This window comes from Fundulus heteroclitus, chromosome 12 (genome assembly GCF_011125445.2).
Source record: "Fundulus heteroclitus isolate FHET01 chromosome 12, MU-UCD_Fhet_4.1, whole genome shotgun sequence".
NCBI lineage: Eukaryota > Metazoa > Chordata > Actinopteri > Cyprinodontiformes > Fundulidae > Fundulus > Fundulus heteroclitus.
Window position 1 is genome coordinate 25,033,630 of NC_046372.1, and position 126,679 is coordinate 25,160,308.

The 126,679-nt window shown below is 41.8% G+C and overlaps 1 protein-coding gene across 1 annotated transcript; it reads right to left on the reverse strand.

Annotated features, from left to right (window-relative positions):
• Window positions 1–21,375: 21,375 nt before the first annotated feature.
• antxr2a (ANTXR cell adhesion molecule 2a) lies at window positions 21,376–120,934 on the reverse strand (the record flags this gene model as incomplete). The annotated part of the gene is given in 16 exon segments (XM_036144337.1): window positions 21,376–21,880; window positions 72,318–72,398; window positions 73,720–73,890; window positions 76,175–76,264; window positions 78,112–78,162; window positions 84,116–84,211; window positions 84,775–84,853; window positions 98,227–98,296; window positions 104,037–104,132; window positions 105,697–105,757; window positions 110,064–110,144; window positions 111,385–111,453; window positions 111,584–111,688; window positions 112,827–112,908; window positions 115,402–115,473; window positions 120,863–120,934. Coding segments are annotated over 16 exon segments (1,333 nt in total), but the record flags the coding sequence as incomplete, so codon positions are not given.
• Between the last annotated feature and the right edge of the window lie 5,745 nt (window positions 120,935–126,679).

Sequence of the window (126,679 nt, forward strand, 5' to 3'; positions counted from 1 at the left end):
AAACAGGAGCAAAAAACCTAAAAACTTTATTTTTTTGTTATTTTTTCCTGTTCTACAAATTATCAATTTATCCGAATTTCTGTTTTGTCCTTAAAAAAAGTGTACTTCTCAGTTCATCATAATCAACAACAATAGTAATCTGCTGTTTATACAATGATGAATTCTCATACGTTAAATATTATGAGACTATTCCAAATGAACCAGATCCATTGGTACTTTTACCCAGGGGGATTTGAGGATTTCAATTCCAGCTGCTAAAAACAATCCAGTCATTGGATTCTTATTAGTAAGAAATATGTGCCTAAACAAAGAGCCACAAGTTTGTTTTCATATAAACAAACATGCTCCAGATTTTTAATCTCATTTAGGTGTCAGAAGACATTTCATTTGTTTTCTAAGCATTTTGGTATTAATGATAAAGACAGGATAAGCTGAATCGCTGCCCTGGCCTTATGGGTCTCTGAATGCTTGAAGCGAGAGGGACCACTAAAGTTAAGCTGTCTAAGATCCAAACAAATTCCCAACCGGCCTTTTATTTGTCTGTCATGAAAACAAGGGTGACTTGACAGCAACTGATCCTCGACTTTAACTGCACAACTTAAGTCACGCCATTAGAGATTACAGAATTATTTCCAGAGAAATGAAATACGGAGGATTATAAAGGACAGACACTCCAAATGAAAACACATATGTGTTCTTATTGCACAGTGCCGTCGCAGATAATTCCCCAAGAGACACCTCGGATCTGCGCTGGACGTCCTCTCTGATGAGACAGACGGCTTCGTAATGCGATCAGGACTTAGGGTCTTCCATGGTTCCCTGCTTTAAAATCCCCCCTGGGTACGGTTGTGTAAACTCAGCTTTCAATGCTTTATGTCGCACTGGTAACCTGCATGGTGGTGAAACATACACTGCTTTTATGCAAAATAACGAGCGTAATAAGAGCGTATCCCAAAGATCCAGTCAGACCTAACAGAGATCCAGAAATCAACATGAGCCAGGAAAAGCCTGATTGATGTTTCTTTGAGGATAATAACTATAAATAATAAAAATGGGGGATGATTAAACTTCCCAATTTTGGGAGTTTTGCTGTTTTAAATAAAAAAGACAAAAATAAATAAACAAATAAAGCAGACAAGTAGAGGTGAAATAACAAAAACTAATTTTGGTGATGATAATTAGCGAAGTACAACATGGATTTGTTTCCTCTGGCATCGATCTTAGCAAGAAACACACCAAATATAACCCAGATTCAAAGCTACAAAGTAGTTTCATAGATGGATCAAAAACTATTTACTGTGGGAGGCCTGCTGCTGTTTGGATGCTGTCAGTCCGGCTTTATTGCTGCTTCAATAAGAAGACGAGACACAGTGATGCTGCTGGTGTCAGATTTAATCCAGGTCTGAAGTGAAGCCTTGGTATCAGTGACTGTATTTGTTTCCTGTAGAGATGGGAAGGATGAAGGTTCGGCGGCTAACCGAGAAGAGGTGGAGGCAGGGAGGAGGTCAGCGTGTGCCCGGGGGTTACTGCAGGTGAGAAAACGTCAAAGGAATCCAGAGCTACGGATGAATTTCTCCACCGCAGAGCCATCCAGGCCCCCAGGGGCCACTCTCAATTCATCTCAGCATCACTCTCATTCATCCGTTGAGGGGAATGAGATGATCGAGGCTGTCTGAACCGATAGTGCGAAGAGCATTTAAGAGAAGTCAATGAGGATGAAGAGCAGGAATGACCTGTAACAATCAGAGGATAAACTCTGTCACTGATAAATGGAGCTGCTCCAGGTTGTATCTGTGCTTCGTTAACACCGGTGCTGCTTTTCAGCCACATCATAATGCGGCACCATGCATTCTTATTGGCACCCCTGACAGAGATTTGCACAAAGCCTTACAATAACCGTGCAGCGTGAACTCACGCTGAAAGATTTAGAAAACAATCTGATCTTTTCCTTCATCACATCTATTCAGTGAGATAAAAAAATGCCACATTCTTTTTCGTTTACTTAAAATCATGTATTCCTTAATATTGTGTCCTACCTCTGCTGCCAATAGGTCAGGTCTTCTCCTAAAATGCAGATCTCACAGTTGCCGCATAATAATAATAATAATAATAATAATAATAATAATAATAATAATAATAATAATAATAATACATTTAATTTATAATGCACAATATATTTCAAAGAAATCTCCGGGTGCTACAGAGCAGAGGGCTAAAATCAACCCCTGGCATAATACAAAAATTAAAAACAGCATTTTATAATCACCATTAACTGAATAACACAAATAAAATCATAATAAAGTTTCTAAAAGGCATCAGCTTTTTGGTTTTAACAACTGTGGAGGACAAGATGCTACAGAAAATAATCCACTTGGCACACTCCCCATTTAAGCCAGTACCACACACAGTCACACTCACCTCAGGATTCTAGATGCTGTAAACTGAGAGCCTACAGTCGGTTTAATCTGCTTGTAATCATCTGACCACTTGGAGGCGCTGCAACCCTAGATGGTCAGTTGATCCTTCGGTAAAAAAACTAGTAATAAACTAAGACCTAGGCAAACTTTATTGTCATTTCGTATGAACTCTGCATACAGAACAAAATTTCGTTGCATACAGCTTATGACAATGAAATGAAATTTGAATTGAAATAAAATAACATTACAATATAGAATGCAGCAGTGAGAATGTAACAATGCAGAAGAAAAGCAGTTTTTTTAAAAAGTGTGCAGAAGAATGTTCAGCCATGTTTGTAGAGCAAAGATAATGGTGCAAAAAGGCATTAATTTGAGAAGTTCAATGTTGGCAGTGCAAAATAATAATGGTGCAAAAATGCAGTAAACGTTCAGTTGTGTACTTTTAAATTTTAATTGATTATAAAAGTTCAGCACTGTTGGCAGTTCAAAATAATGACGCAAAAAATGGCCATAAAGTTCAGTAATAAAGCAACACAGTAACGTATCTGGTCACAGCAGGACACTTAATTCCACCCCAGTATTTACTTCTACTTATTATACAGGAGTTCATTAAAAGCAAGACACAAACCACTATATAAGCATTATGGGAAATCAATCCCCCCAGAAAATAAAAAATAAAAAGGTAGATTGAAGGAATCACAGAGCTGCATGCCTCTGTTCTGGTCTCTGTTTTTTTATGGAAAATTGTATTTTTATCATTACATTCTCTTTATATTTATTATTTTGATTGATGTTATTCATTCTGTAAACTTAAAAAAACAAAACAAAACAAAAAAAACACTCCAAGCAAAGTGTATGTAAACAGATTAAGTTCTGTATTTTTGTTCTGAGTGCCTAAAAAATCCATAATCCATTATTTACCTGTTTATTAGTCCAGCCTTATTAGCTGCAATCTGGTTGATTGGAAAAACAGGATAATCACGAAGGATAATCTCAATTATTGTTTGTAGGGTATTGCTGTAACGTGTTGACCAGTTGTCTGAAGCAAAACAACCGAGGAGGAGATGATTGAGGGGGGGTGGGGGGGGGGGGATTATTCTGGGTGTTTGTACCTGGTCAAGCTGGGATCAGCAGTCCGCCTGGTTTGGTAATATTTGCCTCTTATTTGGCTGCTTAAAGTCGAACATGAACCGTCAATTTAAAATACGCTTAATGGATTTTCACTAAGGACTGGAACGCTGGTTTAAATTGGCAACCGGATCAACTTTTCAGTGAATCTTGAAGAAAAACTCCAAAGTGAAAAACAAGAGTTAGGAAGCACCAGAACTCTCATGCAGATACCTCAGATGGTCGTACCGAACATCCTGCCAGCCTCATGAATAAATTATTTCAAGCCTTGCTGCCAAACTGCACCACATAGAGCGGCACTTTACTTTTGCCATTTAAATTTTGGACCCCATTTTCATGCAAATGGGGTCCATTTATCGTCACAAACCGCGGAGCTCTCGCGGCGAGGTCTTATACTAATTAATATCAAGTGTGGCCGTATTTCCCCGCCGCGATGGGTCACTCATCAAGTTTTACTTGAAATGTGTTTCATAAAGGGACGATTCACGACTTGCACTCAAACTCTGCGGCCCGTCCGGGTGCGCTACGAGGACTGATGAATTCATCCATCAGCTTGATCGCCAGCATTCTACCAAATGAAAATGATTATCAAATTACAGTGGCCAAGCCTCTGAGAGACACTCTGAGTCATAAAAACTTGCAAGGTAGAGCTTCTCTGAACCCACTCAATTAAAAAGTACGAGCTAATCGCTTCTACATGCTGTTAGTTTGAGTTATGATGCTCAGTGAGGTCTTTCTCCGCTGGTGCTCCTCGGTCTACTGTGCAATTACTTAAGAGATGATATATTACGCCTTTAAAAGTATCACAGGTTTAAGTTCAGGTGACCTCTCAAAGTACGGTCGAGTAAAACAGAAAGTTGGACTGGAGATTTTTTTTTTTCCAATAAAAAGGTTCACATGCTGCTCTGGAACTTAATCCATAAGCCTCCGTCCTTCGTCCACAGCGGGACATCTTTGTCCCTGGGCTAAATATTGATATTAATCAAAATCTGAAAATGAAATAAGCCTCTTTTCTTGTTTATGCTTTTGCTTTTTAAAATCCCGGCATCCCGTTTTGTCAACTGGCTTTCTCTGCACTGCCGACCACATCATTAAACATTTTTGGTAAACATTACATTTACAAATGAGGAGCATTAGGTAAAAAAAAAGCCTCCAATGTTTTGCACCAGATAAACAATTCACATCCTATTCAGCTGCTCAATACATCCTATGAACAGAGTCCTTTACAGTCAGTTATAAAATTATATAACATAATATTTTACAGATGGGTCAGAATTTTTTCCAACTTAATGTAGAAAAGACTGAAGTCATTTTTTTAGTCCCAGAAATGTGAAGTTAAAATATTTAAAAGGTGAAAAACCCCAGAGCATGGAAGAAACGTAGGAGTTAGAGACTCATTCTTAAATTTTAACAACCCTAAAAGTTTGATGAAACCTTTTAAATACCCGCTACACTCTACTCCACAAACACCTTAATATTCTGATCTGATCATTTAAAGCATTACATGGACAAGCGTCGGCTTCAGAAAAGGATATTCACATCTAATATGACCCAGAGGTCTTGGGATCAGGACCTGGTGGCTGCCAATCATGCCAGGCAGCAGATCCTAGCCTCGTGAGACCATCCTGATCTCGCGAGCTTTCAAGGTTTCACTCGCAGATCAGTCTGGCTACTCTCCGTTAAAGAAAATTTGGAGCCGTTCACCAAACGAACGTCCAATCAGCGTTGGCTTTGAGGCGGGTTGAGGTGTGACGCAACGAGAAGATCGACGGTTCAGTCTAAAGAACATGGCGGCTTCAGCCGATGAAACTAGCGTTAGCGCGGCTATCGAGCAAGTTTTATCGGAATTACAGAGTATTTCTTTGCTGAGCTAATGAGCCTTTACCTGCAGCAGCAAGAGCAGCTTGGCTTGTGGTTGTGTTTTCGTCATGTTGACGAGTACGTCATATGCTTTGTTGATCTGATCGGTTTATTTGGCCCGTCTATCACCAACATAGGCCAATCAGCTAACCAGTATTTTCGCCCCTTCCCAAAATGACTTCAACGGAAGGTTTCCAGATGGATATGCGGAGCAAATCTATCTTATATTCAGGTGCGACTTATATATCAAATTTAAACGGTAATTCATATTGACCTGCATGAACCAAGGATTAAACATTACTGTCTTTAGCCACAAGAGGGCGCTCTAGGGTTGTGCAAACTATCCTGCTCCTGTACACTTAAAAATTTATTGAAACATTAACTTATAGACAACAAAGACTGAAAACATGATTGTATGTTGTTTCTCTGTTTCAGTCTGCATTCACGCAGCAGAGCGTTACGTGGTGCAGCTCTAAGGAACCAGACCAAGACAGAACCTGTTACTGGGCCGTCTGTGGAGCTAATAGCAGCTAGCACTAGCTTACAGCTCTGTTGTCTGGGCAGTTTACAATTTCACTGATGGACTGAGCTTTATGTTGCTCTGAAACATCCGTGTCGTACTGTTAGCTTAGCATGTAGCACCGTTACGCTCAGGGCTTGATTTAGGGCCGTTACACTGAAATACGCTGGATAAAACCTGCTGGTTGGAGCTGCTAATTTACTCCATTCATTCTTCCATGTATGTTCCAGGTTATTCAGCCAGTTGTGGACACAGCTGTGTAATTTAATGAATTGGGTTACCAGAATAAATGTCAGTTTTTAGTCATGGACTGTGTGAAATAAATGGCTAAATAAATGGCTAATACCTAATATGTCTGACGGCTTCCTTTTAATTTTGCACAGCTGTAGTTGAAGTAGTTGTTGCAATTGACACAGTGGATCATTTTGCCAAAATCTGGCCTTTAAAAATTCCCAAACCAGTTTTTTTGTCTTTGGCTGGGGAAGATTTTAGACTTTAGGACACAAAACTCTGCATCAGAGTCCCCCCCCCCCCCCCCCCTTTCAAGTCTGCAAATTGCGTAGTCAAACAGATGAAGTGACTTGTTTGCTTGTAGCTTTTAGCTAAGTATACGCCTAGTTTTTCACTATATATATGCTGAATACAGGCCACTGAATGTTCGGTGATCTCGTTCCCATTTAGCTACTGTACACAGATCTGGAAGCTAGTTGACGTCTCTTAAGGTAAGTTTTTTAAAGTAAGCTTTGTGAGTTTTGGCTGATAATGCAGCATAGCTGGACAAGCCTCTGCTCGCCGCCATACTGATGTTGCCACACTGCAGCCATATGTGCTTTCAAACACTAAATTAGTAGAGAAGACCCTGTTAGTTTAATTTGAGGCTCCAACAATAGACTCTTAATCTGTACAGACTGGTATTCTGGAACAGACAATGGGCAGCAGATGTGGAGTTTAAGACTTCAAAAACATAGCTGGAGGGTCGCCAGTCCACTTTTTACCATCTACTAGTAACTAAAGAGTAGAACTTGCGGTTTACCACGTGAGAAAATGTCCCGTTTACACTTTCCATGACTGATCCAGAAGCAGCAGACATGGAGACGACAGTCGTCATGAAAAGTTTGTTGGAGGTTTGAGTGGAAAGATGGAGATGTGGCTCTGGCTGAGGGCTCTATGAGGCAGACTGTGGGTGACGGGACAAGCAGGAAGGCGTGGTGGTGCAGCAGAGGCTGACTCACGGGAAGGATGAGTATGGAGAGCCGGAGGTGACGAGACAGGTAGCACCTGTTGCTGCTTACCTGGATGGTTGCTTGGTTCAGAGCTGGACGGATCATCCATGGTGGAGGGTGGACAGACCTGCTGGGGGTGATGGCAGCCAAGGATGCTTGAGGAGCACCGGTCGACCCGTGCCAGGAAGGCTCTTTGAACTCAGAACAGATCTTTGGAGTTGATGATCTTCTGGTGGAACACAGTGACTGACTGGAGCCAGGAGGTACCTGTGGGAAGGATTAGAACAAGGAACTAGGGAAAGACCTGGAGCTGGGATCTGGTCAGGTGAGCTAATGCCATGACGCCTTCCATCCGTCTCCAGCCGCCTTAAACGCTCCTCGTATCTGCCGTGGACGGAGAACACCTGCGGCTGGCCTCCACCTGTCGCACACTGCTGGAGAAAGGTGAGAACCTCAGCATAGAACAGCTGACAGAACATAGCGTGCATTGGTTGATGCCGCGCCTCCAGTAGACATGAAGCTTGACTTGTGTCACAGACATTTCTTAAGTGGCTAGTCTGAAACGGTCCGAGCGCAGGCCAGAAGGCGCTGCATTAGATCCCATGACCCCGTGTGTTTTCTGAAGCTGGACCGTATTACAGATGTTTAAATCTGCTGTTAGAAGATGTGAAAACACCCAAGTTACAAAATTGCTTAAACTTTTGAATTTGAATGAACTAAGTAATTTTAATCAATGAAAAGCATTTCTTCGTTACTCTAATTAGCTACAAACAGAAACCATTCAACCTGATTTAAAGTCAGACAGGAAGAAAATATTCTGTATAGTTTTATGCACTATTTGTGATCGTCTGACTCTTTGATTGTTTTACTTTTTTTTTTTTCTTAAAAAAAAGTGCAATGAAGTCACCACTTCATCCCATCCCCCTCTGACCATAAGGTAGGAGACAGTCTGAGTTATAGAATAGAATAAACTGAACTAAAACACAGATAATCTGTACAAGAGTAACTCATCCTGAGAATGAATGCATGAAGGAGGAACTTTGGGTATAAATAATAATAATTGTTGGTGAGTAAAGTGCTGCTATTTTCCTAACTATTATTGGACTTCTATGAGGTTATTATTGAAGCTGTAGCTGCAATAGAAAGAGACCTGTGCTCCCCTGATTAGTTGATTTAGCAAAAGGCAATTATTCTGCATATAAGAGTTATTTACTTATGATGCAACGACTCTGTAGTGCATTTCTGCATTACAAGATGTTTTCTTTGCTATAAAATAGTTATTGAGGGGAGGATTCATTTAGACGGAGCACTACTGAAGACTTCGGTGTGAAATGGACTTTGTATATTGTCCAGCTGCTGTAAAACTGCCCCACATTCTGCATGGAGCTGTTTTTAAGAAGAATTTCAGGTGCAATGATGACTTCCTACCTAACGCTGAACACATTTAGTTCGACTAATGCGATCTGAGCTTTTAATTCCTGCTTTTAGTTACTCAATCTAAATGATGTTCAGTGTTTGTTAATAAGCGAGCTTTGCTTTGAGAATCACGTCGGATCGGAGCAACACGCTCGCTTCCTGGGGGGAAAACAACAGCGGCAGCTCCATGAAGGCTTTTGTCCTTTTGTTTTTGACAGATACTTCAATTACCGCCACATAACTCTGGGGGAGAGGCTGACAAACATGTTGTTGCCTGTGTGCACAGGAAGTTGTTTGTGTTCAGCTGCCACCAGGTTGAGCTAATACCTCACAGCCTTCTGCTAGATTAGACGCTCTGGGCGGCGCTGCCCGCCACCTTTCCCTCTCTCACTGACCTGTGAACCAATAGAGGAGCAGGAAGAGGGCGTTTCACCCCGCACCTTTCCCTCCTCAGCTCTCTCCCAACTCCCCCGTCCGTGTCTCCCCTCTTCCACAGAGGATCAAGCCTCCGTAATCCCTGGATTTTATATCCACCAAAACAGCTTGGGCCCATCAGCAAATTGCAATGGCATATGGTATAGGTTTATGATTCATCTGGCACATGCATAGCAATGAGAGCCTCATCATCCGTGGGCAAACACCGGCAAAATATCATAATGTTAAACGATGCCAGCCACGGGGAGAGAAGTGGCACCAGGCGTGTGGGAGGGCCGCGTTTCTCCGGCCCAGCGAGCGCAGCGGCTGTAAACATCAGCGCCGATCCGCTGTCCGGAGGAGGTCATCAGGCCGAGACGACGGAGCGGACGGTTCAAAAGAAGGAACTTTGAGAGGAGAGAAAGAGGGGACAGACATTTGACTTTCACTCAAGCTTTAAAGACGAAATAGATACAAAAGAAAACAGGATTCAGATGTTTTATCAATCTAAGAGTTGCTCACCTCAGGTGGACGTGAGTATCTTTAACACTCAGCAGGATGGTGGTGGTCATCAAACACAATAATGTAAAAGTTTGAATGCTTGGCAAAATGATGTCCTCACTGCCAATACTGACAAGCAAAAGGGTGAAATAAAATCCAGATTAACGTTCTGCAGGTCGAATAAGTTTTTATTAGTGTTGCGCCGATGCCATTTTATGGCCCCGATACTGATACCCGATACCTGGCTGTGCAGTATCGGCCGATACTGATACCATACCGATACCATTACTTTGAAATTTATGTGTGTGTGTATATATGAAGAAAAGCATACTACTTGGATGCAAAATAATTGGTATCATGGCTTTGTCAAGCTGCTACCTTATTAAAGCAGGAAAAAAGACTAATACAAAGTGAATCCAGTAGAACTAATGAGTGTCGGTAGAGAAAAGGCTGCTTTCAAGTGACATACAAACATCAAAATGGTAACTGTGACCTATTTGTTGGTACTTGCCGATACCGATACCACCATTTTAGTGCGGTATCGGCGCCCCGGCCGATACTGGTATCGGTATCGGTGCAACACTAGTTTTTATAATCTTACTTTTCATAAATACTGCATGGAAATGCTTATTTCTCCTGCTGGTCTGTAGATTTGGACCAACTGAAGAACCAGACCCTAGATGCCAACGGATGACGTGAGTTTGATCTGTAGAAAAGAGGAGAGGGAAACGGGGGACAAACCAAGACGAAACACAGATTATCTCTCACCTCTGAGATTCTCCAGGAAGAAGTAGAAGAAAATATTTTTTAAATGTGACGTTCCCACACGCACCACTAGGAGTTCTGTAAGGAAGGTTAAAACTCGCTGAAAACCTGCCATACAGTCTGGATTACAAACATTACATTCTTAATTTTAACTTCAAAGTTAAATGTAATTCTGTTCTGTCCTGGCGGCCATCTTTGCTGTTGACGGGACGAGTAGTTTCCTGTAGTAACATGGATGATATATCAACGTATTGATGTATTGTTACAACCCTAACAATAAATCTTTTGATTTTCTGAGGGAAGAATTTTGAAAGTGTCTTATTATTCTGCCGTTGACGAAATAGAGATAATTTAATAAATTAATCCTGAAGTAAAACAGAAAAAATCTTGTATGGATTATTGTCAGACAGTGGAACAAATGTTATTTTAAACTACCTACCTTTGGTACTAACTGGACGTCTGACTTTGCTAAACGAGTATTTCTCTACCTTTTGACAAAGTCACTTGGATAAAACTTTTTTCTGCTGCAGGACATTTAATCGGCTGCATCCGATTTAAACCTGTTTGTTGTTGCCATGACCCGGATAACTGAGGATTGACTCAGGCGTGCAGGGACGGCAGAAACTAGTCAGGCTGCTTTGAACCTGCTGACTAATTCAACACGTTATGGACAATTTTTTATTATTTTTTTAAATAACACAGCAGAGTAGTTTGAGAGCAGTCTATTAGAATTAAAACCACACTGCTTCGGGCCTTGTCGAGCATATTTTGACTGCATATTTCTATTTCTGTAGAACATCCAAAGCCCCGTTTCAGCAGAGTTGACTCAGTTCTTATTAGCATCAGAATTCCTCACAGCTTGCTCACCCACAGACATGATCCACTACATTAGCACCATTTCCAAACATCTGCTGGAGAAGTCGGAGGCGATCTGCTGCCTCCTCTGCTTGGGCCTTTGTTTTTTTTTGGAAATGTGACATGATTACACACAAACACCTCCAGCCAATGTTCCTTTCTGGCTTCATTAAAGACCGCCGCTGGCAAGGTGACTGGACCACCACCCCCACCGGGTCAGACCAGGCCCACACAGCCGCGCTGCCATTGGCTCAGAGGGTTGTCCGTCAGCCGGGGTGCGGACCGCCCGCATCGCTCCATGCTCAGAGACCACAGCCATTATGTTGCAGGTTTATCATTAGCAGGCTCCAGACGGCCTGCCCAACCCCCCCGGCTGGACAGGTGAGCTCGCTCGGCCGTCTGCCTCAACATATGACCCTGTGGAGCTTCAGCGCACATACCGAGCCATCATTATTTCATACCTAGCAGCAAGCAGCGCTGAATTCAGCTGCAAATGAAGTGTGCTTTAAAAGAAGAGGCTTTTTCATGTGCGGCGGTAGGTGGGAGAGGAAACACCGTGCATGTGTTGGCCATCTGCTACTTTCACGGTGTGTTTGGCTTTGTTTCATACAGGTAAAATCCACCAAAAAAAAACACATAAAACGTCTTTTTGTTTGCAGAAAAAAAATACAACATATGACAAGAACTACGTTGAATACATTGTAGGTCATGTCTACATGTTACTTCATTATAAAATCAATACAATCTGAAAGTTTGTCCAGAACGTCTTTTTTCCCCCCAAATGCTTATTAGCATTCCTAATTCATTAAAGTGAAGTATGCACATACACAATATGCAGTGCTGTTTGACATAAATATATTTATGTATTTTATATGTTGCATGTTTTTATATTCTGTTTTGAATGTGCTTTTTTTCCAATTCTTGTCAGTTTGGTTTATGTGTTGGTGAGCCCAAGGCAGTTGTCCTCTGGTGGACAATAAGGATTTATTTTATCCTCTACCAGCCTAAAATCAGTTCTCCTGTGGAACCCTGTGTCATGAAACACAGACTCATATATTTGTGTTATTTCATGTAAAGTTTTCAGCAACACATTAGACACAGGAAGTCAACAAAAGGTTAACCCTTCACATCCCAACGTAACGCACCATGCATTGATGGAAGCAGGAACCACATAAAGACCTAATCACAGTCCACCACATCCAACAGTTTAGCTATCAAAGATGTCACAGAGCAACACATGATAGAAAACACAGCTGTTTGAGTATTGCATTGCAAAAGACTATACATTTGTTTTCACTTCACTTTTATTTAATATAATCTTTTGAAATATGGTAGACGATAGACATATCTGACAAAATATAAAGAACACATTTCTTCAATTCCTGTTATCCCTGAATTTGATTAGAAATGTATTTCTAATTGAATTTAGGTTTAATTTAGGTAAATATGGCACAAAATAAATCAAGAAATCCAATAAAAACATCTTATGCTCTGAGCCATGAAATAAACCTGAATACCCAAGCAGCACAGAGTGTAGCATGTTGTGAGTGCACCGCTGCTACGACGGTTACTACGCTGCTCTGTTGTGCAGAAAGTCTGTTTTTGGGGCTCTGGGAGATTCTGGTTGTGTGTTCTGGTCTGCATGGCATGACAGTGGCCAACAACAACCAAATCCAAAGAGCTCAAGGCTTCACCTGGTGTCCTGCTGTGTGTCAGAAACAACGCTTTGTAAGCAGAAGGAGTCAGAACTTAACCAAACCTGAGTGCAGCCTTAGCTTCTGTGTAGCATGTTCTGCATCAGCCTGTGGCTCCAGTGGCGATTCAGATCAAATGGTGGGAAGGTTGTAACCATGTGGGGACTGTGCAGCGGTCAGGTGGCGTTGTAACTGAACCATTGGCCGTTGGTGTAGGGTTTTCTTTTAAGGCATCAGTCAGACAGATGCAGAGTGGGGTTTCAAGCACAGAGAGCTGCAAGTGATTGTACCGGCAGACCCGTCTACAGAGCAGAGGCTGGACTCTTACTTATAACTTTGGGTGGGGGCTCACACACAACCATGGGAGAAGGTGGCTGCACCGTCTCCTGTGCCCAGTTTGGGGCGCTGCGGCTGTTGGATGGCGTCCTTCAGTGGGCCTGGATGGGATGAAGACAACATGGGCCACTTTCCACAGACGTAATATGGGAACTGCTTCATTCTCACAAATATAAACTATTTTATGAAATGGCCAGATGCTTTTGCACTGCCTTATGCTTCATATTCTGTAGGTTCCTCACAGAAAAGAGATGTGTGGACACAACGTCTGCAGCATGTACGCTCCGAGCTGCTCTTCCTCTAAAGTAGCACTTTTCTCCTGGACTCCAGAGGGCAGTGTTGCGCCCCTACGCCAAGCGTACAACAGCTTACCATACGTAGAGGTAAAAACAACATTTAAAGCTAAAGTTGGTAATCCTGTTTAGAAACACTTTTTTTTAATACTAGGTAAAATCGTCCCTCCTTCCTGAAAGTAGTCAATATATTATGTATTCACAAAAGGAGGTTAAAATAATTCACTGTGGGAGCTGCAGGCCTGTAAAGACTATAACCAATCTTTGCCGTTCGGTCCAAAAAGCAGGGATTTATCAGAGTTTTGCTCCTGCTCTCACTCCTCTGTCCCTCATGTTCTGGGAATATCGGCATATCTATCGGTTCTCCCACCTGCCAATCATTCTGACGCGCTCGTTTAACGCCGGTGTCCGTGCTCGTTCCTTCTGAGTATGCCAGCAAGCAGATACTTGGTTGGAGCTACACAGTACAGCTGCAGAAAACTGCATGCCCTCATTCACTTGAACCAGATCTAATTGCTACGAAGCGTTCTTCCACCGGGTCGGCTGGTTTGGTGTGTTTTAGCCTTTACACGTCCTAACACACAAGAGTGTATCCAGCTATCCACTATCTATACTTGGAGATGATGACTGGAGTTTGAGACTCTCAAAAATAAAAGACTTCAGCCAATTAAAGCGCCGTATTAAATTACTTTTAATCATTTAGAAAAGAAAACAAACGTAACATACCTCGTTGTTATGCCTACTACGTCTTTATGAGGCCACTTCTGACTGAAAACATCAAAATAAAAGCACTTCCTGTTACATTTATTCAGAAGTGTACACCCAGGGGTACACCCTGGACAGATCACCAATCCATCACGAGGTGGAAATAAACCGCTCCATATGAGTTCCCTATATAACAAAGGAGTAGATAATAGGAAGATAATCATGAACAGGTGTTACGGTAATTAAAATACAAATTTAACATTAACAGTAATCTAATTTTAATCTCTTTTAAATGCCCATTTATATTTCTACTACTTAATTTGATCAATTTTCAAAATAATATAAATTATAGATTTTTGGATGTTTAATTAATGATTGAAAGATAACTGTAGCTAAATATTAAAAGAAAATGATCAAACATTCATGTTATAATTTAGGCCAAAGGATTGGTTTCCTAACCTACAGCGATGCACTAGATGTTGTAGATTTGATGTGAACATATTCATATCAGGCGATGGAGACTTGAGGCTTCGCCCTGAATCGGGACGAAAAAGTTGAAAAAATGACTTTGAACATCTGTGTGTATCCTTGTCCTTGCAGGGTTGTGGGGGTGGGGGGGTTAGCGTCCTAATACAATAAGTGAGTTTTAGAGAAAATCCAAAGTAAAACATAACATAAATATATAAATATACATATTTTTCAGTTAAAAGCATTTTTCTTATTTAGAGGGGAAAACAACACCATTGTTTCCTGGCAGATCTCGGATTAATGGATCGACACGTATTGGTTTCCTCTACCTCGCTGTTGTCTTGAAATATCTGTAAACCGCCATAAACACTAATCATCTTACAGGGGTTGTAAATCTTTACCAGCACATATAGTATATTGGGCTTTAAAATTCACAGGAAGTTAACGGAAAAGAGCATCAAGATAAAGCTCGGAAATCCCGAAGCGTGGAGCTCTCCTAATCCCTCCACCTGCATTTCCACAGCCGTCGCTGAACAGCAGCCCCTCCGTAGCGCCTGAGCGGGGGATTTACTTGTAATGCTCTCTGAAATACAATGCATAAAATCGAGTGTCAACTCTAACAAGCTGTTCTCAGGGCGGCCTGTCTGCCCCCTGCGTCTGATGGGCTCTGGGCTCAGGCCCAGGCGCTTAGCGGCTGCACAGCGGTTCAGCGTTTCATCCCACAGTTCCCCAAATTTCAGAGACAACTGTGCAAATTGGGATAACCTGGGAAGCCAGACGAAGCTTTGGAGGGGCAACAGCTGCATAAGCCCATCCCCTGGCTGCCAGAGAAACTTTATCAGGGGAAGTGGAGGTTGAATTTAATGGCGGCTAAGCCGCCTCCATCAAATTGTGAAAACAGAACCTTGTGGCATAGCTCAGGGTGGATTAAGGAGTTTGCTTTGTGGTTTTTCTTGTCATAAAAATAGAAGAAAGTAAAGACTTTCTGGTTCTGCTGTGGTCATGTGATTCTCTATTCCAAACTGGATTTTTTTTCTTACCCCTGGGTAACATCAGTGAATAATTTCCTTTTTAAAGCCAGATCCCCTCCCTACTACTGTGAATTTCCCAACCTTAGCCACAACTCTCCCTGAATTTTTCTCTCCATGTACGTCTTTTGTATCATATTTGTGAATTTTCCTCTAAGTTAACTTTGCAGGGGGAAAAAAAATGGGAATATTTGCAGCAACTAAGCTTCTTTCAACACACAACATCTTTGGGGTAAGTAGATTCCTTTATTCTTTTCTCAGATGTCTTTTTCGTCTCCAAACTATCCTGTTTGCTCGTGCATTGCGATGTGTTTCTTTGTACGGCGAGAATTTACATATTGCCTGACGTATAAGCTTGAGTGGCAGCATGGTATATGAAGAGGCTCTGGTGTAAAGCAATTAAACAAACGAGCAACTTTTATTTGTTGAAATTAGAAAACAGTGAAAGTGTTGGGTGAGCATTTTGGGAGGATAAACTCAGCTTCTCTGCAGTTCTGAAAAACTTTTCATGTGTTTCTGCTCATTGCTCAGATTCTCAGTCGCGCTGCGTCTTCATGCGGCTGCTTACTGGACAGATAAATCAAATATATTCCTTTGATTTTGTCATGGAAATGCTTTAGGAGCCTTGTTAGGAGGCTAATGTCCTTTGATCCATTTATTTTATTTTATTATTAAACTCAGGGACAGAGTTGATGGCTCTCTACCCACAGGATTGACACGTTAAAATAAATCTAGTTTTACTCTGAGGGATCTTTCAGCTGCTCCTGTGTCCAGGGGTCTCCATCCACAGAAAGTTCTTCCAACATGCACACAGGACTGGCATGACTAGGAAGCAACCATAGTTTTACTGTAATTATACTAAAACAACAAAAAAACAAATCTATTCACAACTTTTTTTGTGAGAGCAACAATTATTAATTGTCAATGAAAATAAAACAGATTTTTACATTTATAATAATGGTATGTTTTATTTTGATATGTAGACTTAAGCGACCACTGATAAACGTAGTAGCAGTTTTTAAGTGAACATATTTTTCTTTCGTTCTGCTCCTTATGAAGGAAAATGCATAAGAAGCTGCTATTTTCTGATGAATCACTTGGACCATCCTGCAGTCTGCCTTTAGTTTTCACACCGTGACCGTCGCTGCATTTCAACACTGGAAATGTTTCCAGCTGCATTTCTCTGGATAAAAGTAGGAGCCTGTTTTTAGCCGCCTGGTCAGCGGTGCGCAGCAACAGGTGGGAGAGGGGCAGCGTGCTGTTACGCTATGCTGCCTCCGGCCCTTTCTCCATCATCTCATTCAGAGCATTTTAGAGGAAATGGACAGTAGGACATCTGGTTTTAGGTTTCATAAGCTTATCTTAATAAAGCCTTGGTACGGGTAGCCCACACATGCCTACCTTACAACTGCAGCTAATGTACTCAGAGAACTGGAGTTAACTTGGAAACATCTGTTTTTATCAATCAATTAATCAGACATACGGAGTTTGTTTCATTAAATTTATCAGCAGCGTAATGAGAATAAAAGTCAGACGTGAAAAACTGACCTCAGTGTCAAAAAAACAGCATTTAAAAACTTTTTGGCTCCTCTTACCTGCGGCTCTTTGATGTGCTTTTAGATCAGTGGTTTCCATGTTTTAGAGCTGCTATCCTTCTTCCATTAAGTAAAAAGACCTCAGCCTTTATCTCTGACCACCCACAGGTAGCAGCGCGTTGGAACGCAGAAACAATTAGTCTGACATTTATCGTCTCCTAACAGGTAGGTCAACACTTTGTACATCCTCTTTAGAGCAGAGAAAGCTTGGAGTGTAAACATCACAATGAGGAATAAAAAGAGCAGAAAGCTGATGAATATAAACGGGATCTGCATAAAATCCAACGTATTAGAGAAAAGACAGGCAACAAAGCAGATTTCATCATATTATGATTTGAAAATTTATTTCAAGATTTAACCCGACATTAAAACTCAGTTTAGTGTGCAGAATATTCAAATATGTTTAATATTTTATATAAAAACGGTGTTTGGTGTTTTCTCTACTCAAACTGTTAAACCCTTCTAAATTTCATATTTGTTGGAATAAAAATCCTAAAAAAAAAATCCCCAAAACATTAATTATTGTATCAAACACTCAGCTGCTGAGACCAGGTTCTACCCACTGATCTCCAGCCATGTTGACCCAGAACTGTTTCTGACCTGAGAAGTTAGATGTTTACCTGAACCGCTCAGTCACAAGCAGCAGCAAACTGTGAAGCCACGCACGCAACATTAAAAACCATCAGTTTTTAATGTTTGATTAAATTCCTAAACAAAAAAAATTCTGACAAGATTAGAAACTGGAGCAAATTTTAGTGGATGACAGTTGTTGGATTCAAACAGACAAAATTTTTTTTTTATTTTTCTTCATTCCTCCAGAGGCTTCGTCCTCCAACTGCTTCTTTCTTCCAAAACGACACATGAAAGTCGTTTTCCTGCTAGTTTTCCTAATTCTACATCTTAGTTTGATGTTTTAACGTCAAAGCTAAAAAAAATTGTTTCTGTAGAAACAAAATAAAAGCTCCACGTTCTCGTCTGGCGTTCTCTCCGGTGTTTACCGGCTGAAACGGGCTGAACGGATCACTTCTAAAGGACAAACATGTCTGTTATTAACTCATTTTTCCACTAAAAGGTCTTTATCCATTATAATTTTTACACTAACATTTATTCTGAATATTTTACTCGGTGCATTAAATCAAAAAGGAGAGCATTAACCAGTGGTGCTGTTTTCCCCAAACATCAGAAAACACAAATGGGTTTTGCTTTTCTTTTTTTTTTTTTTTTTAAAAGGATTTTTTTTGTGAGCCATATTTGTCAAAACAAAATATGGCTCACAAAATGTTCAAACGTTACCATTTTATTCTGGAGTTTTTTCATTAAATAAATTTCCATTTACAGCAATTTAACTAAAAAAAATTAACACCTGTAGAATTTTTTTTTTTGACTTTCATCATTATGCTATGAGAATTTTTTCTTTTTTTTTTAACACATATTGACATATTTGGGAATTGCATTGATATATATATTGCATGTTTCCCACATATCAGGCTAAAACTTTAAATGGGTGAGTTGTTTTTTTTTTCATTTTGTCACAACTGACAATAATAAAGTAGAGATGTGAAGATAGCAGGAAAGAATACTCATATATATTTCTCATGTTTCTGTTCTTTTGTTCTTATTTACACGGAGAAAAGCTGCTCCAGTTTGAGCCACAGTTAAGGTTGTCACCAGATACCAAAAACACTGAAAACAAATCCCATGCTTTCTTTAGTTCTAAGATACATAAAACATATTTTTTATTCTTTTAATCTCCACAACATGCTTTCGTTCTTTGAGCTAAAAACCCTATTTTTGCTGAGCGGTGTTTTTTTTTATTGGCAGGAACGTACCTGAGCTTCCTGTTGTTGCAGCTTTGCACATTTATTTTACCAAGCTTGATTTTGGAGCTCTGCTAACCTGGGAGGGGTTGTGTGTGATTTATTTTGTGTGTTTGGTGCCTCCGGTTACCAAGTTCACTGGGGGGGGGGGGGGGGGGACGACTACACACTGTCCACTCCTCCGTCCACACACACACCCACACATATGTGCACAGTATAATCGTGTTCACTGTCGGGCCCCATAAATCTGTAAGGGCCCAATTAAAGATCGCCTTCAGCGTGTGTCGTCCCCCCCCCCCACGTGTTAATAAAAGCGACACAGTAAGAAATAAAAAAAAACAACAAACTCACTGTTTGCTTCTTTGTGTATTTCACAACAAATTGGAGTGTAAAAATCACTAAAATCAAATGTGTATAAAAACAGTGTAAAAACCAGAAATAAGCTTTAAATACAATTATAAAAACATAAAAGAAAGGAAGTAAAACATGTTATCTGGAGCTGCAGTCTGTGTGAAACAAATCTGGGCATTAAGGTGCTGAGAATACATAAAGCTGCAGTCTACAGATGATTTTAAAATGACTAATTATTGAGCTGGATGGTGTGTAAAGCAGACAAAAATAATAATAAAAAATAAAACATAATTCAATCTGAATTTAAGAACGGTGAATAAAAATAAAAGTTGCATCATAAAAAAAATCAACCAAGTGAATGTAAAAATACAAACAAAAATATTTCATTTCATCGTCGGTATCATTAAAAAAAACACAGAAATTGATTCTTTTTCATGTTGTGTGCACAGCGATAGTAAGCAGGATGTGTAATAATGAGTACAGAAGGCTAGCAGGGCCACTTGTGTTGTGACGGCCATGTAAATACCTCATTAGTCCAGGTTAATAGCGTTCCTGCGCACTTAGTGGTAACACAAAGCAGACGTCGTCTACCGGCTGAAATTTCTGAATGTCAACCTGTAAAACGATGCGAGGAGCTAAAAGCGCTTAAATCAGACAGAAAATACCAGCGCACCCGCAGGATTTCGACCTGGACTTCTTTATGCGCCTCCAATCAGGACGGAGAGGAAACAAAGTAATAATTAGAGCGGGTTAGCCGCCCGCCTCCCCGACGTGAGCCGCGCCACCCATTCCCCCTCAAACTTGATGGTTGTTGAACTTATTTTTAGTGTCATTTGATAAGCTTCCCTGCTTGCACGGAGACATCCCACTGACCCAGCCACTGGTCATTGTCTATACCGCTTCCCGTCAAAGCCGGCACGCTTTGTCAGGTTTCGACTCGAATATCCATTCTGCCTCTGAAGTACGGTATCCGAAGTGACTGGATCATTCGAGCCTTTTTCTTCAGCTGCCGCCCCCTTTCCTCCCCCACAGTGTTTCCGCTCACACTAACATCATTTAGGATTGGCGTCATGACAGCGCGCTTGAGAAGTCCACAATAAATATAAATATATAAGCCCAGATTTTTGGGATGTTGGGTTGGAGGGAAAAGGCGGGGGGGGTTGGCATGATTTCTGGAAATGAACAATACTTATCCGTCCGTCGCATCCGTTGCTTTGGGTTTGTGTTTTGGACGTGTTGGACCGTCGCGGCGGCGCCGTGTCCTCTTTTTTTTTTGGCGCTGTGGATAACGCAGTTGTAGGTCATTCAAAGTCAAAAAGGCATAAAAAAAAGGAGACAGCCAAGTCTTCACAGGCTGCTGCTTGCTGTTGCCTTTAATTATTTTAATTAAACTTTGATATTCCGGCGCTGGGGGACCGGGCGAGTTGTGACGCGGGCCCGGGAGGCCCCAGGAGGACTGAGACGGGGCGTCCCCGGACCTGGAGCTGAGGTCCTAACTGATGGGCCGCTTTATCGGCCCTGATGTGCTACGCCTTGCTGAGCAGAGAGCAGACTGCGCCCAAAACACCAAGCGCCATGTCAAGGTCTTCAAGGCATCAATCCCTCACAGCTAGCTGGAGATGGTGGCGGTCAGAAGGCTGTCCCGCGGTCGGATAACGCTCTATTAATTTCCTTGTCCCGAGCGCATAATGAAAGGAAGGTATCTGTAGAAACAACAAAAAAAAAAAAAAAGAGAACTAAAGGGCAAAGTCTTGGTGCCTTCGAATACCTTGGGGCATCCTGTCTACAGTTTGTCATGCGTGTGCACTTCTCAGTGCTAAAATGACAGGATAAGCCAGTCAAAGGGCAGCCGCCGGGCGCCCAGCGCTGCTGAAGTTGGAGAAGAGTCGAGATGAGACATTCCCTAAAGGAGAACGGACTCCTGCACTTGTGAGGCCCGCTGGGATTATTCCGACTTCCACGCCAACGGCAAACAGCCCCTTTCTCTTTTTTTTTTTTTTTTTTTAAAAGATAGTTTCCGTCTGTGTCCACGAAATGATTTTTTTTTTTTTCAGAAGGCACAATATGGTCAGAATATGTTAAGCCTTTGGTGCACATGAAAAGCTAACAATGTCTGAGTGCTGAGTTCTGAGGCGCTGTGTGCTTATGCTTTGATTTTTTTTCTCTTCTCTTCTTTAATAAAAAAAAGAAAAGACCAGATTCAGAGTCAGAGCAAGGCAGTAAATAAGTTAAGGAATTAAAAATAGCCTTTTTAAAATGCTACATGTTTCACCCTGTATGCTGCAAGGAATCTGCGGGGGGGAATGGGAACGGAGGTTTGTGCACAGAGAGAGGGCCGGGTAAAAAACGTGTAGTGGTTCCAGCTGCAAGAAACGTCTTCAAAAACCAAAACCCTGAATGTGTCGCCTCGTCCGCGGCGACGAGCGTGCAGCGCTTTTCACACAGTCGTCCTGCTCGACTGGTGCGGCACGCGGTTAAAGCTGACACAGCGGCCCTGAAAATGACAGAAACAGAGAAAAAAAGGTGTTAAAAGTTTAGTTCTGACATATTTATCCATAAAGACGGTGATTTTTACATGAATTTCACAAACAGCTTTTTGGTTCCTTGTTTGTTTTCCAACCAAAAGAAGAAGAAAAAACTAATAAAAGCATAAAAGTTGTGGTGGCAAACAGAATCTCTTTTGGCGTTTGTGACATTTAGGGATTATTATTTCTGAACAAATGAAGAGGAATCAATATAAAAACCTGTGAACCTGCAGCATCATGGTGAGCGCTCCCTCTCTGCGGGTAAACCACCGCAGGAGGAGGACCCGGCCAAGCGGCTCCTGCTGCTGCGTGTCTGAGGCTCCCGCTGCAGCGCGGCCACCAACAGTAGGCCGACTGACACCAAGAGGGAGCTCTCACACAGCGAATCCTCCGCAGCCTCAGCACCACACACACACACACACACACACACACACACACACACACACACACACACACACACACACACACACAGCCGCCTCCTCCGTCTCTGCTCACTCAGATAACACACACCCGCCTCGCCCCACACCATATCCACTAACTCCTGACCCAGGATCCCAGAGGAACTCACTGGGAACGTTTGGGAGCGCTGTAGGGATACATCTATGGGATGATCCATACGTTTAATCGATGGGATTTAGCTGCAATGTGTGAAAATATAATCTGGAAAGGCCTCGCAGAAATAGCCTCCAATGACAGTTTCTGCACGGCTTTAATAAGTTTGGTCAATGAGGAGAAAACAATTAAAACGTGCAAGTATTCCCTTCAATATGTATTTAACTAGAAGGACACCATGCTACGTCATTTTATCTATCATCTTTTTTTTTTTTTTAACCAATTCTGACGTTAACCTCTGCTTTAGTTGTACAGCTTTACAGGAACTGTTGGTTAGCTGCGCTTCAGGGGATTAAATCTGTTCTGATTTGGGAACACGGGGGATTTTTATGGTATTTTTAATGTATATTATAAATAAAATTTTAAAGCTTAAGTTGGTAATCCTGTTCAGAAACACTTTTTTTATACTGAGTAAAATCGTCCTTCCATCCTCAGAATCAGGAATACATTAACAATCCCAGAGGAAAATTACAGGAAATTACTATCCTGAAAGTAGTTAAAACATTATGTATTCAGAAAGAGGAGGTTAAAAAAACTTGTTTTCTGTGAAAACTGCAGGCCTGTAAAACCTCTGACCAATCTTTGCTGTTTGGTCCGAAGGGAATGGATTTGTCAGAGTTTTGTTTCTGCTCTCAACCCCCTCTGTCCCTCTGGTTCTGGGTTTATCACCTTATCTACTGGTTGTTCCACATGCCAATCATTCTGAAGTGCTCACGTAACACCGGTGTACGTGCTCGTTCCTTCATAGTTTCCGCTTTCTGGCTGTGGTTATGTATCCAGTGGTTATGTATCCAGTTAGCTTAGCGGCTAGCTTAGCAGTTAGATTAGCGGCTAGCTTAGCAGCTAGCTTAGTGGCTAGCTTCAGTGTTAGCCATTGATTGTAGCTCCGCTGCTCTCAGCGTAGACTTTGAACATGACTGAGAGTCACAAGAAGCGAACCGTGTTCATGTTTATGAGAATAAGTGGAAGGCTTCAGAGGAAAGAAATAAGACCGGAGAGGATTTGGAAGATTTTAAGACGCCATCCCCCTGAAGAGTAGAAGAGCGGGTAAGACGGTCTTACACATGTGGAAAAATCGCAGACCCTAACTTTAAGGTAGATTCAGTGTAAACGTTTGGATGTTTGAGAAATTGGACCACATAAAGATCCCAAAGAAACCGCAGAAAAAAAATCTAAGTTATATACGAGTTTGGAAAAGTTTAAGCTTTGAATTTATATCGCAATGAACTGGATTTAAAGCACGTTTAACTTAATGTAACTGGGTATAAATTGTCATGTAAGATGCCTTCAGCTTGTTGTATTTTTGCTGCATAAATGAGCTCAACTGAAATGAAACAAAAAGGAAACCTGAAACCCCTGAAAACCCGAATCCTACCAGCATCCAGGTATATCTGACCAGGACGCTTCCTGGATGCAGACGGGGATATGGATTTTACTGGTATGGTGATGGCTCATAATAGATAAAACTAGAAAATAACATTTTAAATGATTAAACAGTCAGCTTCGTCCTTTAGTAGGATTGAAACATAAAATACGGAGGCTGGAATAAAAAAAATAGCACAAATTAGACAGTTTTCTGAAAGTTTGGGCCAATTAAAAGCTTATTTATGGCAATAAATTGGCTGATAACTGGGAAATTCTATCGTGCCTCTTTAAGTTATGGTTCTCTCTATTATGTCTTTACTATCAAAACCCCACATGATTAACCATCCAGACAACCTTTCACAGGAAAGTTAGAAATATTACTAAAAGCCTTTTCTGGATCTTGAATACTTCTCCCCCCTTTATTCTGTTTAACCAGACCTGGAATCTGCAGGACAATCTGCCACCAAACACAGCTGACGATAAAGAACAGGAAAGAGTAGATCTTAATTGTGATTGCAGATATTGGCGTGACTGAACAAGTTTGATCTGGCGCTGCGTTTGATTTGAAAGAACTCGTTTGCCCATCTGATGTGTGCACACCTGCTTCCCTCTTTAAATGGGAGACATTCTTCAGCACAGAAATCTACTAGATTCCACAAGGACGCGTTCCCTTTGCGACGCGGAGGACAATAGCCGCCCTGACGTCGGGGCTCCTGATGGTAAAAGTCAGATCCTCCGGTGCCGGCGCTCCAACAGTTTCAGTCTGGCTCGGGAGCCAAATGTGAACGGACCGACTGTGACGAGGGCTTTAAACGGGCTGGAGCTCCTTCCATTCCCCATTATTTGGCAAGGCTGGTGGGTGTTTGGTGGGAGGGTGGGGGCCCAGCTCCATCTCTGCATGGTAAGCCCCTCGACGTGTACCCTCTGCAACTAATCTCGCACAGTCAACAAATAAGGCACATCAGATGCTGTTTTGGCTGCGGCCATCAGAGCGGCTAAGTTCAGTGGATTTTACGGGTTTAACAGCGCGGGGTGGGGGGGGCGAGGCGGAGGCAGAGCGGCAGGCGAGCCGGGAGTATCTGCTGAGGCGGTGAAGCAGGTGCGCCACAATACGGTCCGAACCCGTTCCAGCTCCCCTGTTCCGGGGACAAACGGGGGGCTCGACTTGGCAGGAGGCGCTGCGTCGTATCCAGGGCCGCGCTGGAGGAGACGGAGGCCCACCTGTGCCGCCCAGAGCGGCGGAACAATGGTCTGAATATGTCAGCGTGGAGCATCAGAGGAATCTCATCAGACGGACGGAGGGGAGCGTGACGGGAGGTAGACGGGTGGATGAGTCAGGTGGAGAGACGAGACAGCGGGGGGGCGGGGGTCACGGGGTCTTTTCCAAATGAGGGCTGTGATTAATAAGGTTCATTACAGACACTCTGCCAGCTTCCTATTGGAGCTAATGGAAATATATTGAACGGCGACATCAAATTAAACTGATTAAAGTCGCATCTATTCTTAATTTACAAGAGAGCTCCAACATGGCACCTTAAACAGATCATCGCAAACCGAGCATAAAGTATGAAACTGCTTTACGTTACCTCCATGGAAATATGAGACTTGGATGAGGATGTATAATTAAGAAATTATAGCAAACGGCTGTTAATTAAGAACTAAAATGCTAAGAAATAATGCCATAAAACGTACTTTATTGCATAAAATGAAAAGCTATTGGTTCCTGGAAATTCTGATCAGGAGGTTTTATTAAATAAAGAAGTTTTGCATTAAACTATCCAAAGATTTCAAATAAGTTTCTTTAAGATCCTCACTAATAAAAAAAATTCAGTTTAACTTCATAGGAACTATCTGTTGTATCTTAGAAGCTGAAAAAAAAATCTTCACCGTTCGTTCTGCTAGCTGAGGTTCCTGAAGAGTCAACTAGAGAGAACATCAGACCATGCTGTCATTTCTCCAACACAGGATTCCCACTAAAAAAGCATGAAAGTTTGTCGTCTAGAGCTCTGTTTTTAAGATAAATGTGACAATTTAATATGGACTAGTATGGATAATATTTTTGTTTCCAAACGAGTAATTAACCAATTTTTAACAGTTCACTAAAGCTCCTTAGTTACTTAATCTCCGCCCATTGTTTTTTGCAGGTAGATAAGTCTAACTCTGCAGAAATGTCTGTTATACGCTCATTGCAAAATTCAACATATACAAACTGTACTGTGCATATGTTATAAATCTTCCACTGAATTTATTTTTGAAGCTTTCTTTGATTTGCTGCTCTGGAAAACTGCATTATCAGAAATTGTGAGTCTCAGTAGCGAGATCCTGGGCGCCCAGCGAAGCCGCCTGACCTGAGGGACAACCATCTCCATCCTGTCTGTCCGCTCCCACCCCGTCCGCTCCGACTTTCAGCTTTTCCCCTCCGTTTGGACCAACAGACATCAACATTTATCTATTCCTAGAGCTATTAGGCAAAGGGAGGAGTTGGTTGGACTTTGGGTGGAGGATCTTGTTTTTCACTTCTGATGCCAGCTACTGATTCACTGGACATGAATAACGACCTCAATCTGAATCATTTATATTTATAATTTTAACATTAGGTTCAAAAAGCTCTCTAGAAAAGTATGAAAATGTGTTTTTAATAATGTGTAAGAAGGCCAACGGACATCCGCCACTATGATGTTCTGTCAAATGAGCCACACTGGCTGGGCGGGGCCTCAGTGACCCAGGTATCAAGGCCTGGTGATCCATTTCAAACCTGGTTGATCCAGAAGCTTTGATGCATCACATAAAACTATAAAAAGTAGGAGTCCAGTGATCCGTCCTTTTTCTGCAAACTTCAGCAGGATGACTCTAATGTGCAGCAAAGATGTCAGTTGATGCACAATGATTGGCAGGAAACTCAGCAGCGCTACCGATAGATCCTGCATGTTTCTCTGGGATTTTAAAAAGACCTTTCAAACTGATTTTCAGTTATTTCAGGAATCAAACCGATGCAAAAACAGAAAGACTTAAAAAGAGTTCTCCTCCTGAATAAACAACTACATCGCTCTAAATGTTGGTTCTGACCAGTCGCCTCTGCATCGTTTACAATGTGTCCAGAAAAACTTGTCAATTAGCTGATCCTAAAAAAGCAGGAGCAGATAGCTGCAGACTTAGCTTAGATGGACTTTAATATTTTTATGGCTTACTCATAGTTTTAAGTGGTCTTTTATATTGATGCATCTGATAGGAAACTTTCTGACCAATCTGTCTGATGATTTGATTGAATTTGACTTTGTAAAGGGCCTTGAGTTGACGTGTTGTGAATTGGTGCAATATAACTAAAACTGAATTGAATAAATTGGACTGATGTTAGAAAAGATTGCGACGGTAGGATATTTCCTGCTTGGATGATTCTACACCGTTAGAAAAATGCAAAATAACTCAGTCAGCACTGATAAAATGGGCTGCAGTGCTTTAAATCAGTAAAACCTTTAACATTCAGTATTGAGAAGTTGAAATTATTTTAAACATTCCATTTTAATAAAATGAAAATAAATAGATTTTTAAAACTCCTTAAATATTGTTCTATTTTTAAAAGAGACCTATCTGGTGTCCTTCATATTCTTATTGAATTAATTAAAATTTCAGTCAATCCAAATCTGCCAGATCAGAATCATTTTCTGATCTGGCCAAATGTGATCATATTTGGTCACATTTGGGATTTGTTTCATATGATCCATTCATCTAACATTTGTTTATCTAGCAACAAAAAATGCATAAGCAGAGCAGAAGGTGGATTTTTAGTTTCAGCAGACAGAAACAATCTATTAACCCAAAGCATATATTAGTTTGTGAGACATCTGGAAATGACCAAAGAGCCGTTTACTATCTGTGAACGTGTTACATGGAGGGATCAATGGAGTTTAAACAGACGTGATTATCATTCAGGCAAACGTTCTCGCTCTGTATAAAAACTCCTAAACGATACGAAGTGTGACATTTACAGTTTTAACCAGTTTTAACTGAACGATATCGTAAGGACACTCTTCTTTTACTTCGTTAACCAAAGTAAAACATCTGTATTTCCACGTCTAGTTGGTTGGAGATGAGGCAGAGTGGACTGGATCTGCTCTTCCTGCTGAAAGCTCGCTCCTGATGCTGTTGATCCAGATTCTGGTGGGAAAACTTGATTGGCACCACAGGGACAGTCGTAGCGGCGCACGATGTTTGCACTCTTTCCAAATAGCACCAGAGCACACACCGTGAGCTATTTACGCGTCTGCTTCTCAACTTTCACCCCTCTGTGCCCCGTCCACCTACCAGATCTGACGTGATTTCTGACTTCTGCAACCGAGCATCTGGTGCAGCATGTTTAAAAAAGAGCGAGAAAACCTTTTTTCGTATTTCTCTCATCCCGACTACGAGAAAAACTCTTGTAGAGAATGCAACAAGCTAAAACCACAAAGATGGTCAAGCTTTTATCGTGGCTGGCTCTAAAATCACCTACAGACAGTAAAGGTGTTTCAAACCTTTGTTGTTACTATTTAAATTTAAACTGGTGGACTCTGGGGGGCTGTACCAATCTGTCTCATCAGCTAGAACTTGTCATTCCGCTGTAAATTTGCTGAGACCAAACACTAGACTGAACTTTAGAATTTTGCATTAGCTGTGTGACGACATTGAAGATGTTACCTCTCTGTGCTTTTCAAGCTACTAGTTTGGAAATTATCCCGACGGATCAGCGGATGAGGCGAACTGATGCAGCCTCTGGCGATGTAACTTTTAGCGTCGTACAACGCCAACTTAACGTTTTTATGTAAACATTAATGTCACTGATATACACAGTTAAGTTTAGGGTGTAGTAAATTGCTAAAATGAGCTAAACAAAGTTAGCCTGCCACCGCAGCGGGAAAAAGACGAGTGACGTCAAATGGGCCGCAGTACCGTAGAACCTCTTCAGAAGAACACCAGAACTTCTTTTCCTGCCTGAACACCTTAAACCAGGGGTGTCCAAACTTTTCGGTACAGGGGCCAAAATTGTCCAGTTAAAGGAACTCGAGGGCCAAAAAAACCCCAAAATTATTATTATTTTTAAAACCCAAAAACATTATGTAAATGTTTTTACCTGCTCTACAAAATATGATCATTTTAAAAGGTAAAAAGGGTAATGCTCATTTGTCATATTAAAAGATTTTCGTCCAGCTTGCAAATTATTTTGAATAATTTAATTTGACTCTTATTGGTTTAGCCATATAAGAACAATATTTGGCTCAGTTGTTCTTTGAAAACACTTGCTGTAATTAGCCAATTTTAATAATTAAATTCAAAGCAGATTTAATGCACCAAAGTTTGCATCTGAGTAATTAAATGTCACTGAATAGATGTTACTACGAAATTAAAGACAATGTCAAAAGTGTGTTTACTTAAAGATGAATACTTTGTGTTGAACTTAACATTTTCAATTGTAGGCTTTTTACTTTTCTGTCATAATTTTGCCCTAATTATAAACTAAAAAACTTCCATCTGCATCAGCTACCTGGACTAAATCTTTCTTGAAATGCTGTTGGGGGCCACCCAGAATGAGTCCAGGGGCCACAAATGGCCCCCTGCCACACTTTGGACATGCCTGCCTTAAACCAATCATCCAGAAAACTCACATATTTAGATTTTTTAAGTGTAAGAAAAACTTTCTGAGAACATAAACATCTGAATGAGGTTCCTAAAAGATTATCGTTTCCATGTGAAGGGATAATCCGTCTGAAATCAGACATTATTGCTACACAAGTCGCAGGGTTTATACCGTCCAATTAATAAACTAACTCTTCTTGGGTCTCTTTCCCCAATTAATGAATAAATCAAAAGTGCCATTAGTTCTGCATGAGCACAACAAATCTGCATTTTGTGTCTCTGTTTGCTCAGAACAAGTTTGAAATGAGTCTCTTTCACAGTTTTTTTTTTTTTTTTTGGGAGACAAATACATGGAAATGAACACAGCTGATGGAGTATTAGCTCCTCTCCAAATATTTGTTCTGGCTGGGCGAATTAATCGACTGTATAGTGTGTCACATTTATGATATCAAAGACAAAAGACGGAGGAAGGAAGTTTCTATTTAGGTTACACAGCGAATCTCCCATCTGGACTGGAGTGTGAAAACACTTGCAAGCATGAGAGTCGTAATCCAGTTGCAAGATGCTTATTTTGCAGTGATAAGCTTCGGGCTTTGAAAGACTTTATTACCAGAACAGAGCCTTTTTTTTTCTCGACATTGGAGCGCCACAGCCCATACAGTATCTTAGTTAATCTAGGTTTTACTTAATCCAACAGCAACAGGGCGACCGCACAACTCCTCACTACTTTGTCTAACTCCCGTCTCTTTTTTTGGAAACAATTTATTGAAAAAAAAAACAAAAAAACAGCTAATTTAAAGTAAACTGTACTTGAATGAAGCTGTTGATGCTCTGTTAATTAGTTGTGAGTTTTCTGCTGCTCCGTTCGTTCTTGAATATGACAATAAATGTAAGAAATCAGGGATGGATTTAGGAGGATGCAGGTCTTTGGGCTGATCAGTCTTTATGTCCAACCCACACACGCTTCCTTTAGGAGGCAAATAACTAAGTATATATCCACTGCAAGTTTTTTTTAGGCCAATTTAAAGTTTTCCATACGGAAAAAAACCTAAAACCTTGTATGAACTAATATTCTAGGCATATATGTGGTGAAGTGCTGCAGTAACCGTGGGCATGGAGCGCGTGTTTAAGGCTTGTTGTAGAGTTAAGTTAGATTTGGGGTTATGACATCAAGAAACGGCTGCTTACTGCTTATAAGCAAAAGATAAAAATAAAAGAAATAAATGCATTAAATATATACACATTGTGGTTCTTGGGGAAATTATTAAAAGCACCCCTTCATTAAAACTGGGGATGTAGGAAATGTCAGTGTAGACGTTGTTAACGGTCAACTAGGCTGATATTAACAACCAATTTTTTTCAACCAAGATGATCAACTAGTTTGAAATAATTTGCAAACTGGACGATCATCTCGATGATAAATAAAATAAAAAAAACAATAAGTTTAGTTATTTCAACTTTTAGCTTGATGTTCTCTTCTTTATGGTAGCTACCTGTGGTCTGGTGTTCTGTTAGCTGTGACATCATCCAGGGGAGACAGATCATCCGCTATTACCATCTAACATAGAAAGTACTCCTGGATCAATGTGAGCTTCTGAGCTTTCTGTGTCTCTGCTCTGTCTTCTCTAAGCCCCAGTGGGTGGAGGCAGATGAGCGTTCACACTGAGCCTGGTTCTGGTTCTGCTGGAGGTTCTCCTCCCTGTTAAAGGGGAGTTTTCCTCTCCACTGTCGCTTCATGCATGCTCAGTATGAGGGATTGCTGCAAAGCCATCAACAATGCAGACGACTGTCCACTGTGGCTCTACGCTCTTTCAGGAGGAGTGAATGCTGCTTGGAGAGACTTGATGCAACCTGCTGGGTTTCCTTAGAGAGGAAACTTTCTCACCAACCTGGAGGATCTGATGGAGTCTGACTTTGGAAAGAGCCTTGAGATGATGTGATGTTTATTGGTGCTATATAAATAAAATGAAATTAAATTAAAGTGAATAATAATAAATTTACTTAAAGTCTGCTTTTGAGTAAAAGTCATTGGACAGATGTGATCATCCTTACTATAAAAAAATCAAAGAGAATGTAAAAAGTGTGCTTGTTTGTGTTGTACCCAACATATTCAAATGTGAGAAGATTTTAATCTGGCGGTAATAATTTTGGCCTAATTAAATAAAAAGTCTCTGTTTTGATCAATCACCACCAAATCATTCGTTAATTGCCCACAAATGGGCCCCAGAACACACGTTGGACTCCCCCGTCCTAAAGCATGTTTTCCACAAGGAGCCGTGAGTACAGAACTTGTTTGGGTCAGAGGGAGACAGACATTGAAGTTACGTGGTCCATCCAGGGGAGCCGCTGCTGGGTGATGCTGGAAGTGAAGCTGGACTCCATCTTTAACGTATAACTCAAATATTAGAAGAAAATGTGTACTTTTACTCCTTCAAGTCAACATAACTCAAACTCTCAGCTTTTCAGGACTATAGTGAGACGGTAATATTCAAAAGGCGCTAATTGAAGTCACCGGAAGTGAAATCATCGGTTAGAAAAGAGCCAAGTATTCCTTTCAAACATCAACAGTCTGACGGAGGCAGCAGACTTTGACAAGTTAGTAAAAAAAAAAAAAAACAAGTCTACGCAGTGTCGCTGTCGCCTCGGCGTCCCCCCCGCCTGCCGAGTCTCAGCCACCGGACATGTGTTCTGTTTTACTCCGTGTCCTCGGCCACATATTGAACACATTAAAAGTTCAAGTTGGATGGAGACGCACAGCTGCACAGGGAACAGAGGAGAGAGCCAGAGTCTGAGCAGTCTCCCCTCCCTCCACGAGCCCACTGCCCCCCCCCCCCCCCCCCGCCCCCCCCACACACACACACACACACACACGCTGCCCACACAGCGCTGCCATCTGGCCTGCTGGGAAATCAGAGCCACCTGAGACTCGGCCAAATGCATGATGCTCGCTGACAACTCAGGCATTTCTACGGATTGTAAAGAGATGAATAAAGATTATACGAGCGCATAAGGTGTAGTGGGGGGGGGGGGGACTCTCAACACAACTGTGAATATTAGCAGAAATCTTGTAAAAAATGCTTGAAAATAAGTTACTTTAAAGATCGGCTCGTTTCAGCTGCAATAGAAAGAAAGGTAAAGAAAGAAGCACTTAGACATCATTCACCAACGGCCTCCTCCTGTCTGGGTGTCAGAGTTCTGACGGGTTCTGGACATTAAAACCGCGTTATACCATTGACTGTTTGTGGTTAGAAGAAACACCTTCTGAGCACGAACCTAGAGACCAGCAGGAGACTTCAGCTGCTTGGACTTTGCATCTGTGCTGAAGCTGAGTTCTTGGGTTAGAAAGACCAGATTCTGCTGTGGTCCTGGATTTTTAAAGCGGCCGTTAGTCGGGTTTCCACTCAGCCAGGTTGGTCTTTTTTCTTAAAGCTGGTGTGGCAAATGATGCGGCTAAATAAGGCTCTGTTCAAACGTTGCACTGGTTCTGAAGCCTCTCTGATTTTACATGACTATTATTTCCTTACGTCTCCCCCAATCTTTAATCAACCTACTGCAGCCAATTCATTCAGAATGAAAGTACATTAAAGACTGAAGAGTCTTCATCTCTATCCTTTCCCACTAAGCCTTCCTACATCCCTTCTTAAAGATGATTTGCAAATTAAAATATATAGAAACACTGATGCATGTGTGCATTTGTCTCTTTTAAATAAACACGTTGAATAATCACACAGATGCAGCGGCTGCATGTACCGCGCTCTTTCTGCGTGAAGAAGCTTTGAAACTGAAAATTTGCTTTGGTCTCTTGACGGTGAGGACAAGCTGGTCGGAGCAGGAGTTTCACCGTTTCACCGGAGCATATATCCTCATGGCAGAATAAATCCAGCTGAATGTCCTGAACGTAAATGGTGAGGAGAGCTTTTTAACCGTCTACCCTTTGTCTGTTGATGCAGGGATAAGTGGCGTCTCCCGGAGCTTAAACATGGAAGCAGCAGGACTGAAGCTGCAGCTGTTTTCTGCCCGGGCCTCCTGTTTGCGTCCTCACACCCCCTCACCGACACCACCACCCTCTGGTTTTGTCAGAGTAAGTGCACATCATTGGCAGCTAAAAGCTCTGGGCACCGTCCCTCTGGTTGTTCCAGAGAAATGCCAATCGTTTTGGCGTCAACGGGGCCCTCACAGACGGTGCATGAAGGCACAGATGGCACTAATGGACGAGCAGAATCCAACCGAGGGACCGGGACAGAGCCACACCAGAACGCCGTCCAAATAGCTGTAGTGTGAATGTACTGTATGGCCAACGCGCCGCTCTGCTCGAGCGGGGCCGGTGCCACGGCGATGCGGCATGAAGAATTTAAAATGATAAAATAATCATAAGCGAGGGAGACCGTGGGAGGATGAGCGTGGAGCGGTGCCAGCAGGATCAGACAGAGGAGGGATTGTTCTCAGGCTGAGACGTGTTGCCCAAGTCGACCCACTCCACTCAGACAACTGGCTCTGCAGCTAATCAACCGACTCAATCAGTTTAGAAAGTGCACCTTCCCCTGCTGAGAGCCAGCACATTTTACGACCCGTCAAACCCAAATCCCCTCCCTGCGTTTCCTCGCCATGTCCACATGCTGCAGATTGTGACATCCACCGTGTCACGCATTCACAGACCCCACCCCCTTTTTTTTTAAGCGCGTTTAGCGTCGAACAGATGCTCGTAGGGAGAAGTGGTCACAGCTCTCGGTGGCGTCTGTACATCCGTTCGAGCTTGGTGTTCTTTTAATAAAAGTTTAAACTCTGCTTCTTCTCCAGCGTTCTGCGGGGTTTCTAAAAATATAAGCGCTGGTAGAACCTGAGCAGGAAGGAAGATAGGTGAGCAGATTGGAACGGGAAAACTGCACAGTGACATTTTCAAACTCCAACAATCATAATCTGCAGGGTGCAGCCAGGCAGCAGAGGATCTATACTCTGACAAAGCATGGACTCATTACCGTGAGCTTAAAGGGAACATAACAATGTTCAGGTCTTCCTTTTCACATCTAAATCATCTTTATAAAGTGGAACTGCGATGTTTTGGTCTGAATTCCTCGTTATATTTGCCCCACAGCTCCTCTTTTACCTCCTGTTCTGAGGAGCGTCTGAGAGCAACTCGTTTTGGTACCGTCTCTTTAAATGAAAACATTGCATGCTGGGGGACGGTGCAATGAACTGTGGGAGTTAACGCACGAAACAAACGAACATTTTGACTTATACGCCTGTAGCTTCGGCATCCTTGAACTTGGACAGGAAAATTGCAGCAAAAACTAAAAATGGTGGATTTATGAAATTGGTAAGTCTGTGACCGTGTTTAGCAGCTATGTTTTTTTTTTTTTTTTTTTTTTTTTTTTTACATGTAATAGACAACAAAGAGAACTGAACAGATTGAAAAATATGAGCCAAACAGAACATAAAGATATCTACACAGCACCTGGACAGACTACATTCACACTTTCTGCATTCCTAAACACTCCCAAGTACACAACAAAAATGTATTTAAGTGCTGAAAAAGTGGATTTTTACTAATTTAAAAAGCACCAAGCCCTTATGACTCTATCTCTACAGCTGGGTCTTGACAAAGTTTCGGGTTCAACACAAAGTCCTCAGAATGGAATGTGAACTTCTTCTGTGCCAACAGGACTTCTCAGCTGGCAGTCCAGACTCACATACAGCAGATCCACTTTTCTGTGTTTTTGGGCCATTTATTTGCACTGAGATCGTTTGCATTGCTTGTCTTCCATTTAAAATTCAATTCATTTTAAGATCCATCCATCCCTGCATAGTCCAGGGGGTTCTGGTGCCCATCTCCAGCAGTCACTGGGCGAGACGTGGGGTGCATCCTGGAAATGCCGCCATGGGGACCCCAGTCAACCTAACACTGGTGTTTTAGGATTGTTGGAAGAAGCTGCAGTGCCTGGAGAGAACCCACGCATGCACGCGGAGAACATGCAAACTCCATGCAGAAAGGCTCCAGGAAACGATTTAAACCCAGGACCATTCTTCATTTTTTATTGAACATATTTACCAGATTTGGTTTCCCATCATATATTTAGCTTTTCATTGAATAACAAAATGCTGGGGCTGACTTCTGATTCAGTGTGGATGATTAAGGACTGTTCATCATCTTTGTTTGGCACCCAGGCCGCCTCAGATCAACTTTATGTCAAAATCCAACTTAGATCCCACCGTCATCAGATTAATGCATAAATACATGCAATAGATAACAATAACAACATTCTCACTGGAAATAATGAATATTTTAGCAGCAGTAGGAACAATCGTTGTCTTTCTGTATGAAATAAAGCAGTAAGATCATGTTTTATGCTTTTGTTCAAGATTTTTGTCCAAATACTACGATACCATGAAACCGTGGCCTTTTTAGTCGAGGTTATCCGACCAGGAGAAACCCTCCTGGATTAAGTTGTTGACTCTGTAGCAACATAATAACCTGAGGTGGTGTTTTATGTTCATACTTACAGGCCTTGTTAAGAGATGCTAGCTACACTGCACCATGGGCCTTGCAGTTCTCCAGCATCCACCAGAACTACAACACACCTCACTGCAACTCCAGACCAAATGTGAGCAACCTGGATGTACGCATTACACTCCAGAGCCCTCTTCAGTTTTACAAAGATTTCATTTGGTTGCTTTTTACTACGAGACCTAAAGATCTGATGAAACAAACTGCAGCAGCACCCAAACCCAAGTGAAAAAAGGGCAGCTCTGCAGAGGACACGCAGCTGTTTTACGTCCCAGAAGCTCAGCTCTGCGGTAGAACAGCTCAGACAACATGTGCAACACTTCGAAGCAAGAACTCTGAACACGAACCAAAAATAAACAAGAGGCCATTTGTTAATTTCCCTTCTGGGTGCCACAGAGCATCAGCGTCCGCAGAGAGCCGGTGGGCTCATCTGTACTCTTAAATTACGCGTCCTCGGCACAAACGTCCTCCCGGAGCGGCCGGCAGAGACGCCACAAAGACTCAGAACTGCAGCAGAAACATAAGCTCACATCATGTCTGCAGGCCACGGCGCCGTCAGCGAGCAGCTTTTCAGTGCGTCGCGTGCTCAACCTCTGTTTCTCTCATTTATGCAGATGGAACCGAGGCGCGGCGTTGCTTAAACATCAGGGTTTTACATACGACGGGTAAACAAAGCTGCTGATAATCAAAACAGCCACAGCATCAGGAAAAATGTGCCACGCAGCAACAACACGAGGTCGTACGAAGACGGCGGATAAATCTAAGTCTCTTTGATCTTTTTTTTGCAACAACGACAACATGTAAGAAACATTGAAACGTGACGACATGCCGTCTGAAAACAAGCATGTAAAACATTTACTCAATAAACATATTCACAATAATATGCAGTAGTGACGCACAAATATGAAGATATTAGCGTATATCAAAATCCAATATTATTATTGCCGTCATAGCCAACATTAAACCTTATATTTATTTCCTAACCTCTTTTGCGCTGTGAAAACGACAGCACTGCTGCCACGACTTCTCAGATTATATTAGGATGCACAGATCAGTCGTCCAGGTACAGGAATCAGACATTTCTCCCAACCCCCCCGTAAAGAAATCAACTAACTGCATATATTTTGATGCAACACTGAAACGGATACGGGACACTAAACATGGAGGACCTTAAATTACCTGATTTTTCTGCTGGATTCAAAATGTTCTGCAGCAGTTTGTCTCCTTTATTAGTAACATTAAGACATGAAAATAAGAGGTTTTTCCTTCCCGTTAATGGGGAGTTTTTCTTCCCACTGTCGTTTCATGCTTGCTCAGTATGAGGGATTGCTGCAAAGCCATGTACAATGCAGACGACTGTCCACTGTAGCTCTACGGTTCCCCAGGAGTGAATGCTGCTTGTCGGGACTTTGATGCAATCAACTGGTTTTCTTTATATAGGACATTTTTGACCAATCTGTATAATCTGACCCAATCTATATAATATGATTGAACTTGATTTTGTAATGTGCCTTGATATGACATGTTTCATGATTTGGCGCTATATAAGTAAAATTGAATTAAATTGAATTGAATTGAAAAACAGAATTAAAAGATCAGAAGTAAAAATAAAAAAATAAAAACACCAAAAAATGGGAGAAGCTTAGGGACCATCTTCTTTAAAGGACTTTATGGGAGACGCCAACACCTGTAGAGGGCGCCGTCTGTCAGTGTGCTCAGAAAATAAGGTAAATATTTTAATAACTTACAACCAAAGCTTTATTAAAAAGAGCTCCCTTTCTGACCCATGAATAACACGTATTGGTTTTAGAATAAAGGCCTCTGATTGGCCAGACTTTTGGGAACTGCAGGTCTTAGAAGCGTCCCTGCATGCCCGCCCCCCCCGGCCCCTCCACCAGCGGCATGCCGGACGGGGTCACATGCGATCTGCTCGGAGCGGAGATGCCGGCAGTGCGACAGGGTGGGTCCAGTAATTGGAGTGAGCTGTCAAAACGGGGCACTGCGTTTGGGCGGGTGGGGGTGTGTGGGGCGGCTCCCCTCCTACAGGGTGCCAAAGATTAAAGCTCCTGATGAGGCTAATGCAGGAAGAAATGGGTTTGGGATGCTGCCTCCTACAGAGCTCAGAGAGGAGGCCGTTCTGAGAAAATAAACTAAAACGGCACAAAAAGTTGTGCTTCGTCTGTTTTAAGCTTCACTTTTTTTTATTTTCCAAGCAGCAGAAATGGGCTTCCCAGCTCCATCAGTCTCTGCTCCTTCAGACGTAATTACGGAGCGTCCTTCTCTTCCTTAAAGAGGGAATCAACAAATTAAAGATGCAGATTTGCAGATAATGGCGTGAGCTGGCAGAAACATGCGACGCGTCTCCTCCGTTGACATGATTAGCTACAATTACAGCAAAGGTAAAACAAAAGCATTAATGGGAAAGCGGGGCTAATCACAGACACAAAGCAGATAATTGCAGCGTGGCCTGATGAATTAGTTTATTATTAGCTTCTCTGATAATTTGGGGATTATTTCCTCTTTTGTCAGTGCAGGAACATCTGTAGCCGCGTCGTTAGAGTCGGCCTCTTTCAGAGAGAGAGATGCTCCCAGTGATTTGGGATGATAATCACAAGCACACCTGTTTATCATTCAGCCGTTGAAACACACGTGGACTTCAGCGGAGCATTTCTGAGAGGAGAAGTGCGTCTTTAAAAAGTTTCAAACCAAGCTCTTTCTGTCAGGATTCAGTCCGTAACTTCCGCTTTTCAACTCAGCTGTCGTGTTGCATCTTCCTCAACGTGTTCTGCTTATTAAGCAGAGGCGTGATTTAACGTTCCGGGGCAAATATTTCACAACCAAAATGTGCCTTCTTGTTGCAAGTCGAATCTGATTTTGCAGCAGAAACTTGGGCATTAAATCTCATCTGGAAGAAAAGTTGTTATTTACGAGGCTGTAAACTAAGAGGGAGGAATCTGCGCTGGGTGGAAAGGCTCGGCGATAAAGCATCCTGTTAGGAAAATATGCTTATCGTGCTCCATGTTAATACGAGCGGTAAATAAAGCCACGGTCGGTCAGAGATGCCCGGAACTTCTCGGCGGCGCGGAGGAGCAGGAAGGCTAACGTGACCTGCGCGCTGAAGACATGAGCTACAACATGCAGAGTGGGAGAGGACGACACACACACACACACACACACACACACACACACACACACACACACACACACACACACACGCACGCACGCACGAGGGAGGACGCATGGACAGCAGCTAAACACTAGGATGAGACAAAAAAAGAATAATCTGTCAAAATGATTATCATATTAAAACTTTTTTTTTTTACATTAATGATAAAAAATGTAGGAAAAGGTCTAGATCCAAAAATGCTTAGGGTGTTACAAACATATACAACACCCTATGGGAAGAAAAAACAAACAATATTTGAAATTTATAGATTGCAACAACAAAAACCTCTCTGACTGGTGATAGAGATGAATCTTTTTAATTAGTAATCTCTATTGTTAGTTTCTCAGTTTGGAGTAATGATACAAAAAAAAGAAACCTTTAGGATGTTTAAAGTTTAAGTTTATACTTTTTTTAAAGTCATACAGGTTTAAATATATGCATACACCACGGTTAATATTTAGAGAAGTGTTCTTAAGCAGGCAGCATTTCTGCTACATAACGAGCTTCAGAAATTAAAACTCTACTCTGTCACTAGACGCTCACTGAAGATCTGGGCTCAGTTCACTGTTTGGCCTTTGCAGTTTATCGTTGCTAATCATCTCTCTAAAACAGCTAATATGGATCCGGGTTTCCAGCGATGGCACCAGAATGATAGCATTCGTTTTAGAGATTTATTGATAGATGGTGCCAGAGCATCATTTGGTCAGGTGACAGAGAAATTTAATCTTTTAAACGCTGTTTCCCCCCCCCCCCCCACTATCTCCAGGTACGTGACTTTCTTCCTTCTCAGCTGCCCAGATTTACACCGACTGCAGACATACAAACAATGATCAGAATTATGTAATCAAAGAACGTTTTTATTTCTAGGCTGTATAACATAATGCTGGATCTTAAAATAGATAATTTTAAGATGGCTTGGGAAGAAGATATTGGCCTTCCCATATCAGACCATGCCTGGGTTTCTGCTGTGGGGCGGGTTAACTCCTCTTCGCTTTGTGCACGACAGGCTGATCCAGTTTACGGTGGTACAGCAGACCATATTCACAGTAGCGCTGCATGTGATGGTACGACGGCATAGTACCGGCATCGTAGTAATTTACTTAATTTACAACACAAGCGGTTCCACTTTTAAGGACAATATCTTTTTCAGTTTAAGTCAGTCTCTGTTTGAGCAACATTTTTTGAGTAAAAATAAAGTACAATTCTTCTTGTATATTTTACACAGAATTTGTAGAGTTTGCTTTAACTGACTTGGTTTCCTGCCAAAGATCTAAGTTGTAATCATAGTCCGTACATTTCCAAGACAGAGGTCCCGGTTTTAGGAAACCTGTCATGAACTGCAGCCCTCAGATAAAATGAATTTGTTCAGAGAGTTCAGGAACAGCCGAGGAACCACTAAGGCTTAACTCTGCATGAACAGGGACATCAGCGTTAACGTCCGTGATGAGGCCACCATTGGCTGAGAGGATTCTGACCCAGAAGAAGCCTCAGATTAACGACGCCTTTAAGCCTGACTGAAGCTTGCGTCAGGTGTTGGGTTGAGATTAATCTTTTAAGACAAAGAATAATGTACCGATAATGCAGTACGGCGGTGGCGGCATCATGCTGTGTGGCCGTTTTGTTGCCTGTGGCACTGGCACACTGCAGAAAATGGCAGTAAACCAGGAGGACTACTGCCAAACTCTTCAATGACATCTCAATTCAAGAGCCAAAATGAAACTTGGACACAGCTGGAAGCAACAAGACAACAGAGACACGGATAAAACAGATTAACACTAAGATCTTGATGTGGCCTGACCTGAAAAGGTAGGAACTATGCTTTAAAGGCCCAGCTGCAGCGGAACAACATCAGCGGGCTTTAAAAGAGCCTAGCGCTGGACGATATGGACAAAACTTATATCACAATATATTTCTTAATAACGGTCGATACGATATAATTACGACATCGATATAAACAAAATAAAAGCCTCTGAAAGACTGCAAAGAATGCCCACAATGGACGCCTGTTACCATGTTTATAAAACTCCTCCAATATAACATTTTAGAACTATTTGTTTTAAAAAAATAAAACACATAAAATGACATAAAACCCAGAACTCCAGTCTGTGACAAATTCTGTAATCGTACACTGTAATGAATATGGAAATACTGGAAATGTCATATCAGCTTTATTGAATAAAGCTATATCGCGATATATATTAATATTGCATTAAAAGACCCTAAAGACAATTTCAGGTCACAAACCAGATCAACTGTGTAGCATCACTGCATGCATGCTCCACATCAGTCTGAAGCTGGGAAAGTACCACAGCTGTAGAAGACCTCCGATGTACCAGGGCCAAAGATCATCCATCTGAAGGACCTCAGCAGCCGCAGACTGCAAACACTGACCTCACATCTGATAAAGATCTTTGGAGGGGCTTGTCCAGGCACAGTTCCCCTTCCTGTACTTCCAAAAAAGTAAAAAACAAAACAACTGGACTTGTTTTCTGTAGTAGAAGATGTTTCGCTTCCTCTCCAGGAAGCTTTCTCAATTCAAAATGTCTGGAGTAATGTGGAGTGCCAAGCTTTATACTACTGCCTAACAAAGGCCTTGTAATGGCTTAGATAACATGCAAATTCAACAGAAACAGGTCCACCCCTTAGTAATGGGCGGTTGTTAAAGTAATTAAGCCAGCAGAATGGACCGAAACTGGTCCACTCCTCTGTAACGAGGAGTCGTTAGGGTCGTTATTGCCCTGGCTTCAAGGAACGATGTTTTAATCACCTGAATGAGGGTGAGAGTTAAGTTGACGATTGGCTGGAATTAATCCTATAGCTGTGTTGTAAGTTTTTGAGAGTTGGAACCTAAGGCCTCCTCCTCTGTTTAAGGTTGGTTTTTCTCTCTTAACGTAGATGGCTTCCTTCACACCTCTTTCAAACCATCTGTCTTCTTTGTCCAAAATGTGAACATGTTGGTCCTCACAGAGTGTCCTTTGTCCTTTAGGTGTAAGTGGACAGCAGAGTCTTGTCCTGAGGAGGTAGCTCTCCTGTGTTGTGCCCTTCCTTTACACTGCAGACTCCATCTCACCTGGCGGCCACCTTCAGGAGTTCTCTGATTACTTTGTGATAGTTGGCATCATCATAGAGAAGGATGAAAGAGTGTTCACACATTGAACACGGGACTTAGTGACCCGTTGCCACAGGAACCATCTACTAATCAATGTGGTGTGGATTTCTGCAGGAGCAGACCCACCACACCGACACCGGCAATCATCCAGGGAACTGGCACTGAGATAGCGGACTTTAAGTAGTTGGACGTTTCAATGCCTCTGAACGGCACTCTGTGATGGTGTTGGAGTGGCTGCTTATCTACAGCTGAGAGGAAGAGGTGCGATAAGCTCATCAGGAAGGCCAGCTCTGTCCTAAGGTGCAGATGGTGGGACACAGAAGGGCAGAAGTACAGCTGCCACTGTTTCCCGTCTCTCCAAATGTACAAACAACATATCTCACAGGTTTCCGTGAAGCTAACTCCTGGGATTACCTGGAGTTTCAGGAATAACAGAATAGCAAATAATAATAAAAAAGAAAACAAGCTGAGGGTCTTTGATTTGGATTGTTGTACAGCAGCTCCAGATGCTGGGCTCTGTCAGCATTAACTTATTCTTTCCCGTTCACCATTACCTCTGGATGCAGATAGCTAGTCTGGTGATGATCTACTGTACAACCAACAGGAAAAGGAGCCAACATGAGACCTTTCAGAGCTTAACAGCTGGGCTCAAAATTTGACACAATTTTCTCTAGCTGGGAGTTTTCAATTATCTTGTCAGTCTCCAAATTGCACAAGGAAATGTCTTATTTTGGTTGTTTTGAGAGGCTGCTGCTTCTTATGAATTCAAATGTGTGTTCAATCTGCTCACCGGAAAATAAAAGAGCTGTTTTCATGCTTTATAACAGGAGAATTACTGCAGAATATTTTTGTTTAACTGTGTTGTAAAGTGCATTTTAAATACAATGTATTATTATTATTATTATTATTGTCACAACTGGAACTACAAGATGTTGTGAGTATGCTGTGAAAAACGCTGGTGGTTGGTTAACAGCACATCTGGGATGGTGAAGGAGGCTGCCCACTTGTTCTAATGATGCCTGATTTCTCAGTTTCCATGAAAAATAGCATTAACATGAACAAGTGAGAATAAAATGACTTAAAATGATACAAGAAAAAACATCTGGTGAACTCTCAAAAACCCTGCAGGCTTTGTCCATACAAAGCCGTTAGTCTGAGTGTAATTTCATGTTTACTTAACTGGATATGTGCTAATGTTCCCATATCTGAAATATTCCTTAGGTGTTTGGGTTTTCTTTATGTTCTCTAGATTTCTATTAGACTTTCCTCTTGGTTTTACAGCTGCTTTGTGTCTTACCCCTCACTCACACATTCTCCATCATCGTGTGTTTTCTATTACGTCTCAAATAAAAGCCATTCTAGTCAATGGGGCATTTCCCAGCAGCACAGTGGCGTTATGGCGTGAAAGAGAAACTTCCTCCGTTATCCGTCAGAAGAACCGATTGAGTCTATTTGTGATGGATGACGGAGCAAAATGCGTCAATTTCTGAAAACCAGGCTTTAGTTGAGCTCCAGCCCCCCCCCCCCCATCTCCATGTTTACCTTCTCCCTTAGCTGCTCCACATTATCTGCAGATTAACACACCTGCATTCTGTCATTCTCCACTTGTCCCTCAGTATATGACCTCAATGGTTCTTACTGTTCATTGCTAGATTTTTCTGTTTTGCTGCCATTTCTCAGTCTGTTCGTTCTCTGTCTGTGCTGAATGTCATGTTCTCCTTGTCCTACACCGCCTGGAATTTTATGTTCTAAAGTATTATTAAAGAACTCCATTGCCAGTCTACATCTGCACTTTGGTCCTTCTCTAAGCCACCAGACATGAAATATTTGTGTACAAACCTAAAGAGATTTATTAGTTTCTGGATGACTAGATCTTCCACATTTGCAAAGAGTTCATTCAGAGTAAAAGGACCTCAGATCTGGAACAACATACCTGCCCAATTAAAAACCTTCACAGACCTAAAACAGTTCAACAACAAAGTAAAACAATGGCTCAAATCTACTTAAATCTGTGAACATTTGTGTGTAGTCTGCATTACATGTTCTGTATGTTTTTCATGTTTGTATCTTACTGTTTGCATTTGTTTTGTCTTAGGGAGCCGATCTGCAAATTAGCCATTAGCTAGATGACCAATGAACATAGCATCGGTGGCACTTCAAATTGTAACAATGTTTTTATTGTACTGTCCCTATCAAATAAACGCATCAGTAATAATAATAATAATAATAATAATAATAATAATAATAATAATAATAATAATAATAATAATAATAATCAAACCTTTATGTTTGGGTTATTTTCACTGTACATTTTTTAATTTATGCATCACTCACCACCATATGTACAGTTTCTATTTAATAGTGATGAAATGGAAATAATTTTTTTTTTTCACATACTGTTAAAGTTTTCGTTTAACTACAGATGTTAAAAAGATGACCACAGATGAAAATATCTTTAGCCAGTTTCAAGTACGCAAGAAAATAACTAATTCCCATCGGAATGTGAATGCAATAAGCTTACACTAAAAGGCCAAAGAAAGTACAGAAAAATGTGATAAAGCTGCATTTATCTGATTCACAACATATTTTCTTGATGTGCTTTCAGCCAAAACAATGTTGATTTAAGCGACAGCAGACATAAATCAGTGCCTAAAAGCAGTCGTATTCACACTGGAGAGATTACAACACCCAAATCAGTGGAGATAAGAAGCAGCTGCAGTCTGTTGGAGACCTTCCTGATATGCCGTTCTCCTGAATGATCTACATCAACACTATGCTGCATAACAACCACAGAGAGATGATAATAAATTATTCTGACCTGCAGTCTACTCTAGATGACCTGTGAGCTAGTACACCGATGGGGGCGGACGCCCTGATTCGCAGCATGCTGAGTCGTCTCACAGCAAACTCAAGCCTTCCCCGAGGCCCAGCAGTAAAATTAGCAAGTTTGGCAGGCCGGCGCCGTCTTCTCAGCCGCTCGCAGGATGCTGCTTTGCAAGAGGAGGGCGGGTGCCGCCTCTTTGTCTCAGCGGAGAAGAGTCTTGGGCAGGCTGTTTGTTTGGGGAAGGGGTGTGAACGGCACATAAGTCCATCAAATCAATTAGAGTCTTACGCGGAGATGGCCTGGCTCGGCCTGGGCTGAGGGAGCTTGGCCCGATCTTTTGTGAGGGGTTATGTGAGTCAGAGCACTGCCGCGGCCAACAGGCACGACTCGTGTACTCACAACACCAGCACGAGCGCAGAGAGGAGGGGTGAAAAGCCTGCATATGGCCAGAGCCACTGTGTCACATTTGGGCTAGAGTTCACATTGGGCTCAGATGCTCACACCAATGAACTTGTGAGGATTGTCGAGTTGTCGTATGTGAGATTTAGCAGCTTAGGAGCGGGTGAGTGGAACACTGTACTGTGTGTACACTGACATCCCTTTACTATGGTTCAATGGCACTGTTTTCATCTCCATCCAAACAACACCTGTTATCAATACCAGCGGTCCTCTGGGCCTCTGAGGAGGAAAGGCAATCATTTGAGTCAGGTGTGGTGGAGCACTGATGCATGTAAAACACAAACGACATCGGGTCCTGATGACCAGGATTTAGGAGCCATACGATGGAAGAAACCAAATCCAATGTGACGGACGACACAGCAATACAACACAGTAACAGAAATGCAGGCAGACTTCCGTAACGGAGGAAAACTCTGTTGGGAATGTTATAAAGTGTCTATACTTCTGCCAAAAATGGTCAGCTTAACTTTGACTAGTGTGCACTTCCTGTTGCCAATACAACACACCAGATCGGTGCTCCTGAAAGTGAAGGACTGGAGACACAAAGCTGGAAACTCTTGAGACTAAATGTAGTCTAAAAAAAGGGGCCAGCCGTGAAATTCTTAAATATTTGAGTGTTACAGGGAGAAATGTTTGGATTCCTGCGCTAACGAGGATGTCTGTTGGTGTTGCTCTGAGGGTTGGAAGATGGTAAGTTTAAAACTCACAGGCTTCCTAAACAGTCTGGATAAGTATGCAATTATCATATTTTTGGACCATAAGGCGCATTAAATATTCTTCCCAAGTGTGTAATATCACTCCGCACTGCAAGAGGGAACTACAGGTAAGTAAAGGTTTCTAGAACTGAGTGTATTTTTCCTTGATTTGAGCAGGTAGACTATTTGCCAATGGAAAAAGATTTTTCAACTTAATATAAGAACAATTCATGTCTGTCATTTTATTTAAATGCAGGGTACCTAATTATCTTATTTTAGGGGTAAATATATACTAATTACAAGAAATCTTTACTTTGCAGTGCGCTCCTCCACGTCCACAGCTCTCTGTCTGTCAGGAGGACAGAGTAGCTGGACAAATCTGCCCTGTTTCTAACATAAGGCCAAAATAAACGTAACTTTTATATTAAATTAACCTACTAGGTTTATTTCCGTTTTTCTTTTGTGGAAAGATTTTAAACCATGCATCATTTCCCTTCCACTGCACAGTCAGGCACTACTTTGTGTTGGTGTGGCACATTGAGTCTGTATAAAATATATCGCAGTTTGAGGTTTTAACGTCACAACATGTGGAGAAGTTCAGGGATTCAAGGACCATGAAAACCTTTGCAAACCTCGTTAAATAATTACCCGCTGGAGCTCAAGCAACTATAGGGCTCAAACGTTCTGTTTATGCTTTAAACCTTCATATATTTCAAATCAGAAATGTAAATAATTTAAGTTCATTTGATGCTCAGTTTGTTCCCCGTTTTACAAAAGTATAAAGTTCTACATTAAAACCAGTTTTCTAAAGGTGAAACAACCCAATTCATGGTTTTATACTTTAAATGTATCTAATAATCTTGATGATGACGATAAAATCTCGAACACTAAAATCTGATCGTCTAGTAAAAGCCTAAACATTTACCGACCAAAAGTTTACATCAGACAAATACTTTAAACATCTACTTGCTTCAAAGCTTGTAGAAGAATTTCTGAAACAAAAACTAATCCTAAATGTGAGACAGCTAAAAGTGTTTTAGTTCAACTTCTGAAGGAGAAAAGGAAGTTTGCTGTTGCTCGTTTTGCTGTTTAAAGCGCTCCTATTTAACACTGATTAATTAAGCGTCTTTTTCAGCGGGTCAACACTCGTTTCCACCGCCACTGCTGCCATGAGCAGGAAAAAAGCGACGCATTATGTTAATTTATTTGCATATGTTGGGAGAGTTCAGCCGTTCACAGTTGCCTGAAGCCTCGTCTCAGACACTGCGAACTGCGGGTAATTATTCGTCAGTTTGGAGGAGCTTGGTTCTGCGTTATAAAGGCTAAGGCTGTGCTGCTCCTGATGGGGGGGTTAGTGGCCATATACTTCATTACCATCTGCACGCTGCAGGAACGTATGCAGCAGGAGCCGCATGTGATGTCACGGCGAGGGACTGCAAGCGCTCCGCTCAATGTTTCCAGGGTGTTTTTTTTTTTTCCTCTCTTTGAGGAAGTCAAGCTGTACTGTTAAGGCGACATGAATGCTAATCAGAAACGCCTCGTCCTGTACTCCATTATGCGCAGTGTCAAGATTATTTCATTTGAAGCAAAACGCCAGCTGTCATGTTTTATGCATCCGCCTTTTTGGTTCAGTTTCTGCACGGAGCGTGCCTCAGTTTTTTTTTTTTAAGTGTATGGATTTTATACGTCCGTAGCAGAGGCTTCCCCCAGGAAACTAGATTTAGGACAGACATAGCATCTAGATGCTAATGGTTGTCTAAATAGCTCAAACTGGCTTGTGTAAGCAGTGAAAGATAAAGATTCTCATTCTTTCACAAAATCTTCCCCCACTGACGCAGCCGAAGGTTTGCACTGAATTTGAGAAAAAAACAACAACATTGAAGTAGGGGTGGAAGATATAGAAAAAAAAAACATATTGATAAAATATAGATTATATTGAACGATATTGATAATTATCAACAACTCTGAAACATATTTTAAGTGCAGCCATGGACATTTTATGCTGTTGCTTAGCGACCTATTTTTATAGACAGACACAAACCCTGAATTCAAACTCAACCCTTTATTCAATCAACTTTTACCAAAAGCTCAAGTTTAAAAAAAAGAAAAAAGACGCGCGCGCTCTGACCTCTCTGAAGGGGGCGGAGCTTGGTTCCTGGGTCTGCGTTGTGATTGGTTGGGAGGATGTAATGACTTAATGTAATATTAACCAACATGGCTAGAATGTAAAAAGGAAGGAAAACTGTTCTATTGAAGTTTTTGACCCTTTTTTTTCTATCATCGACATACGTTTATCAATCGATATATATTGTTATTGAATTATCGTCCAGCCCTACATTCAAGTACTTTTGCATGGAATCAGCTCCAGAATGAGCAACATTTGGAGGAACTTGTCATGAAGTTCCTTTAGTCCATCACAGGGAAACAGAGACACATAAAACCCAGACCTCAGAGGAACCTGGAGAGACCAATTAACCCTAAAGTCATGTTTGTGGGCTGTGGGCGGAAGCCGGAGTACCCGGGGGGAACGCCACGCAGGAAGATCCCAGGTCAGGATTAGGGCTGGACCATTTGGTCCAAAAATTATATGTGGATATTTTTAGGCTGAATGCTGGCATACAATATTTATCCACATACGTTTTTCTTTTCCTAAAGTAATTATAAATCATGAATCAAATCCCAAATGTCTGACAAGATCTGTAGATAAATATGAGAAACAACTGGAAAACAAATGTCTAATTATAACGCAACATATACCATCTCAATATAAACAATATAGTCTTATCTCACATTTCTTTAAAAAATAATCCTGATATTTTTTAAATCTCCATATGGTTCCTGGCCTTGGTCAGGATTTGAACCTTCTTGCTGCAAGGCAACAGCGCTGCCAACTGTGCAGCCCCTGTTTAAAAACCTGCATAACATTTTAAATGTGATCGCTCATTTTTTGACTGATAGACTTCACTTTTGAACATATTTTTCAACTTTTTTCTTTTAATTTCTACTGTCTGTAGTGTATTGTAGTGCAGTTTTTGTCCAGGTCACCCTTGTAAATGAGATTTAAAATCTAAACGAGTCTTTCCCGATTGAATAAAGTAATAATAGGAGACTGGTCCAAAAGTAAAAACAGGAAACAACTGAAAGTTGTTGCTTTTAAAGGTGATTTTACAAGCTGCAGGATTGTGGGATGTATTTAATTTTGCACATGTTTCATTTTGACTTTATATTTTTTCAGTAAATAATGATAGATTTGAATCTGCTTTGTGTTTCTTTTCACTTGAGGTTAGAGTTCCATGAGTTTAGAGCCTTGCACTGCTTGTCATGCTCTGACACACATTTCTCTTTATTATCATTGTAAGGAATGGCGGCTGTTGCATAAATGGTGGCCTGGAGCAGAGACTATCAGAGATTATGGGGCGGCACCAATCCAGAGCCGTCCTTCACGAAGCGTGTAACCTGGTCTCCCTTTTCTCAGCATCAAGCAGGGGGCACCTACCTGGGTCATATATCAAGAGACGTAGGTAAAATACTGAATCTGTCTTTTAAAACAAGTTCTATATGCCGCATTTTGAGAGAAAAAAAAAAGGTTTCAGTTTATAATTAGCAAATTATCCACAAGTCACAAAACAAGCAAACGAAGAACATTATTGAAAGTTATATCTCACTTTTTGTCGGACTGAATTATGTTTGTCTCAGTACGAATCTGAATCACTTCAAACTTTTTTAATTCATCATTCAATGAATTCTACAAATTGAATCCATTGGCGGTAAAATAAATAAAATAAAAGCAACTGAAAAAACGAGTTAAGCTCCATCTTTCTTCCTCTGGTGCTTATGCGCCCCTCTTCCTAATGCTGCCCTGGGCGAGTGCCCATCTGTCCTGTACCAACTACGGCCGCTGGTCAACCACAAATGAAAAAGTAATAAATGAAATAGGAAACTGAAAACAGGTTAAACATTTGCTGCAAATCCTTTGACAGCAACACATTGCCCTTACATATTATTACGAGGATAATTTTTTATACATAAACATAATTTCTCTGAACAAATCTGCTGCATCTTTTTGACAGTATATGCAAATATAAAAAAATAAATAAAAAAAATCACCATAAAGTTGATAAATCCCGAGTTGAACCAAAATCCTGCCACAGGGAAATCTTTAGTGATACGAGCCTCAGACAGCAGGAAGATCACACCGTGAGCGAGTCTAAGTTCAGGGCAGCCTCTCGTGTACTTGACCTGTCTAATTAACTTAAATATTCCGCCCCTGAACTCCCACAGGCCCCGAGAGCAAAACCTGCACACAAACACACACATGCAAATGTGAGAAACGCTCGGCACACGCACACGCCAGGCCCCCTGTCCCCTTCGCTTCCTCCTCAGTAGCTCCGGCTTCATTAGCCGCGGTTTGCATCATCCCCGCTGAAAACGTCACATGTCATCAGTGGCTCCATTCTTTATCACTTCCTGCGGTATAGACAGTGTAACCTTCAGAAACCTGCTGCCCGCAGTTTTACGTCTTAATTAGGAGAACTGTCAGAGGCTCCCGGAAAACCCGCGTCCCGATGAGAAGGGACAGAGAGCGATGGAGACGGAGAGGGAGTGTGAAGGATGCTGAGGAGGACAAAGTCAGAGGCAGCCAACAAGAGGGGGGAGGATGGACAGGGGGGGGGGGGGGAGAAAAAAAGAGGAGAAGACGAAGGATTTAGGAGGCTGGGAGCGAGAAATAAATAACACGTGTCAAAGTGTGAGAGAATAGAGGGTTTTTCTTCTCCATGGGAAGAAATAAATAAAGAAAATTCACAGGATATTTACTCTGTGACGCGGAAAAGATTCAAAGCATCAAAGTTCTGAGAAAGCTCTCAAAGAAGAAGATAAAATAGTTTAAATGGAAATAAAAAGAAACATTTCATTGTGTTAAAGAGACAACATTTTTTATTCTCACTGGTTGCGTACTAAAAAAAAAAGCATTTTTGCTTGAAAAGTTTGACTTTTTGCTGATCCTAAACTCTTTAGGCCTCCTGTTGATCCCACCGTAAAGACGAATAAAGACTTCTGCATATTAAACATTTACTATCTGCTCTACACGTTATTTCTTCATGTTTTTATTCTTTTTATGGCTGTAAAATGAGATCATGAAATGTCTCCAATATAAATCCAGGATTTTTTATAAAGCGATCACATATCTTCACAGAAAAACACAGAAACCTGTTTCTTTGTTAGTGAATTTTAAAATCAGCTGTTTTTCATATTTCTATCCTACAAATCTGATTTGGATTATTTTTTTTGCAGGTAATTTTCCATGTTTCAGTAAGAGCGGTTCCTCCACATTTACAACGACTTTTCGGTCTGTAATTGAGACCTTTTATCATCAGGATCCTCCAATAAACCAACAGAAAAGCAGTAGACTCAGCTTCACATCTTTTTAAAAACTAAACTTAAACACTAACTTAGTAAAATAATTCCTTTAGACCAGAGGTAAATGGTAGGTGGTCCTGTCTGGTTCCTTATGAACTCTTAAAGGTTTCTAACCAAATATTAACCCAATAACACACCTGGCATAAAAGCTGCTGCCACAGATACAAACTTTAGGTTTCTGTCTTTTATATGGTCTTATTTTCATACGGTCTTATTAAACAATTCTTGCAAACCTCTGCTGTTAATATTTTCTACAATCCCCTTCTTGTCAAAGTTTAGCTTCTTAGCTTATAAAGTTTAGTTATTTCAGCAGAGCGGAGGATCTTTGACCAACCTGTAGATCCTCCAGAGTCCTGGTTCCTCTCTTCTCTTTGGTTCACAGCTTTTCTGAAGGATTTAGGTCTGGAGACTGAGACGGTTATGTGGAAAGGTTGATTTTGTGTCCGCGGAACCCACGCTGTGTTGATTTGGATTATTGTCCGTCTGAAAGACCGATTTTCAGTTTTCAGAGAGACTACTTTTTTGACGTCTTTGGAAGCGTAACCAGACCAAAAGGTCCACCACCGTCTCAACAGAGGGCCTGAGGTGCTTTCCCACGTATCCATCCTCTCTTTCATACCGTAACCACTGCATAAAAGGTCAATCTTTGTCTCAGCTGACTGACTGAACTTGCACAGTTCCAGTTAAAGTCCCAGCAGGTCTAAAACTCCACATGTTCTGGTCCTGCTGGGTTTCCAGTTGCTGCCTAAAAAGCTTCCAGTGGTTTCTGCATTTCTCAGAAAGTGAGCTTTTTACCTCCCTTACTGTCCTGCTAACTGACTGATGGAAGAATAACACAGATCCTCGTTTAACTTTGTTTATTCCCTGGTTTTAAAAATGATTTTAAATGTTTTATTATTGATTAGAGCTTAGCATAAGCAGGTTTAAGTGGGAATCTATTTTCTGGTCAGCATCTCCTGACACATGGACACCAAAACGATTTAAATTGCTTGTTAAATTTAACAATGTTAAATGTTTCCCATTTTGTAGAGTGGCTAAGAGAAATAGGGCTCTGTCTGAGATGACTTTTATACCCCAGGGAGATAGAAAATAACGTATTAATAATTAAAACTTAAACAGTTTGATCATCTAAAGTGGAACGCTCAGAAATGCCTCAGGTACGTTTAAGGAATGGTGCGGGACACCAATAACTGACACGGGTGTTAAAAATAAATGATTGGTTCATTTATTAATTTGCTTCTACTGAATAAATGTATCAAATTAAAGGTTTTGTTTTATTTGAGCCTAAAGATTATGCTGTTGCTTTAAAATACTAATTATTTTTTAAGCTTTTAGCCATTTGACGTAGGGGTCCTGATAATGTGCCTGGCACAACGTCCTGCTGTTTTACACAATCTATTACATTTTTTATAACCCAGATTGTACTCTCTTAAATATGGAATAAAGAAAATAGGAGAGAAGTTGGTAAACTTTGAAGATACTAATAAACTCGTACTTTCTCCTGTCCTAAAAGACTGGGGACCTTGATGAATACTGGAGACACTTTTCAGGAAGCCTGTATTTCACATTTTCTAATGTTGAGGATCTCTGTTACTTTAGATCCACGTTAAAACAACCTATTTGTGTTTTTAAAGCTTTACATCACGTTTTAGGCTCACAACATTATTTTAATTAAGATGCAGTCTTGTTTTTGTGTTTGGGCTGCAGGTGACGGGTGGGATGGATGTTGAAGCCATTCTGTAAATGTGATATTTATCAGCGGGCTACGCCGATATTAAAACTGAAAAGTATTAAATCCGACGGCTTGTGCAACTCTTTTGTGTGAATAAAGAGGCGGGAACAGGCGTTTGAATCCACAAAGTGTGATGAAGGACCATGAAACCACTTCCCGACTGCGCTGCTGTTCCCCTTTATTCTTTAGCGCTTAATTACGTTTCTTTTCTGCGACTAACACCTAATTTTTCATTAACAGGAAAAATATTTTTTTTCCACATGAGCTTGCAAACAGAATTTGCTGGAAGAAAACGGAGGAGGAGGAGGATTTAGTGTTGAAAAAGTGTCTTGGCGACTCGCTTTGTGAGAAAGAGTGAAAATCCGGCTTAGCGGCGAAAACACTGGAGACGCTTGTGTCCTCAGTTTGGGGACAGCTGACGGGTTAACACTATTAAGACTGCAGAGAACGCGGGACTGAACGTGCATCTGTGCTCCACAACAGCGGGATTGAAGGCAGCGTTGGAGGCGCTCGCTCTGAGACACAGATACATAAACAGACGGAGCGCAGAGACGCAGAGGAGTCGGCTGACGAACACAGATTCTTCTTGTTTTCCTTTCTGTCTGCGCTTCTATGGAGGCTTTATCTTTTTGGGGAGCCCGTCAACAAACACGGCTTTAACATGAAGATCTCATGAATGTTTATAATCGCAGAAGGTTCAGCGTGTTCATTTACCTAATACAATACTGGCTAGGGCCCCGTGAAATGGGTTGAAAAGCCGGACTTTTTTTTTTTCTTCTGAAATCTTCCGTTTTTTTCCATGTAACCTCGTTTTTTTTAACCTAAAATGTTTTATTATTTGGGGGGGAAAATGTGAATGATGAGGTATAAAGCGTGGAGCCGTGGGCAGCACCGTTGCCTTGCAGGAAACTGGTCCGGGTCATGAATCCCAGCCTCGGGTCTTTCTGCAGGGAGTTTGCATGTTCTCCCAGTGGATGTGTTGGTTCTGTTCAGGAACTCCGGCGTTCTCCCACAGCCCAAAAACATGACTGCCGGTTGAATTGCTTGGTACATATCAGCCTTAGGCGTGTGTCTTTCTTTTTTGCAAAAATAAAATGCATAACTTTAAGATCCCTGCGGCATTTTAGTTTAACTGACCGGGCTGAACGGATCACACCCATAGCCGGTGGGCTACAGCGACCAATACAATCTCTCCTTCACTGTAAACGCCACTGAAAAGATTGTGGAGATACCCAGACTCATTACATTGCATTCCACCACACTCCATGTTTGGCATCAGAGAAATTATTGGGCCCTGAAAACAGGTCTTCATCATACTGAGATTTGAACTTCTGGGCGAATATCGGCAACAAACAGAAAGCCGGAGCCGACAACTGCTGGAACAGTCATTAAAAGAAGCCATTAGGGCGCTTAGGCATTAATTAAATCTGTATCATCATCACTCAGTGTAATTGAAGGGGAGACAACCTATCAATTGTAAAAGATCACTCTGTCGTTAAGGTTAATAAGCTGTTTTATAAACTACAGTCATTACCATCAGATAAATCTATAATAATGATGAACGACATATTGACAGAATACGCAGTAAAAGTCGGAGTTCTTTTCCCAAGATGGTGCAAAGCAAAGCGGACCGGGTTGGCTAAATGAAACAGATGCATCAACGTCTTCAGACTCGCGATCGAGGACCCGACAACCTGCTCTCAGTTAGAGGCCAACGCTGGTCAAGTCTCCGCCGACCCTACGCCCTCCATCAATAACACAACACGCTCATTTATTCACTGAAAATTCAACCGCAGTTATGGGAATGAATGAGGACTTCAGACCCAGAGAAGGACGGGAAAAGGCTTTCTGCTGCCCTCCTGAAGAAGACATACAGTCCAGAGTCGCTCACAGAGTGACAGAAAATACTTCCAACAGCCAGACTGAGACGGAAATGTCAGCGTTGGAAAGGAGACACCCTAAATGCTTGGCCTTTAATCAAATATTTAACATCCAAAGGAAACAGATCTGCAGCCGCGGCTAATCACGGCAGGTTTAAGGCCCGACGGATTTGAGGTCACTTAACGCAGGCAGCAAAATTAATTAGGAGGTCAAATACAAATTAAAACGGCTTTAAAGAGAGCATGGGCCCACAGTTTACCATTAAAGAGCTAATGCTCAAACTCATTAGCATAATTAAGATCACACGGGAGGGGGAAAAAAATGGCTGAAGGTTGGCATTGAAGGAGTTAACGAGGTGGAGCCGGTAATTGGATGAAGAGCGACCCTTTCACAGCCGGTGACAGAGATGCTGCTAATTACCTTAAATGGTCACTGAACGTCAAACGTTTATATCTGAAGGGATATAATTACTACTGAGGGGTTTATTACTGTGCAAAAAAAAAAAAAAAAAAAAAAAAGCCACAACGTGTAGGAAGTTAGCCTGTGGTGTCCTTCTTAAAGGGCCAACTACGTTTCCTGCTTACAGCTGATGCTAGAATAGAATAATCTGTTTTACTTTAGTGCAAGGACTCAGAAACATCAACAATAAGATGAGTTCAAACTGAGCATAAAACATTTTTTTTACCTGTTGTGAATCCTAAAAGTTTTGAAAGCAAAATTTTTAAACTTTTCTTTTTGTCTAAATCTTATAATTAGCACTTTAAGTAAATTAAACTTAGGTTCTCCTGAGATATTTCTAGAGTTAGGCTGATATAAACAAAAGACATTTATTTCTCACTTTACTGTTTTCTCTTACAAGTTCCCAGTTATATATTATTTGCAAATATTTTGCCATAAACCTGACGTTCTTTCTTATCAATGCCATTAAACTTGTTTTTTTCTCTCATCCTGTCCCACAAAAATAACACACGACCATGTGTTGCCATGTTACTAGAGGTATATTCTGTCTCTCTCTCTCCTTTCTGCCTCTATAAGTCGAGGCCGGTGAAGGCAGATGACCACTCATACTTGGTCTGAGGTTTCTTACGGTTAAAAAGGAGTGCTTTCTCTCCACAGTCACCACATGCTTGGTGTGAATGAGAGATTCACTCAACGACAATCAGCTCCGCCTCCATAGACAGACAACTTCTGAAAAATCAAATGAATTTGCCACATAATGCACTAACTTAAACAACGCAGCCATAGTTGGACCACCATGGATCTGAATCTGGCTATTTATTTATTTATTTATATATATACTTATTTATTTATATATATATATATTATATATTTATATATATATATATATATATATATATATATATATATATATATCTATATATATATATATATATATATATATATATATATATATATATATATATATATATATATATATATATAAAAATAAAAGCAATATCCTTCTAAGGGGGTTATTTCTGCAGCTGTGAGGCTGAGGTCCAGTCCCAAAGCAGCTCTTCCTGATTCCTTTAAGCTGAAATCGTCATTTAAAATGAACCGGATCGCTTTATTGGAGCAACAGGCCGCATACAGCCAGGAGAGGTGGAGGATTATTATTTTTTTGTCCAGGAACAAAACTCCAGCCTCTGAACCAATGAAAAGAGCCACGTTAGTGACGCTTCACCGCTCCATTCACAGCAGAGGAAACGGGCCAACAGGGCGAGATTTTCCTCCATTTCCCACAGAAATAAGACCCTCTACCTGTAAAACTGCTCCACAGTGAGGCTCACTTTAATTCTCTGTACATGAGCAAAAGCCTCCACAGCTACGGAACATCAACCCGTGGTGTTGAACATCAGAGGGCGTCCATGTTTATTCATGGTGCGTGCCCGTTAGAGGAGGTAAACATTTTAGAGAGGATCGGCTTCACGCGGGGGCCTCTCAGCACGCATTAGCCGGCGCTGTCACAGCGTTACGTTTATGTATACAAAGTACGATCAGGCTAATTGAATATTCACTGTGAACATATTCCCTGCATAACATGACTCCCTGCTTCCATCTTTTTAAAAATTTAAATGGATGGGAGGAGAGGGGAAGATTAGAATACATTACTCCCCCCAAACACACACACACACACACATTCCCCCTCTCACCCCCCCGCCTCTATATGTCTGTCAGGAGGTGAGCCGGAGAGGAGGAGGAGGAGGAGGAAGAGGAGGAGGGCAAAGTGCACGCGGCAGAGCCGGCCTCGCCAAAGCTGACGTTAACAATAATGTAATTTAATTAAAGCCAAGATCCCAGCGGTCCTCGCCCAGCGACGGGGGGCTTTGATTTTAATAGGTGATGAAGAAAAGGGCCGGCACGCGGCGACACCGTCAACCTCTCCGGCCGGTCTGAGGGGTGCTGGGAAAAAAGGCACCGGCAGGACATCAGTTCGGATCCTATCAGGCGCCGGTCCAGGGTGGGGGGGTGCAGGTACCAGCCCCGGCCACCCAGACACAACAACACCCATCAGCTAATGGAGAGGAAAAGGGAACACCCACCCACGGACCGCAGGGCCGCCCCCCCCCCCCCCCCCCCCATGCAAACGGCAAAGAAATAAAAAAAAAAAAACGGGTTGTTTTGGAAAATGTCTTAAGAGCCGAGCTCATGAAGACGAGTTCAAAGTGGATTTCTTTGCAGAATGAGATTTAGAACGAAGGCAGAAAACAGGAGCCGATCCGGAGATCAGAGGCTGGATCTTTAACGACATTAAATCTGCACAGATATTAAAATCCCCAACAAACAGCCTGGTTTACTTTGACTGAAAACGCTGTTTTTAAGAAATAGAATCACATCTTGTGGATATAATATTACAGTATGTCCGTATTTTTAAAGGCAAATATTTTCGCCATGAGCATGAAAAAAATAAAATAAAATACTTTGAGCATAAATGGCATAAATCTGAGACCAATTCCTGTTTTTTTTTAAATAAAAGGTGGTTTTAAACAAGCTCAAAGATGCAGATTACTAAATATCTGATTTATATAAAGCCCCGTTTCCTCTTTGGTCATTTCCTCGTATTTTTCCCACACATTAGGCCAGTTTTCATGTTACTCCTCCAACCAGCCGCCACCAACAACAATTAACTTTCATTTTATTGGTCCGAGACGCACAGAGACGAACGGGGAGGGTCAACGCTTTCCTTTTTTTACCAGCCAGTTCTCAAACGTGGACGGACGGAGAATACAAACGGTGGGGGGGGGGGGGGGGGGGCATGCATGGCGGTCATTATCAAATTTACAACCAGTCCCACGGACATCTGCCCTACTTTTCCTCGGTTAATGTAAAAAGAACTAATCTGGTTAAGGGAGCACGGGCGCGGCTCGTAAATCGGCGGCGCTCTCCGGTGCAGTTAAAGCTGTCACTCCTCCGGTGGGGGGTGGCAGGGTCTGAATGGAGCTGTCAGCTGGCTACTTGTTAGGGCTAACAAGGCCGTCCACTGATAGGACTAATGAGGCCCAGGGCTCGCCCCCCCCCGCACAGCTCGATGCCGACGACCGCGCCACAGCGGCTGCTAACGCACGTTCTGTTCTGCTGCCTGCAAAGACCTCCAATAGAAGAGTCTTTATGTTATAAAGAAGAATAACGCTAACAAAAACAAGAAAATGGCTAAAAAGTCTTGTCTGAATGCAACAAGTTAAAATGCAAATGAGAGGAACAAAGATCTGACATTTTTATATTTGTAGAATGTGTTATAGGCTAACGATGCACAAAAGATAATAAAAAAAACTGTGCTGCAATTTTTAAATATTTAAACTGGTTATGTATAATTACCGGAACCCCTAGTAAAAAGGTATACATTTTTTTTATTTAACTATCAGTGAAAAAACAAAATTCTATGTCAAGAAATTACTTTAAAGAAATCAACTGTTGCCACAATTATTGCATTCTGACATTTACTATAAAATAAACACACCTAAAGATTTTTTTATTTTCTAATTATAAATTTATCACAGTGTAGAAGCACCTTTCATTTTAAAATGTGTGACTCTCTGTTTCCAATAGATGTAATTTGAACATACCACAGAGGCCCATTACTGTGAAATACTACAAAATAGGAAAGAGAGGAGAACAGCTTTTAAAGTAAGACAGACGTGTATTTATCTTAGGAAATGAAAAATGCAAACTTGCGTTACACACAATTTTTTATTCAACCACAAAGTTGACAAGGCAAAAGAGGTTTAACTGTAAAAAAAAATAATAAAAAAATGCCTCCCATAGTCGTTCCGTTCTTTCCTCTTGTATCTGATTCAAGTTGGGCGTCATAAAAAAAAATATTATTCTAAAAACCTTGATCTGCCAGCGGTGTGAATAATTTTGGGGCAACAATTTAAATAGAGAAAAGTGTTGCTTATTTCTAGATTTGCTGTAATTTACGGCTGGAGATCAACGTTTTACTCCTGGGAAGCTGGAATAACGTGTAAACGTCAGCGCTACAAGTTTCAGTTACATTTTTTTTTTTTTACAGCTCCAAAAGCCTTTAAATAAATACTAGAATTCCCTCTGGGATGGAGCAGTAGCTCAGAGGTTGGTGGGGGGTTAAAAGTGGAGCATTAGTGACGGAATAACCCATTCCTTTCACTTCTTGCAGCACTTCATTATTTGCACTGCTCTGGTTTAATTCCAATTACTCCTGTTAATTAGAAAATCTCATGCTCTCTGATCTGGAGCTTTGTTTCAACTTAACATCATTTGTCAGGCTGTTTACTTTTAATTAAAGCTTTATATTGCATTTGTGAAATTTAGAGCTACAATTTGCTTCATGGAGGTGTTTGTCTGGTAAATATCCTAACTGATGTGGACACGTTTTTGTTCTGCATTAATGTTACTGTCAAGCCTTTGTTGTAGCATATATTAGTAGCACATTAGCATTTTGTCTCCTCAGACGCGTAGGTACCAAAATATTCCCTCCAACAGCTGTGGAAAGAGCAAAGCGGCTGAAAAACCTGCGAGGATGTGTCACATTTTGGCTCCAAAGAGGCACAAAACAATACAGTTTGACGGCTTTTATTAGTTTCAAGAAAGATGTTCTCACCATATTCGGTGCAGCATTGTAATGCAACGAGACAAAAGCAAACAAACGTGTGAAAAGATGAGTATGTGTTCATCTGTTTGCCGGGGTTTTTTTTTTTTTTTGTTGTGCCGCAAATGTTTACTCTGCTTTACGTACCGAGATCAAGCGACAAAATATGCAACGAAAGAAGCTGCTAAAAACATCCTTTACCTAGGAGGCTAAACGCACAGTCTGTCGAGTGAACTTTTCTGCAACATGTGCGAGATCATCCATTTTCACCGTTTTGCACCATCTTTTCAGCTGCTGCAGATTGTTTTTTTTTTTTTTTTGCTTTTTTTACGCTTATGTTATCTGAGCTAGTTGCTGTGAATTTCTCAAACTTGAACACGTCTGCCCAGTTTTCCCTCCCTTGGAATGGCTCCATGTGACCAGCTTGCCCAGTACACACTGATCCACCAGTGCAGCCAGTGTTTCCGCCAGTTTACTGCTGATCCCTCGGTGCGGAGTCCAACATTTAAATCTGATTCACTGGTGTAGTGTATTAGGTTTATCTACTGCTGCTGTAACTGTTGTTACTCGTCGACTTTGTTTCAGATCTGCTCAGTGTTCCTTTAAATCAGGGATGTTTCAGCCAAAATTCTCACCAACTTGGTTAAATCTGATCCAAAAGAAAAAAAAAAGGCGCACGAATAACATGTGTCTTCCTTTTAAAAGTGGATTAGAATTGAGTACAAAGTCAGTTTAAAAAAATAAGTAAAAGATTAAATGAATCATAGTTTCCACATTAGCCGAGAGACAAATGCTTTAAAGGAGATTTAACTGACATTCTCCAGCTCCTCACAGGGAATCACAAAGCATTACCTGGCTCAAACGGGTAAAAAGTCCATCCAGCGAGTTACACGTCTGTTCCAGGATCTCTGGCCCCTTCGATGAGGAGGAGCAGCAGCTCAACTCTAAGCTCACACTGAAAACGGTGCAGATTCGTTTGCAGCGCCGCAAAGAACAAAACGTCAGCACAGAAACACGAGGAAACAGAGGAGCTTTTGGAGGATGAAAATGGATATTTAAAGGTATATAGCCACGTTATATGCTTATAAAAAAAGAACAAAAACCATTTGATAATGCTAAAATAAAGTTATATCCACCAAGCCTCCATCTTGATAATGTTTTGATGGTCCTTTTTGTGGATAAATAGCCCCAGCACCAGGCGCGATAAGCAGATATAAACACATGGGGCGCCATCTAGTGGCAGTATCGCAGAACTATCATAATGCCGCTTTGCTTCATTAATAAATCGTCTGTAAATAAATAAATAAATAAATAAATAAATAAATAAATAAATAATATATATATATATAAATAAATAAATAATATATATATATATATATATATATATATATATATATATATATATATATATATATATATATATATATATATATAATAAAAAATTCTGTTTCCACTGGACCTTTCTTCATTGTTTCATTGGGAGATGCTAGCAGCCGTTAGCCGCTTCCTTGTTTCTCCCCTGCTGCGCATGCGCAGTGTTGTGCTTCCATTATTGTAAATAAACACAAAAGGCTTTATTTACTAACAAATTAAGCAAAAACAAAGCATAAAACACCAAAATAACAACTAATACATCAAAAGGATGTGAAAATCTTTAATAAAAACTTTGTATGCAACCAGAATGAACTAGTGATGTACAGATTTAAAAAAAAGACAAATAACGTGGCTATGCAGCTTTAAGCACATGGATAACGACTTTGATCCTAAAAAAATTAAAGCATGGCTGTTTTCTAATCATTCATGAAGGATAGCAACAGAGAGGATGAACACATGAACCTCAGTTCTCGCCAGCGCCATTTCCACAGCCGTAGTAATAATCTGGCCGCTGTTTCCCGAGGAGCAGTGTGAGTCGGGGGTTTGCAGCAAACCGGAGCTGGATCAGGACCACCACCCGCACCGGAGTCATTATGAGCCCCGGGTTAGCCGTCCATCTATTGTCTATAACCACTAATCCTTGCAGCTTTAACGAGTGGAAATGAGTCTAAACGGCTGGAAATAGGTCTGACGTGATGCAGCGCGACGTGTAGGAATAAAACCAGAGTTTCTTAAAGAACCAACTTCCACAATCTTGTTGAAAATGATGCTCAAAGCTTTCCTCTGAGGCTGATATCTGAAGATGATAAACATATTGGAAGTATTTTTTTTTTTTCCCACCATCACTCCGTCCACCATCTGCTATTGAGAGAAACTCTGAGAGAAACTTGAGCTCCGTTTGCACCATCAGAACATTTCCCACAAAACGTGACCCGGTTGCTCCACAATGTAAAAATGCAGCGAAGAGGCCAGAGAGAGGCTGCCAATCCTCTCAGCCACGGCTCTGTTTGTTTACAGTAATTACACTCATGCCTCAGAAGGAAAGTGGTAATTACTGATAACTTATTGGTGTCAGCAAGATACAGTTATGTGCAAAACTTTTAAACCATCCTGAATTTCTTTCCATCCTGCAACCAAGGACTCAGATATTTTTGACGTGGTCTTGATCAACGACTCTCACGTGAGAAGTATTTTTTTGCAAGTCCATGTCAACTCTGTGGGCTTAAATGACGCATGTTTTCTGTTCTGCCAAAAACGTCAGGATGAGATGAAATCATCTTTTAACCGCAGCAAAGCAGTTAACACCAGTTAATGTTGATTTTCTAACTAAATCAAATAGGATCTGCTTTTATTTTAAAGAGCGGTGATTAGAATTTGATGTTAACATGATAAGAAAACCATGAACTAAATCTGCGTTTAAAAACTTTGTTGTCAGACGCATTTTAGAAATGACTAAACAAACAGCGAGGAGTGAAATCAAGGATTAAACGGATGTCTGTGGGGGACGTTACCACGACGACAAATCATTTACACACATTTCATTAACCCAGAATATCTTCTGGGTTAATTAGAATTAATAATAATAATAATAATAATAATAATAATAATAATAATAATAATAATAATAATAATAATAATCAATTTACTTACTGGCTTACTTTCATACTGATTACATGAGAAAGATTTTTAAAGAAATCTGAGTCCGAGTTGCTTCTTGAGTCTTTGGAGTCCGAGTCTAAGTCAAGTCTGACTGAGGTTTTAAAGTCTAAGGTACAGACCTAAGAACTGGACCTCGAATCCGACTTGAGTCTTTAGTTTTAAAGGCATGAGCCTGAAATCTGGTGTCTTTGTTTTAGTGACTTGTTTCAAGATGCAGGTTCAATTCCCAAACCTCCAGATGAGTCTAGAGTCTTAAGAGCACATGTCCGACATCTTAAATCTTTCTTTTGAAACTAAGGTTTTACTTAAAGCTAGGGTTGGCAATTTTTCCAGAAGTTTTCCCAAAGTCCCTTTTTGAATAGCTGTGCATGCGCAAGACCGTCTTACCTGCTTATCTGCTTCTCACAGGGATGTCGTCTTAAAAATCTCCCAAATCCTCTCAGGTCTTATTTCTTTCTACTGAGGCCTTCCTCTTCTTCTCATAACCATGAACGCGGTTCGTTTCTTGCGACTCTCAGCCATGTTCAAAGTCTACGGTGAGAGCAGTGCAGCTACAATGAACGGCTACCCACTAATCTAACTGCTAACCTACCCGCTAAGCTAACCGCTAAGCTAACCGCTAAGCTAACCAGATACATAAATACTAGCTCGGAGCCAGCAATCGGAAACTAGGAACGAAAGAGCACGGACACTGCCGTTACGTGAGCGCATCAGAAAACTTTATACACTTTATATTGTGTGACTCAACCTTAAGCTTTCGAGTCGAGTATTTAGAGGACTACTCTGAAATCTGAAGTCTTTGTTTTTGCCCCTTGAATCCCTGTCCAATTAGCAGTGGACTTCAGGAGGACAGAAGAAGAAGAGTTGGACCTAACGGCTCTCTCCAGCTCATAAGCATTAAGTTACGTTTCTTGTCTTTAAGAAACAAGAAAAGTATTGAAATGCCAAACCTGTGACAGGATCTGATAAAAGCATTTTCCTTCAGTTGCTCGTCTACTGTATGTTGTGTTTTTGGAAAATCTTCAGGAATCACCTCATTTTAGGTAAAATCCTACTTTCCTTCTGTAAAACTTTGCTGTCTGCATGATTTTTCATGCATTAATCTTAAGAAATTGGAACACACTGCATTTGTGACTGGCTTAATTGCTTCTTTGCCAAGCTGTCCATTACGTCTACATTACACTGGTTTACGCCTCGAGTTTAGTAACTGAATCATCCATTGAGCTCAGTGCAGTAATTTAATAACTGAATGATTCATCCACAAAAAGGAAAATTCTATTGAAAAGTTAAAAAGATAAAATTTTCAGTCTATACAACTACACAAATGTGTATAAAAGTGAAAAGACGTTTACAAAAATAGAGATTAGCAATGACCTTTATCCCCCTTGAGTATTCAGGTGGATCAGCAGCAAGAAGCATGCAGAATCACAGAAAGGTAGAGATATAAAATCAAAAAGAAAGAATAGGACACTGTGTATGAAGGGCAACTTAATTAGGAAATCTACTTTTGTCTAAATGTAGTAGAAGAGTTTGCGCAACATAAAACATATTTTCCTGGCTAAATGAGGTCAGTGACTGGCTGACATTAAAACAATTAAAAAAAGGTAAAGATGTTTGGTGTTTGGAGGGAGAGGTCTGATATAAATGAGCTGATAAGACAGCTAGTGCAAGACTTAGACATCCTGTCTGTAAAAAGGAGCGCTACTGCAGGTCATTCATTCCTGCTGCTATCAGACTCTACAATGCTGCACTGTAACTGTGACAATAACTGTAATAATTAATGTGCAATAACCAAGGTGCAATAATCTATTTAATACACTGTCCTACAACCCGTGCAATAATCCTGATGTAGTGACTTCTGCTGCTATCAATACCTGAACATAAGTAAGCCCACATGTATGTATGTATGTATGTATGTATGTATGTATGTACAAATGTATACAATGTATATGCACATATATACGCGTAGGTACGTATGTATGTAGGCGCATAGATATATGTATATATTTAAGTATATAGATATGTTTATATATATATATATAGACCACTAAGAATGTAAATGAGACATCATATGCCCATTCCTATTTCCTTTTTTGTATTTTTTAGTATTCTTCTTGATCCATTGTATATATATTAAGATTCACTGTATATAATTGAATGCACCTTCCCTACTCTGCACCTTCTTGTATGAGCCGATGTGACGAGTGAATTTCTCCATTGTGAGATCAATAAAGACCATCTTATCTCTTACCTTATCTTTAGAACGGGGAAAGAAACTGATCGACACAGTCAAAAAAAAAAAAACTCTGACAGACCTTTGTTTGGGATGTAGACCTGAATTAACACGGCTTCACAGTCACACAGGTCTGACTGAGCAGGAAGATATTTGAGGAAATATCAGCTCAAGACATGTTTTCAGCACGTAAGTCTGCACGTAACTCTTTATCTGTGGTTTCAACCAATTATTTCTTAATTATTATAACACACCAGGCAAATTGCAGCCAGATTAAGCCCAGCCAAGGCTCAAATCGCGGTTTCTACATCAAAAGTTCAATAGTTTTTCACCCTTAACTTTATAAGGTCTCAGTTATTCTTAAGAGGCTTTTGAACAACCAAAAACTTCACTATGAATTTATAGTAGATGGACGGATTAACAAATGGGAGGGATGGAGGAAAGAAGGAAGGAAGAAAGAAAGAAAGGACAGAATGAATGCAAGGAAGGAAGGAAGGATAAAATTTTTAGACGTGATAATAAATCCAACATCCAAATATTTTTCCATGTTTTTTTTTTATCCTTTTCCAGACTGTGGAGAAACTCTGTTCAGAGGCTGCATATATATATATATATATATATATATATATATATATATATATATATATATATATATATATATATATATATATATATATATATATATATATACAGATCAGATTTCCTGAACACTTCCAGGGATTTTTATTCCTTCATCAAATGCTTTCACAACTTCCTTTTTGTGAACGATCCAACAAATATGCAGATGAAGGCTGATGTTTGCAGAGATTGTGTTGAAGTTGCATCATGAGCAGCTAGAGGAAACAAACAGCTTCATTTCTGCCGTTTTCTCTCTCCTCCAGACACTTTGTTAAGGAAATTTAGTGAATCATTGCATTAAAAAAAAACATATTTCAGCCACTAAAAGGCTGACTGTATTTCAGCGATAGTTTAGGAGTCCATCATGTAATACTATTAACCTCCACACACACACACACACACACTCAGCCCACACGTCCCCCTGGTGAGGAACAGATGAGAGCGAGAGGAACGAGTCCAAGTGGAAACAAGCAGGAACAACTCTTAGCGCCTGTTCTGGGCTCCTGGCATCGGCTGCCCGTCCGTAGGAGGACGAGGAGGATTTAATGCATGTTGTGGTATCATTCCTCGCACACCTTGTTTTGACATTTTGCGGACAGCTGCTTTCAGAAAACAAAACCTAGCATGCGAAGGTGGGAGGTGGCAGATGAGAAAAACGAAGGAGAAAACGTTGCGGGCACTCCAAGCGACGCCTCTTCAAACGGAGCCTGGGAGAGCGTCAGAAACGAGGCGGGCCCCCTTCCCGCTCCCCCCCCCCCCGCCACCTTCCACTACCTGCTGTCCCCAGCCGATCCGGGCAGAAAAAACTTGGCGGCAGATGTTGCTGCACTAAGCTGGCTCTGAAGTGCCTCCCCGGCTCCCTGCTCTCACCCACAACACAGTCAAACCGCATTAGATCTCTTTATTTGTGCCTGGGGCAAGTTCGGCACCGCAGCTGTGTCCACCCCCGCTCTACCTTTGGTGTCGGAGGCCCTCGGGCTCTAAATGTGAGACCATGGAAAAAAAAAATATATATAAATAAAGAAAAACGTGTTTCACTCTCTTTTTCTGTCTCTCCTCTGCATCTGCTGACAGTCCAGCGGTCTGACTCCGGGCGGCGGCGGGGGGCTGGGGGTTGGCGGGTAGGAGACGGGGCTGGGGGGGGCGACGGGTGAGAAGACGGGGGTTGGGGGGGGGGCCGGGTCCCCGTGCTGAACAGATGTCGGCGACAACCTGCTTCCTTACACCTGTACGAGTCCTTGTAACCCAGCGGATGGAAGCTGCTGAAATATTCATGACCCTGGAGACTTCCTGTCCGCCATCAAAGACGCCGGCCTCCCTCCATCCCTGTGCTCTCTGCCATCCACGCTCCACGCCGCCACAGGACGCCGCCGCCTTCCTCGGCTTTGTTTACTCGCCGTTCAGACCGGAAGCCAGAGGCCCGGGAGGGAGGACACCACCAACGACACAACTCCCATTCCAACTTAACGGGGTTAAGAATTCAACGCTTTCTTCACTATCTGTCAATCATAAGCACACTGGCGCTAGGGCTGGGCGATAAATCAATTTAATCGATTAATTCGAATTTACAATTCTTTAAGATTTCATTTTTGGAAAATCCGGATTTTTTTTTTTGCCAATACACTCATTGGGTTTCCATGAAGAGAACAGCATGTGATGCTGAATATATGTTTAGGCAAATGTATTGTCAAAATATTGTTAAGTGGAAACTTTTTTTTACCATAATACGAGGTACTTCATTTACTTATTTACTTTTTTTTTAACTTAGTTTGAAGTTCACAAGTGCAGTGAAGCCTGTTCTTAGCTCAATGTGTAATACCACTAGCAGCAAATGTTTTGTTATATTTTAATTGTTTATAATGGGACGGCTGCCATCTTGTTTTACATGTTTCACAGCTTGTTTTTAGTTGCACTTTGAATTCAGCTCAACTCCCTGACGAAATGCTTGACATAAAAAGCAAGGTTTTAAAATTATTTCTTTAATTTCTTTTATTTTTTAATCCATATCGCCCAGTCCTAACTGGCGCACACAGTTACGGCTAATTAGTTCAGATATAGCGAGCACAATGGCAACAGGAAGCAGAGAAAGGATGAGAAGGGAAGAAACCCAAGCAGATAACACGACTTTAATTTTAATGCAGGTTTTCCTTTATATGAATGAATGGAAGAGATGAATGCGGTACTGAAACAGAAACATGTTGAGGCCATGCTCTGATGTTCTGACTGCAGGTTTACACGACTTACTTCCCGCCTACATGTTTAGATTTTAGAAGACAAAAAGAACAGCAGCTTTTTTGTTCCATATGTTTCCACGGCTTTAAAGTTTAATGCCACGTTTCTAACACGAATGCAGATTAGTAAGTTAGTTCAGTAGATTTACTTTGCAGCAAATTCCCATCCTTCATTTTCTAAGAGATCGGGGATATTATGGAATCATGAAAACAAATCAAGCCCAAATAGGCTGTTTCATAAATTATCCGCATCACTGATCTACCACCAAGCTTGTAAATTGATTATTTTGTTACAATGAGCGAGCAAATCTTTTTTAAATTATTTTATACATGATAATTTGGTTTATCTTGATCATTTTAACATGTCGACTAAACTGAGCTCAGAATTTAGTCTCTTCTGTTTGACCACGGTTTTGAGCTGCCTTGGTCTCCATCCTGACTGCTGGACAAATAAAAACTGGGTGCATGGATAATAACAGTGCAGGTTTTTAACAGGCCAGAGCAAAGCTAACAGAACTTTAAGGACCAGCAGGCTTCCTGAACTGGGTTGCAGGGTCTGATTCACCACAACTAAAGCGACGAGGCTGCAGCACTCTTCATCTTCTGTCTTATCACTGAGCAGCTCTACAAAGACGTGGGAGGCAGGAAAGGTCTCGATGGTCTCTTTTCCACTCTTGCTCTGTTCTAGATGTGCAAACATTGCAGAACAATACAGAGATGCCTTCTCGGCCAGCTGTGAGCCGCTCTGACCGGCTTCCCTCATCGTCTCCGCAGAGCAAACTCGTGCAAAATGTCCAACCTAACATCCAGGCTTAAACTGTAAGGATGAAGAAAAGGAATGTTCCAGTCGTCTTTTCGTGGTTGATTATTGCAAACCTGATCTAAGCAGATTTGCTATTTTAGGAAAGAAAATGCTTTTCCTGTTAAGTGAAACTGAAGGTTTGATCGTTTCTGATCTGATTTATGAAACGACTGGCAGGCTGACGGCTGATGGATTCCCTCAAGTTTACCCTTTTTTCCTTCACAGCGCCTCAACCTTACGCCACCGGAGAGATTTACAGCGTGACATCATTCTCTGAAGAAAACCCGCATGGTTCCTGTTCTCAGACCTCTGACCGGAGCAGAGCCGCCAACCGCAGAGATGCAGATGTTTCATGTTTAGCGTTGTTGTCTGAAAGTAGGGCTGGGTGATATGGATTAAAAAATAAATCTCCAATTTTATCATACCAAATCCGATTAATCGATTTTTTTCCTCCTTTTTGTTTCATAAAAAGAAATTAAAGAAATTATTTTAAAACCTTGCTTTTATGTCAAGCATTTCATCAGGGAGTTGACCTGAATTCAAAGCGCAACTAAAAACAAGCTGTGAAACATGTAAAACAAGATGGCAGCCGTGTCATTATAAACAATTAAAATATAACAAAACATTTGCTGCTAGTGGTATTACACATTGAGCAGTGAAGAACAGGCTTCACTGCACTTGTGAACATCAAACTAAGTAAAAAAAAAGTAAATAAGTAAATGAAGTACCTCATATTATGGTAAAAAAAGTTTCCACTTAACAATATTTTGACAATACATTTGCCTAAACATATATTCAGCATCACATGCTGTTCTCCTCATGGAAACCCAATGAGTGTATTGGCAAAATAAAATCCAGATTTTCCAAAAATGAAATCTTAAAGAATTGTAAATTCAAATTAATCGATTTATCGCCCAGCCCTATCTGAAAGGGGCATCTGCTTTAGATCGCATAATGAACAAAAGTTTTTTTTTGTATTATAGATCCGTAGAAATAGATTTTCTGCCCACAGCATTTCATTTTTGGGATTATTTGCGCAGCTTTACGTCGTCAGCAGGTGGTGTGGTCTGCTGGATGATGAGCTGGATTACAGCGTCTAATACATCTCAAACATTTGGTTAACTGACTTGGTGGCAGTTTTGGGAAGCACCTGTCGGGTGTCGGGTTTCTGCGTTTCGGCTCGTTTCCTCTTCGCTGACCGAGGTCGACTGAAGCCAAGAGTTTGACCATATTAGGCCGTCTCTGTCCTGCTTCCTTCTGTGAGGCTTTGCAGCTGTAGCGACACCTCACGTCTCCACGCTGAGGTATAAATAACACAATACACAACATGAAGCAGGAGCTTCCTCTGCTGAGAGGCAGCTGTGTGCGTCCACTCACAGCGACAAACAATACAGTAATAAAGCAACATGTCCGTAACTGTAAACTAAAGATGACTTGGACAGATAAGCCTCCTCAAACCACATAAACATGGAATAACCACATTTTTTGGGGGGTTACAAGAAATCATCTGACTTTCATATTTGTTCATGCATCCTTTACCCAGGCTGTAGGAGTAAGAAGCTTTTTAAAAGACAAAAAGGTGACTAAAAAGTGTGATTAAATGTGTTTGGAAGTAGAAATGACCTTTATGAAATGATTTATGAGTTTTTATACTTTGCTTGAATCCACACTACATAAAACAAAGTGCACAGAGAAGACAGAGCGACACAAAGTGAACGAGGCGAATAAGTGATTGAAGCTGCGTGTGAATCACATTCAGGGAATTTTTTTAGTGCAGCAGTTTCAGAGACAAAAAAAGACTACTTTAAAAACTATATTCACATCATATTTATTTCTGTCTTTGTAATCCAGGGCGGGATTACCAGCACTTTTGAGCGTGCATTATTCATTTTGCCGTGGGTCTCCTCGCTGCTCTCTTCGCTCTGACTGCATGCAGAGCTTTCAGAACCAGGCAGCAGCAGCTGTGGCGTGCCTGTGAGACGACGCTGAGGGAAGTAGGAACGGCTCATAGCAGCTCTCACCGTTCACCATTGTCACAGAAAAAGTCTTGCTGCTAGTCGCTGTTTGAAAGAAAGCCGCCAAAGAGGTCTGAAAAATCACTCAATATAGCAACAAAGATGCTAACTGGGCAACACTGGAGCAGCGCAGCACAGTAGCTACTATCTAGCTTTGCAGCCAGACAGGAAGGAGCAGGAGGTGTTATATTTTCAAAATAAAGTAAATTTTAACATCTCATGATATTTAAATTAATTTCAAACTCTGATTTTGGTGAGTAGAAGTGCAGCGAAAACCCTGAGAGGGAAAACTAAATCATTTACAGCAAGGTTATGAAATGTACTAGCATGCACGTTTTTTTCTGGATCCTTTTTGCAAAGACGTTTTGCAATTTCAGGATGGATTAGAAACTGTTGTAAATTAATACAGACTTTATTCATATGAGTTTTAACTGCATATTGTATGAGAACCGATATCTCTTGTCCTAGGAAAGGTACGTTTATTTTTTGCTTAATTCACATGGTTGCCTTGCAGCAAGAAGGTCTTGAGTTAATAATCTTTCCATGGGTCTGTCTGCATGGAGTTTGAATGTTCTCCCTGTAAATGCATGGATTCTCTCCGGTTACTCTGATTTGTTCCCACAGTCCAAACATGCCAGCACCTAACACGCTTCTGTCCAGACAACAAAGAGGCTAGTGCTGCTCCTCAGCCAGTCCATCAGCTTGTTACCATGGAGACTGAACACGAGCTAGAGAAGAGCCGTTACTGAATCCCGTTGATTTCTTAGTCAGGTTCTCCTGCTCTTCAGGCATCACGAGGTGTAACAGGTTCTGGTCACCTCCAAGTGCTGTTTACGTCATAGATATCCTCTTAAGAAAACTTTGTTTCAATAAGTCTTTTTTTAATATGAAACAACAGTTTATTACAAGCAACCGCTACAACGCCTACTCATTTTTGTGTTTGCCACCACAATATTTGCTGTATAATTAAGATCTGTCATGTGTTGCTGCGGTAGATCTACAGATTTCCATTTTTGAAAAGCCTTAAAGTTCTTACCTGGTCCGCTGAGGTCGGACGCATGAGGGAGACGCGATCATACTGCCGCCGCAGCAAAGCCCACACAGCATCGAGGCGACCCTGATGGCACACACATTTATGAGATTAGGGAGAAATATGAGAAGAATCTACAGGAACCTAAATAATTATATACAGTCTGACCTTCATTTAACCAAGAATATAGGTTTTAAAGAATTCGCTCAATTTAAAATTCATACTTTCAAAAATAAAATAAAATAAATAAATGCCAATTTCTGATTTTGAAGTTGTTTCTGTTTTTGTAAGCATGAGGGATGCACCAGATATCAACAATAACTTTGGTATCGGCAGTGAAACACAAAGGATTGTGGGTATTTAATTGAAGCAAGGAAGCAATGTCAGCTGTGAGGTTGTCCAAAGAGTAGGGAAATATACAAAGTATAATTAATATTGGTAAATATAGCCATGAGAGCAATATTAATATCAATATCGGCACATATTACCATATAGGTGCATCCCTGGTAAGGATTACAACACATAAAACAGGAAACAAGTAAGATACGTGTTTCTTGACCGAGGTAGCAGTTTTTAATCTAACAGAAGATTATCCCCGCTGATACATTCAATTCAATTCAATTTCAATTCAATTTTATTTATATAGCGCCAAATCATGAAACATGTCATCTCAAGGCACTTTACAAAGTCAAGTTCAATCATATTATACAGATTGGGTCAGATTATACAGATTGGTCAAAAATGTCCTATATAAGGAAACCAGTTGATTGCATCAAAGTCCCGACAAGCAGCATTCACTCCTGGGGAAGCGTCAAAAGCTCATCAAAGCATATGACCCTAACCTGAATATTATAATTATAATTAAACCCAAACAAGGTGCAGGTGTTACTGGTTGATGCATTCGTAGAACAAAACTGGTGGAAATTCCTAAGTTTGTTGCATTCAAGGAATGGAAGAAAACAAAAACGGATTTTATTTTCTTTGTATTTGACCTCAGAGCCTATAAAATCAAAATTAGCTGATTAACACTTTGGGTCAATAAGAAATGAGCATTTTAAATACGGCTAAAACAAAACTCAGCACTGGAAGATTCTGAATTTATTTATTTAGTGTTGTTTAAATTCAGCGTCCAAAAGGACAACTGTGAATGCTTCTTAAAGCTTTGACATTATTCAAATGCCAATGAATAACATCATTCCTTTAAGACTGACTTTATTAGCTAGTTGGTAATCTAGATTTTCCAGCTGTAGGGTAAATAAAAATGTTTAGAAAATAAATGTATTGAATAATTAGTTAATTTTTTATCTCTCTCCTGATTCTGAGTGGATTTAGCCTTTGTTCTTCCCTCTACCTGTTATCTGGGAGCTCTATGAAGAACCATGATGTGATAACTGAGGGAAACTCGTACCTTGATAGGAGTGTACCATTTGCTTTCAGACTGCCTGGCACTAGGAGGCGCTCTAGGAGTCGGACGTTTGATCATCGGCGAGTCCACGTCCTCTGGTGCCGACACTTTAGCATTTTTGGCCTTCTCCAGTCGAGCCCCCTCCTCAGTCGAGCCCTTTTCTCCCCATCGCACCTGAACGGGACAAAAACAGCCATTTAAGACCAGATGGGGTCTGAAAAAGCATAATCTTATGTCCGGTCTGATCCTTGTCATGATTTGAGCGTTTGTCCTGGTTTTAGGCTTTGGACCACTTAAAGACCAGCGTCCTTCTGAACAACCTGCAGTTCAGTATTTTTTTTTAAATCCGTTAAGCATGTTTTGATTTTGCAGCCGTTCTCATGTCCCCTCACAGTTTCCTTAGGTGAAGCTCTTCTGTTGCAGATTTCTAATCAGCTCACTCTGGATAATTACCCATTCATTTGGTTCTCTGCTCCCTCGTTGTTGCAGTTGTGTTCTTTTGGGATTTCTGCATCTTGGTTTCATCACAAAACCTTTTAACATAGTTTGTATCCTTCAACCTAAATTTGGATTAAAAACCCAGTCCTGAGCTCACTGACGTCTGCATTTGTTTGTGCAGAGCTCTTTTATTATTTAGGGTGAGGCCTGGACTTTGACTGGGCCACTTAGGCCTAGCTTCAGGTGGGCAGATGCGTTCAATTGTGGTAAAAAGAGAAGTTTCTGGTGAAGTTAATGAGAGAAAGGAGCCCAGGTCATCAGATCTGCACCACCAGGGCGCGCTGGAGGTGCAGCGGGTAGCACATGTACGACGTGGTCGACCCGGGTTCGACTCCGACTCGCTGTCCTTTGTCACATCTCTCTCCCCCTCCTCCACCCGCTTCCTGTCAGCCTACTGTGTAAAAAAAAAAGCGAGCCGTGAAAATCCTGCACCACCACGTTCAAACGTAGGATGTTTATCAAACTATACAGGGTTTTTTTTTTCTCCAATGTTCTCTGGTTTGTCTGATCTGTCCAAAAAAATAGATGTTCCAGAAGATTTGTGCTTCATTCAGATGCAACTTTACAACCTCAAGTTATGATGCTACCATTTAATGTCTGAAGAGAAGATTGTTTTACTCTTTAACTCTTTCAAACCAAGTCTTCTTTTTTAGACCTTTTGAATTACTAACACTTGTGTTTTTTTCTTTTGTTTTGATGGGCAGCGGCTGTTTGCTTCTCTAAGGTCTTTGTTGACATTGTGTCCACTGAGTCCAGACCAGCATCAGCATCTCTACAGATGCTCACGCTGAGGACGGTCCGTCCATCAGTGCATTTATGAAGCAGCACCTGGGGGACAACGGTTCGTCTTAAATCCAAAGAAAGCAGCCATTAAACCTCTTCCTGTGGCCGTTTCTGTGTCGTCAGGCGTGTGTTTGTGTGCACATGAGCGTATGGATGTGAGTCTGTGTGTTAGACAAGCTGTCCTGCTTTTTTAATTGAAATCATCACATCTGTTGCAAGGAAGAGACCAAAAAAAAAAAAAAAAAAATCCACCACCACACGAACGGGGAGAGGTGATTAATTAGCGACACATTTTCTAAGCTGTAGGTTAAGCCATGACAATATAGAACAGCTTCTCACAGTCGTCCCAGGCCTGGTGCGGCGGCAGGAGAAAATCTGAGCCCTGCCACGAAAGAAAGATACGTTCTCATGTCAGCGCTCCATAATAGTCTGAAATATAGGCTCTCTTAACCTTAAACGCAGAGCAAAAGGAGAGGCTGACAATAAGCAGGACCTCGTTTTCCCCCCTCTGGGGGAAAGTATGGTGGATAGGAGGCTGTCTGTGGGAATTAGCCTGCTTAAGGAGAAAAATAGAGCATGGATACCCAGGCCTGTAGCTCAGCAGCGCTCGAGAAAAAAAAAAGTCAGGAGATAATTGATCCCAGAGGATGATGGGAAAACCCACAACGGCTGAGAAGCAGGAGACGGTACACTTTTAAAAAAGGAAGGAGTGGAAGATGTAGAGAGATTTAATCTTTACGGAGGACCTGGAAATCAATACGTCCGCCCTGGATCAGGAGTTCAGGACGAGGGGGGGGGGGGGGGGGGGTGGACAGAAAGTCAGCGAGGTGGACGTGTCAAGATGACAGCGGCACTCAATCTTCCAACTGAGCAGCGACTTGATCCAATCAGGACGAGCTAGCGGGACCTGTCATGTCGGAGGCATCAGAGGAGTGACGAGCGGAGCGGGCGGGTCTGGCCGGCGTGCCGCTCCGCCCGCCGCCGCCTTCCCGTTGCCACGCCAACCCGGACATCACCGAGAACACTCAGCGTCAGCAGCTTTGTGGAGGACCACCTCCGTCAGATGTCCTTCACGTCCTCATGCCTGCGCCGGTACTTCCTTCTTAAAAACAGGTTTTAGTGGCTCTGCTGTAGAGGAAAACTAAAAGCGGTGTCAGGATGATGTTTAGGAGCTGACCTCCATGCGTTTGATCCCTCCTGCTCCTCTTCCTCCGTAGTACGAGGCGTCCACAGTCGGCCACTTCTTCTTTGGCAGCGGCTCGGGTTCCTGGGAAAAGAGCCGGGAAAGTCAGACGTTTCTATAAATGGCATTAATGAGAACAGCTCCAGCAGCAGATCATTCATGTTATTGTTTCAGTTTCATCAGGAAGGAAGAAGCACTCTGGATGTTTTTTTATTTCCTCCACTGTGTGGAACAATAGCCTAATCTTATCAATTAGCCATGAAAAATGTCTGATTCAGCCTCTACACTTACCTCCACTCCTGGTAAATATGAGTAAAAGCCTCCAAATATTTTTAGCTTTTATTGCAGCAGAGTACGTCACACTTCAAAGCTTAAAAAAAAAGTGGAAACTTATCCCACATTAAGAGATAATTATTTGTTGGAACGGTTATCGCCACCACTGCTTTTAAAACCTCGCCCATCCCCTATCATGCACTCTTTATTTGATCATTTAGTGCGTTTATCACTAATTAACAGGTTTTTTTTTTAACCCTTATATTTGTGTTGGTGGGACAGAAAAGGCTCCTCCTGGTATGCCTCCTGAACAGCCAGGTGATATTTATAAGCATCTAAGGGTTTAATAGGATTATTGAAAGGTTTTATATTTACTTTCCTTATCACCCATTTTAAAATTTACAGTTATTTCATTTGTTGTAAATATTGCTCTGACTGTAGGAGTTAAGGCAAGTTGTCACTTGCTCATAGCTATAATTAATCCAGAACAGTTATAAATATGTACATCTACAATATATTAACTGATTTAATTGTTTATACTGTTTGTATCAATTTTATTTACTAAATACACACATTTTTTATATATTTTTTACTCTGTATTTTTCTTATTTTAATAAACAATTATTTCAGATTTTTTTTACATTGTTTAATTTATTATTTCGGTTGTTTTTCTTTGAGATAATTTACTTTACAAACTAAAAATATATTTTATTTTTAAAGCCCTACTGACGTAACCTTGCCCTGCAGGATGAATTCTCGCCGCATCTGTGCGCTCAAACATACGAGAATCCATCTTGTGCCGCTTCGCCTTCAACCGTTTGTGTCCGAACCAAAAACGGTTCGGGCCAATCACGTTGCATTATGGGACATTACAGTGTGCCGCTAGCAAGAGCGGTTGAGCCCGCAGACGGACCGATATAAACATGGCAGAGCAGCAGGACGAAGTGCCTTCACTAGCTTACCTTGTTGTGGTTTCTCATAACCCCTGCTGCTGCTTATGTTTTAATTTGATAACGTGATTGGCTGAAATCAACCTTTGGTAGGCGGGCACTAGGTGTGACTTCGCCCAATCGGTTCCCTCCTTTCCCCAAACTTCTTCAAATGGAGCAGACCCAGGCTGATAATCAGCAGAACTACACATAATCAATCTAGCTGGCCCAGCCGGGGGTCGTTCTGCATAGAGTTTAGACGTTCTCCGTGTGCATGCATGGGTTCTCTCCAGGTACTCCGGCTTCCTCCCGTAGACTGAAGACGTGATTTTTAGGTTAATTGGTCTCTTCAAATTGCCCTTAGGTGTGAGTGTGTGTGTGTGCATGTTTGTGTATCTGTGTTGCCCTGTGATGAACTGGACCTGTTCATGGTGTACCCCCCCCCCCCCCCCCCCCACCCCAACACCCTGCATGAGTGAGCAGGTATAGATAATGGATGGATGGACACAGAACATTTTACTCTAACTCAAGGCAAGATGCAGGATTAGTTTCTTAATGCTGTATCAATCTGCTCATCCCTAAAAAGGCCCAATAATATAAGAACCTATTTTAATGTTGAAGGTAAATGTGGCTAATTTTCAGCTGGAAAATGAATTCATGTGGGCAGAACTATGTCGTCTAATCTGCATTGCAGTTGTGTTGTCGTCTCTTCTGCAGGGACATACTCACAGGTGGAGGGGGACGGGAAGGTGGAGGAGGCGGCGGTGGGTCTTTGATGACCTGGATAAAGAAGAAACAAAAGCTGGTCAGCAGCAGGACACGTACCCCCCCCCCCCATCAGGACACAGACGGGGCTGACGGGGCTGATTGGTGACAGGTGACGCAGCCTAACAGAGACGTCCCTGAGCTCGTCTCATGATGCCGCCGCTGCCAGCCTCACACGCAGCGGCTGCCGCCCCGTCGTCCCGCTGATTATTACAAGGATCCTGCTTGTAAACCAACATCAGGGGCCCCCCGTGCAAAATAAAGAAAAACTAAAAATCAACTTGTTGACAGGGGAGTCTTTGGGGTGAGCGCCGTAGCCCATTTAGCTCCTAATTAATTGGATGGGGTTCAGCGCTCCGAAGCGATTCCCCCCAATCATAAAGTCCTAAGGAGTTAATTAGCTCCAACGAGATGCGGAGAAGGAGGCTCGGGCGCCGCTCCAAGTCCTGTCTGCGGGGAAGAGGAGCAGCGGCAGCAAAACAAAAAGAAGAAAAAAAAAACTAAAACACGTTCCCAAAACCATTTCCACCACGCCGCTCAATGACAGCGGAGCGACCGGCCCGGCGGCGGTTTCTGTGACAGCGTGGAACGACATGGCACCTGAGGAGCAGGTTGTCCACAATGTGAGTCCACTCAGGGAAGAGACGCCTGGACAGACGTGCATCGCAAAGCAAAGAGGAGCGTGACGGCGACATTTGTCAGGTGTCGCTCCGACGCTTCACAAACTGACGTCCGCCTTTAACGGCGGGAAGGCTGAAGACAACGGCCACACTCACTCAGAGGCAGCGCAGCCGGGAAGAGACGCGCAGAACCTTCGTCTGCCTTCCGGTTTTTGGGATTTCAAGAGCTGCAGATCACAGTCTGACAGGCAAACGGCAACTCAATGAGATTCAGTTCATTTATACATCGTCAGTTCACCTCACGTCACCTCAGGGCTCAAAGGCTCAGAGTCAGTCCCGTCAAATCGTCCAGACAGGTTGGTAAAAAGTTTTCAATCTAAGCAAACCTGGAGCATTGCATCAAGTCTTGACCTGCAGGCTTGATACAATAACCATGGAGCCACAGTGGACAGCTGCTGGCATTGTGTCGCTGGCAATCCCTCATACCGAGCATGCATGTAGCGACAGTGGAGAGGAAAACTCCCCTTTAAAACAGGAAGAAACCTCCAGCAGAACCAGAACCAGGCTCAGTGTGAAGCCTGGGGGAGCACACAGAAGCGCTGATCCAGGAGTACTTTCTATGTGAGAGAAGGGTAAAAACGTCATGGCAGTACCAGCTCTGTCAGGCAGGAAAGACACTGGGTACGTAACGTAATCGGCGCGGTTCACGGGCCTGTTTTTAAAAACGTAAATTCACACTAGACGCTGCAAAGCGCGCTCCACAGCTGCGTGTTTCTGCACAGAGAAGAACTATGGCCACATGGAAGGTGCGCCTTGGCCTTCCTTCTTCTAGCTGACAAAGTGTTGTGAGAACTCAGCAACAATGTGTGCAACCCGACTTCTACCACCTTGTGGCCGAACTGAGACTCAAATCTTAATTTTTGGACACTTTTGGAGGTCAACTTTATCACAGGATGCTTATACGTGTCTGAAATTAGAACTTCAATCTAATTTAGGGGTTGCGTGGCGTAAATATGCGCGTTGTACGTGAGTATTATGCTTCTAGTGTTATTTTATCACCTGATTAAAATGAAAAGCTAACCTAAGTGTGAGACATACGCATGCTGGGGTTTATCCTCCTCTAGTGTCTTCATCTTGAAGAGAAAGACAGCTAATCATGTGAGCTTTTTTCAGGTGTAGAAGGTGAAAGAGGGCAACTACAGTTAAAAGCTCCGCCAACTGACTGAACTGTTGACAAACTGTTTAGTGATCATGTGAAACTTTAAAAAGCACAGATATTTCCAAAAATGAGCCAAAAAACACTCATAAAGCAACTTAGTCTTCAGCCATGTTTGCCCTTTATTTTCCTGTCTGATTCTGAGACTTTGATTAAGAGGATGGTAGGAACAAGCAATGCACAACTCTAACTGCTAATTAATTAATAAGTCATAAAACATGGACTGGTTCTACAGCAAATAATGCTTAGTGGAATGTCATAAAAGGGAAGTATTTACAAAAGGCTCCTTAGCTGCTGTATAAGTAGGCGAAGCTTTCTGGTCCAGAAATCTCCTTCCGTTGCCCCCTGCTTCCACAGCTCTGGACTTTAGCACCAAACAGAATAAAATCTGAGAGCATATCTCAGCTCGAGGTGAGGCGAGAGCGCCGTCTGGCTCATTACTCATCAGAGACGGACACTAAAGTCAGACCTGGTTTTGCATTTGCTAAAGTGGTTTTGGAGGGAAAAGGAAGCGATGTAATTATGGCCTATCATGGATCTGAACAGCTGTTTCATTCCTGGTTAAGCCCAAGGATATCGTGGCTATCCCAGCACCGTCGGCGCTGCGCTGTTGTCATTAGAATAATTAAAAACAATCAATTAGGGTTAATTAATTTCTCTTTGACACGCAACTGGCTGCACACAAATCCTGCAGAGGTCTACGGGTGACCTCTCCATACGCTGATTAACAGCATTGCAGCCACACCTTACGTTGGCGGGATTATCTCTTTTTATTAAGTAATTATGCAGCAGATTTCCCGCACATGTTGTGGGCTAAATAAAGCATTACACAAGCGCCGGAGCTCTGCTGCTCTTTTTTCCCAGCAACCTGACGGACAGATGTGAGCTCTCTGCAGCGCGCTGGCGTAATTAAAAACTAAACCGCGGGACGCTTAGCCATCTGACACCGGCCCCAGCGGCTCGTCCGCCGCGGCCGCCGCACGGCGGGGGATCCGACCAATCACAAGCACTCGGGGCACTGTCCACATATGGCTGTCTCTGCGAACGTCCAACCGGGCTGGAAAATCTGCTCGCTCCCAGAACCCAGGCTCAAACGGTGTCGCGTCAAGCTGTTTGAGGAGGGTTGTTATGATGGATCAGTGGCAGGTTCCATATTATAGAGTTTAAAAATGATTTAGGCGAACCTGGCGTTGGGAAATAAAGGAAACAAAGTTCTGTGCTCCTGTGAGGGACAGCTTATTATATATAATTACACTAAGTAATCAAAAGTTAGCGACATATTAAGCACCAAATGAGCTGAAAAGGTTTCCACACGTGCTTCCAGTTTTGCAGCGACTCGTTGGTAACTCAGACAAATGGCCTCGCCTTTTAAAGCCTCGTCTCCAGCCCTCTGATTTAAACGCGAGGCGACGCCGTGCAGGGCTTAATATTCAAACAAATGATAAACAAAGAAATTACCGCTCCACAGCTTGTCTGACCTCCCGTCTGGCACGGGGCCACGCGGGTGGAGGCAGAGGAAGAGAGGGATTGTGGCGCAGGAAGTTTGTGTGTGCGCCTCGCCGCCTCATCCCGACTGCTGAAGCCTGGCAGACTGGGGGTTTAAATATTAACAAGCCACACATGGCCCTCCTCTTCTGCCGCGTCCCTCGGTGGAAGGCAACAGCAGCTCTCTCCACCAAGACAAACAAGTCCGCGGCCAGACATGCTGCAGGGGGTTTACATTTTAATGCCTCTGTTGGTTTTCCAAAATATGCTTCCATCTCATCCTGGACGGGATCCCTGCAGGTCCACGCAGCCAGGTGACGTCTAGCGTTTCAGGGGTGAGTGAAGGCAGCGATGGGAGGGGTGGGGGGGCGGGGGGGGGGTGAATTTGCCTTTATCAGATCTCGATAGAAAAAGGCTCAGAGAGAGAGAGAGGTGGTGCGGCGCCATCTGTAGCCCCTCTCTCATAGCCCCAAACGATAATCTGCTGTGGATTTCTGTAATTGGTTAAGTGGGTGAGAATTGCTTTATAAAGAGGGCGCGTTCCGGCTGGGGGGGGGGGGGGGGGAGTTTAAAACAGTAGTTTTAATGAATGCTCAGGCCTGAACAAACAACATGTGCCCAAGGGACTGAAACATCTGGCACGCTGTAGGTTTACTGCATCTTTTTAACCTCTATTTCAGAAAAAGTCATAAACTTTTCTTTAACTGACGGGGTTACATCCACAGCTTTAAGCAGGATGATTTATCCTCAGGCGTCCTTTACTCTGGCATGCCTGATGTTTTTAGGCGACAAATATTCAAGGACAAATCCTAATTTCACAAACAGAGGTTGCTGGCTAATGATTAATATCTAACATACATTTGTTTTAAAAAACAAGGCGTTTCTGAGAAGCTCACACACATGAATACTTCCACCCTCATTACAGAGCATCTTATAACACAGACACTGCTCTGGGTCAAAATATTAGACCTTGAACTGGACTTGTATCTCTTTAAAAACCTTTTAATGTCCCCTCTAACAATTTTACCTCTTTGGTAGCTCAGTTTAATTGTGGTGTACCTCAGAGCCGCATCCTTATACTCCCTAAATTTTCAATCAACATGATTTCTCATGGCCAGTTCAATCAGAATAATTCAATCAGAACATGTGTATCATACATCAACATTTCTGGAAGCTTCACTGACTCTACATCCGCAACGGCTCAGGCTAACCCTCCATCTGATCTGTCATTTCGTTGTATGTATAATGACAAATAAATTACTTTCCTTTCCTTTTAGCCCTGGGTTGCCCAGATGTTTCTTAAATTCAGCGAGTATAAATAAGTTATCATTTTGCTTTAATTTCCTTTGATCATGACTCAGTGAAAGATTTCTTCTCAGATATAAAAACTGTGAAAAACTGAATTCAGGCTCAAAAAAATTTTTAACTACTAAAAACGTTTCTCTAAATGCTTGCCAATATTGACAGCTTAAATGTTAGAAATTAAACTTTTTTATCAGAATACATCTGCAGCCCATGATTGGACAGGGTAACCAAACCAGAGGAGATTAGTAGCTCCCTCAGCAAGTTCTAGGTCTGCTCTGAGGTCTCCTTCAAGTGAAACATTCCCCAAAACATCCAAAGCAATGCAACCAACACGTATTCTGGTTGCGAGTTCAAAAACCCACGGCTGGTTCCTTGCAATGCGGAGGAGCAACAGCTATAATAATAATAATAATTTGGAGATGAAAGGACAAAGTAGGACTTGTAGGGTGGTTGGTTGGTACATAAGAAATCAAGCAAACTCGCCTTCATTCTCTACAGATAAAACCTAAATCTAAACAAATTCCTATACATAAAATTGCTTAGAAATTGTTTTATTAGCTACATCAAACATTAATAACGACAATAAAAGAACAAAGAGTAGAAGACAGGCAATGAGGAATAGCAGCTGATTGACAAGATCAGAAAGCGCAGTTTAAACTGGAGCAGGAACAGATTTAATGGGATTAAACCAGAAATAAATCTCTGGTATTATTATTAATCACGTCTGTCCCTGGGAAGGCCCAATGTTAGAGTTGTATAAACAGAAATTTCAGCAACTGTCACTCAGGTCTTATTCCTGCTAATCCGTGCCTTGGTATATGCTTCGTTCTGTTTGCACGAAATAAATTCATCAGCGCACAAAACGTGTGCTTGCACAGGATGTGGCTTCTTCACTTCCTCTCTTGAGGCTGCAACACCCCTGTGTTTGCACGGAGGTGCAGTGAAAGGCTGAGCAGATATTCAACCAGGTTCTGATTCTGAACATGACGGCGGATCGCACTGAGCGCGCTCTGCGTCAAAGAGCTCAGAGCCAGGCCAACCTGCGCTCTCCTGACGAGTGTTTTGCTTGTTTGTTGGCCATAAAACACAATTAAAGTCTAAATTAATGCATTATGTGCGTGCTCCTGAATAAACAGGAAGTTTGCACATCCTGAATGTCTTCTCACTTCTGTCATTGTTAAAAATTAGATATAGTAACTATGGGTAACTGTTTACTGTTAAACTAATACAAACACAGAAGAGTTTTATCGGCTCAGAAGCTGCGGTCATGCTGCGTGCATGAAGGAACCACAGCGGTTAACCAAAGCTCAGCGCCGGTTACCAGCAGATGAGCAACACTCACCACGGTGCAGAAGAGCGGCCAGAACCACCACATGAGGCCCAAAGCCACCAGCGCCAGCAGCACCAGGATGACGATCAGAACCACAAAACCATCCGACTAGAAGGAAAAAAATCAGAACAATAAAACAGATTATTTATCAAAATGCAGGAATTTATGTTAACACATATTTATACTATTAGACTGTAAACTGTCAAGAAATAAACATTTGTAAAACATAAAAGGCAGAGAAATGGGAACAGTCATAAACCCAAATGTGATGGATGGACCGGTATGTCCCGCCTTAGACCTCAATGCTGCAACGTGATTGGCCCGAACCGTTTTTGGTTCGAACACAAGCGGTTTTAGCTGGAGGGGTGTAAGAGGAATTCTTGTGTGTTTGTGAACAAATACAGCGAGAATTCATCTTGAAATTTAGTGCAATTTACTGTGATTTTTCAAGCTGTATGCAAACGAAATTTCGTTCTGTATGCATTTGTGCATACAAAATGACAAATAAAGTTCATCTTGTATCTTGCAAGTAAACAGTATCAGAGCGAACGCTTGCCGTATACGGTTTTATTGGAAGATAAATATATTTGTGGATTCTTTTTACGGTCAAAATACCCGACAGGGCCCTTTAAATTGGTCTGACTAAAATCAGACAGGAAATCCAGACTTACACATGTTGACGCCGTGATGGTGAAGGCACCGGAGATGAACGTCTTTCCACCGTTGATGCTGATAAGAACATCCATAGTCCTGAAAAACAGAAATAAAATATATTTCATATTGTAGTCTGGAAGAATATTATAATATAGATAGAGATATATAGATATAAATTAATTAAATCCATGTCAGAGTTTTTCTTTAAAACACCAATATGCCATGAAAAACGGCAGATTCAAAGTGTGCAAAAAGCACATCTTAATCTTAAAAGTTGCTTAGATGTTTCCTTTTTGTCACAAGTTAAAGTATTTTTTTTTAAGTTTATTTAATATGCAAAGAATGAGAAGCATTGTTAAGCGACGCCACGTTCACAGACCTGGTACCTAGTGCATAAAAACATTCATCAATCATGGAAAATAAAAACAGCACAAAGCAACAACAACAATAAAACACTGGATTATTGTTCACAGACTCCATCTGAGCCAAGATTTCATCATCTGAACAAAAAATGTGGATAACATTTTAAACTAAACGACATCTCCTGATAAAACGAACACACGCCTTTCAGAGAAAAGAACAGCCCAAAAACAAACGAGCAGACAGGAAGCGAGTTCATCGCCTCATCCTCCCGGGCGTCGGCGTGGTGGGATCAACCGACTTGACTCGCGGTAACGAGGCCCGCGCACGCCTATGACTTATTTAGCGGCAGAAACGCCGAGGCCGAAACGGCCGCAATTAAAAACCCTAATGATGAACGGCACCGCAATTTCCATATGTCTGTTACGCCCAATCCAATTACGGCAGGTTTAATGAGAAGTCGGGACGCGGAGCGAGTGAAACGCTGGAAGCCCCCACCCCACCCCAACATAAAACAGGAGCGAGGAGACACAGAGGCCCGCAGCGCGGTGTTGTGTGCGAGGGGCCAGCTGTGAGCATGCGGCGGCGTACTGGGGAGGCCTGCATTAAAAAACTGCTGCTGTGGAATAATAACCGGAGCGCTGTGTTTGCTGTGGATGTAGCCTGAGGCAGCGCCTTGGGCCGCCAACTCTCCTGCGGTTCAGAACAGATGAGCAACCAGACCGTGTGTCCATTACTATGCAGAGTATTCTAAATATTCTGAAGTGACTTCTTTGCACCTTACCTTGTTTGCAACACTAAATATTTAAGACGCAGGTCAAAGAACTTTGGTACAGGATGCACTTTGACAATTCACCCAGCTTGTTGATCCTTCCCCGCCCTTTTTCAGCCACGTATCAGTCTGAGGATTTTCTTTTGTAACGTATCATTTCTCGTTGAGCCTTTTTGGTTTTCATTGTTTTAAATATTTACACCCATAGACCGGTAAAAAAAAAGGTAGGTCTCATGATATTAGAAACAAATGCAACAGCAATATTGTTGATTACAAAGCCCAGGGCCGGACTCAGAAGGATGTTGATTTGCATGGTTTTAATGATCGCTTCAGTCAAACTGTTGTTACTATTTTATATTTATTTATTATTTTACTAAGACTTCCTTTATTAGTGACTGAATATGTAGTGAAATGCAATTGATCCTTGTATCCAAGGCGGATTTATCTCAAGGAAGACTAATAAAGATACTTTGACTTTGGGAAGAAGCAAGATTTGGTTCCCTAAAAAAAAACAAATATATATATTTCACTCACTTAAAAGGAGCAATAAGTAATAAGCAATAACTTAAAGGAACAACTAGGCGGAGCTTGATCACTGTCTGTGGATCAAAACAAGATCTGAGTCAACCCCCCCCACGTCTCACCCATTGCCTTCTATTCGCATATTTGCAAAGGATAAATACACGGCAAACCAGCGTCACCTTATGGAGGAACATTTCTAGTGAAGAAGAAAGTAACTCATATAACTTTATAATGCTGTTAGCAACAGAACGTTTTGATCTGCTGGACGTGTTCGCCGCCGTTTTGCTGCTAAGCTACGCTGCTCTGGTGGTGGCGTGTTATAGCAGGGCGGGGCTAAGCCCTGAGTGGCAGCTGTTCACGTGCACGTACGTGCATGCGAGTACGGCCTGGCTTTGTAAACGAGAGACTAGAGAGCAACATGGTGAGATGCGGTGTGGCGTCACACCACATTCCATCTAAAGAGATACATTTGGTTCTTCACAAAACTATTTAGTTCTTTCTATCCAAGAAAACGACCCTCCGCCTATTTCTCCTTTAAATCACATTACACCGCTACACAGACCTGCACATCAGTAGGTTCAAACTGATGCATAAAAATGTGCTATAACTACATAATTTTTGGAATTCTACTGATTTAATTTCACTGTTTATTTTGTGTAAAGTCATTAAAATCCAGACCTGGAAAATATGAAAGACGAATATTTTCTTTCCTTTCTTTCTTTTTCTCGATCCACTGTATATATGTGGACACACTGTATATATCTGATGTACCTTTTCCTCCTTTGGCACCTTTTTTGATTATTGAGCCAACATAAATTTCTCCACTGTGAGATCAATAAAGTCTCTCTTATCTTATCTTAAACGGAATTTGAAAGCTGCACATAGAGAATAGGCTGAGTGTTTGTAGATAATGAACGTAGAGGAAGTCACTGCTGCTTTGGCAAGGTGCTCGGCGTCTTTGCATGTTAACTAAGTGCTGAAAGTGAGGCGAGAGGTGAGGGGGAGGAGGGCTAATTCAGCTGACACTTTCAGTCCACAATAATGGTGGGCAGGTTGTTAATCAAGCTGGAGGTGCAGATCTTGCAACGTAAAGGAGGAAAGCTCCCAAGCGAGTTACACTGACGAGCCCCCCCCCTTCATCCTGACAACGGCGGACATCCTGAATGCACCACAACCCAACCATAGAGACGAGGCCTCCTCTGCTTCCCCTCACATCCACGCCGACCGCTCAGCTACTGCACAGCAGGCAGGATCTGGGCACAGGTCATGCACCGGCTTCTCTATCACCGTCTTTACCCGGGTCTATTAAACATGATCTACAACTATGCTATTCTCATCTAAATTGTATAATGTCAGAAGAACAGGCGGACGTTTCTTCTGGTAAAACACATTTCATAAATTCAAGAGCTTGAAAGACAAGTTTGGTATCTGTAGGTTGTTATTTACTGTGAACTTTTTGCACTTTTACCTCCAGTTCTAAGCTTCCTATTTCAGAATTCTTCACATTTTAGAGCTGTAGCTCACAGGAATACCCTCAAAAAGTTGCCTTATTGCAGTGAATCAATTAAAAAGTCAACCAAAAAGAAATACATTATGAGTTATTATCATACATTTTCATATTTCAGGTGTTAATATTGAACACGAAGGCTGACAGCCAATAAAAACTCAAAAATAGGTTTGTCAGAAAATCTTAAGATTACATGAGAGCAACAAAGGCTTTTAAATACAGAGATGTTAGAGGGAAGCTGGCTGATGGACAGATGTCCTGCAGATCCCTCCACAAATGACGACGCGTTACAAAACCAGCAACACGCCCAAAGAGAAAGCTTCAGAGGACTGCACCCGAAATCCAAAATATGGCCGGACTATTGCTGCTCTCCCCAGGTAAACTTAAATTTTGCATCTTCCCAGGCTTTACCTTCACGGGGAAAAGGTCCAGGACTAAAGGTAGGACATTTCACCAAGCTGGGGGCTTGGGTCAACGCGTGAGGTTGTGTGCAGAAAGGCTAAAACAGTTCGTCGCTTGGAGGAGTATGGACCAATAAGGAGATGTGTTTACAAATCTATCCAATTAATATCCTTAATTTATCACAAAAAGTAGTTTTAAGATTTTTTTAGGTGGCATAGTACATTTTTAATCTTCATTCTGTGCAGTCAGTTCATCAAAGTTATGAGATGATGTTGAATCTGTTGTTGGGAGATGCCAGACCTTCAGTGACAGGCTGTGTGTGTTTTCTACACACACGTGTAGAATAAAGTGGAAACCGGTGTAACGCCATAAAAAAAAACAGTTGTTGGTTTTGTATCTGAAGTGTGGATGAGGACACAGATCCAGCTTTTCTGCCTTTGCCTGTTTGACCCATGCCGTCTTCATGCCGCTACCCGCTGGACTGGAGCTATACTGCAGTTTTCCTCACAGCTCTCCCAAACGTCATGGGGCTGATTTTCATAAATGGCCTCTAGGATATGGACGTGTGTCAAACTTAAAAGCCCCAACCTTTGACTTGCCCCAGGAAACCACAGCCTGGGGCTTTAAATCCAGGGACTTGGAATGGAAAAAGGGGCGAATGCAAGCTAGCTGAAAGGCTAACATTACACCTCATCAGAGCCAGAGGCTGATCACCTCCATGCCGCGCGGCATTGATGCAGTAATTCATGCAAAAGCCGACCCTGGATGCACATAATGAAATTTACATAGTTTTCAGTAGGCCAACATTTCTGTGATAAAGATTCTTTCTGATTTTGGCTCAGTGGGAAGAGAAGTCGTCTTCCTGGACTAAAGGTACGGGTTAAGATAAGATAAGATAAGATAAGATAGTCTTTATTGATCTCACAATGGAGAAATTCACTCGTCACATCGGCTCATACAAGAAGAGTAGGGAAGGTGCATTCAATTATATACAGTGAGTCTTCATATATACAATGGATCAGAAAGAATACCAAAAAAATACAAAAAAAAGGAAATAGGAATGGGCATATGATGTCTCATTTACATTCTTAGTGGTCTATATATATATATATAAACATATCTATATACTTAAATATATACACATATCTATGCGCCTACTTACATACGCACCTACGCGTATGTACGTGCATATACATTGTATACATTTGTACATACATACATACATACATACATGTGGGCTGACTTATGTTCAGGTGATGATAGCAGCAGAAGTCACTACATCAGGATTATTGCACGGGTTGTAGGACAGTGTATTAAATAGATTATTGCACATTGGTTATTGCACGTTAATTATTACAGTTATGGTCACAGTTACAGTGCAGCATTGTAAAATCTTGTAGCAGCAGGAATAAATGACCTGCGGTAGCGTTCCTTTTTACAGACAGGATGTCTAAGTCTTGCACTGAAGGAGCTGCTCAGCTCCTCTACAGTCTGGTGCAGCGGGTGGAAGGTGTTGTCCATGATGGATGTGAACTTGGACAACACCCTCCTCTCAGCTACTTCCTCCACAGAGTCCAGAGGGCAGCCCAGGACAGAAGTGGCCTTCCTCACCAGCTTGTTCAGTCTCTTTCTGTCCCGCTCTGTGCTGCCAGGAGCCCAGCAGACGACAGCATAGAGGAGGGCTGAGGCCACCACAGAGTCATAAAAAGTTTTTAGCAGAGGCCGGCTCACTCCAAAGGACCTCAGCCTCCTCAGGAGGTGGAGCCGGCTCTGGCCCTTCTTATACAGGGCGTCGGTGTTATGTGTCCAGTCCAGCTTATTGTTGACGTGAACACCCAGGTATTTGAAACTCTCCACAGTTTCTATGTCCTCCCCCTGGATGTTCACAGGTGAGTGTGGTGGGGGTCTTCTCCTGAAGTCGATCACCATCTCCTTGGTCTTACTGGTGTTTAAGCACAGATGGTTCTTCTCACACCAGTCCACAAAGTCCATGATGACCGACCGGTACTCCAGCTCGTTTCCCTCAGACACACAGCCCACAATGGCCGAGTCATCAGAGAACTTCTGAAGGTGGCAGCTGTCCGTGTTGTAGGTGAAGTCCGAGGTGTAGAGGGTGAAGAGAAACGGAGACAGGACGGTGCCCTGGGGGGCCCCGGTGCTGCAGAGTGTCACCTCTGACTGACAGCCGTGCAGCCGCACGTACTGAGGGCGGTCAGTGAGGTAGTCCATGGTCCAGTCAGCCAGATGTTTGTCCACCCCAGCGTCCTCCAGCTTCCCCCTCAGTAGCACCGGTCTGATGGTGTTGAAAGCGCTGGAGAAGTCGAAGAACATGACTCTCACAGCGCTCCCGGTGGTCTCCAGGTGGGTTAGCGCCCGCTGCAGCAGGTAGATGATGGCATCCTCTACTCCGATGTTGGGCTGGTAGGCAAACTGCAGCGGGTCCAGGGTGGGGCTCACCATGGTGCGCAGGTGAGCTAGGATGAGGCGCTCCATGGTCTTCATCAGGTGGGAGGTCAGGGAGACTGGTCTGAAGTCGGCCGGTTCCCTGGCGTGCGGTGTTTTGGGAACCGGTACCACACAGGAGGTCTTCCACAGGGTGGGCACCACCCCCAGGCTGAGGCTCAGGTTGTAGATGTAGCTGAGGACCTCACAGAGCTCGTCTGCACAGGTCCTCAGCAGCCTGGGGGGGATGCCGTCCGGTCCTGAGGCTTTCCTTTGTTTCAGCCTCGTCAGCTGTCCCCTCACCTGCATTGGTGTGACTGTGAGGGGGGAGGAAGGTAGGGCTGAAGGTGTGGATGGGTCAGTCGTTGATCGGAGTGGCGGTGGGGGGGATGGTAGGTCTCTGGAGGGCTGGTGGTTGGAGACGTGTGGAGAGTTGAGGGCAAGGAGGGGGCCAGTGTGGGGGGAGTCGAACCGAGTGAAGAATGAGTTCAACTCATCTGCAGTCTTGGTGTCTCCATCTGCAGCCCTGCTGGTCCTCTGCCCGAAGCCGGAGATGTTCTTCAGACCTCTCCACACATCCCTGACGTTGTTCTGTGCCAGCTGCTCCTCCATCTTCTTCCCATAATCCTTCTTTGCTGCCCTGATCTTCCACTGGAGCTCCCGCTGGACTCTACGCTGCTCCTCTCTGTCCCCTGAGTAGAAAGCCCTCTTCTTCTGGTTCAGGAGGACTTTCAGCTCAGGGGTCACCCAGCGGGGGTTGTTTGGAAAGCATCGTAGCCGTCGTGTAGGCACAATGCTCTCCACACAGAAGTTCATGTAGTCAGTGATGCATTCAGTCAGGCTGTTGATGTCCTCTCCATGAGAGCTTTGAAACATGCTCCAGTCTGTGGTTCTGAAACAGTCCTTCAGTCTCTCACTGGCTTCATCTGACCAAACTTTCACTGACTTCTTCTGTGCCTTTTGTCTCCTCACCAGTGGAATGTAATGGGGAAGCAGATAGACGAGGTTGTGGTCTGAGCGTCCCAGAGGGGGGAGGGGGGCGGAGGTGTAAGCGTCCTTAACGTTAGCATAAAAAAGGTCCAGCGTTTTATTGTCCCTTGTTTTACACGTGACGTACTGGGTGAGCGTGGGGAGGGTGGAGCGGAGGGAGGCATGGTTGAAATCCCCTGTGATCAGCAGGAGAGCGCGGGGGTGCTGTGTTTGCAGATTGTTTACAGCGGCGTGGATCCGCTCACACGCGGCGGCGGCGTCCGCGGAGGGAGGGATGTAAACACAGAGCATGATCACATGGCCGAACTCTCTCGGCAAGTAATAAGGTCTTAAGCTCACTGCGAGAAGTTCAACATCCGAGCAGCATATCTGCTGCTTCACGTGAACATGCGCCGCGTTACACCACCTCTCATTCACAAACCCCGCCAGCCCTCCCCCTCTCTTTTTTCCGCTCCCCGCAAAAGTTCTGTCCGCGCGGATAAGTTTAAAGCCGTCCGTGGAGATCACTGAGTCCGGGACAGATCCATCTAACCACGTCTCCGTGAAGCACATAATGCTAGCGTCTCTGTACTTACTCTGGAAACGGGTTAGTGCTGTGAGTTCCTCCATCTTGTTCCGTAAAGATCTAACGTTTCCCGTGACAACCGATGGTAAATAACCTTTCCTCCGCTTCGTCCTCCCGCCCCGACATCCTCTCCGCCTCCTCCGTATTTCTGCGGGGATGTATAGTTTCTCAGCGTGGTGATGAACGGGGCCGCAGCGCGAGGAGTCACGTAGTCCGAGAAGCTGGTTCCAGCTCCTCCTGCCACAGGGTTAGGGTTACCCACTTTAAATATAACTGAGTGTACTGTATTTTTCAGATTATAAGGTGCACTTAAAATCCTTAAATTTTCTCAGAAATTGATGGTGCGCCTTATATCTGATCATCGTTGTGCTTACTGACTGATTTTATGTGGTACAATGTGCTCATAAATCTGTTAAAATGTGTAAGAACGACTCTGGTTAGCAACGAAGCCACATTACGGTACACTGTGTCACTATCTCAGGACCCCTGAGCTGTCTACCAGACTGCCTGACTGTAATGTCTAAACTAGAAGTGCATTCATGTAAGGCAGCCTGGAGTACGCGCTAGCAACAATAAACCTAGTAAGTTAATTCAATATAAAAGTACAATTTTTTTTGGCCTTATATTATAAACAGGGCAGTGTAGTCCAGCTACTCTGTCCTCCTCACAGAGACGGATAGAGAGCTGTGGACGTGGAGGAGGGATATTACACACCTGGGGGGAATATTTAGTGCTCCTTATAATCCGGTGCGCTTTATAATCCGAAGAATACGGCAATTGATTTATGAAAATGTTACTTAATGGACTGAGCTACGTCTTTAGGGATATTCTAATTTATTGAAATGCACCTGTACATACCAACAAGACCACACAACAAATAAAAACTCACAAGGTTTAAACGATTATAAAAAAGGGGGGAACTAAGTGGCTCTGAAATAAAAAGCAGAATGAATAATTGAAATTTAAAAAAAGAGTTGGCTGTCATTTAACTTGCCTGCAGTGAAAGGCAGAGAGTGACAGAGAGGAGGGACACACAGCTGCCTGGTGGGCCGGTGCTACCGTCTGAATTAATGGCAGAACCTTGTTACACGACCCAGACATCAGTCAACGTCCTGGTTCTGGTTCTCAGGGTCTTTTGGTTGAAGACGTCCAGATCCCGGCGGGGAGAGCTTTGTCCCAGGTCTGGCTGTGATCTGTCAGAAAGTAGGTCCGGCATGACGCTAAGCTTTGATGATGCCACACAGCTGCAGCGGCCAGACAATGGAGACGCTAATGGCTTTCAAACTTCTTTTAAACATGTGAAAACTGTGGAGGCTGAATAATTCACGGCGCAGCATATGCGCGGCCTGTCATTTGGCATCCAGCAGCCATCACTCTGCTCAGGGTTTGCATGGCAGAGGTTTTTTGATGGCGGGGAGGAAAGCGTCCCATGAAAGCCTGGGGACCAGATGAGAAACTGTCTCCCAGAGACAGACATTCAACATTTGGACAGAGCGACGAACGCTGGAGTGAAAGATTTACTCCAAACCGATCCTGGTGTGACGGACAGGAGGGAAATCTGACAGTTGCTGCTCAGCAGAGGTTAGCTCAGCTGCTTTTTCATCAGTAACTCAAAGTTAAATTTCAGTCCATGCAAAGTTTCGCTCAGGTCAGCGGTCCCTAAAAGTTTGACACGCCACAGTGGGGGGAACTGTAGCGGGGGAACTGAGCAGTGTTGAGGGTCTGAAGACGGCTTTTTTCCTGTGTGTAGCTTTTCCTGATGTAGCGCTCCGTCATTCGGCGAGACCTGCCGTCTTTCAGTGAAGTCTGCTCGGTCCGACTTATCAGACAGAATCCAGGAGTCACTCTCAGTGCTTCCACTTTTTCAGATTAAAATATAACAATGAGTGCTCAACCTTTGCAGAACATATGAAACGGCATTCATTTCTCCAAACACAGGGAAACATCAGAGATCTGGTCTGAAGAGTGTTACGTCCACCAGGCTCGTTTGGTGGGATAACATTACAAGGAGACCACACAAGGATATTCTGGTTAAATTAAAATAGAATTTTATCAAATTATACTAAAGAAATAAAACCTGAAGAAGGAATACCTGAAATAAGAAACCATAACTAACCAGAAATAAGCAAATGCAAAACAAACCTAACAAAACGGGGATCTGAGGAGGGAGAGCATGAAGAGAGCCTCTCCTCTGCTGCATGCATAGCAGCTTTTAAAGCAGCAAAGCACCAATCAGGGAAATGCATCCCACCTGCAGAAGGTCTGTCTCTCGAACCCTAAAAGGAAAATAAGGCCAGGACTGACTGCAGCCGTAACAAGAGTTTAGTCCTATGATCCCATCGCCTTCTGTGAGTTTAAAATGCATTTAGTTCCCGTTGCTGGCCTAAAGATAAAATGCTTTAAACCTGGGTTGTCACTGCACTACACTGCAAAAAGAGAACTAAAAACAGAACAGCACAAAAAAGTTTAAACTAACCCCCTTTTTTTATTTAGCTTCAAGGTTTTTGTATTCAGCCCACAGCAGACTAATAATTGAACCACAGATCTCTGCACATGCAGCATGTCTGTGTCGCAACAACCAAACAACAAGACACTTGTGTCGTCAACATCTTCGGGCCCCCAGAGGAGCAGATGGGCCGGCGCCCGTTTAATTATTAACCCGTGCCCGCATTGGATTCTGTACCTGCCATGTAAAGCAGGTGTCACCTCCCTTTGGTTTCCACATATCCTGAATGTGGAAACACAGGTGAGGACATGATGCTGCAGGAGCACAGCCACTTAAACTCTAAATGGGGCCCCGGCATCGTCTGCAGGCTCTCCTAAACGGGGGGGTGGGGGGGTCAGCAGATGCCTGCTTTTCAAGCCTGATGCCACAGATGTCATCACAGATGATGCCTCCACCACGAGTGCTCCCACACCGCCTGATGACCACCAGAGGACGGCCATTCCAGGACGACCGGGGTGGCTTTGGGGCTTCTGTGCTGCTGCTCCCCTGGAAGCCGACAGGAAGCTGCAGCTGAGCATTAAAACTCGAGGGACGGCTCTATCTGAAAAGAAGAAGCCGTCGTTTTTTTTTTCTCAAGAGAAGGGCCCCATGTGTGGCAAAAACATGTATGCAAAGTGGAACCTGCGGGAAGGAACGTGTGGAGGGATTGTCTTGTGGACGAGCAGAGCTGTGTTGGAGGAGCATCCTGCGTGCCTGTAGTGGCGCTGGAGCAGAAGCAGACAGATGGACGGAGACGGAGGCCCCGGCGCTCCGCAGCTCCATGCAGGTGGTCCGGGGTGCAGGGATTGTCAGAGCATGGTGAATTATTTAAATGGGGAGTGTGGAAAAGGGAACGGCTGCATCTGTCGCACATCCTTTTAGAGCCCCTCCAGCAGATGTGTTTACTCGCCACCCATAGCAGCTAACTGCTTAATGGGTCAGCACCGGCAGCCAACAGTTAATTAGGCAGGTCGTTTCATAAGCGGAGGGGGGGAGGGGGGGGGGGGGGCACTTGATACGGGCATCGGGTTCTGTCGGGACGTACAAAGCAGAACCCAGCACATCTACTAAGTGTCATTCCTCTGAACCAATGAGATGGTGGAGAGCCGCTGCCACTTCCTGGCTGATTTACGAAGGAAAGGAGACGCTCATTTCTAAACACAGTCTAACTTTAGATCACATTCTACACCATAAAAAAAGGTTTAATTGTGTCAGTTTATGTGCAATGCTTTGAGAACTTCATTTTTAAAAATGTAGTTTGTGACGATATAAAGGGCAACTGTGTCCCAGTGGGCAGAGTCGTCGTCTTACAGTCAGAAATCTGTGGCTTTGATCCCAGCTCTCTATGAGCCCTTGAGCAAGGCAGAGTAATTGGTGTGTGTGAGATAGCAAATAGGTCAATTTTCAGGATGATTAAACAGCGTTATCTAAACTGAGTCCATTTACCAAGAACTTTTCTTTAGAATCAATGTTTTTGTGGATATTTTACAAAATATAATAATGCATGAAGCGACGTTGTCTTGTATTGTTTCTCTATGTTTTTAAATATGCCGTAATAGGTTTCTCTTGTAATGAAAATTCATGTCTCAGTGAGACTACCTGCATAATAATAATAATAATAATAATAATAATACAATTAATGGCAGAAGTAGCTCCTTTAGTGGCTCAATCTAGGAGAGAAACACAGCTAAACAGATGAGCCTTGTTCTACTGGAGAACCCTGTTAAAAAGGAGTGGTTCCTCTCCACTGTCGCCACATGCTTGTTCCTGCTGCAGCATCTCTAAGCAAACGGTCGACCTTTCTTAGATACATTGCTTTCCATGTATTGGTATAAAGGTGACTTTCTGACTTTGATTTTAATGTATTATAACTGGGAATGGATTTAAATCTGACAACAGTGACCATATTATTGGTATTCCCTGGAACGAAGGGAACAGATTGGAACCAAACTGGATCTGGTACAAGTGAATTATAAACTGGGCCTGTTCTTAAAGCGGATCCAGAAGACATCTGCTGTAAGTGGGCGTTATATAAATGAACTCAGATGCATTATGGGTGCCTTTAGGATGCCTTCCATAGGTACAAAAGAGGGCAAATGAAATCCAGCCAAATATTCGCATTCCAGCAGTTTTCTCAGCTTCTGCCGAAACAACATGTGGTCTCCTGAGCCGTGTGGCGTTTTAAAAATAGGCGGATTGACGGAGGTGAGGTCCAAGCTGGTTTGGAACAGTTACAGCATCGTCGTCATCGAGCTGTGCATAATCTCTTTTAGGGCTCAAAGGCCTGGAGGAGCCAGCAGCGCTCACAATCATACATTTTTGATTGGATTGCAGTCAGCAAGGACATTAAAATCTGTTGTTCCATCTAGAATGCCTTAGCAATCATCTGCTACGGTTCGGGATTATAAAAAGATGCCGTTAAGATCGAGCAATAACCACCCAGACGGGAATAAAACACGTGTTTGCACTGTTTTCTCTTCGATCTTTGCGGGTCGTATGCTCGCAGCGTTTCTCCGACTACACTGTTTACCACGACTTCGTGCTGGAGTTTTAACATACATACGGATGATTTATAGACTTAGGCGGCATTTGTTTACAGAAAGAAAGACAGACATGTGGAAAAGCAAGCAGGAAATCTGAGGAGGGAAACTAGTTGCTCAAAGCGAGGAGTGGCACTGCTGGAGAAAGCAGCGAAACCAGAGAGGAAGAGCGACAGAGCAGGAGGAAAAATAAAGGACCAATTTCTGAGGAAACAGTTTGGATTGTTGTAACGTAAGAAGGAGGAAGAAGCTGGAGCTTCGAACGCCAAAATCAATTCTGGGACTTGTTAATCAGCTTCTTTCCTTCACAGTTTATAAAAAAAAAGAAAAACAACAATGCCATTTATAGAGCAACATATTGAATCTATATCCAGGCTCCCTTTCCTAACTGTTGATGTGACGTCTGTCATTGAGATTTCACACTTCTCTTGTGAGCTTGCCAACATCATACCTTACATACGAGCTGCTGAACATATCTGTAGTGCTAAATTAATTAACCCATGCTAAACTCGTTTATAGCTGGTCTTCATGCTCAAGTTTTGCTGGTTTGTATAAGAAGAGCTGCTAAAAACGACACTTTGTGTCTTAATTGTCTGGATTGGAAGAGAGTTTGACCTCTTTCTTATGTTCGGCTACCTGGAAATAACTAATCAGCTTCATGTGCAATTTCTGGTTTAAGTAGTGCTGATTGTCTGTAACTGTAGTTTGCATGTTATTTTCAGCTATTTACGATACTTTATTTTTGCCCTTTTTTTAAATAAAAAAAGCAAGGCAAGGCAAGGGTTCACACGGCCCATGAGCAAACTGCAGAATTAAGAATTAAACACTAAACCATGAGAACATTATTGAAGTCCTCTAACTGTAAGGATGAAAACAGAACTTACTGTCCAACGTCATAGAGCACAGGAGCAGGACACAGCAGATAGTCGTTGCGCACGGTGCTCGGCTTGTTGTCTGGAAAACAAACAAAAGGTTGTTGGGTTTTTTTTTTTAGGCCAACTGCATCCTGTGTTTGGACCCAAATGAAATAACTTTTATCCCAAAGATGTGATCCAGTGCAGAAATCTAAAGCTACTGTATTTTATTTGAAGCAGTGCTGTCCAAGCCTTTTTGCACTGTGGGCCCAAATCGCCAGGCTGAAAATATTCAAAGGCCATCATCTCTACCGTATTATGAGGACCATAATTATTATAAGGAGCACTAAATATTCTCCCCAACTGTGTAATATCTCTCCTCCACGTCCACAGCTCTCTATCGTCTCTGTCAGGAGGACAGAGTAGCTGGACTCTATTTCTAACGTAAGGCCAAAATAAACGTAACTTTTATATTCAATTAACTTACTAAGTTTATTGTTGCTAGCGCATACTCCAGGCTGCCTTACATGAATGCACTTCTAGTTTAGACATTACAGTCAGGCAGTCTGGTAGACAGCTCAGGGGTCCTCAGGTAGTGACACAGTGTACCGTAATGCTCAGAATATCCATTAAGTGGAGCGACTTCATTGCTAACCAGTCGTACTTACACATATTAACAGATTTATGAGCGGATTGTACCACATAAAATCAGTCAGTAAACACAACTTTAATCATGTATAAGGTGCACCATCAATTTTTGAGAAAATTTAAGGAAGGAAGAGCAAGGAAGGGTTCAGTAACATTTGATATCGGACAGAATGCTGAATATAGTCTGAAAAATATGGTAATTAAAAACCAAAAGTGTTTTACTACAAGTTGTTGCAACTCAGCAATAAATTAAAGATACACTTTTTAAATTGAAAGTATAAAATAATTTCTAATACAGTATAGTTTTGGGAAAAATGTTTACTATTTTCTCAGTCTAGAAAATGTGCTTTTTGTCTAATCCCAGCAACAAAAACGAGGAATCTCTTCAAGAACCTTGCTGCTATATTTAACTAAGTTCAAGGAATGGGTGCGAGTCTGGATGTTAGTGGGCCTACTTACTATTATATTAAAATGTCAATACATGTTTTCCTTTAAAGAAGATATAACTTGTCACCAAATATCTAATTCTAAAAACTTTTTTAATCAGCTCCCCGTGAAGGAAGGTCAATTTTCTACCCTTCTTGAACCGTTTTCAGGGGCCACCCTCTGGACATCCCGTACTTAAAGCATTAGACAGCTGCTTGTTTTGCCTCCAGTTGTGTTATTCTATAGAACAATGACTGACAGAGTGTGTATCATGTCACACTCAGGGCTCTTCTCAGAGTTCTCATGGTTATGTATTAATTGAAGTCAGTGAAAATGCAACGCGTTATTCATTTAAATGTTTTTGTTTGAATAAGAACAAAATGATTTTAGATGTGCAGTTACGTTTGTTTATTTACATTTTTAATAAAACCAACGGTGGCCATCATGAACTTCAAAGCTTATAACCTTTTCCAAATTGTTCTGACAATTTACCGAACGAGAGATCGTTAGAACAACTGGGAATCATCTAGTTTCTTGTATAAAAGGAATTCTCTTTTGGTTCTATTCGAGTTTCTATTGTTTCAGTAAAAAACAAAAAAACAAAAACAAAAACCTTAAATTAAAAGCCAGGAGGAATCATGGGGAGGGAACAAAATAATTCTCCATCTGAATGTCACGCAGACCAGGGATGCCCCTCCTCTACCTGTTGCTGCGAGCTGTCTAAATAAGGAAAATAAATTAGAATTTTAGAACGGAAACCAAACAACAAAGGGTCATAGCTCTTCTGCTTTTGGAATAAAAATGAACAAAAAGCTACAAAGGTTTAGCATCTCCAAGGGTAAAATGAAACGTCTCCTGCAGGTGTTCTAGCAGAACAGGTACCAGGGTTAAATAGCTCATCTGTGGCTCTAAACCTGCGCTACAACAGGGTTTCTGCAGGAGCCTAAAACAATTATCCTCAATTCTAACTGTTAAAAATGTCTGATCAGGTCTACATTTTCCATACTATGTCCTAACTTAATACAGTTTAGTCTAAAATAAAGTAAAAATAAGAAAAACAGACTCGTAAATCCAGCCAAATCCGCTAAATGTCTTCTCATATTCAATAACAAAAACACCTTAAATCCATAAATTAATCAGTTCTGAACCTTAATCTTATCCCACAACAGGGTGTATCCTTAAATGAACTCAGTGCCTTGGATTAGAAAAGTGATCGATATCTAACTGATGAAATAATAGTTTAGCATTTTTTTATGTATTTCTTGTATAGCAAAAATGCAACAATAATTTTTTTTAAAACAGAGAAGCTATAACACGTTGGATGTTTCATAAAGCTCTGAACAAACAAAGGGATGGCAGATTGGATTATAATTTGTGTTTGTGTGTTTGTGCGCTCAAAGGTTGACGAAGGCAGCCACTGAGATTATTCATATGACTGATGAGTTTTTTCTGCACATGCCTCCAACTGGTTTGCTGATGGAGAAGACCGGAGCATCTGTTTCACATATGTGGCGTGTGGTCCATAGTTGCCATGATGCTTGTCCATAATTATAAGGTGCCCCCCTGTTAGAAAGGTCTGGACTGAACACATGCAAAAGCCAATAAGGGAATAAATAGCCCCAAGTGGGCGAATGTGAGACAGCCTAAACTGAGAAAGGACTAACAGGAAGACATCTGCTAATGGCCACTTCCCTAATTCGGAGAAGGAGCTGCTTTTTAAAAAGAAGAAAGAAAAATATGTTCAAGTATTTTAGTTGAGATGAAATGCAGAAAAATCAAAAATAACTTGTCAGGGATGGAAGTGTTGTCATTGGCAGCCGCCGATCCCGCGGATCCCACGGCCAAATGAGAGCTTTAAAAGATTGGCTTTCGGTGCCAAATCCCGTTTGCTTCCTGAAAAAGGATTTCTCAACAGAACAGACTGCGAGCTGAAAATAAGGAGCACAGTGACCTACATAGCCCTCTTTCTTCTCATCAATTCAGACGCTGTGCGTACGGGCCGTCGTTCAGACACATCCAACCTCTAAAACATTTAACGCTGGAACTAGTCAAATATTTGTGTTTTTTTTTTTAAAATGAAACACTATTAATTAAATGAGGGGACAATAAATCCACTTGGTTTTGTCTCAATACAAGGAGACGACAGAGGGGGGATTCCTTTGTCCACGTTTGCATGTTTGTCTGAGAAAAACTCAACCAGATTAAGTCAGATGATCCAACATGGAGATTATTTTACCTCCGCTCTCTGTGCTTGTTTTTATTTTCCCTCCTTTAACCAGGAGGTTTCTTTGGAAGCCAAAAAAATACACCTGGTTGACCCAAATTCAAGATGTTTGTACACGTCAGACCAATTGTAGGGTAGTTTTTTTGATAATTTTTTTTATAGAAAAACTACCAACTTTCGCTTTTTTACGGCAGACCAAGTCAAAGTAGTGAAGAGGAAGGAAACAGTTTTGTCTCATTTGTCTAAACGCTTTGCAAAGTGTGGTGAGCGTGGGCATTCAGCCTCTTTTACTCCACTGCAACTCTGGAGGAGGTGCTCAGGTCCACTGCTCAGGTGGGAGAACCTGTTGGCGGAACATTTCTTCATTCGTTCGTTCGTTCATTTATTCATTAATAGCCACACAGCAAGTCGGTGGAGTTTGTTTGCGGTGCAGCATGACAGTGTTATCAGAACAAATCTGGCCTTAATGAAAGAGAGGTTGTTGAATTACAAAAGGAATACGTGTGGCAGAAATGACAGCAGCCTGACCACAGCACATGGTAGAGGGAAGGCTGGACTGGTAGATGGAGGTGAATCCTGGGAAAAAGCTGTTAGCGGCACTAAAAGGGCTGGACGATCCAAAAAAAAAGCAAATTCAAAACAGTGCAGCTCTTAAAGAAAAGAATGCATGCTCTGAACTCTTTAAGGGGGGCGGAGCTTGGTCCCTGGGTCTGCGTTTCTGATTGGAGGATGAAACGACTGTAATATTACCCTACATGATAGAATGAAAAAAGGAAGGAAAATGGTTATTCTATTGAGCTTTTTATTTACCCTTTTTTTTCTATTATCGATACATTTATCGATCGATATAAAGTGTTATTGAATTATCGTCCAGCCATGGCTCTAACAGGTTTTTACGTCAGATAAGGGGAGTGGTGGCCTAGTTGTTAGAGCAGCTTGCTGCCATTCTGAGACGGCTCCAAGTATAACTGTTCGAACACCGTAGATACATTTTGTTGGAAAGTACAATTGCAATGACAATTAAAAGATTTCTTTCTTAAAAGACTTAAGATTGGGACGGAGAAACAATGAAGCTAAACGTACAGCCAGCTCACCGATCAATGGTTTAGATCAAAACAGGTTCATGTGTTAGGATGACCCAGACCTAAATCTGGCTGGGAAGCTTTGGCAATAAATGAAAAATGATCATCACAGACACTCCAGTTAGCAAAGAATGGGAAAAGTCGGCAGAACCCATCTGAATAGTTGCTGTAACAGCAAAGTGTGGTTGTTTTGAATAAAGTACTGACTCTGCCTGATAAATGCACGCCACACTTTTAAGACTTGTATTAGCAAAATATTGACAAAACTATGGAGAAGTTTCCTTCCACCGAACAATCACATACATACAAAAAAATTTACAAATTCATAGCGGCCCTTTCCTGAGAGTCACTTTCTTTTCTAAGCTGGAGACATTTAGAAACACGACACAGATTTATACTTTGTTGCAGCAAACACTTTATTCTATAAAAAGGTTACTTAAATGATTGTTGTTGAAACGTGGAGCTTGTTCGGAACAATTCAAAATAAAGTGGTAAAGTTATTTCTTTATTTTACTTTTTGAATATTGAAGGTACCTGCTCTTCTGTTTGGGGTTTCAGTCAAATCTGTGTGGAATGACTTCTAAGTCTTAGGTTCTAGTTTCAATATGGATGCAGGTTTGTTTTAAACTAAGCCAACCTGGATTATGAAACAGCTCAACCATGTTAAATGAATAATGAGTAATTTCTTACTAAAACTGGGGATCGTTTTTTTTTTCCTAAGACCTGATGTTGCAACAATTAGGAGTGAAAAAAGTATAAATTACTTATATTCAGTATATTTAATTACCTATCTGCAACAGATTTCTTTGCTTAATTGTAAGACAGTCAATTTATCATCATGGTTTGAACATTTTAAGATTTAAAAATCATATTTCAAGATTTGAAATATGAATTGGTCTTGCTACATGGACTGATACTTTAATTTTAAGTCCTTTTTTCCTCACATTTACTTTTTTATATTTTATGTATGGCCTCCTTTTGCTGTGGCACATGTTTGTGTTGATCTAAAGGATAAAATCTTAATACAATACATGGAAGTTGGTGGTTTATACATGAGAAAATCCAACAAAAGTCAACAGGTATACTGTAAAATGCTTATGCAAGACATTTAAATTGTATAAATTATGATCAAGATAAATAACAGACATTAATCATGGCACTTCTGTGATGGAAGAAGGAACTGCTGGCCAGCTCCCACTGTGTTTTCGGTAATTTGGGACTTTCCGAGTCAAATATGTTTTAAAGCATGACTGTTTTTGGTGAATTGCACAAACAAGATGAAGAAAGGATTTAGCAAGATCAGGGAACGTGTCATTATAGGACTGTTTTTTTTTAACCTTCCACTGAAAGGGGAACAAAAAAAAAAAATTGCTGGGAGAATTTCTGCAGATCGTTTCATTAAAGTGTGTTTAACACATCCTGCAGCTGTGTGGATCCACAGTTGATCTTAAAGAACTTACTGATGGTTTGCTGATTAACTATGAAGCTGCAGACGACGCCTTCATTGCTCCGTCCGGATGAGAAGCCGTTCCCTCTGAGGACGATGTTGAAGGACTCTGGAATGTAAACAAACGTCAGATTAAACTGCAAGGAGAAGCTTTCAGTGTGTCCCTGCTCTATGATCACATCTCTCACACAAATCTGCAGCTTTTCTTGGGAAAAACGTCTGAATGTGATTGCTGTGGAATGGAATATTTGCCCAAAACAAATCTGTGCAGAGAAAGAGGAACAAACTTCAACATCATAACCGATTAATCTTCATCAAAAGCTTTCCGTTTGGATGAAGTTTATAGTTGGAGCAGCTGAGGTTATCCTGAGACATCTCTGCAGGTATGCTGCAAAGCTGCTGGAGGACATAATGACGACTTTCCACCATTCCTGCTACATTCTATCAGGAATGTGGATTTACTATCAGGAAGTCCACAAAATGCAGTTCAAAGTCTTCAGCTGACCCAAAATGCTGCAGCAAGAGTTCTGATGAAAATCAACCAGAGGGATCCTATTTCTCCAATTTTATCTTCCCTTCACTGGCTTCCTGTTAAATCAAGAATAGAATTTAAAATTCTCCTTCTAACGTATAAAGCCCTTAATAATCAAACTCCATCATATATCAGAGCTCTGATTACCCCGTATGTTCCTAACAGAGCACTTCGCTCTCAGACTGCAGGTCTGCTGGTGGTTCCTAGAGTCTCTAAAAGTAGAATGGGAGGCAGATCCTTTAGCTATCAGGCTCCTCTCCTGTGGAACCAACTCCCAGTTTTGGTCCGTGAGGCAGACACCCCGTCTACTTTTAAGACTAATCTTAAAACTTTCCTTTGTGACAAAGCTTCTAGTCAGAGTGGCTCATGTTACTCTGAGCTATCTCTATAGTTATGCTGCTGTAGGCTTAGGCTGCTGGAGGACATCAGGGTCTATTTCTCTCACTCTGCTGAGTTCTCCTATTGCTCTCCAATCTGCTTTGTTTGTTGTAATTTCATCTTTTAACTTTTTGTTAAAAGATGTTGGAGGCATGTGTTCTATCATTTTTCTCTTCATAGAAGGTACACCTGGTCTGGCGTTCTGTTAGCTGTGACATCATCAGGGGAGGCAGATCATCCTCTATTGCCATCTAACATAGAAAGTACTCCTGGGTCAATGTGAGCTTCTGAGCTTTCTGTGTCTCTGCTCTGTCTTCTCTAACATAGAAAGTACTCCTGGGTCAATGTGAGCTTCTGAGCTTTCTGTGTCTCTGCTCTGTCTTCTCTAAGCCCCAGTGGGTGGAGGCAGATGAGCGTTCACACTGAGCCTGGTTCTGGTTCTGCTGGAGGTTCTCCTCCCTGTTAAAGGGGAGTTTTCCTCTCCACTGTCGCTTCATGCATGCTCAGTATGAGGGATTGCTGCAAAGCCATCAACAATGCAGACGACTGTCCACTGTGGCTCTACGCTCTTTCAGGAGGAGTGAATGCTGCTTGGAGAGACTTGATGCAACCTGCTGGGTTTCCTTAGAGAGGAAACTTTCTCACCAACCTGGAGGATCTGATGGAGTCTGACTTTGAAAAGGGCCTTTAGACGACAGGTGTTGCAAATGATCACTATATAAATACACTGAATTGAATACTGAATAAAATTGGATCCAGTTACCATTCACACACACGGTAGAGGGATCCACAGTCAGGATCTCTGTGCACGATCGCTTTAATATCTGCGGGATAAGAAAGAAAGATAGAAAAAAATTAAACTTAAAATGCATTCGCTGATGCTTAGACATGGCAGGAATAAATACATCAGGCCCTGACTGTTATTGGCTCTGTCAAGTTTAGAAAACAGATCAGGGAGCAACACCTGAGAAACGTCCCGCTCCTGATTGGCTGCGGGCGGGAAAAGGAGAGCGGCGAGGAGAACAGGAGGTAAAACAGCAGCTGTGTCAGCCTTTATGGGGAAATTATGCAAGACAATTACTGTTCCTCAGTTCTATTAAAAACCTCTCAGGGATCTTGGATTATCATATAAAGAGGCCTGTGTGAGCGCACTGTCATGGAGCCGCACTTCCCACTACGATTCAATAAATCAACAAAGCAAAAACTATGCAAATCCCAGCTCAGGGTGGGTAAGAGGAAGCATATTAATGGCAGTGGAGCACATTTGAGCCTTTCATTTGATGTCGGACAGAAGCTTAATCTGAGAAACGGAAGATGGAAGTGTTTACCGCAGTCTTGTTAGGGATGATGGTTCAATACCCGGTTGTCTGACAGCTGGGAGGAAATGGATCTGCTGCTCCTCCGATGCGCCTCTACTTTCCTGCTCTAATTACTTGCTTGGCAGTGTACAAGACGGGGAGAGATGGGCGACTATAGGAAAATAAAACAGTTTGCCTGCTTAGGCTTTAACCCGGGAGCAGACAAAGTTTCCCCCTTGAAGAGTTGAAACACTTTTTGGTGCAAAATAATTAAAAATCTGACTCATTTATGGAGCACATTTTCTTCTAAATTAACCATTTAGTTAAAGGATTAACGAATGTGATTTGGAACGTTTGGGGGATATTAGAGTAAACTCTCTGAATGTGGAAATGAGACGCCTCAGTTTGGTTTTATTTCTTGATCTGATGGCAAACATTATTTATGGGCTACGAGGGAGAGAAGGCAGACGTCCAAATATCCAGAGTCATTCAAATATCTCCGCCAGCATTGTAACTACCGGCTCTTAATAAACAAGCTTGTCTGATAGAGTTATAGGAAAATAAGGCAGGGGAAAAGTTACAGTGCACCACACAATTGTTGGCACCCTTGGTAAAGATTATTTCATCTTTTACAAATGAAGAAAAATTCAAGATGGCCAGAGTTGTTAGAAAGTCCTGTTTTTTCTCTCTGCTCAGGTGTCAGTTTTTGATCGCCATCCTGCTGAGAGACACGTTTTCAGATTTCTAGCGGATGCCTTGGGATTTTTAATTCAACACTTCACAGAGTCATGTGTCCTAGAGGTTTTCACACTGCAAAAACAGAACTAAAAATAAGCAACATTTTCTTGAAATGCATGAATTTGTCCTTGATTTTGAAAAAAAGTAAATAAGATTTTTGCACTTAAAACTAGGAACAACTCATCTTCATCATCTTATTTCAAGTGCATGTCTAGTTGTCTTATTTTTGGGGTCAATATACTCGTTCCACTGGCAGATAATCTTATTTACCTGCTCAAATCAAGGACATATTCACTGATTTCAAGAATATATTTTAATTTTAGTGTTGTTTTTGCAGTGCAGGGCCTGTGAGAGAGAAAGTGGCCCACAGCATTGCAGATCCTCCACAGTACTTAACAGTGGGCATCAGACGCCTTCACATAGTCGGGACCACCTGGTTCCAGGTGGAAGTCCCTGTAGCATTTAGCAAAGTCCACATGTTTCTGTGAGTGATGGTGGAGCAGAAAACACATTTTCCTGTCATGCCTCCCAAGCTCCTGGTTGCAAATGGACAACATCTACGGTTTGATATGGAGACAGTTTAGCCCCGGGCAGCTACTTTTAGTCGACGTTCCCTTACAGTGAACGTAAAAAAAAAAAAAAAAAAAAGTAAAAAGATTTTATCTTACTTATCATCCTCCAAACTCTTCATGTTGGTAAAGTCCTTGCCGAGTCTAATTTTTCCCTGTTTCCACTGATTTAAAATCTCTAATCATGGTCCTGGCTGTAAATATTGGTCATTTTATGCCAGTTGCTAAAATCTTTCCTGCAAAATGGGAACAAAAAGTAATACATTTTTTCTTTAAATTAGTGTATTTGTCCTTTATGTGAGCAAGCAAGTTTAAATGATCTGCAAATGAAATAAGATTTATGCACAGCTCATCTCCTTCATCAGATTTCTAGTGCGATATATCTACTTGTCTTATTTTAGGGGTCTAAATGCTCATTCCATTATCAGATCATCTTTTTTACCTAAATTAGGGGCAAATACACTCATTTCAAGAAAGTTTTACTCACTTTTATTTCCCTTTTTGCAGTGTTGGAGCCATTTCTGATTATAATGTACCAACAGACACCTGCTCAGCATGAATGGCTTGGTCTCTTGTTTTCCCATTTTGAAGCAAGGCTAAAAGAAATGAGCCTCATTTTTGTAACAATGAGAAACAGAATTACTAAATAAGATTATAGACACTCTCACCAACTTAAAAAGAATAAATTAAAAAAGAGATTTTGGTTACACTTAATTTATAGGAAAATTTAATGGTGATTTTGGCCAAAAAATATATTTTTTGATATGGGATTTGGTCCCCAAGTAATAAAGTGTTATAAAGTTGTTGTGACATCCTGTCACTGCAATGTAAGATGTATTTACTTTACATTTTTTACAACACTGCAAAAAGGGAATTTAAAGTAAGTAAATGTTGAAACAAGTGTATTCTCCATGATTTGAGCAGCAAAATAAGCCCATTTGCCAATTGAATGAGTATTTTAACCCTAAAATAGGATAATTAGATATCCTGCACGTGAAATAAGAGGATGGAGATGAATTGTTCTTATTTTAAGTGCAAACACCTTATTCCATTAGCAAATAGTGTTATTTAGCTGCTCAAATCAAGGACAAATACACTAATTTCAAGACAAATTTACTTAATTTGAGTTCCCTTTTTGCAGTGCAATAATCACGGGCAGCACATGGGTGGAAGGAGAGGCAAAATAACTACAGCCCAAAGTTTACCAAGATCCACACAGGTTGCAAAACTGATCTATGTTCAGGAACAAAATAATCTAAACAGTTCTTCCCCTCAGAGCTGCAGCTCAGATTAGAGAGGTTGACTAGAGTGCAGAAAAAAAAATCTAAAAAGCCTTTCAGAGCCTTAAAACCCAACTTTTCTGATCTCTTTCTGTGAGGATCCCCGAAGAGGCGGCTGAGATCCTGCAGCAAAAGGCTCCGCAGATGATCCCAAATCCCCCCAATCTGACGGCGAGGCGTCGAGGCCAACAACTGAGGAATCCAGGATTACTAATCAGAGAGGAATGCTGCTCGTTTCGTTTGGATTCTGGAAACATCCCCTGATCTCAGCGTCTTCAGAGAGGATGGAACAGAGGGAGCTGGACTTTTTCACCACTGCTCAGAACCTTCAAAGCTCTTCAGGAAAAGATGCAATAGAACAAAAGGGGGGGGGGGGGGGGGTTTGAGGCCGCATGGTGAAACTGTGCACTACGCGTCATCCCTGATGATAATGCTGATTAACACCAGATGACCTCACTTTCTGTTGAAATCGCTGCACAAGTTTCACTTCCACAAAGTCCCAGAGTTTGGCTAAATTAAGACTGACGTGTTTTGCATCTACCAAGGTTTATATACACGACATAAATTAAAGGCAGGACACCCACAGAGATGTTATTTTGGCGCTTAGAGATTTGCATGAATGTTAATCACAAAAGAATATTAAGAGAACTGATTAAACAAAGATCAGATTTCCATTCTCGTGTCCGTTGCAGGAGAAACGGTTGAAAGCAGCAGACTTAGAGCGCGGTGCATGCATCGGTCCCTCTGAAAGCAGCAGCATAACTCACAGCTCGCTGCATTCTGCGCCGGCCGTCAGGAGCAAGTCCCGCCCTTTGGCTCTGTGTGCCTCCAGCTGCGTGTCCGACAGCTCCGTGGAGTTCTGGCCTTCTCCTAAACACTGCTGGCCTTGTCTGCAGATGCAAAGCCCCACTCGGGCCAAAGTGCTCTACGGGGCAGTGGGTTCTAACAAAGCTCCACCTTGGCTGACACAATTCAGTCTGAAGGCTGCAGCAAATGGAAAGTATCACTAACGTGCTGGCAGAAGACGAGGAGGCCGGACGCTCACGCTGGAGGGGACCGCTACTCTCTGACGGCTGTTGGCTAATTTGGCTTTTCTGTTGCCCCGGCTCATATTTATCCATACAGCCTAACCTCATGCAGTGGAAACGTTGTGTGCAGTCGTGGTGGAGAGACATTTAGCTCACTCACTTCTCTTCATATAGAAAAGCAAAGACTCAGACAGAAACGGCGTGCGTCCAAACTTACGGAGTTGACAATGCCTTTGAGAGCGTGGAAGCCATCTTTGACAGGAAACACGTTGTCTTTGGAGTCGGCGATCTTAGCGAGCTGTTGGAATGATGGAAAAGAGGAGTAAACAAGCGGCGGCGCGGCTCTAACCGTGCTCCCTGCCTTCCCTCTGCATGGCTGAACGCTGCCTTTCCTCTCATTTCGCGGGCAGGAGGAGACGGAGCAGATGGCAGGACTGTGGCAGACACTTTGCTCAACTATTAAAAAAAAACAAAAAATGATCGCAGCCCAAAGCGGGAGCAGTGCTGCCTTTGTGGTGTTGTTGTTTTTTTGGGGGGGACTTAATAAGTGCTTGTGGCAGGATGGTTACCAATGGTTACAAGGGACGGGCCACCATGTTGGAAGAGAAATTGTGAAACTGCAGACATCACTGACAAGAGAAGGACACAGCAGCGCTCAGATGGCCTGAAGACACTTAAAGACACAGTATGAGAAAAACTCTGGAGCGATGGAGATAAATATGATCATAAAAAACAAACTTAACTGTAAAAGTCCAGCATAGACTATACTTTATATACCGCTGTGCTTCATTTAAAGATATATTACTGAAGTAAAAATAACTGGTCCTTTACAGATTGCTAGCTTAAATGTTTAATCAGCTGAGAACATCCTCACTGGTTCATCTACATAATCAATAATCAGAACCAATAACCTTAAAAACAGCAGCAAGTCTGAAACAGAGAGTTACCAAGATGAGGAATTAAACAACAAAATGGAAACATTTACAGGAACTTTAGACAGAACCTGTTAGCACAGGGACATAATTCACTTCCTGTTAGTTTCTTTTCAAGCTGGAGCTGCTTTCATGCTTTCATTCTGTTTTTAACGCAGATTTATTTTAATGATATAATTACGGTGAAGAGAGAAATGACGACTTGGCACATTTTCTGCCGCTTCCACTAATGTTTCACTCACCGCTTCTGCATCTTTATGTAGTCTTTGTGAACTGATTCATGCCGCTGTGTTGTTATTAATCTGAGGTTATATGTTGGCACATTCCTGATAAGGATTATTTAATTTAAACTACATCCTTCACCCAAATTTATCAATATTTAGAACGTGTTTTATTGAACAGAACTGAGTTTAGGTCTTAAATCTATTCTCCACAGCTACTTTCTAACAGTTTCAGACGCAGAACTACTTAACACGGCTTCTCCTCACAGGTAAACCCGGTTCAAATGTTCTCCCATCCTGCCAAAGTCTCCTGTGCAGAAACTCTACGCACCGTGCAAACATTCAGCGACGGGCTTCTTGCAGATGAGGACTAAAGCTCGCTTACCTGCTGCTCGTCGAAGTCCTTCACACCAACGCAGTAAACACGAGCGCCGTATTTCCTGGCTTCATCAGCCTGCAGCTCAGGAGAAGGACGCGCGGCAGGACGGACGAGGAGGTAAAAAGATGGAGAGAAGCTCAGTGAGAAAGAAATACACGTGAGATGTGAGACTGGCAGCAGCGTCGCTCAGGAAGACGAGGCTCACCTGCTCCACGGTGTAGGAATGGACATAAACTCCCAGTTTGCCGTCTGTCAGAGCCAGGATGATGCTGGAGGACGTGGTGGACTGCTGTTTTATCTGGGCTGTAGCCTTCAGCGTGGAATACAGCGGCTTTAGGCTCATTTCAAACGTGATCAAACACATTCACAACTTTTACATCTCACACCTCAAACGTGTTGCCTGTGCAAAGTCTCAGTTATCCGGGTCATCGCAACAGCAAACAGGCTTAAATCGGAGGCAACCGGACTTCCGCTCAGTTACTTATTGCAAAACAGCAACAAAAGAAACGAAGAATCTCGCTGAAATAGATCTAGAGTTTCCAGATCCATTCCTGAACAGCTGCCCTTCATGCTGGTGAAGATTCTCAGTCATTCAGGTCATTCCAAAAAAGTTAAAAAACAAAACAACTGGACTTTTTTCTGAACTTTGAAGACGTTTTGCTTCCCGTCCAGAATGTGAATATTTGGACAAAGAAGACGGTTTGAAAGGCTTGAAGGAAGCCATCGACGTTCAGAGAGAAAAAAACAACTTTAAACAGAGGAGGAGGACTTTGGTTTAAACTTTCTAAAACTTACAACACAGCGAAAGGTTTGATTCCATCAGAGTTTCACCTCAGTCCTCACCTCCATGCAGGTGACCACATCTGCTCTGAGTGGATCAGTTTCGGTTTAATTTGCACGTTATCTACGCCATAACAACGCCGTTTTGGGCAATAATATAAAGCTTGGAACTCCACTTTACTCCAGACATTTGAATTAGGAAAGCTTTCTGGATGGGAAGCAAAATGTCTTCAAACTTCGGAAAAAAAAAGTCCAGTTTTTGTTTTTTACCTGTTTTACAATGAGCTGCCCTTCATGTTTATATTTATGCCTGAAGCATTCTGTATATTCTAAATTAGGGCCTGCATGGTGGTGGTACCACTGTTGCCTTGGTCCAGACGTCCTTCTGTGTGGACTTTGCATGTTCTCCCTGTGCGTGTGTGGGTTCTCTCCAGGTACTCCGGTTTCCTCCCACAGTCCAGAAACATGACTGTTAGGTGAATCGGTCTCTCCAAACCGCCTTTATGTGTGTGTTTATGCATGGTCAGTGGTCCGGTGTGTCTCTGTGTCTCCCTGTGATGGACTGACGACCTGGCCAAGGCTTTGCTTTGAATATTTTTCATGCTGTTTTAAAAGCGTTAATCAGATTTAAATAAAGTAAACACGAGCAAACCAAAGGGCTAACCCACCTCTTTTATTCCTTCGTGCATGTACGTTTCACCTGCTGGCGAAATGGCGGACAAGTCACTCAGGCCTTTTTCAATTTGATTCCTGAATGGAAACAGAGAATAAATGCTTTACATGTGGGTACGGTTCTCTGCAAGGCGTAGTTGTTCCTGTTTTTGTTATATTGAGAGAGAGAATATTCATCTTAGTCCCTTATTTTAATAATGTGCAATGAGATGCGGTTTAAAGCTGAAGTCTCTGAAGCTGTGGGAAACCATAAACTATATATAAAAAAAAAATACAGACTTATTTTAGGAAGAAAAAGGAAATGAAAGTGGGTGAATTCTAGGGTATAAATAGTCCAACTTGAAAAGAACAAGAATACAAACAAAGCAAAACTACTAGTGCTAAGTTTATGAATCAAATCTGAAATATGAAAGGAAACAACACAAAACTCTGTTATATTTGGGAATTTAATCTGGAGATTTTCCCTTAAATCAAAAACTAAAAGAAACAAGTTCAGATTTTCTGAAATAATACAGCGTTCATCTGCTGTACATGCTCAATTAAGAGCAGCAGGTTCTCGATTTAATCAGAGCCTGCAGGAATACAACATAATTGTTTGGCTAGTTTTTTTTTTTTTTTTTGTTCTAGGCAGCATTAATGCAGTAATCTGACCTTAAAAGATAATAACATTATTTCTTGTTTAAAATAAAATATTTGCAGAAACTTCCCATCATACCTCTTCTATCGTGCTTATTTCTGGTTGCAATTGACAATGAAACACAGTGAAACTTAAAAACAAGTAAAGAGAACTAAAGCAATAGAATTAACTGATTAAGATTGTTTTTGCCATATTCTGCTTTGCAGGAATGTTCTTATTTTGTTCATAAATTGCATCACATAATAAAGTATTATATTTAAAATATCTGATATTTTGGAGCAGCGTCGGCAATGTTGGTAACGGGGAAAAGCCAGTCTGGCGATCGTTTGACTTCCATGAACCATGAATTGTCTCAAGTCTTTCTGCACCTGCAGCTAACAGTAGACACATTGTGTTACATCTTACAGATACTAGGGCTGAACGACTTTGGAAAATAATCTAATTGCAATTTTTTATCTTAATATTGCGATTTAATGTGATTCCCCCCCACAGTTTAATTTATCATGTCTTTTCAAACATACACAAAACAACAAATCAAGTTGTTTCCATGCCGTGCAGATTAGTTGCTAAAAGACCCGCAGCATCTAAACTTGGAGCAGAAATGACGCGTTCTGCCTACGAAATATTTTATTAACCACAAGCAACGAAAACGGCCACTAAATAAAGTTGTTTGTAAACAAGGACTTTTAATGTTTCTATTAATCAGAATATTATTTAAGAGAACAGCTTTTAATTGATCTGGACATCAATCCTTGTGGAACATAAAGTGCAACCAACAAGCAAGTCTATGTATTAAACTGATTGACCTGTACTTAATGCTATGTATGATTATATAAACTCTAAAACAAGTAATAAAATTAGATTATCTCACTGCTGCAACTGTCTTCCCTTCCATGTGAAGCAAACCCACTTTAAACATTTTACCAACACTTAATGGACGTGTCTAATTCCCTAATTGTTACAAAGCCAAAAATTGCAGACATCTGCGATTTGGAAATTGCGTTTTTTAAAATCGTGATTATATTGAAAATGCGATTAATTGTTCAGCTCTAACAGATACTCTAAAAAAACTCAAACATTTGGTTATGTGAACCTTATTCCAGTTTAAAGAAAGTTAATATTTCATTTTCAGAACCAAAGTGATTGAGTCACTGGAGCTATTGCACATCTCACCTGCCAGTCCTCTGCCTTTAGAGCAAGAAAAGCTTTAATAAAGTTAAAAAAGTATTTACCCACCTTGCGCCTTGACTTTTTACCTATTTTGTTACATACAACCCTGTACTTTCAATGTTTATCAAATCATATTTTCTGTTGTGAATCAGTACAAAACAGTCCAAATTGTTGAAGTGAAATCAGAAAAATCTAAATTAAAAAGGAATTGAGAAAATTAAAAACTGGAATTTGGTATGCGTGTACGTATCCCCACATTTTGCTGTGAAGCCTTTACTTAGTGTTAAAAAAAGAAGAAATGTTTTGAGTTTGCCAAAAGGCACTTTGGCAATTCTCCAAATGTATGAAGGAAGGTTCTCTGGTCAGATGAGACTAAAATTTTACTTTTTGGCCACCAAGGAAAAAGCTTTCTGGAGCAAACCCAACATCACTCCAAGAAGTCCATCCCCACAGTGAAGCATGGTGTTGGAATGGCCTAGTCAAAGCCCAGACCTCAATCCAACTGAGAATCTGTGGCTAGACTTGAAGATCGCTGTTCACAAGTGAAAAGCACCAAACTCTTTAATGATCCACTCTAATTCCAGGTTGTGATGCAAAAAAAAAAAAAAATTAAAATATAGGGGGTTGAATACTTTTGCAAGACTATGTATGTGCATAAACATCAAGTAATTAATTTAATATTAAAGTAACTAAACTGTAAACAGGAAATTGTACTTTTAACTTTTCCAAAAATCCTTTAGAACAGATGAAACTTGCATTGTTACCTGTTTCCAGTCAGAGGAAGCAGAACCTCAGCTTTGCCCGAAAAAACTATGAATGAGACTCTCATCTGTGGGCTGAGGAGAAAAGCAAAAACAAATTATGATGATTGACTTTATAATAAACAGCAAACATCAGGAGAATCAGATCACAGCCATCATCCACCCCTCACAGCCAATCATCTGTTTGTGGCTTATTTCAAGCTTTTAAAGTTCAGGGATGAAAATGAATAAATAATAAATAATAACTAACGATGCAAACAGAAGGAGCTCTTTTAATGTCACCTAATTTTAGTGCGTGACTTGAAGCAGCTTCTCAGGAAGTGATTAATCAGACTGGAAACATGTTGCGATGATGACGAGTCGCATCCTGCTGGACAAACACCACCTATACACCCTGTACCTGTCGCTTCTGACGGTGACGCAACATCAGCTCGGACCCCCCCCCCCCCCCCCCCGCCCTTATTGAATGTTTACATTCAATAAGGCGTCCGTCGCATGTCAGAGCGGACCGCGTTCGCAGATTTCTGCTTCACTGACAGGTGGTTTCTGTGTAAATATCCAGCTTTACTTTGGGAAAATCCATACAAACACAAATTAACATTCATTTCTCTGGCTTGGGTGAAGCGACGCATATTCTATTCTTATTCTTTTTTAGAATATTATTCTTTTTTATTCTAAAAAAGAATAATATCCCCAAATCAGGGAAAAGTTTAGTATTTTAGACATGCTGACAGGTTGCTGGTTCATATTCAAATCCATTTTATTTAGAATGTACATTTAAAAATAACTATTTGTTTAAAATCAGTGCTGTACAGGTCTAAAACACATCAAAGAAAATAAATATTAACAAAAAAACAATAAAAAAGACTGAAGTACAAATTAAAAGCAGAAACAGACATGCTTTCTAAACGAGACTTGAAACAGAAAAATCTCAATCTCTCACTGCAAAGATGGAACTACAAATAATAAAACTTTCTTAAAATTAGTATATTTGTACTTGAATAGTGCAGCTAAATAAGATTATCTGCAAATAGAATAAGATTTTTGAACTTAAAATAGGAACAACTCATCTCCATCATCTTATTTCAAGTGCAGGATATCTAATTATCTTATTTTAGGGGTCAAAATACTCATTTCATTGGAAGATCATCTTGTTTACCTGCTCAAATAATTGACAAATGCAGTAATTTGAAGAAAACTTCCCTTGTTTTTAGTTTCTGCAGTGCTGTGCCAGAACTTTGCTCTCTCTGGAGGTGGTGCTGCTCATCTTGCTTTAAAAACACAGCAGCCCAGGACTTGCAGCAGAGGCTCGAACAGAACAAACATCTTTAGCAGATCACATATCTGAACTGTTTGCAACGCTGGAAAGTCGAAACCATACATTTACCATTTGTAACCGCATTTAATTATAACAATGCAACAAAGCTTGAGCTTGGAGGACAGAATTAAAAGCAGAACTAAATATTTACCTTGAAGACCTCATCTGTGATTTCTCTGTTGATTTTCCTTGTAATATGAGTCCCATTAGATGTTGGGATGATAAAAACAGACCAGATTTTCTTACGCAGTTAAAGTTTATCTTGCGAACAGTTATCCTGCTGCAGCCTGGAGAACTCAGTCCAGCTCAATTAGCGTTTAAGATTTATGGCATTGAGCACAAAAAAAAAATGAAAAAGTGACGGATAAGATATAATATAATACAGCTTAACGCCGCATTTAAAATGAGAGCTGTGCAAAGACTGAAGTTGGCAAGTAATTAAAAAGCTTCTGATTTCACATTAAAGGCTTTGTCTAAACATTTAACAAAGAACAGATTCTTTTCCAACACAGTCTGAGCTTTATGAAAACCTTTTAACTTTTCAAAAGGTAGTTTTTAACTAGTCAAATCTTTATTGTGAAAACAGGAGGGGTGAGAGGTAGGGATTTTTTCTCTTATAGTAAAAATGCAGCTGAATGCGACGCATGCATTACATGCAGGTTCCAAACCTGAAGTCGGGATCTTAAGCTCAAACCCGATCACCGTGTTGCTTTTTATTCATTCTGCAAAGACATGAGAACCACGAGAAGCCACATCTCTGCCCACTAAGGGAATTTCCTATTTATATCATAGTTTCTTCTTAAAGTGACTATTAATTCCTGTCAGCTCTACACCGCAGCTACAGTCTAAACATGGCTATATAAAAAAAATACGCCGCAAACCGAGAAAATAATATGCCACAATTCCTTCTCGGTCACAGTCTGTCTTGCAAACAATCCAAAAACAATTGTGCAATTTCCCCAAACCTAGAACTAATGATGTAATGGAGCACCAAAGAGAACATTTCTGTAAACAAAGCCTTAAAATCATTGCACAAAAGCACCTTATTCCCTCACTTTTTGTGATTCATAAAGGACAAATATATGCAACATGTCCCTCAGACTCTGACACAAACATCTTTTATATTTTGCACACACTAATGGAGAAAAAAACATGTTTATTGTCTGTATGTCCAGAAAAGAATTTCACCACAGTAACAACTATAAAGAATCTTGTAATTATAAAAAATGTAATGCATGACGTGAAACAATAAGTAGTTTGCTAAATGTCCTCAGTAACGTTCCACTACGAATGCAAACAATTAACTTACGGTTAATTGTCGGTTAATAGTTTACTAGATTAAAGTTCCTACCATCCAATTAAAGGTAACTCACCCCCAAATCAGCTTTTTTTTCTGTTAACATGGTTGTCTTATAGTGCTGTCTACATATCCTGGTGATTATTTTGACAATGCCCTGCATGTTTATTTTAAATCTTGCTTTATTGGCCTAAAACCATCAGTGTGGCGCCCTCCTGGGGTTAAACCAGTGTCTTGCAGTGGATTTTGAATCAGTATTGCTATTGGTTGAAAAGCTTTTGTGACGTCATTTGGAGAAAGGCATGTCAGCAGTTCTGCCGCTGTGGAGTATGAAAGCAGCTTCGTCTTCTGCCTTCGATTTTCAGGTTAAAGATTTATTAGCTTAGCATTTAGTCAGTTTATTTAGCATTTATTTAGCTTTTACTAGTAGCCCAGACCACGCCCCCCTCCCCCCATGTTCCCTGTGGTTCACCAGGCTCCGCCTTCTCTCGCCACGTTTTTCAAACATGCGATTGGGCGGAGTCAGACTAGTTACATTTGAACTGATAACGTCCGCTTTGACAGGCCTTTCAGTGTAGTTTGGCCCCCATCCAAAAGAGGGCGCTGCTGCTGCTGCTCACCCGTAAGCAGAGCCAGACCACAGTAGTTAAAAGAGAAATAATCATGGCAGCGGCATAAAGAACAGGAACGTGAAGCGGTCCAAACAGAGTCCGGTGTGGGACTGGGATCAAAAATGCACTTATATTATATTTAAAAACCAAACCACATAAACAATGAACAGCTGCTTAAATGAACAGCTAAACCGTGCTTTTTACTTACAGAGGGCGCGGATGTGACATCACTACTACTTTATTCATAAAGCACTTTAAAACAACAGCTGTGACAAAGTGCTGCACAGACAATAATCAATAAACATTTACGATGGAAAAAACACAAAAGATCGCAATAGAAATATAAAAAAAAGAATAAGAGCAAAAGTCTTAACTTGTGTAAAAAGCCAAGGGATAAAAATGTGTCTTAAAGCGAGTTTTAGAAGTGGACATTAAAGTAGAACGTCTGATGTGGAACGGCAGAACGTTCTGTAACTTAGGAGCAGCAACACTAGAAGCTCCGTCTCCTCTGAGCTGAAGTTTAGACCTCAGACCTCCAGGAGGTCCGCTGACCCGAGGCAACGAGGAGGAGAAGGTGGATGAAGCAGCTCAGAGAGGGAAGATGGAGCCAGACCAAGTAAACTTTTAAAAAAGAAAAAAGACAGAGAAGCGGCGGCCATTACGCAGAAACATTGTAAGATGATGGAAAAAGACATGAAGCCATAATCACGGTGGATGGAGAGAGCTTTTGTGAAGGTTATAAGTGTTTCACTTATTTTAATCTATTCATCTTATTTGTTTCTATTCAGTAACCTAATGGGTTAAAAACGTGTGAGAAAACCACAATTCTTTGTTCATTCAGTCTATTTAATACAGGTGGTGTAATACATTGTTAAACTATAAAGATGCGCTCCTCTCTAGCTTCAGCATATTAAACATTTAGCCCTTCATGTTATGGAAAGACCCTCTTTATTTAAGAGAACACTCAACTTTTTAAGAAAATGGTCGCTTATCAATGAACCGCCAGCAGATTGATAAGATCAGTTAAGTTTAGATGAACTAGTTTAACGCTAACTTGCACCCCTACTTGCCACCTCTGCTGCAGACCCTCGCAGCGCACCGACGGCCCCCCCACAGGGAGGGCTAAAACTTCCAATAATCAACTAAGGCCAGCGTTTCCCTTTAGAGATGCGAAGCTTTGGGAGCATAAGGAGAGGTGCTGATTTTTCTCCAGCACATGACACATGGCCCAGTCGCCTTCCTCCCCCACAGACGCGGCGCAGTCTTCAGAGCAGATCTGGCAGGGAGGAGCAGGAAGAGGCGCGTCCACGCGTTCCTACGTTGGACCTAAAAGCAGACACCTCTGCGGACGAGGAGCGTGGGCGGGGGGGGGGGGGGGGGGGGGGAGCGGGGTCGTGACGGTTTCTGCTTCTAGGAGAAGACTTTGGACGAAGAGGCGCTGATGCCAGAGCCGAGGACAAATCTGAGGACGGTGATGGGGGGGGGTGATGAAGTAGTCCAGTTTGCTCCACATGGCAGAACAGAAGTGCTCTTGGTGAGCGAGCATTGTTTAGCAGATTGTCCCCGTCGCCTTCCAGTGTTCTTTTGCTTTACTGTACATTGTCTGCCTGTCAGCCGTTCTGTGGTGGAAGCAGGGGATAAGTGTGGCGCCGGACCCCCCCGGTGCAAATGGCCATTCTCACAGCCCAGAAGACTGCTCCTCTCTGCCACCCACTCCCACCTGGTGCCTTTGCTATTTTTTTTTCAACCAACCACTTCATTCTGGCTGCGGCGCTACCGTCTGTACTGTGCTGGCAGGCGCCGTTTTGACTCAAACATTATGCAAGCTGAGCGCTCCGACTGCTTTTCAGCGCTTTTGTCTTTTATTAATTAGGACTAGAACAGGATGAGGGAAGATAGCTTGGAAAACAGGTGGGAAAGTCCTTTGAATCTGCGCGGCAGACGGCAAATAATGATGTCATTCACAAAGCCGCTTAGCTTAGAAAGCTGTTAAAGTACTCCATTTCCCCAACTTATGACAGTTTTATCTTTTCTAGAGAGAAACATTTTTCCATCAGCGCATATATTTCAAACAACACTCAGTAACCCCCCTCCATTAACGACAAACCCCTACAACTCCATGCATTAGCTGCACAACTACGTGGGTTTGTCTTATTTAAATGTTTAAATTCGATAAAAAATACCATTACATTTCCTTTTCAAATAATTGACTTTTGACTGGAGTGCCTCCATACTTGCCTCACAAATCGGTCGGTAAGGTTCTTCACGAAGGAGTAGATCTCATGCCAGTCGTTGGCAACGCTTGAAGACCTAAAGTGAGAAAAATAGAAACTTTGAGAGCAGAGCAAATAAAAGGCTGGGAGCAGATCTTCAAATAAAAGCAACCAAATCCATGTCGCTGCCCTCAGACTACAGGTCTGACCGTTTAACTAACAGACAGCGTTACAAAAGTCTGTCAATTTTAAAATGTTGATACTTTTTGTGGGAATTAAAAGCAAGTTATGGGGGAAAAAAACAGGAATTTTGGATAATTAAGGTTGTTCCTTAACCGTGATTTTAAATACAGTAAAGAATGTTTATATTTGGCATCATCTTTGGTAAAACCAACAGATTTTATGCAGCTCCACCTGAATATATTCCTCCATTAAATTCACATGAAACGCTGCGTTACTGCAGGGGTATTTAGGCCACGCCCCCTATACGCACCGTGCTTTCCTCCTCCAACATGGCGCACACGTAAACCCATAAAAAAACGTGACTCATTTTGAGTTTATTGGGTAAATATATATATGATGTATTTATTAATGGATTTCAATGTTACTGAAACCATTTGCAGATTTTTACACTTAGGTTTGGATCTGATAGTTGGTTTTAATTACCACAAATTTCAGTTCATTAATTCCCATAATTTCTGTGAAAAGCTTCATATTTGGGATAATCCCAAAATTTCCAAACATCAAACGTTTCTGGAAAGTTTCTACCATTTTGCAACCTTACCTATAAACCCCTCAGATTTGCAAAAAACAAAAAATGTTTACCCCACACAAAAAGCAAGAATGTTTTAGGCCTGAAGTTTTCAACTGAAGTGAAGTTTAGTCTGAATATGTACCAAATTGTCTTCTTTTTGAATTACCTGTTAATCTCTGAATGTGAATTTTTATTTTCTTATTTTTATTTAAGCAGCTGGAAGTTGGAAACCTTCAAAGTTAAACAGCTTCAACCTGGAGAGAGCATTTATATGTCCAATGTTACATTGTTTAAATATTTCTATTCTCTAGCATAAAGAAGATGGAATCCCTTTTTCTTATTGGCCACACATTTCCCAATTCAGCACCTGATTGGCTGATGAGGCCCTCGTGACGACTCCCTACCAGTGAGTTCTGTTCTGATGCACACAGAGAAACTGATCTTCAACTTGCCAGAATCACACTCAAAAAGTTTTTTTAATATTATACACTTTATTACTTTGAGAAAGTTCCTGCCAAAAATATTGTTTTATTTTTCCTCTACCTCAGGCAAAATGTCTGTGGATTTATTTGGATTTGGGTGGATTTGTTCCTCCACATTAAATTTAACTGACCATAAAATTTGACACGGTTCTACAAACTTACAAAATCAGCAAGGGATCAATAAGTACTTCCTCAACTGTTAGGATCCACAGAAAGTCATCTTACTTTTCTCTCGCTGAAACCAATAAGTAAAAAAAAAACAAAAAAAAACTACAATGCACACATTTAGATGCCCAACAAAGGAGTGTTAGTCTGACCAGAGTGTGTAAAACGTGCCCTTGGTGTAACGACGGAGAGGTAATTAAATCAATAATTACAATTCCTTGTATGCACGGAGAACATAAAAGAGAAGAGTTTGGCCATTAGGCAGCTCATCTTTCATGGCACCTCGTTCTCCTCCCCGCTCCGTAAAGACAAGGTCACACGGGGAAGGTGAAGGAAAAGTACGGCAGACGTTGAACAAGCAGCGCCTTCGGTCTGTGATGAGCAGACTTCTAGACGTTCTAAAGACACAAGTGGAGACGTGGAACGAAGATCTATAAAGCTTTGTGAAAGACGTTTCATTTGGTGGCACAACCTTCCTGTGTTCCCCTGATTTTTACATCATAGCGGGTCAGATTGTTCAACAAGCCTGTCCTGTACACGAGAACTCGCGTCTCAATGAGACGACCTGCTTTAATAGGAACCGTTTGAAAGAACACCAACAGTTCACATGGCTGCGTCTGAATCAGAAGGCATTAAACAGTGAAACGTTTACAATGTCGGCAAAAGTCGACACAGTAAATGTGACCAAACATGATTTTATGCTTAGAATTCTCTTTTGAGAAAATAAAATCCTATTTTTCTATCAGTGTTTCCTCGCAGACATAGAGGGTCCCACTAACCACCGCCTCGGTTAGAAACTGTGCGTTCAACGGAACCGATAACCCGGTTCAGACTGCGCCTGGCTCCAGATCTGCATCATTTCTGCACCAATCAAGCAGACTGGCATTAATACCAGACGATTTATCAATCATCTGCTTTGTTGATGCATTTCTAGAATAAAAAAATATTTACTGTTTCACCTACCGATCACTGATCAAAGAGCATCTACTTTCATCACAATCAGATAAAAGGTACAAGACTCTGTTTAGATCTGTTAATTGCTTCACTACAGCGTCCACCACAGAGCCTGAAGGAAACCAGACGGTTTTTAACCTTTAACAGCTAACATGTCTGAGAATATCAGGCTTTAACCAGGGAAAAGCTGAAAAGCATCTCCAGTTGTATTATTTACAACGCACCAAAGGGAAAAGTGAACATAAATGAATAGTTGGTCATTTAGTTTAACCAAGCCCAGTAATCTTCAAACCACAGCCCAGTGAAAGCGGTACAGAGCCTTCTACGGCTGGCAGGCTTTGTTTGTTCCTCCAATAAGACAAAACCCCATAAAGAGTTTTATTATTGCTTTATCCAGTAGTGTAATATTTAGGTTAACTGGAACCTGAGTAAAGAAAGAATCCAATTACATCTGGTGCATTTTCCAAAAACTTTTACAGAAATGTGCCTTTAAAGATATACTATTCAATACTTTTTTTTGTTACGGAACATAATGTCATAAACAGATGACAACAAAAATGTGGGGTGCAAAAATTTGATGCAAATTAAATTGAGAATGATGTGAAATCTGAATACATCCAACATCACCACTTAGCAGGAACCTTTCCTTTATTAAGGAAAGGTTCCTGCGATGAAAAACAAGGTATCAGAAAGTTTTTTTTTCTTTAAAGAAAAAAAGTGTTTATTTTTTGCAGAAATCCTGCACCAGCCTTTTTACGAAGAATGACAAATATGAAGGTCCAGGTTAAATCACACAAGAACTCTAGCGGAGCCATTTTATCTGCAGAAACACACGTGACCGGCAGACCAAACTAAGACACGCTCGGTAATCTTGGCCATCATCCGGTGATTTCTTGTAATTTAGATGAGAGCATGGAAGTTGGGAAGTGGGTCAGGGGCGCAGCGTTTAACTCTGCAGCCCCGTCTGATGGCACGGCTCCAGGCCGGAGGAGGACGGGATTAAAAACAGTTGCTGCCACGGCTGTAAACTTCCACTAACACAACGCTGCGGCAGGGCTCTGCTGCGCTGACAGAATCCGACCGGGAAGTCTCTGAAGCAGAACTCTGAAGGCATGAAGACACTGGAAGTGGTGCTGTGCCAAAATCTGCACAGAATGGTGACACAGCCGCATGCACGATTCACACAAAACCCTTCAAAGGTCCGCCGGCACCTTCAAAGGTTCTACCTTTACCAGGTATTCCCACCTGGATGTTCCCAGAATGCACTCTGAGCTTGATTTGAACATTAAATACGTTCTCGGTCATTTGTAACGCCACACATCATAATGATCGCTGTACCGATCCGTTGTGGTGAAGAGAGAGCTGAGCCAAAAGGCGAAGCTCTCGATTTACCGGTCGATCTACGTTCCTACCCTCATCTATGGTCACGAGCTTTGGGTCGTGACCGAAAGAACGAGATCCCGGATCCAAGCGGCTGAAATTAGTTTTCTCCGTAGTGTGTCTGGGCTTCTCGCCGTATGAGATAGGGTGAGGAGCTCAGTCATCCGGGTGAGGACGCAGAGTAGAGCCACTCTGCTCCTCACAAGTCCGATAGGAGCCAGTTGAGGTGGCTCGGGCATCTGGTCAGGATGCCTCCCGGGACCCCTCCCTGGTGAGGTGTTTCCGGGCACAGTCCCACCGGGAGGAGACCAGGGGAAGACCCCAGGACAGACCTGGAGGACTATGTCCTCCCTGCTGGCCTGGGAACTGCCTTGGATTCCTCCTGAGGAGCTGGCCCAAGTGGGCTGGGGCGAGAGGGGACGTCTGGGCCTCCCTACTGAAGCTGCTACCCCCGCGACCCGACCCCGGATAGGCGGAAGACAACGGACGGACGGACGGACATCATAATGATTTAGCTTATGAGAAATCAGCTACATTTGATTTTTTACCTTCGCTCCAACTGTGCAAGATACATTTCAAGATTTTACGCAAGTTTATACATCCTTTGATTTTAGGAAGTTAACGGCAGATATTTTTAGAAAGTTTTGACACCGTGACCCACTTTACTCATTACCCTTTCAAACACATCTGGATGAGGAACTATGGCTAAATTCAAAAAGAGTCTGGCAGCCTCTCACCATCATTCTTTGGTTTTCTGTCATTTACTCTCTCAGGCTCTTTGCTCCCAGGAACAAATAACGTTGCACTAGGTTTACATCAGAAGCCAGCATTGATCTAGGAATTAACACCTAAGGGTCAATGTGCTCCCGGCTAACGACTATTAGCAGCCGGCATGCATGGTTTCTGCATTTGATGCATTTAACCAACTCAATATCACAACAACAACAACTTCCAGCACCATGTTTGATTTGATAAAATAAAAACCATCTCAGTGCAAATAAACATTTTCTTTCTGCAGCTTTTCCCACATTTTGGACACACAGCAGCCCTGCCTGGACACAGAGGCCTGGAGCTGGTGATAAACCTTCAACCTGTTGACTTAAACAACTTAAAATGCACAAATTCAAACTGCTGCACAGAAATGCAATGCACCATTAGCAGTCTAAATAACACACCCCTCGTTGCCACTTCCTGTGTTGTTTTTGTTCGCTTCAACCGACTCAGAGGCAACCAGTTTGATTCAAACTTTGTTTTCATCTAAACAGATTGCTTCAAATAACTCGACATAGACAGAGAAAAACACAACGGCTTATGTCTACAGGGAACATGGAGATGAAAGGCCTGATGATGTTTAAACCCGATATGGTTTGTGGAAGCCCATATGAGCGGGGTTAGAATGAGGTCACGATAAGGCATGTGTGGCTTGATGTCTTCCTGCTGCAGGTCTTAAGCAACACGATGCATGCAAGGCCCCAACTGTCTCAGATTTGTCCGGAGCCTTTTTACTCCTTACGTCCTTATTTCAGATGCAGAGCAGCTTCAACACAAAACTTTCTGGACAAACCTCCTGAAGACCTGGAGGCAGCAGACGCTACCAATCATCCGTTCATCTGCAGACGGATTTTGGGTTCCGCCCCGCATTAAAAAGCAGGACCAGCGTCATTTCCAGCTTTTTGCAGATGATCACAGCAGAATGAGTAAAGCTAAAATGCCGTGCATGCAACGGGTGTGGAAATCAGACATTTACATGGAGGGTGTTCCTTTCCAACAAAAACAAATCATTTAAAAAAAAAATGTGTAAAAGTGCATCCAGATCCTTGTTGCAATCAGGATAAAACGTGTTCAGCTTGACTAAACCCCAAGCTGCCCACCCATCTGTGTAGAAGTCAGTGAGTGTGATGGCGTAAAAGCAACTCTGATGTAAAGTGGTCAGTTTGACTAGAAAAGTGCTGAATTTAGTTCATTTGACATTTGACACTTGGGTTAAGGATTACTAGCTAGGTCATATGACTGAGTCAGGGCACAGAAAAAAAACAATATGGGTGACTGTGGCTTGATGGGCTGAGCAGTTGTCTTGCAATCGGAAGGTTGTGGGTTCATTCCTCTT